We start from the raw sequence: 144,179 nt of genomic DNA, 5'->3' as shown, positions 1-144,179 counted from the left end.
AAAGTGTAACTCAGAGTTAAAGTCGGGTTAAGCCCTTATCAGAAACTTAACCACTGTGATTTTGTTACAAGAGTCTTCCTTATTTGAGAAAGGTAAGTCATTTACTATGTTTTTTTTTTTTTTCCTTCCATAACATCTGAGAGTCTGCTTCTGTAAGCTGAAATTCTAATTTCTGTTTCTTCTCTCAGGGCTATAAGAAAAAAGTGAATAAATCAAAGGAAATTGCATCGAGCACCATTGTTAGGTTGACAGTTTATAAGCTGGTGATTTAGCACGTTTCATATCCAAGTTTTTGTTCTGCAAGACTTAGAAAACAGCAGGCCATGAGGACAGAATAATAACAGGTCAGAGGATGAGATGAAAGTCAGGTAAGGAGCAGAATCAAAACTAGGAGTATCAAGTCTAAACCCAACACATCAAACAAAATCAAAGTCAGAACACAGTTTTAAGTTTATTGCCAACAAATCCGTAGCCTGAAACACTTTAAATTGCAATAGTTAAACTTGGATATGGAATGCACTCAGTTGCCAGCTTGACAAATTCACTCAATGTCACTTCTGGAGTTTGTCACCTAGTGACCGGCAAAAGAGCCCAAACAGAAACTGATGGCACTCATTATGGCATCTCTATAAATTAAAAACAAACATTAATTATTTTTTATGCTGCCAAAATGCAAATTCATGGTAGAAATAATTTAATATGTGAAATCTGCATAATCAAAACTGTGGAAAATAGTTCTGAAAGCTAATGAAAAAAAATACCAGAAACCAAGAAAAATGTATAAAGTCTGGAATTTACAACAGTTATTTTGAGCTCACTTTCATACTTGGCTCAAACTGTATCATAACCCTAAACTATTTTTAAATAAGTTTTATTTCTTCAAAATGATGCAATTTAAACAAAAAAAGAAAGTAAGCGAAATCTACTCCTAAAAGAAAGGCATTCAATGCCAAAGCCCATTATAACTACCTTTACTGATACACTTTGCACCTTCCCAAGAATACAACTGTCCTCCATCCATCCATCCATTATCCAACCTGCTATATCCTAACAACAGGGTCACGGTGATCTGCTGGAGCCAATCCCAGCCAACACATGGAGCAAGGCAGGAAACAAACCCCAGGCAGGGCACCAGCCCACCGCAGTACAACTGTCCTTTTCCTCATGAATTATTTCTCGCATTCAATAATTCTTTTGAACCTACTTCTGATCCTGCAAAGAGCCAGAGACTATTCTAGCACTGTTGTATTTAAGGCCGGTAACCAGCCCTGGACAGGATGCCAGACCATAATAAAGTACATTTATATATTCATTCACAATATGTCCTTTACAGCAGGTGAAATAAAGGAGTTCATTATAGTCTTTAGGACACTTGGGAGGCATCACATGCCTACTGACAATAACAGGGGTTTTTGAGCAAGGAAGTAATAAAAGTTCTTAGGGGTTAACATTTATACTTCATGGTCCCTCAGCACCACCTATCTAATTTGGAAGGCACAACAGTGCTTTGACTTTTTTGAGTGGGCATAGGAAGTCAATCTGTCTCCTTGAATGCTCATTAACCTCTGCAGATAGTTTGTGGAGAGCATGCTGAGCAGCTGCATCAAAGTCCGGTATGGCAACTGTACTGTCGCAGACTCCAAAGTCATCATGGAAATAGGTAAGGGGTCCAGCTCAATACAGTAGCTATACATCCACCCATACAGGACACGTTTTGCTACCGTACCACCCAGTATCTAATACTCTGGCATTTAATACCAAACCAAAGACTCACAATTTTGACCTAGGCAGCTTCAGTATACTCATACTTGATCTAGGACTATGAAAGCAACTGAAATACCATTCCTTGGAGAGTTACAGATCCTTGCGGATCATGCTGCAGTAATGACCCATTGGGCTGGCTAGTTTGAGCAACATGTAAGGTTTCTAAACTCTTTTGGGAATCTCTACAACTAAACGATGCACTCACTGCATCTTTGGAAGACAGTTCTCTGTTGCCGGGGAATCCGCAGGCTCACAGCACTGCTACGGCTCGCCGTAAAAGCAAATCCAAGCTGACAGCGGTTGCGCTATAAGCACCTGTCCTCGATGGGTGATGCAAGGAACATTATAAATGCAGGGAACAGTATTACTTGGCCATGACTCTGACTGATTGCTGTGTCTGTGTAAAGGAGGGTGATAGATCCCGCTACAATAAATAAAAGTGCTGTTACTGTTTCAAGCTGAAAAAAACTGGTTTTGCTAAAGTACTTAGACTCAGCCTTGTATTTTGGGGTGCAAGGCAGGACTCACACGTCACAGCTGTTAAAACTGATCCACCACTTAGGATATTGGACATCTCTGGGTCCATGGTTCCTATGTCTGATCCTCCAATTAGCTGTGAACCACCCAGTCTCATTGAGATTGCACAGGTGGTGAACCAACTGAGGGTAGGAAAGGCTGCAGGGATCTGTGGTATCCAGGGTGAACTTTTCCAGGCTGGTGGTAAGGCTGTCCTCCTGGCATTGCAAGCAGGCTTTGCTTCCTGTTGGGAGACAGGAATGATCCCAACTAACTGGAAAACAGGACTTGTCATACCTATCTCGAAAGGAAATGATGATCACCTGGAATGAGGCAACTACAGGGGGATAGCACTGCTCTTGGAACTGGGTAAGGTTCTTGCTAGGGTCACCGTCAATAGGATCTGTGATCACTTGTTCACCTACCAGCGAATATAGCAGTCTGGTTTTATGCCTAAGAAGTCTGCCATCAACCTCATTCTGGCACTGAGGGTTCTCATGAAGCGCAAACATGAATATCAGCAGAGTTTCTTTGTAGCCTTTGGCAATTTTCATAAAGTGTTCGACTCAGTTGATCGAGCTGCCCTGTAGGACATCCTGAGACTTCATGGAATCTCCCCGAAGTTGAAGGATGCCATAGTTGGCCTGTACGCTGGTACTGTGTGTGCTGCACAGAGTGGAGAGAGAACCTCTGCGCTTTTCCTAGTTGATTCTGGGATACATCATGGGTATATTCTTGCTCTTAGTCTGTTCTATGCTTGCATGGAATGAGTGTTGGGCAGTGTTGTGGGGTCCAGGCTGTAGGGCATCTGCTGGTGAAGAAAGATTCACTGATCTTGACTTTGGCCATTAAGCTATGATCTTCATGTAGTCAATGGAGGCTCTGATCAGGGCTCTTGAGAGAATGAGTGAGGAGTCTGAGCATCTAAACTTGCGAATGTGCTGAATAAAAATTAAGGTCCAGGCTTTTAGTGACCTCCAGGGCATAGCCATCAGCATTGTGTCTGTCTGCCGAGAGAGTGTCGACTGCATTGAGAGTTTTACTTACCTCGGCAACAACATTCATGTCTCTGGTGGCTCTTCTGATGAAGCCAGATTGGGGGAGCATGGTTGGTCATGAGGTCGCTGGAAAGGGATGTATGGCTCCCCCCTTTTCTTAGCAAAAGGATGAAGGTCCAAGTGTTTAGAGTCCTGGTATATCCTGATTTGCTATATGGTTTTGAGACATGGACGCTATCCAGTGACCTGACACGAAGACTGGACTCCTTTGTCTCTCTGAAAAATCCTTAGGTACCGCTGGTTTGACCTTGTGCTGAACAAGCAGAGGGTGATAGAGTCCTGAATGAGACATATTACCTGTAGAGGGAGCGTCAGTTACAGCATTATGGCTATATGGCGTGATTCCCTGAGAGTGATCCAGCTCACAGGATCCTCATTGTTGAGGACCTCAGTGGCTGGACCAAGACAGGGGGATGCCCATGTAACACCTGTCTGTGGCAGATGATGGTAATTTCCAGAGGGTGGGTCTGGACCACGTGTCTGCCTGGTCATTTGCCAATCGGGATTCTGAGCTGTTTCGTCATGTGGTGGGTGTGGCAATGCACTGTACCAGTGCTCACTCCCCATCCTGACCTGACTAAGAAAACTAGACTGCTTTGACAAAATCATGCACTCGTCAAACAGAGACCATACTAGGATTCAAACCCAGCTATATTAGCCATTATACCAGCCATATGTCTTCTGTATTTTAAAATAATATATTTATTCAACTAACAAATCTGGAAGTGATAAACTAATTTAAAAATGAAATAAACATCTGTTTCTAGAAAATACATAATCCAATGTATCTGTTTTTCTTTTTAGATCAATCTAATACATTTCATTTTTTCTGTGGAATATAAAAAGGAATAATTAAGGAAGATATGAAAGACTTGTGCTAGAAACATTTATATTAGTATTTTTTGTTAGGTTTGTTTTTGGGAAATGTACAGTAATTCTAATTCAAGGTGTCATAGTTTTCTTTTTTGTTATGAGTCTATGACTATCCCAAAAATATATTGTGACAAGCCCCAGAATGAAGGAAGCATTATTGCACAGTATCCCTAGGGCACTTTTCTTTTCTTTTCTTCTTCTACTGTGGTCCCTGCACAATTCCTTCCTGCCACTGCTGTTACAGGAGGACAAAAACAAAAGAACTTCATTCCCTGGCAGTCTCTTCAATCTCCTACAATCCTAACTTCTTATTTCACGCTCCATCACTAAGGATTTACTTAATTGACTCTCAGTTTGCTGATACTTTACACCTTACCTTAAGAAGTCTGAATGTCATCTTAAAGTATACATTGCTATGAGAAATGTGTTCTGAGATTTTCCAGATAAGGAAGATAGAAGTTTCGAGTTGAGGTAGTTATACTTGTTAATCAGGGCTCGGGAGAGTGGTGACGTGTTGCATGTTAATTAGCACATATGGGTAAGAATTTCACTTTACACGTGACATCACTTAAACTACGTTTTTTTCTGCTGGTCTTTCCCACACCTCTTTATCCTCCTGCAGTGCTCAAGACCTAAGAGCTGCAGGGCAAGTGGTTATTATGATTTATGCTTGTTTTAAGTGAATTACTCTTCCCTTGGAGTACTGGTTATTATATTATATAGGTATATAAAAGTGTTTGGGTTTGATGAATTCAGTTTTGATAAAAGATGTTGTATTAAACATTGTTTTCTAGTGGTTTTATATATAAATATTTTTTGTGCCATCATTGCTTTCTGGATAGTGCAATCTTGAGCTTTAATTGTTATGACAATGACACTCAGAGGTACACAACATTGACATTAACACAACAATGGATAAAAGGTCAACACTGTGAACTTCATGATCATCCACGTCTCAGTGCATGGTTGATAGTATTCCTTCTTAGTGTTACAAACTCATTTACTGACTTCAACTTTGATTTAGCAGTTTGGTTTAGACAACAGCTTGGACTGATTCTTGGTATCAACTTTTTCTGGTTTTATGACATTTTCACCCCTTGTCATCTCCATTATTTCTAGTTTGCCCTTCTTTCTTTTGTCAAACACAACCCCGAGCAGCTCTAAGGTCATATGTGGGCACTGGCTAGAAGTTCTACCACAACTGCTCTAAACTGTGCTGGCATTTCTTGCTGTTCCCTATCTATCTATCTATCTATCTATCTATCTATCTATCTATCTATCTATCTATCTATCTATCTATCTATCTATCTATCTATCTATCTATTCCAATAAGTCTACATTGTTTAAGTCTACATTGTTTTGGTGTTTTGGAATAAGTAATGGCTATTGGCTAAGGTTTTGCGCATAAGGACTGCTGCCAGTTGCTGTATCTGACTCAATAGGCAGTTCTAAGTAAGTTAACTTGTGTGTACTTCAAATTAAAAAAAAAACACATGTGAAATTAACAAACTATACGTTTGCATTAACTGTATAAAAACCATCCTGGGAGAGTGTTCACTATAGAAAAGTGCTAGATAAAGTCTGATATTTATGTTAAACTGTTCCATGTCTTAACATTTTATTGAAAATTGTTTTTGGTGCATTTCAAAATGGCTTTCTGAGTGTGTGACTCATCACCTTTATCATGCAAAATGTTGCTCATCTTTATAATTAGCAAGCTTCACTCAAATTTCATATCTTTGGAGTAAGCATTTTCACAGGAAGCAATTTTCAAAATCAATATGACCACAGAAGTGTGTGACACTTGACCACAATTCTTGTTTGCATTAAGGTTTTCTTTTAACTTTTTTTTTTACTCTTTTATAAAAAAAGGCCACTGATGAAAGAAAAAAGAATTAAATCCTGTTATCTTGGTTAGGGTTTGAGACTATTTAGGCCATAAAGTGACAAGTAAGAGCCAGTCCACGTCATGACCCACTTATTCAAACCAGCGAAATATAAAGTCACCAAACCCCTTAATAGAACACAACTGAAATCTAAGGAGGAAATCCATCTAAACACATGAAGAAGAACATCCAGAGTGCATACAAGAGTCATTTTACCGAGGAATCAAATTTAAATATATCTGGAGTGAACCCATCCATCCATTTTCTAAGCCACTTATCCAGTTCAAGGTCACAAGGTGGGTACAAAATGAGAACCAACCGTGAATGGGGCACCAGCCCACCACAGGGCACACACTCATACTGGGAAGACGTCCTCCCACCAATAAGCCCAACATGTATATGTCAGGGATGTCAGTGTACAATTCACATTAAGTCAAGGACAACGTGAAGACTACACACAGACAGGCTTCTAGGTTTTGAAACCCAGGGTTTTGATGTTATGATTCATTTTTTGATCATTTCTGTTAATTAATTTGAAGTAGTTATTTATTTGTCAACACCATATTGTTGCTAAGGCTGTTGCCAGTCATGTGACATGACATAATGCAGACTGGGTCAATTTTGTAACTCTGGGGTAATTTTAAACACTTCCTGCCCTTCTAAAGCAACTTTTTACTTATGGACATCTCTTTTTCTTCTTTTCTGACATTTTTGATGACCCCTTTTGGCTTTTTCTTGGCTCTAATACTGGTTTTCTGTCATCCTGGTTATAGATCTCTTCTTGTTATTTGACTACTCTTATGCTGCTCCTTTTTGCTTCTATTCATGTTGTCTCTCTTTCCACCTTGAGGACACCTTTTGTTTTTAGGTTTGTCATTACAGTATTCTCCTCTTTCTCTTAAACATCTTGCTTGCATGTTCAGACCTAACATCTGAAGCTGTGGGACAACTTCAGATGTTTCAAAGTTACAGACTGGTAACACTGGGTACAAGAGAGAAACTAAACTCAGATGAGTCTACCTGTTACAAAGGCAGAATATACCCACACACAACGGATTTAAATGGCCTTAGTTATGCATCTAATAAAGTAGGTGCTATAAAATGTGGCAACTGTGAACAAAATAAGAATTTATCTGTCATTTTAATAGCTGTCACCCAGTTTACTTTAATATCATAACAATGCATTTTGTATGAAGTCTGAACCTAACGCCTAATTTAAGGGGACACCCTACTAGTTTGGGTGTTCATCTCATGATCTGAGTGTGAGCCCCTCTAAGTCATCACTTTACCACCCACTAATGTCACAGAGAAGTTAGTTTTACTGGCATCATGCCCAGCAGCCTCTGTACCCACAAGTTTACGTGTGTGGAAATGACATCTTCCAGTGCAGATAATATGCTCAGAAAGGAAATCATGTGCCTCCTCTTATTGTTTTATGAGTTTCCATTGCAAAATATAACATTTAAGATGTTTAGAAATATGTGAAGAATAACTTACAAATGAACAGTCTCTTTTAAATAATTTATGAATATTGATAGCAGAAGAGCTATATTTGTACATGTTGTTTAAAATAGGTATTTTTCATTAATTTAACTGCTAATCTGCATTGCAAATACTTTATGTAAATTTCTTATACACCTTTAGTTTTTGAATCTGCACAGCATCTGGGGTTTTTATAAACATGAAAAATATATTTTGATATTTTTAACCATTGCATATATTTGAGTCATTATTGTCTCATTTGCATGTGTTAATCAAAACACAGCACATCACCACTTTTTGGAGCCATGATTAGCGAGTAGAACAATCTTACAGTTATAGACGTGGTGTAGTGCCCACATGGTTATCTTGGCACCTTTAAAGGCAGCCCTGTCTTCATCTGGATGGAATTTGCATGTCCTACGTCTGCACGTGCAAGTGCTTATTCAGATACAATGGTTTCCACTTACATCCCATAGATGTTCCAGTTTAGCTGGTAATTCTGAACATATATGTTTATGTAGATGATGCATATGGTCGTAGCCTAGTATGAGTTAAGGTAGGTGTGCCCGAGTGCAGTGATGAACTTAATCCCACTACAAGGCTCACTCCAGTAATGGATTAACCAAGTTAAGAAATCATTACCATTAACTACCTGTTTTGGGGGCTCAAACAGTTTAATTCCACATTTTGATACACTGCATATTTAACGGTAGTCATCTATGATAGTTCTATTCATTTGCACAGAGCAGAGATTATCGTTGTTTGAACCAAGAAAGGCACTATAGTTTGGAGAAATAAAACTAGTAGGAGTCTGCTTTTATTTTTAAATAATAATTGTCATCATGAAAGGCATAATGCAACAACTTGCAAGCCATCTGATTAAGTATTTTTCAGTTTACAATTACATGAGGAATTAATCGCTCTGTTATAAAAAAAAAATCCTGTAAGAGAAAGATAGGAGACGAGACACTTAAAAGACCCGCGAGACAAAAGAAATTGGCCACGGAGCGTCTCGCAGGGACCTTAAACATGAGACTTTGTGCCAAGAGATTGACCCAGGACCGTCTCGCGATGACGTAGAACATGAGATTCTTGCAAGACATGCCATACTTAGAACCAAATAAGAGCACGGGCAGCAACGCACTGTGTAAAGGAAGCTTTGAGCACACACAGATCCAGGGCTCTCAGCACATATAAAGCATATAAGGACAATATGTTATAAATGAAACGTAGATGACAAAGCGAAGAAGAAAGCAGCGTGGAGAAAACAGCCTCAAAAGTGCCGGACAGAAAAAGAATAATCTAGGTGCAAATTCAGAAAATAAGGAAAGTAATTATCAGCCCAGAACAAGTGGAACTGAAAAAAAAACACATCCAATCGGGCTCAAAATTAAAAGACAGAGTGTAAAAGACAAAGTAGAACTTCATAAAGACGTTCACAAGCGTTGGCGCTGTACACATGCAGAGCAGGTTAGAGACTTTGAAAGCAGTGGAATTCGAAAGGCTCAAAAAAAAAAAATCGGTGCGATACACATGTGGAGAAAGTTAAAGAATGTGAAAGTAGGAAAATGAGAAAGTATATAAAAAAGAAATTAAAGATCGCAGTAGTGCAAACAAGCGGAAATTATTACTCGAAAAAGGGAAAATAATCCCCACGGACCAGGTGTCATTGAAAAAAAAAGCAGGACAAAGCGAGGTCAGAAATAAAAGACAGAGTTGAAAACAAAGTAAAACGTCATAAAGAGGTTAAAAAACAAGGGGGCTAAACACATGCAGAGCAGGTTAGAGAAAATGAAAACTTGAATTTAAAAGACTCAAAAAGAAACATGTGGTCCTGGTCAAGACAATCTCCTGAACTCCAAACTGAATGTCAGAATGGGAAAGAAAGGTGATTTAAGCAATTTTAAGCGTGGCATGCTTGTTGATGCCAGACGGGCCAGTCTGAGTATTTCACAATCTGCTCAGTTACTGGGATTTTCATGCACAACCATTTCTAAGGTTTACAAAGAATGGTGTTAAAAGGGAAAAACATCCAGTATGCGGCAGTCCTGTAGGCGAAAATGCCTTGTTGATGCTAGAGGTCAGAGGAGAATGGGCCGACTGATTCAAGCTGATAGAAGAGCAACTTTGACTGAAATAACCACTTGTTACAACCGAGGTATGCAGCAAAGCATTTGTGAAGCCACAACACGCACAACCTTGAGGCGGATGGGCTACAACAGCAGAAGACCCCACCGGGTGCCACTCATTTCCACTACAAATAGGAAAAAAAGGCTACAATTTGCACGAGCTCACCAAAATTGGACAGTTGAAGACTGGAAAAATGTTGCCTGGTCTGATGAGTCTCGATTTCTGTTGAGACATTCAAATGGTAGAGTCAGAATTTGGCGTAAACAGAATGAGAACATGGATCCATCATGCCTTGTTACCACTGGGAAGGCTGGTGGTGGTGGTGGTGTAATGGTGTGGGGGATGTTTTCCTGGCACACTTTAGGCCCCTTAGTGCCAATTGGGAATCATTTAAATGCCACGGGCTACCTGAGCATTGTTTCTGACCATGTCCATCCCTTCATGACCACCATGTACCCATCCTCTGATGGCTACTTCCAGCAGGATAGTGCAACATGTCACAAAGCTCGAATCATTTCAAATTGGTTTCTTGAACATGACAATGAATTCACTGTATTAAAATGGCCCCCACAGTCACCAGATCTCAAACCAATAGAGCATCTTTGGGATGTGGTGGAACGGGAGCTTCGTGCCCTCGATGTGCATCCCACAAATCTCCATCAACTGCAAGATGCCATCTTATCAATATGGGCCAACATTTCTAAAGAATGCTTTCAGCACCTTGTTGAATCAATGCCACGTAGAATTAAGGCAGTTCTGAGGGCGAAAGGGGGTCAAACACCGTATTAGTATGGTGTTCCTAATAATCCTTTAGGTGAGTGTATATAGGTAATAACTGCATTCAATAAAAAGATATTTTCAGACAGGATGATAAATAAATAAATGAATCCCACCCTTACACTCCCTCATAATATTACACAAATAGGCAAAAAAATGAACAACAAAAGATACAAAACAACATTTTAGCAGGCAAAAATTATTCAGACTATTAAGGCTACAAAGTGTATTTTTGCTGCCCATTAACTGCCAACCCCCACATCCCCGCCTAACCCCTACATACACATTTACTCTTAGGCATGACGTGATACTTTTAATTCACATTACGGCCCACTTTAGCATTGACAATCCACATATCCTGCATGTCTTTTGGTAGCAAACTGGAGCACCCAGGAAACCCACACATCCTTTACAGAAACTCTATCTTTAAGTTTTTTATTAATACAATTAAAAATGTTTTTAATGTTACCAATTGTTAACAGCAGCTCTCTGTTATCTAAGTTATCTAAGCCAGAAGTTATTATGAGTGTTTGTTGTCTGTGCCTGTTTTATATATCTATATATGTATTTCTATCTATCCATCTATCTCTCTCTCTCTATAGGCCGGAGTCGTGGGTCTGAGGCTCGGGATTTGCACTGGCAATCGAATCCCGTAAATGCCAAAAGTGACTCTACTTCATCGGGCCCTTGAGCAAGGCCCTTAACCTGCAATTGCTTTTATGCCACTCTTGAAACTCAGTGGAAGTTTAGGAGTGGCATTAAGTATTTTTTTGCATGGCATTATTATCTTTAGTGGCCATTTTTGGTCGAAAACAAGTTTGTTATACTGAAATTTACATTACTTTATAACATGATGTTGTATGACTGTTTGTTTGGGCCAACAAAAAGTATTTGTTATTGTGAAAATTTCAGATTTGACCTGTATTGCCTTATGCTACATTTTAATTTATGAAATCATAACATTAATCATTTTTCTTACTTTTCTGGCTACTGATTACTTAAAAGTGGAATTAACATAACATTCAAAAAACCATTTCCATCCAATTCAGTATCATCAGGGGGCCAAGAGAGGCTGGGCTCATGTGCTGATAGCACATTGCTGCACCCATCACACAACCAAAAGAGCCGAGTGCAGCCATAGACACCTCATCACCACATTGGAACATTGTGAGTTTTTTTTCTTGCCACCAGCCTCCAGGTTTTTCGTCCAAATTGGAGGACTGCTTGCAGGGCTGGATGCTAATTAATGTCATACCCAGGGTGAAGCAATTGCAGATTATGGAGTAGAGTCACTTCTGGCCTTTATGGCTCACACACTTAATACATCATCATTCAGAGTCTAGCAACTCCTTGTTATACATTTATTGGCCATTTGAAGTTATTGGTTACCAACCCTGTGAGAAATGCACAGTGGCCAATGGTGCTTAACATCTGGACCGTACCATTTGGAGAAGCTGCCTGGTGGAATTTGGGGGAGTTGAAAAATGTTCTTTAAAAAATTAACAGCTAGTAAATAAAATGTATATAGTAAAATAATATAAATTGATGGGGGTCATTTAGTTTAATGACAAACATTTTTAAAGAAATCGAATAGTTTAATATTTATACTAATAAAACTCCACCCTTTCAATAACAATTTTGCAACCCCAAAAGGAGTTTAAAACTGCTTAGCTGCCTCGTAGCCTCCCCAGTTGTCACCCGATAGCCAAAGGTAAGTTGCAGCAGGTTTAGTTGCAGCAGGTTTACTTGGCACGTACAGTAACTACTAGAGCCCCCCAGGGGTCACCATTGAGATTCCCAGCTAATTCCTACACCTGGCTGCCTTCTTTGCGTCTCTTAGTGCCAAAGGCTGGGCTCACCATGCTCCATTATGCCTTGCATATTCTTGTTCTGCTTTTCTTCATTTTACTTTTCTTTTGTGGTCTTCTTACTGTCCCTTCACCTGAGAAGAAGGGGAATGCGTCTATGTGGGGCTTGAAAATACAGAAAACAGGTTGGTAAAGTAAAAAAACAAAAAACTTTAAACATAATGTTCAAAGAGTGACATTGGCTTCATTTAAGCATTTGAAGTGCTGATGTATTTATAATACTTAAATGTCATGTGTGCATTCATTTATTATTTGGTGTTTTTCTGATTTGTATTTTATTTTCAAAAATATTTTTTAAATACAGTAATTAATCTTTGTAATCTAGCATCTTTTCCAAGTACAGCAGTATGTGCTGCTGAACTATATCTTGGCAGCAGTGGGTACAAAGCATGAACTGACCTGCAAGTCCTTCCACCCACAAAAGTCTCCAGTCATTTTGAGATGCAAGTCCCTGGCATGTGAGATGAAAACAGCTGAGAGAGGAAAATCACAGAGCAGTGAAGCAGCAATGCTAACCACTGTGTTACTTGTTTATGTAACATTTAATGTACTATGCAATGGACTACTAGACTGATTCTTCCATGGATGCTAAATCACTTCAAAAAATTGACAATTGGGTTTAAAAATAGTCAATTCTAATTCGCTTTGGTTTGCCATTGTGTTTCAAATGTTTTATCAGTGCAGGCTTGGAAGTACAAAAGCCACTGAATGTATTGGCCTAAGTGACACAGCATTTCACTTTCTCCCACAGAGCAAACTGGGGAGGGAAAATGGCTAAGAAATCACCAGTACGTGAGTGTGAGTGGCCGGGGATTGATATCAACATGGGAGCATGCTAGAAGAAGACGCCTCTAAAGATATGTAAAGTCAACAAAGAAGGGACAGCTTTCGCCATGGAAAATGTCCAGTGTGGCCTAGTAGTATAATTCAAAAAGTGTTGCCTTCATTTCCAACCACTGATACAATGTAAGACTGAAATGAAAGTAAGTCACTTGGAGTGGTCTGCAATGGTGTGTCTTTCAGTAGTATTCAGTGGCTTACAAAAGATAGAAATGTTACGTACATAAATGAAAATGTGGGGCATGTACTGTTGGTTCAAAAACAGATGACTGGTTGTACTGCTTATTCAGAGGCCACAAATTTAATACAATCTTTATAAGAAAGAAGCTCTTGTTCTCTGGAGGAAGGATTGTTTTTTTACATTGGACATGGATGTCAAAACCTTGCAACAAAGGGAAAAATTAAGTAGGCACTGGTGTGAATGTCCCAAGCTCTGATGGCGCACAGTCCTGACAGTGCCAGCTGGGCACTGGCTCTTGCTCTGAGAATATGGGCTATAACTGCATTAATAGGCACTGACTACTTTTACTATGTAATGCATTGTGCATTGACAAATGAAAATTCAAAGAAAGTCAATCTTGACTAATCAGGTGTTAATTGGTAATGTATTAAGGACAAACAAGACATCCCATAGGCATACCTAATGCAGTTTACCTTGTGCCTATCATGTCTCTCTCACACATGACCTGCCAAGTAATATGCTTTATATTTTTTTGTGTTCTGTGTTGTCCAGGGGGATCAGAAATTGAATGGCATGCTGCACAACTTATGGACAAATGTACGCCTCCTGTATGGCTGTATATTGAATATTAAGGTATGAACTTCTGATCTGCATTTTTCTGCAAGGTTACATGTAGAAAGTTAAAGTACATTTTAAATCCCATCAGTAAATTTTGGTGTAACCTTTTGTATATTACAATGTTTCAAGCAATAGACTGGCATACCAGTTTAGTGCGATTCTTTTTTCAGAGTATATTTAAAGTGATCAGCTTTGTTCTTAAGGGTTTCAGAAGGGTGTGGGGTGTGGGATGCTGATGTAGGAAATGCAAACTTAAATATTCACCCTTGGATTATAAGGAACAAAAGAAATATAAGGCATATAATAACTGAAACTCTTCTAGAAAAAGTGTGCAGTTTTTGCCTTTTGGACATGTCTTTTTGCACTTTGTGCATTTTTCAGTAAAGAAATTAGGTTTATTTTGCAGTGCTGTATTTGCAGTGCCGCATGCAGCATGGAGGACTCACTCCGACTCAGTCATGGGCATACTGTTTTTTCAACCATAAGTCTGCTTCCAGCTATACTAACATATTCATGCCTAGCATATGAGACTATTTCTAAGGGGATATACAGTATATCTCTATTATAAAAAGAAAATCTTGCGATGATACGTGGTCTTTTGAAGAGAGATCTTTTGAAAAGAGACAGATACTTTCACTTCCCGCGAAACAGACAAGTGATATCATGCTTACAAGTTCCATGATACATATGCAGAGCAGGTTAGAGATAATGGAAGCAGGAAAATTCGCAAGTCTCAAAACATGAGAGTAAAGATCACATTAACGCAAACAAACTGAAAATATTACTCGGTGAAATAATGGAACAATGAAAAGAGATCAAATATTCAGGTGCTGTACAGGCTTTTAAACGTTCAAAGCGCCACACGAAATGCAGATCACGCGGCATGGCGGCAGCAGCAGCAAGCCAGCAACTGATCGAGGAAAGAGGAGGTAAACAAAACAACTGTTACTTGTTTCCCATTGTATCATTGTAAGAGGGGTTTCGGAGGAGCGTTCACATCTCCTTGGGGTGTGTTCAGCCCCCCTCTTCACAGTGGCGCGTAGCACTGGCGGAGGGGCTGGTGAGCGAAGTGAGCAGGGGACAAAGCCCCCTAGTTAATCCTTAAAATGAACACTTCGAGTATATGTATGATTCTTGTTGAAATCATTCCTAGTGATGGATTAAGTCTGAAATTCTATGTAGGATTAATGTTGACTTATGCTTTATTGGCCTCATATTTTAATAAAGAGTGCATGTGTACATTGTACAGGTCCCTCTGCTTTTTACCTTTTTTTCACATATACAGTGATAAACCAAAACATTATGCTCATGAAGTAAATGATGTTGAATATTTCATAACTGTGTTGCATTTCAAGATTAGATTAGCGAATGGAGTTGCAAGTCAAAGCCTGATAAACTCCAGCTGGGTTATCTGGATGAGGGTGTCTGTTGTGATTCCCAAAAACACCCAATGACCCCAGAAAACATCACTAATGATGCATCCCAGGATATCCTTGAGGATGAATCTATTCACGGTAGCAAGACAACGTTGGATAGTTGACATGTTGAGTGCAGAAGATATGGGCAGGTGTAAAGACCTAAGATCCGTTTGAATAATGCTTGTCTCTCAATTATAGTAAAAAATCCTGGAACAAGATGAGACATTTTAGCCTGGGACAAGACATGACTTTTTCAGAGAGATACTTTCATGTCCCACGAGAAAAGACTTTTTGCCAAGAGATTTAACCATGCCCGGGGCCGGAAACGAAAGACAAAAACGTTGGCACAATACACATGCAGATCAGGTTAGAGATAATGTTAGAGTTTGAAAGTCTCAAAAAAAAGATCACATTAGCGCAAACAAATGGAAATTATTACTTGGTGAAATAATGGAACAGCGAAAAGAGATCAGATATATTGTTTGGATTTAAACTTTTAGTTGGAGACTTTTAGATCATCTAATTCATGTTGCCATCAGGGAAAAGTAGTGTTTCTTCCCAATAAAGAGGTGTATCCACGAGAAAAAGATTTGTTGTTGGGTGAAAGTGAAATCCACATATGCGAGCGGCAGAAACGCGAATTGGCTGGTGCGTAGCGCAGGCCGGGGGGGTTAGCAAGCAAAGCATGCATGGGGGTGAAGCCTCCTAATTAATTATATGTCAAATTTTATACAAGTGTTCTGTCCAGTTATGTTAATTTGTGCTTTAGTAGTAATTCAGTAGTATAGTCGTGTGTAGAAAGAAATTCTTATTTGTGTGTACAATCAACATCAGCTCTCCCATGTCATGATAAACAAGAATGCATTAGGATACGTAACTACTACATCTGCAATATATTTACACTGGAAGTCAGACATTTACAACTAGTGAGAAATCTGCCATATTAAGTGGAGACATGATGACACGCTTGATTGTGGCTCAGTGCAGTCGTTTTCTGAAGAGAGGTGACACATATTAGTATTCTATTAAATGATCACTTGATTGGCTTTCATGAAAAATGAAGATAACTAAACATTCTCCTTTAAGACAACTAGATAAATCACTGTGAGGATAACTTAATGCCATCTGGGAGAGAAGGTGAAATGCAAATACCTTGTAGGTTACTCCTGCCAGTAATTTTTACTTTCATTTAAACATATATGTTCCATCACACCTATGTGCTTAGCATTCATTCAACAGTATTTTTATTCTTATCCTTGCCTATAAAGGTACTTTAATAAAATCATAAAAATGTAGAAGTTTGGCTATTTATAGAGCAGTACACTTTGCCCTAAATGGAGAATGGAAGTTCACTAAAGGAGATTGATTGACTGAATGGTTTCATTAGACTCAGGGAGAATGTACAAACCAAATGTAGAGAAATTGAGACTTGAACCCAGGACTTCTTAAGAAGCAGTAGTAGCAACTACAGTACCACCCATAACTCATTTACTTTATTACATTGTAAAACATCCAGTTTTCTAGTATATGTCAAAGACATGCAGATTAGTTAAAGTCATCACCAAGAGCTCCTAAATAAGATCAGATATTCGCATTAGTGCAGAATCTGTCAAATGAGGGTACAAAGCTACACTCTTTTCTCCAGACTCAAAGCCCCAACCATAGCTGCTTGCAGCACTGCTTTAGTTATTTTCATGTCAATGCTTGGTTCAAAAAAGAATATGTAAAATGAAAACCTCTTATGGTTTAAGACAGGGTTTTTTGTTCCAACCTAGTTGCTTAATTAGAAAGCAATCCTTGCCAATAATTAAATTTCATGATTTGTTAGTCTGCTTTTGTCAGGTATTTCTCATTGCATAGATTTTTTTTTTCCTTTCTAAGGATAACATCCAAATGACTTGAAGTATAAAACGGAAAGTAATTCTCATTCCTTCACTTTTTTCACTTAACTTTCCTTCCTTTAATTATTTAATTAAACCAAATAGTGCACGATAAATACACACAGGTGTAAATGGTAACGAGCTAAATGCAGAACTGCTGCTTTCTTTTGTCATTTGCACCTTACTGCTAATAGGGAGCAACTAAAAACCAATAAAACAGCTGTTTAAGACTAAAATAAGCAATAAGGGTTCAAAATCTTAATAAGCAAGACAACTAAAATAAAGCAGAAGCAGTTACTTGAGCAATAATTTCTTTTTAGGCCATTGGGTTCAAGCAAAAACCAGCAACAACAACAACATTTATTTATATAGCACATTTTCATACAAAAAAGGTAGCTCAAAGTGCTTTACATAATGAAGAACAGAAAAATACACAGTAAGAAAATAAAATAAGTCAACATTAATTAGCATAGAATAAGAGTAAGGTCCAATGGCCAGGGAGAACAGAAAAACAAAAACAAAAAACTCCAGACGGCTGGAGAAAAAAATAAAATCTGCAGGGATTCCAGACCATGAGACCACCCAGTCCCCTCTGGGCATTCTACCTAACATAAATGAAACAGTTATCTTTGTATTTAGGGTTCTCACGGAAGGACTTGATGATGATGGTCATGTAGACTTCTAGCTTTTAGTCCATCAATGTTGGAGCATCATGATGCTTTGAGTAGGCGGTGGTGACACCACCACCACAAAGAAATCGGAAAAAGAAACAGAAGAGAGAGTTGGGGTCAGTACGGATTTTAGAGCCACCATGAATAGTTATTATGATGAACTGAACATACAGAGTATCAGGATTAACTTAAAGTGAAGTTATAAAAAGGCCATGTTAAAGTAATGTGTTTTCAGCAGTGTTTTAAAGTGCTCCACTGTATTTGCCTGGCGAATTCCTATTGGCAGGCTATTCCAGATTTTAGGTGCATAGCAGCAGAAGGCCGCCTTACCACTTCTTTTAAGTTTTGCTCTTGGAATTCTAAGCAGACACTCATTTGAGGATCTAAGGTTACGATTTGAAATATAGGGTGTCAGACATTCCGATATATAAGATGGAGCGAGATTATTTAAGGCTTTATAAACCATAAGCAGAATTTTAAAGTAAATTCTGAAAGACACAGGTAACCAGTGTAGTGACATCAAAGAGAAAATGTGATTGGTCCGATCGTCCGATGCAAGAGATGGATGTCTGAAGTGGAGCTCAGCTAGCAGCGGTGTTATTTTTCATATTATTTGCTTATTATCCTGAGATATCTTGTATTTATTCAACCCGAGAGGGACTGCTACAGTATATGTAAGCACATATAAACATGGCCAACAAGAAGGGGGTCCGAAAGAATCGAAAACTAAAGATACACCCAAGCTACGATCAGCAAGCCCAAGTTCAAGATACGGCCTTTCAGAGACAGATCTGGATCAGATGGGTGAAAGTACAGACTCCACGGGACCATGGTCCGCTACATCGTCGGCGGCTGAGAGCGAAAAGGGGAGCGAAGGTGCAATCGTGCGTGCAGATCAGGAGAGCTCGCCAATCGGAGAAGATCAACTGAAAATGTAAAGGGCCTTGAAGTCTGCGGCTTCAGTTACGCAAGCCGGGAGCAGCGGGGACACCGGCTTCAGCAGAGTCTGCTGCTTCATCTACGGTACAAGAAAGCACAATTGAAATGTCTAAACTGGAGGTGATGCTCGCTGAGCTCATGCAAGATATAAAGAAAAGAGAGAAGGCTAATGAGAAAGCAATGGCAAAGGCACATGAGAGACTGAAACAGGAATTGAAACAGTAGATGAAACGGGCCAATGAATGGCTGCGTGAAGAGGTGCAACTTGAACTTCGACAGGTGCTGGGTAAAATTGAAGAGCGCATTCAGGAAAACTCGGTTAAACTGAGCACGCTTACTGATCAATTGGAGGATCTCAAGGAGACATTCACGAATCGGATTGAAATGGCCGAACATTTAGCTGCCAGTGCCGAGGAAAAAGCAGTAAATGTCAGCTCAATGCAAAAACTCGAGAAAACTTGGAGACAGACTGGCTGCTTTGGAAGATGGGAGTAGAAGGTATAATGTCAGAATTGAAGGTCTGCCTGAGAATCGAGAAAGTTCAAACCCTGTGAAATTCGCAGCTGAACTTTTTCTAAAATAATCGGGGGACTTTAAAGCAGAATCTGAGATAGCAGTGGCTTACGCAGACGCGATCAAACACCGTAGACCCGACCAAGATCTTTTATAGTTCGTTTTGAACGATTATCATTTAAGCTAGAGGTGATGGCACTCCTCAGAAACAAGGAAGATATTATATATGAAAATAACCACATTCGTATCTTCCCTGACTTCTCTCCAGCAACAGCTACTAAACGCAGCCTTCTATAACATTAAACAGCGGTTACGGCAAGCCAGCTCAAATACAGCCTCTGTATCCGCAAAACTGAAAGTGGAATGGCAGGGTCAATTCTATGTCTTCGCTAGCAAGGAAGAAGCAGAAAAGAATTAAGAAAGCTGATCCCGGGACTATTCTGATACATAATAGTGAGTCATGGCGGTAAATGATAAAGCTAGGATTAATAATCTACTGTCTGATCTATTGTTTTAAAATACGGGTTTTATCAGCATATATTCTCATATATTCTCATTATTACTTAGTATTACTAGGGCTATCTGTTTATGTTTTATTGTGCTTAATTCTTTTTCTTTTTTTTTTCTTTTTCTTTTCTAATTATTTCATCTCTACCCTAAACGAGACTGTTCAATATCATACCCTTGTTTTATTGTTATTGCTATTACTGCATTAAGACTTGTTATGCTTATTCTGGACACATTTTAACACCATCCCGGGTTTATTATCTGGGTGTATCATCTTAATGCACTAAAATTGCTGAAGACTATATATATATTTTAAGTGCAAAATTCTTTTTTTTTTTTTTTAAAGACTATATTGGTAACAGATATCTCTATCTTTTAACCCTAAAGCGCCGCTGCATGGGGGCTTGTTGTGCTTTGGATGTGCTCTGTCTCTGGGTATGTCAGAGGACTGGGACTGCGTGAAGTGGGTTTTAGCCTCACTTGGGGAGGCAAAAGGGAGGGTGGGGGGTTAAGGGGGAGAAAGAGAGCAGGCTTGATCTATACCTAATCTATCCTCTCAATCTTTATAATTATAACTATCAACGTAATAATAAGCTGCATGGCAACAACTCTGGGGAAATAGGAAATTAAGACCTAAACTGTCTCACTTCCAGTTAAGACTATAAAATGACATCAAAAACTCAGAATCAGTGTCTCCATGATGGGACAGTTAACTTCGTAAGCTGGAATGTTAAAGGCCTGAATCACGAATTAAAGAGAAAGAAAGTACTCTCACCTAACAGGTCTAAATGCTAAAATAGTATTTTTACAGGAAACCCACTTACTAAGCAAGGATCAGTTCCGCTGCAAAAGACTGGACTGGCCAAATGTTCCATTCTAGTTTTACGAAGAAAACTAGAGGTGTGGGAATTCTCATACATAGAACAGTACCATTTGTAGCATCAGATGTAGTATTGGATCCTGAAGGGAGATATGTAATGGTCATGGGAGACTTATCTAACTGTAAAATGATTTTGATAAATGTTTATGCACCTAATGTTGATGATAAGGAATTTATACAAAATTTATTTGCATCCATTCCCAATCTGAACACTCATAAAGTTATAATGGCTGGGGACTTTAATTGTGTTTTAAATCCACTTTTAGATAGGACTTCCTCCACAGGGGAACGCATCTAACACCGCAAAGATAATTACAAAGTTTATAACTGATCACAACTTATCAGATCCCTGGAGGTTTTTAAACCCAAATTCAAGAACATATTCTTTCTACTCACCAGTACATCATTGCTACTCAAGGATTGATTACTTCTTTATAGACAATAACTTCTTGCCTAAGATTAAATCTTGCAAATACGATGCTATTGTTATTTCTGACCATGCACCTATGATCTTGGAGCTGAAATTACTAAGCCCCATACACTCACACCGCAGATGGCCTCAACCCGCTTCTATTAGCTGACGAGAATTGTACTGAATTTATATCCAAACAAATCAAATTCTTTCTAGAGACAAATACATCCCCGAGATCTCTGCAGGAATACTCTGGGAAACTCTTAAGGCCTTCTTAAGAGGACAGATTATCTCATATCTTTCCCACAGAAATAAATCCGAAGCCAAGAAAGTAGCAGAGATAAAAAGCGAAATTACTAAAATAGATGAAGAACATGCCAGACTACCAAGCGAGACTCTACATAGGAGGAGGCAGGCTCTACATTCAGAATTAAACCTCTTGACAACTAAAGAAACTGAACAACTAATTTACAAATCCAGACATCATTACTATGAACATGGAGAGAAAGCTAATAAGCTTTTAGCTCAACAAATTCACAAGCAAGAAGTGCAACGCAATCTCGTAATCACTAACACAACGGAGATAAAATCATCGAACACAAAAATATAATGCACACTTTCAGAGACTACTATAAATCCCTATATACTACTGAGTTTAAAGAAGACAATACACAATCTAATGCATTTCTGGATACATTACAGATACCACAAATAGACGCTTTTAGTGTGGAGGAACTTGATAAACCTCTGGCATTATCAGAATTACTAGATGCTATAAAGTCACTCCAAGGTGGAAAAGCAGCAGGCCCTGATGGCTACCCTGCAGAGTTTTACAAGAAATTCTCCGCTCAGCTAGCTCCCTCCTATTAGCAACATTTACAGAAGCCAGAGATAACCAATCTCTTCCACAAACCTTTGCCAAGCACTAATCACTGTCTTTCCAAAACAAAATAAGGACTTATTACAATGTGCATCATACAGACCAATTTCACTTCTGAATAACGACGTTAAAATACTCTCTAAAATCATAGCTAGAAGGATGGAGAAAGTGCTCCCCTCGTAATATCACAAGACCAAACTGGATTTATTAGGGGCCGACACTTATCTTCAAATCTTCGACGCCTGTTTAATGTAATATACTCACCAACTAAATCAAACACCCCAGAAATATTATTATCATTGGATGCAGAAAAGCATTCGACATGATTGAATGGAAATACTTTTTACTACATTGGAGAAGTTTGGGTTTGGCCCGAACATTTGTGCATGGATTAAATTACTGTATACTAACCCAGAAGCTTCAGTTTGCATCAATAACATTTGCTCAGACTACTTTAAACTAGAGCGTGGCACTAGACAAGGATGCCCTTGTCACCGCTGCTGTTTGCATTGCCATTGAACCACTGGCAATACATTGTCGAAATACTGATCAGATAAAGGGGATTAGCAGAGAAGGACTGGAACAGAAAATCTCATTATATGCAGATGATATGGTACTGTATATATCGGACCCAGAAAATTCTGTGCCTGCAGTCTTAACAGCACTCACAGAATTTCAAAAGATCTCTGGTCTCAGAATTAATCTGAATAAAAGTGTACTCTTTCCAGTGAATTCTCAAGCATATAATATTAGATTAGACACCCTACCTTTTATCATTGCAGAACAGTTTAAATACCTAGGGTAAACATCACAAGTAAACATAAAGCTCTTATCAACAAAATTTCGTCTGCATGGAAAAAATTAAACAAGACTTGCATAGATGGTCAACCCTTCATCTCACACTAGCTGGAAGAATTAACACTGTTAAGATGAATATTCTTCCTAAGCTCCTTTTTTTATTTCAAAACATCCCAATATACATTAATAAATCATTCTTTAAGCAATTAGATTCAACAATAACCTCATTTATTTGGAATTCAAAACATCCACGCATCAAAAGACAAAAGGCAGAAGGTGGCATGGCTCTACCTAACTTCCAGTTTTATTACTGGGCGGCAAATATACAGGCGATAAGAACCTGGACACAAATAGAAGAACATACACAGGCATGGACCGCAATAGAAGTAAAATCCTGCAGTACTTCTTTGTATTCCTTGCTCTGTGCTCCAATAAACACACGTTATCGGCAATACACTAATAACGCAATTGTGCTCCACTCACTTAGAATCTGGAACCAATGTAGAAAGCATTTTAAGACGGAGAAGCTTCTATCTGTGGCACCCTGCAAGAGAACCACCTCTTTCAACCTTCACAAACATATGCAGTTTTAATATCTGGAAAAATTTGGAATTAACTTGCTTAGAGATCTTTATATAGACAACGTCTTTGCATCCTATGAACAATTACATTCCAAATTTAACATTCCAGCTACACATTTCTTTCACTATCTTCAAATCAGGAACTTTGTTAAACAGAACCTTCCAGATTTTCCTCATCTTGCACCCTCATCCATGCTGGAAAAAATATTGCTCAATCTCAAGGACTTGGACTCCATCTCTACAATATATAAAATCATTTTACAATCCCTCCCTTTCAAAGAACCAAGAGGACACTGGGAAAAAGATCTCTCAATTAATATATGAGAAAAGGAGTGGAAAGTAGCAATGCAGAGAATTCACTCGAGCTCCATATGCGCAAAGCATTCAATTATACAACTCAAAATTATATATCGAGCATATCTGTCTCGACTAAAACTCTCAAAATGTTTCCAGGGCATGATCCAACCTGCGACGTTGCAACCAAGCCCCAGCCTCACTGGGTCACATGTTCTGGGCCTGCGCCAAATTAACATTATTCTGGACAAAAATTTTTACTTACCTCTCAGACAGCCTTGGACTCACAATCCCTCCTAACCCATTAACAGCTGTGTTTGGGGTTCTTCCAGAGGGGCTTAAAGTGGAGAAAGACAAACAAACTGTGATTGCATTCACGACACTGTTGGCACGCAGACTTATTCTGATAAACTGGAAGAACCCAAACTCTCCTCTTTTAAGTCAGTGGGAAACCGATGTGTTATATTATTTGAAATTGGAAAAAATCAAATACTCAGTTAGAGGATCTGTACAGACTTTTTTCAAAACATGGCAGGATCTAATCAGTAATATTTTAAAATAAGTTCATAAAGCACAGAGAATTTATTAATTTAGGTATGTTTACAAGCCTTAAAATTTAACGTGGCCTGGCTTGCTCTCTCTCAGGGGTGGGGATTGATCTGTTCTTAACTCAATTAACTCAAAGTAGGTTGCCTTTATGTATTATAAATAAATGCATTCATTAGCTTTTTGAATTTGCCTGATAATGGCATTGCTGAGTTGCAAAGCCTACCCTACCATTCATAATGGGTCAATTTAGAGTTGCCATTACTCAAAAAGGTTTGGAATATAAACAGAATACCGAGTTGGAGAGCCTGCAAAAACTGCCCACAGTGACAGGCTAGAATTTGAACCCATTAGTTACAACTACACTTAGCTCATTACTGTAATTACTTTTCCACATTGTAAAATATCTGTGTTTCTTCCACAAAACCCAAATATTGGCTAGTTATTTTAACTGAAGAATCTGTAACAAGGAGCATAGGTGTATGAGTGAACATGGCCTCTGATGGATCAGAGCCCCATTCAGGCTTGGTTCCTCCCTTGTATCCAGGTTTAAATTTGGCTCCACATAGCTCTAAAACCAGACTGAATTGCCTAAGTGAATGGATGAAAGGATCCCACAAATGAATGAATTTTCATATACTTCACTTCTTATTGTATTTTTAAGCTATTGTAGCGTCTTGCTTCTGTGGTGACACATCTACAATTGTAAGTGACTGAGGCAGCGTTCACTCTGGGCTCTTGGCAGTGTGGAGGTTGGTGGCAAGTGGCCTGCAGCCTAAACAGTGAGTTGAGCGTAGTAAGCTCTGTGCAACCAATGAAGTTCACAAGAGAGAAGGCACCATGTGGCTCTCTATGTAAAGAGAGGAAAGGGTTTTAAAGGGAAGCTGGAAAAGGTAGAGTCGAGGGATCAGAAATGAACAGAATGGAAAAATTATGGTAAGTGGCAGTACACTTTATGGCCAAATGAAACACCAGGGCTGGCAGTCAGGGTGTTCTCCATGACCGCAAGAATAGAAAAGTTGCAGTCAGAAATCTAATATCTCTAATTTCTTTATTTACTGTCATATAGCTCAAAGATACGGTTGCATTTTTATTTTATTTGTAGCCTTTAGGAAGAATAAACATTTCTTTTTTATTTCATCAATCTACAGTGTTCTCCTTTTTTCCTTTACCCATACAGAAGGTCGCCACAATATGTTGATGCTTCAGGTAATCTGAAAAATACCTCCCATCAAAATAGAGTATACTGCCTTTCATAATGATTTTGTTTTAATAAAAACTTATCATCTTAATTTGTAGAAAAAAATTGTAACTATTTTCTTTAATTATTTATTCCCTCTCTTTGTCCAAACAGCGGCAACCCTGTTGAATGAACATTTCAGTAACTAGCAAACAGAGTACATGTAATGAAATAATGTAATGTACAATGCTGACAGACAAAACAAAAAGGCTGCCCTTAAATATCCAAGGCATCTGAATTAACCACAGGACAACTGTATCAGCATTGATGATTTATTGTTACATTTATAAAATTTGGTTATAGATTTGTGGTGGATTTAAAATTTGTAGTTTGGACAGAAAACTGGAAAACACATCTTTATATAAAGTAAAGAACAGGCTTTGCACATTAAACTAAGCCTTGCAGTGGCAGAGACCTGGAAATGAAGCAGGATGCGCATAAAGACAGCACACTGCTAATTCTGTGTGGTCTTGTGCTGAGCAGCATTTGCATTGCAAAGTTGCAGATTTCAGAGAATTATGGTGATGTGGAAATTATTTCCTCCCCCCACTGCCACATAGGCGGATCACTTGATTATTTCATATACCGGTTTCACTAAAAAGCCCCCTTAGAGCATTTGCAACATTGATGGGAGCTTAAAATAAAATACATTCTTTATCATTTTGTACAAGACAGGGACTAATTTAGATCAAAACTGTATATGGTGTACACTTCTCTAAACAAACTTTCAAAAAATAAACTTTTGATCATACCTCTGCAAGGCTCTTCTGGCCATGGCCGCATATTTTTATTTAGCCCTCAATTTATATTGAACTACAGTTTGTAACTACATGTGGAGGAGTATCAGGCTAACCTAAGTCTCACATGATTTAGTTGCCCTTTTTCGAGCATCATTAGGAGCACTAAATGTGCTAACCTTTACTACTCTACTAGCTCACAGGCTCATTGTGTTTAACTAGAAAAATTCTGATAATTTATTACTACAGTGGAAAAATAGACCAGTAGTGCTACTTAAATAAAATAAAAAAGTGTAACCATCAAAGAGTGGCATGATAGCACCTTGGTTTGTGCTGGTGCTTCAGGGATCCAACATCCCAGATTGGATTTCCACATGGTTGTTGTTCATATGAACTTGATGAATTTTCCTCTGTGTAACTTGTAGACTTGTAAGTTAGGCAATCTAACTGAATCCCATGTAGTTGTGTCTTTGGAACCTGCAATAGAGTGGCACCATTTCCACCTGCTGGGAGTTGAATTAAGGAGATTGAGAAAGTAATGATGAATTTCCTTAAGGAGGAGAGGAACATAATTTTTTAATGTAGGACAATTCTCTGTCTGCAAAGTAATAATTGACTTCATTTGTATTGCTTCTCAGCTTTCTAGCCATTTTAATAATATTTAACTGCATACCTTTCATTGTCTTTATTTAGTATACTTTTTTATTTCTTCATTTTTGCTTTCCTCATTTTCACTTTTCACTCTTTTCTCTTGCATCATTTGTGGATCCCAGTGGCAGAAGGATTAGAAGGTCATCCCAGACTTCCCTGTCCTCAGCTACAGATTCCAGCTCTTCCAGGCGAACATTCTTATAACATGCCTAAACCACCTCAACCAGCTCCTTTCAATCTGGAGGTGCAGTGACTCGACTCTAGGCTCTCCCAAATCACTGAGATTTTCTCCCTATGACAGAGTGTCAGTCCTGTCTTCCTGCAAAGAAACGTCATTTTTGCCGCTTGTACTCGTGACCTCATTTGTTTTGGTCATTAACCAAAGCTCATGACCATAGGTGAGAACAGTGATGTAGATCGACTTGTAAAATACTCCTCTGTCATATAGCCATCACAATCCAGGAAAACACCCGCTGAACAGCTGCTGTGCTCCAATCTACTTGCTGAGCTCATGTCTAATTTTTTCCAACACTCGTGAATAAGATCCTTGAACTCCTCAGATAAGTGTAGTTGCCCCCCACCTCCCTTTACCTGGAGAGAGCATTCCTCACTTTCCCAGGGGAAATCCATTAGCACCAAATTCAAGTTGCTGATCCTCATCCCAGCCGCTTCACACTCGGTGTGGCAGCAAATTGCTTGGATGTGTTCCTAACACCACAGTCAAAGCAAAGAGGACAAGGTCGTCTGCATAAATCAGTGATACTACCCTTAGCCTCTCCAACTAGACACCCTCGCATCCACGACTACATCTTGATATTCTCTCTGTAAAACCAGAAACAGGAACAAGATACAGTCTTGACGGAGCCCAATACAAACACAGTGAATGAATATGATTTGACAGCAAGTATTCAGAGACAACTCCCACTGGATTCATAGAGGAGACAAACAGGATGTGAGAGCAGCCAGCCCTATTACTCCATATTCTTGCAGCACCTCCCACAATACATGCCGAGGGACACTGTCATATGCTTTTCCCAAATCTTCAAAATGTGCTCCTGAAATAGCGTGGCATCACTTAAAATGCCAACTCAGGTTAGAGAAAACTATCAAATCATGACCAGACATTAAGGGTGAAACAAATAATCGTTATGAATGAAAATATTTATTTTCCAAAAAAAAGATCTAAAACTAGTCATCTGAAATCGGCAGTACAATAGTAAAGAAGTTCTAAAATACAAATGCAAAAGGAGATCAAATTACATAGCAAGTGGTAAAAATCCAGTAAATCCACAATCAATAATCAAAATCTCACAAACTCCCTAACATTACAAGTGCACTCAGTGAACCACAAGGGACTGTTTGTTTTATAGGGTTAAGGGCAGTCCCTTGACGGAAATGAAGAGGTGACCCTTCCTCTTGGGGAACTACCCACAAGATACATGAAAAGAAAAACAGTAGAAAATACATAAAAGATACATAAAAAGTAAATGATCAACAATACTGACAAATCAATACATACTGTAATTACACAAATAATAAACATGAACAACAATATTAACATTAAAAAAGACTCGGAAACTAATAAAAAAGACACAAAAAAAGAATTTTAAGGAACCCTGACTGAAACAAAACCCAAACCACACGTAAACTATTATTTGAAGAACGCACTTAGATGGATTGCCAGCTTTATGGAAATATAAAGTGAGTCGATAGAAGTAAAGAAAAGTAACAAAGCTGACAACTTGCTTCCTTTTCAGGTCTTGTGTTGAAGTAACCCCCGAGGAAGATAGGTATAGTTCGATCACTCTTTATTCAGTCACAGATGAGAACATGTGTTCATGCTTTACAAAGCAGAAGAGCAATGTTTTCCGGTTTCAACTTTTAATATTCATTTTCCTCCCACCCCCTTACTTATGAAACAGCATCTAAGCATTTTATCAATTTGGCCATCTGTTTCTTTTTTGTGTACGTGTCAAGAGGGGCCCCAAAGAAGGAAAGGTTATCTTTCCTGTGTCTAACAGACACGTTCCTAAAAAAGGAAGTTACCCAAGTTCAGCTTACTTCACCTTATCTTATGAAAGACGTCTGTATGAATAACCTGCCGTTATAATAAAACAGCTTTTGGTCCTTAGTAGCTTGCAAGCAATTAAATTTTCTTTCACATTGGCTACTTATATTTTGCCCTTCCAGTTTCTATGCAGCTGATTTCACTATTTTCCTTCTTTGACTCAAAAATGATTCATTCTTCCAAGGTGCAGCTGTTGATGCTCCATATTTCCATCAATTTGTGAGTTACTGTGGGCACTTAAAGTAATTGCTCACCGGTTTCCTTCAGTTGCAAAGCCACATTCAAATGCATGGGTGACCCTGAGAGATGTCGAAAACATCTTATTGATTTAATCGACTTGTAGGAACTGTGCTGCACAACTCTTCACTTCACAAGAGATGAAAGGAATTGGGTTTGATTTCCTTCTTTTTTTTTTTTACACAGAAATGAACTACTGCACATTGCCTATCACTGATTAATCTTGTTGAACTTTTCTGGCTCCTCTACATCATCACAGGCAGCTGGGAGCATAAAGCTATGCTTGGAGGTTTTAGTATTTAGGTGCTTTGTATAATACATAGAGTAGCACAAAGCAAAAAAAAACTTTCATGTTCTGTTGAAGTGGTAGGCTGTACACATGCAACACTCTTTAGTTTTACGCAATGAATCAAAGTGCAAGGAGATCCTAACTGTCCACTTAATTATAGCCTCATGCAAAGAGTAATAAGTAACCAATGAAGTATTAGTTGTTATCCTTTTTATTTACTTATATCAGCTTCCCACGCTTGTTAGGTGATAAACCTCGGTCAAATGATGGAAGTTTTTTTTTTTTTTTTTAATTATTATTTCTTTTATGTTTCTTACAGGGGCACTATGCTTCAGCACTTTGTTCTATTTTTGCCTTATAGCTCCATAAGCCTGGGTTCAGTTTGATATGCTCCCTTTGTCTTTTAGAATCTGTTCTTCCTGTATCTTTGCAGTTTACTCTCACCTCTCAAAGACTGAAAGGTTAAGTTGCTTAACACTTCTACTAAACTGAGTCAGAGTGAATGATTGTGCTTGATGAGGTGACATCTCAACTAGGGTTTGTCCCTGCCTTGCACACTTTAATGTTGCTGGAGTAATCCCTGCTCTCCAGGATCTTGATATCGGGTTAAGAAAATTAATGGATGGATTGTGGGATACTGAAGAAATGTGGTAGTTGAGGTTGAAAATACTTAACTGCTTTATAAAGAAACTGTGTTGTATTGGGTTTAAAAAGTATAAGTGAATACAATATGCATAGATAGATAGATAGATAGATAGATAGATAGATAGATAGATTGATAGATTGATTGATAGATTGATAGATTGATAGATAGATAGATAGATAGATAGATAGATAGATAGATTGATTGATTGATTGATTGATTGATAGATAGATAGATAGATAGATAGATAGATAGATAGATAGATAGATAGATAGATAGATAGATAGATAGATACTTTATTAATCCCACGGGGAAATTCACAATAGAACGTATGGCTAATGCTACCACCCTACCGTAGGGAGGTGTTACTGGCTAACATCGACCATTTAAATTTCAGGAAAATATCACAGCTCTGCTTTATCTTTCAGAGGTCTCCATTAAATGTAGCATTACCCTGAGTGCTGCTATTTCAGGCCACCATCTCATATTTGCACATTGCTTTCAGAAGCAGTCCGTTCATTTTTCTGTTTTTTTTTTCTCCTATCTATGTACAGCTCATGAATGACACTTTAGATTTCACAAATTTGAATCTCACACATAAATTCAATGACCAGAAATGAATGCTCTGTGCAACAGAGGGAAATTGATGCAATAAACATGTAAATCGTAATAAGCACATACCAGAAACTCCAGTATGCAGATTTTAAGGCTGATGCAGATGTGTGTGTATTTATAACCATATTAATGCATTTATTTTCATACATTTCAGCGTACAAGCACGTATGCCATTTCCTATATCTCTATTGTTGAGCAAACTTGAGATGTTTTTGGTATTTGTTACCACTTTTTACATATGGTCAAGCATATATTACTTGGTCTAGAGTAACCTCGACAGCAAAAGTCAAGGTTCTAGATACAGAGAAGCAAGCAAAATGTATTTTCAATGAAGACAGAGTGTTGACTCTGGTGTTAAGTAAGTATACAAGTATATATACAAGTATCTAAGCATACAAATAAGATGTTTACACAGAAGCATGTTTGAGTACAAATTATTTATCCAGTTTCTCATTCTACTTTTGCACTAAAAACTAAGCTCTATACACCTGTCTGACATTAGAGCCTTCTTAGCGCGAAGAGCAGGACATGCTGTTACAGCTACATTATCATCTATATATACAGTTTATATGTAAAATTCTAAGATTTGTCTGTCTGTCTTGCAAAAACTTAAAAGTTGCAGACCCCTGGCCTTTACATCTTGATCATAATCTCAATTGATAACTTAGGCTGTAATACATGCATGAATAGGACATCCAAGACACGGCAGCCCCAAAATTGGGCTGCATCTCCTACTTATGGTGAGAAAAGACAGCTCAGCCGACAAGCTGATGAGCTGCGCAATTGTGACTCATACATGGTATTAAAAAAGCACAGAGGTGTGGACATGGCAACATTGCTGACAACGGGAAAGGCATGGCAGCATGGCCACGGACGACTCTGTGAAGTACATTGCCGCTTTAGGATCTACTCATGGCACAGCAGGACACTGACGCACATAGAAAAGCAACAGATCAGCCTCAACTTCCACAGGAAGTGCAAAAATAAAATACATATCACCCACCACTCCTTATCTTTTACATCCATGAGAGTCGCTATTCATAATTTTTCAGGACACATTGCCTATGTATTCAGTATTCATAATCAGGTTTATCATTATATCGATGCACTACATCCCTGCAAAGACCAGCCTCAAGCCTATGCCAATCTTTACTTTATCGAATCTGATGAACCGTTTATAGACAAAGATTTTCAAGGTCTGAAAATGCAGACAACTCTCCTCATTTATCTTACAAAACTACATGATTTAATTGACGCTCTCAGTGCTTATGCTCAGACATTTAAAAATGAGTGAAAGAAGAGGAAAAACAAAAACCACGTGGGGGGAGACAGGTTTAACAAATGTACATCCTAACCAATTTTGCACAGGTCCAACAATGCTATAATATTCCTGTACAAGTCAGACAAAGTTATAATATCCCAAAATCAAATGATACTGCATGTGCACTACAAACAACAGGAAACCACCATCCCGTTCTGTTTTATTTGAGGATGGAACGTCCACGTGTTCCACTAATTGAGTAAAGCACACGGGCTTCTAAAGAGTAGCCATTTTGTTTTTCAAATGTGAACACCCGTTAGAGCTTGGAGCCACTCTTTCTTATCTGTAACTGCCTAAAAGGAACACTTCAAGGCTGACTTATACTTTGTGCAGAGGCAATATTTTAAGTGATCTTTACATTACTGTACACCGGTTTTACAATCTGTATTTTAAGTGATCTTTACATTACTGTACACCGGTTTTACAATCTGTTTTGTTGAAATTATCTTTTGCCTCTTGACTGACCAGATAAACAGCTCCAATGTCACTGAATTTTTGCTTTTAAAGATCAATCATCAATCATCAAAATGTAACATACAGTCAGTGCACATCTTGTCTGTCTAGGTATCATTTCAGCATTGGACAGAGTTTCATATCTTGGTGCTAAAATGTCCCTTCCGGTTCTTTTGGTGTTACTGAGCTGCTTTATAAGCAGTACTATTGAAGTTCTGTAGCTGATATGAAACTCGACCACATAGCCCCTTGGCTAATGTTAGTGCATTTGTTTTGAGATCCATCTCAGAATTATTTGCAGTCTCCTGCTATGCATCAGAAAAGCTCAAAAACCACACAAGAACAGTAAAGGTTTTTTTTTTTTTTGCATAGACTTCAACTGTGGTCTCATTTGTAGTTCACTGAAAGATGCTGAATTTTTCAAAGGTTGTTTGGGTTTTTCATCTATCTTCTCTTTTTCTTTACATTCTCATCTTCTGTTTAAACTTTTAGATCTACATTTTACAAGTAACACATAGTTAAAAATACTTAAAGTACTTAAAAGTATGTTGTACATTTATGTTCACAGGTGAATAAAATTGTAAGAAGCTAAATTCTTTGTTCTACTTGTTTTAACATTTGAGTTCCAAGCTTCTGACATTTTGTGGTTAAGAGTCCGAAAATTTACCAAAATGTCATATAAAGATTCTGAGTTAATCTCCTTGTCTGCATTCCACTCTGGGTTTGTAGAGCAGGTTCCACTTTCTGGAATGATATACTGTACAACTGTCATGATTTGAAGTTTTTTATTATTGCTTTAGTTTCATTAAAGTTTTGTGGTGTATGATAAATCCAATTATTTACTATTTTGTGAGTCCAAGATGATTTAAGGGCACAAGAAATATTTAACATCTTACTGTTCCATAATTACTGTGACATAATTGTGTTGATTGGAGTTAGTTTGTGCATTGTTGCTAACTACATTGGTGTATGACTTCACAGTGGAACTGGTATAAAGGTCAATATTGCACACTTTTGGATGTCCAAGATTTTGTGGTATTTGTAGTCTTGTTCACAGTGCTCTAGGCTTCAACATTAACCCTTCTTTTGAATTTTTCTTAAGGATTTCATTTTAGGGGTAGTTCACTAGAAAATCCTGAGTTTTGGTTGTGAATTCTTGACAATAATTCTGCTTAGAGCATCTCCTTTCTTAAAAAAAATTCCATATTTATTTTGCCAAGTTCTATTAGTCAGATAATAATTTTGGACCATAAAATTGTAATAAGTGCTCAGATGAAGCATTTGATTAGAATAACAGAATAAGTAAAAGCTTCGCTTCCTGAGTCCTCCCTGCATGGACTTTGCATGTTCTCCTGATGTCTGTGTGGGTTTCCTCCGGGTGCTCCGGTTTCCTCCCACAGTCCAAAGACATGCAGGTTAGGTGCATTGGTGATTCTAAATTGTCCTTAGTGTGTGCTTGGCGTATGTGTGTGTGTGTGCGTGTGCGTGACCTGCAGTGGGCTGGTGCCCTGCTTGGGGTTTGTTTCCTGCCTTGCGCCCTGTGTTGACTGGGATTGGCTCCAGCAGACCCCCGTGACCCTGTAGTTGGGATATAGCGGGTTGGATAATGGATGGATGGATGGATAAGTAAAAGCTGAGAAAGAGAAGCAAAGTCAACAAAGATTTTTGGTCACCTCAGATGTCTTTTGATTGATGAAAAGATTTCTTTAGCAACAGAGATAAAAAATGCTTTCCTAAAAAATTAATATGCTAAGAGAATCTTCAAACTTACAAGTCCCATTGTAAGCACTTGAACTGGACAAACATTTTTGGGAAGGGTTATTATGCTTTTGTTGTGGTTGTTTGAGCCTTTTGAAAGCTACAGCTGAAAGATGGGGTTTAGATGGGGGTCTAAAAGTTTTGAAAAATAGCTCTTCAATGACACTCATATTCATTTTACCGTGCTGGTATGTTTAGAGTCTACTTGCAACTTTATTTCTTTAGTTCTAAGTTGGTGTCGGATTTTAATTTACCAACTACTCCTATAGAAGTTAACGCAAAATTCTTTCTATTGATCGTAAGTAAGCCTTTAGGATGACTATAGCAGTCATAGTTCATAGGAAAACTTTACATTGATAAACTATTACATTTTTTTAAATTCCAAGTGATAATCTATGCCTGGTTCTTGTATTGTCTTGGTTTAAAAGCACAAAATCTCCCAATAGATTGAAAAACTTGGAAATTACACCATGGAATATTTATTGTCAGCATCATTGCCTTATTCCTATCCTCCCTGGTCATACAATGAAACACAGTAGAAATGTTACCTTCCTAATATGAAAAGCTCAAGTTGTATTTAGCAAACAAAATTCACAGAGCTTCTCCTGCATGAATATTATGATTGTGCCATTGATTTTTTTCCTGGGGGTCCATTGCCTAAAGAAAAATATTTCTTGTTTCTAGACCAGAAAGTCAAGCTATAGATGATTGCATAGTTAAATGTGAAGCCTGGGTTTATTAAACCATCTTCTAGTCCAGTAGGATTCATATTTTTATGCCGAAAAGATAAGATAGTGGGTTACCTCTTGCTATTGATTATGGTGAATTAAACAAAATAACAGTCAAAAATAATTATCCTATCCCATTAATTTCTTTGCTAAATAACATTGTGATTTTTACCCAGCTGTCCATGTTGAATGCTTAAAATTTGTGTACACAAAGCAGATGAGTGTAAAACTGCATTTAATACCATAAGTGTTTTTGTCAAATTAGGATGAAAGGTAATGACACAATATAAGGGGTTGACCACCTCCGGCTTCTGTCATTTTTGATCTCTGGTATCACTGCTCTAAGACCCTTTTTTTAAGTCATCTCACATCCTGATCCACTCAAGTCATTCATTCCCTCTCTGCAACTCCTTGGCAGCTGGATAACCACTAACAATGTGTAAATCTTGCCCGGCTTTTGACTATCCTTTAATTCTATGGGCCCATCAATTCACGGTGCTCTCTGGTTGTTAACTGGTATATTCACAGGGATGATCTTTTAGTAGAATTGGGGTCTGTTCTTTAAAGTATATTCTTGGCCCTCTTCCATATTTGTAGAAACAGTTGATGCATCCCTAGGGAGCTCTTCTTGCAGTTTTAACTCTGGTGGAGATGTATTGATTCCTTCTCTATTGATTCCTTTCAGTCCTCCACAATTTATTTTTAATTATGATGCCCTCAAAGAATTTAGTTCCAGTGCAACCCTAATACAATAAAAAGGCTGCCAAACTCTTGATGCTGAAATCTTCCATCTCTGGTGTTAATGTTCTCGTAGGCCGTTTATGCTGTGCTGGTTATTTACTTTCTCTCCGCAATTCCTTGGTATTTAGATTACTATCAACAAGGTGTATATAAATGATGGAAGTGTTCCTTCTGCTGAAAGTGTATGCAGTTTAATTAATTACAGGAAATGACTTATTTAGTGTGACAGATGCTTAGGAATGCAAACAGTTTAGTATTGTCTGATTATAAAATTAAAAGAAGCTGTGTCAATATTAATACAAATACTACTATTACATACAATTGCATGCATTGTAGCTTCGGTGTATGCAATTATAGGGAAGTATATTTGTAGTGCACTGTTACAGAAATGACATGGGTTCAGATCCCACTAATAAATTAGATAGAGTTTGAATCTCCCTGCACATTCAGTGTTAAGAGTTTCTCTGGATAAATCACTTCTCATAGTGTGTGTGAATAAGTCCAGTGACAGACTAGTGCCCACATCACACTCATTGCTGCTAAGATAGCTTTCATAAAACTAATGGATAGTTGAACATCATAACCATCAACAGTGTATTTTATATTTATTGTACTACATCAGTAGGAAATTGTAGAAAATTGAATCTTGAGTGTTCCAGATGGATACAATTATCATAATCTACAACCATATTAATATTACTGCTACATAAAACTGCATTAAATTGTACTTTGCACTTAATTAATTTGCTTAAAATTATGGCTTTTATACTAACATATTGCATAGAATCAAAAGCAATGTTATTAGAAGTACATACAACAAGAAATTACATCTTATGACAAGGCTGTATCATATAATGCCAGAACATGAGGACAGAGGTTTCAAAATATTATAAATATTCAAAATATTATTTAAAATATTTATAGCTGTAAAATGAAGTGCAGAAAACCAGCAATAGAAGATGGGCTAATTGTATCCATTAATCTGCCAGAAATTGATACATTTAATAATGACCTGTATATATATAATGCTGACCAATGTTTGTCTGTCACACAAAAACTTACAAACCTTTGGCTTTTGGGCCTTGATCTTGGTGACAGCCTATGCCATGATATGTGTCACACGACCTATGAATTGGATGTTTGGACTTCGGCAGCCCTGAGATTGAGCTTCCACTCATTTTCCATGGCAATGGGTGATGCTGCTGCACCTTGCCTAATCAGAAAAACTTGAATATATGTGCTTGGGTTCTCCTCATACCAAGCTGCAATGGCTGAAGCACAGCGGGGGCTTTGGGTCCTTCTCACAGCAGGTAGCAGCACAGCCTGGCATCACATATCAAGCTAAGACTCAGACATGTGCAGTGGCTGAAGAGAACAGTACAGCGACACGCTGCTGACAGGAGCACATGCCTCTATGACAGTGAATATTGCACAGGCTGACTGAAAGTTAGCACAATGACAAAGGAACATCAAGTGCACTGCATGTTTGTCAGGAAAAGATTTACAGTGACACTGATAGCAGTGAAAGATATTGCATCAAAGACCCCGGGTTCTGCATTTCTAGGTCTCAGTGTTGCTAGGGTTACAAAAAAATACAACAGATCTCTCTATTATAAAAAAAAATTGTTGGGGAAGCAGAGTAGGGAGACGAGACGTGATCTTCCCAGAAGACAATTTGAAGTCCCGTGAGAGACACTTTAACTTGCTCCCAGCTCTTAAAACAATGACAAGTGACAAGCAAAACACGCAGCTCGCAGCAGATGATCCGACCACTTCTCCTTGTGTGCGTTCAGCTACCCTAACCCCCTCTTCACAATGCGAGCAGCAGAGACACAAAGTGGCAAAAAGGACAGCGGCTGTACAGACTTTAAAATGATCAACGGGCAGCGCAACAGCAGCTGCCCCCTCTTCACAACATGAGCAGCGTGATACATCCTGCGAGAAAGATATTTAACTACGCCAGGGCCGGAAATAAAGGACAAGTATTGTTTTCACAATGTCACACGCGACAAGGCAGAGAGCCATCATTTAAAACAAGTCCACGGACATCTAACCTAGCAGTTGTTGGATTGCTTTTGGCAGACACGCATCATGTGCTCCCAGCTCTTAAAACAACAACATGCGACAAGGAAAACAGGCAGCTCGCCAGCAGCAGAAAGACAGCAGATGATCCGATGGCACCTCCTTAGCGTGCATTTAGCCACCCCCCCTTCACAGCACAAACAGCGTTATACGTCCAGCGAGAAAGAGATGTAACGACGCGCGGGGCCAGAAATAAAGGACAAGTATTGTTTTTACAAAGGTTTTTAAAGAAAATAATGCATATGTAGCAATTCCCATGAAAATAATCTCTTTAAATTGTATATCCAGTAAACCAAACATGGGGGTGGGCGAGTGAAACGAGAAGGGGTGGAGCCCCCTAGTATTTAAATAATGTCAGGGAATAAGATTATATCTATCTGACTCTTACTGTCTAGTGCTGTTGAGCAGTTAGGTTTTACTGCACTGCCTCCTATAACTTTATTCCTGTGTTCTTACTAAGTCCGCTTTGAGTTTGGAGGAAGATGATAATTCAAGCAGAATGAATTTAGAATTACTTATTTAACAAAGACCTAAAGGTAGCACCTGGAATTGATTCACCTACAGAATTCCTATAGCCTTGAACAGTTTGGGAGATGAGAACAAAGTTTATACATTGTCATGTCAGTTTATGTATTAATCATGTACTGTGTAAATCTACTTATGTTATTATTTTGTCATGTGTATTAGATAACCATGTGTTCCTTCTTCTAAAGTGTTGTAAGGATGTCATATAATGGGCAATGTACCTATGTATATTACTAATTTTATCTATGAATGCATTTGCTTGGCAACGTTTAATTCATCCTTACAACTTTTGCATAAAATTCAGGTGCATTATAGAGCAAGTGTGAACATAGAACCAGGCATGTAGTAAAACACCTCATCACCAATGTCCACCCAGTTCTGCTCAGTCTGACTCATATCAGATTTCACACACAATCCACCTCCATAGGTGTACACACCTTAGACATGACTAACTCTCTAAACAGACGCTATGTGTTTTATGAAGAAGAGCATTGTTTATCTGATGACATGCTTAGTCTGATTCAGTAAGACAAAGCAAGGGAAATTAGGGTAGGGAAAGTATCACGTATCAGGATTACTACGAGAATGCTGACAGCACAGCAACATCTAGCCCATTATAAGCAGATAGGACATGGTAGTCTAATCCTATGGAACGTGTGGCAGAGGGATCAAAGTATTGTTAGTTCTTTTAGAATTGTTCTTGATTTCCTTGACATTAGGTTTGTGATGATGCTTAAATAACAACTTCGGAAGAGGGCATGAAGAGAGATTAATACACAAATATTACTTTAGATGTTTTATGTTTTCTGTGTATTGATTACATTGAACATTACTGATTGTATTATATGTGTTATGTATAAGTTTTGTGTATATTTTCATTTTCATATGTTCCATGTCTTTCAGTGTTTAATCCTATGATTCTATTACTCTCATTTTAATGACTTTTCAGTTTCTTCCAATGATTGTTAGCATTTCATTTTCTTTCTACTCATTTATATGTAAGTATTGCTGCTGCTTTGTACTATACTGGTCACGATTTATTTAATCCTCTGTTATGTTTATTTAAGCATATATTACTGTATCTTTAGTATCTAAATGTTTCACACTTTAGCTTTTCTTCATGACCTCCTCCTAACCATTTGTCATTAGGTTTTTGCAGGTTTCACTATATTTTGATTAGTTTGTAACCGATCATATTTCTGCTAAATTCAGGAACAACTAATTACTAGCAGTGTGCTAATGATTTTATTTTGTAAGAAACGTTTTAAAACACTGTATTCCAGTATTGTCATCTTGTAGCTTTGCATGTGTTTGCCCTTCAAAATGCAGCAGTGACAAATCTCAAGACCATCAAGCTGCTTTTATCTCAGTGGGGAGGGAAGGTTTTGTGGGATATTGCTGGCTGCTCCTAACTGTAATGCATTTTCATCATTTTGTTATGGCCTCCAATTTACACCCTTTAATAATAATAATAATAATTCTTTTAATTTATATAGCGCTTTTCTCACTACTCAAAGCGCTCAAATCACATTATTCTGAACGCATTTTACAGTTTAAACATGAGCAAAAGATGAAAGTGATAAGGTTATCAAAAAGTACCTTGCTTGCCATCCACCCCCACCAACCATAACAGCTAGTTTAACCAGAATTACTTAAAAATTAAGCCAGAACAGTGGATACCACTTTTTTGGGTTATAATAATAAGGAAGTTAACAAAAGTATGAAATCGTTCGATTCACTGATTATTTGCAATTTGAAGGTAAAATTTTCTTGTTCTCGTTCATAATCACCATCAGTGATTGGGAAAAAAGTCAAAGCTCAGGTCTTGGCCATGCCCCAGTTTGTCTGTGGGGGGGCATTCATCTAATGGTCTTCCAAATGAAAAGTGTAATTTCTCCAGGAATGTTTCCCAGATGCTTACCCATCGGTTTCAGCATACATGAACATGACAAGTATGAAAATAGAATTTCCCAATGGTATGAAACACACTAATAGTTGTTAGTGTGCTTAGAGTAAAATAATATTTTCAAAACAGCATTATCCAATTCATGGTCCTGGAAAGCCAGACCCTATCCTGGCAGGACCAGGGCAGATAGCAGGATGCAGTGCACAACAGGGCACCAGTCTACTGCCGTCACACTCTCACAGCATCCAAGTTGAAATCACAACCTGCATGTTTTTTGGGGTGTGGGAGGAAAATTGGAGTATCCAGTGGGAAACCCATGCATACAAAGGGAGATGGAGCAAACTCCATGCACTACAATACTTCCATGATATGGCAGTGCCAGCTACTGCTACTTTGTGATGCCCTTACCTTACCTTTAAATGTGATTATTATTAAAATTCTGACATGTCTTGAAGGTTCAAACTGCCAAAAATCTCTCCTACAGATGCCCTCTCCAAAGGATTTGACAAAAGGCCCTGCAATGTGTCCCATTTCTTCATACACTGATGGATAAAAAAGGAACACAATATTTTCTGGAATCAGAGAACTCCAGTGCTGCCTTGTATGCTTACACAAACAGTTGTCAATCTGACCAGCAATCCAGCATGTGCAGTACACCTCTGTCATTTTTCTATGCATTCTGTAATGCCATTTATTTCACCAGAAGTAATGGAGAACTTTGGCATGATGTAGATAAAACATTTCATGTACTACCAGTGTTTCCAGACGCTAAAAGATCATGCCACCCAATAGTGTCCTGAGGTAAGACAGGTAAGGTTTCAGCAGAATAAGTAGCATAGCTAGCCATCCAAGATTTGGTTGACTTTGAATGACTGCACCAGAGCAGGACCAACACATCAGGCAGGTTTATTTGACAGATTTTTTAGAGACTTAGATTTACCACTTGCCTGTACTGCTGCTGAAGCTAACAGCAGACAAAATGCCCACGTCAATGCCAGGACAGTGTGGAATAGTAGATCTGCAGCTAAACAATAGTGGTCAATTTTTAAATATAGCCAGCTCAATCTCCATGAATATGCGACCATGTGTGGCTGCAGGAGGTTGGTGGGGTGATTGGGACTGAGCACACCTGAACGTGAGGGTGTGGTCTGTCTTGATTATTCAGTTGGCTTTCCATGGTCTGCGAATGAGGCGCTGTGCCACTGAGGCATACAAGGGAGAGCTGGTACAAGAGAGGGACAGATGAAAAGATCGGCAGAAAAAGATAAGAGGTAGAGGTTAAAGAATGAAGAGAAGAAAGACAGGAATGGGAGAAAGCTGGTGAGAGAGAAAGGAGGCAGGCAGTCAAGGGGCGAACCCCTTGGGGGGAGCATGCAGCCAGTACTCAGGAATGAAGGTTACTTCAGCTGAACGGCTCAAGGAGCTGGAGTGATGTGCCACTCGATGAAGCGACTTGCAGTGTAAGTCCGGTTGAAAGCTAGCAAGAGCTGCAGGTGAAGGAAGGTTCAGCCAGGTATCCTGCAGGGAAGCCATGGACTGTAGGAACCTGAGCCTGGCAGTGGGAGTCAGAGACTCAGTGTTGTGCCTTGTCAGGGCCACAGACGTTTGCTGGGACCCGAACCTGGCAGGGAATGATGGCTGTAACTGTCTGTTAGATGTTTCCTCAGTTGCAAGGTCCTGTTTGTAGATAAGCAGAAGAGACGTCCATTTTAAAGGGTCGGTTTTTAATTTAGTTTTTATCAATATTATTTATTACATTTTTAACCACCATGATCTCTTTGACTTTTAAGGATTAATTATTTATTGAAGAATTGTTGCACTGCACTATTTAACAATGTTTTTAGATGGTTTTTAATAAAAGCACTGTCACTTTTGCACCTCTCCCTTGGCTGGATGTTTGTGTCCTTATTTGCTTGGCTCATCTCAGATACAGTATTGATGGTGGTGGGTTCAAGAGGCCCCAAAGGCAAATAGGAGCATGGAGCAAACCAGCATCATCACAGAGAGGTATGATACAAGCTTCATGTTGCTAGCAATAAAAGCAAGATGACCTCAGCTCTAACATCTTAGATGTCCATTCTTTGCTGATCGTAACTCCATAGAGCATATGTGAAATACCTCAAACACAATATCTGGAGATATGAGCTTTTGCCTGCCAGTGGTCTGGAACTTCAGGAATGGAATAACATTTGTGCAGTCAGAGTGCCATTGGTGCCAAGTCTTAGAAATGTCGAGAAGTGGTGGCAGTAAGAGGCGATCATACAAAATAGTGAAGGACTCTAGTTGTTTTACTTATTCATTTTCTTATTTTCCTCATTTGTTACTTCGACAATGAACACTGAAAATTATTAACAGTGAATGCTACGCTTCTTTTTTCAGTCAGTTTATTTAGCACTTTTCCTGCTATATTTGTTTTACAAAAAAAGTCAATATCAATACTGATACAGCTTTGAGAATTAAAAGACAAGCCCCCATCTATTCTCCAAACCAGGGAGAAAGTGATGAGTCCTTTTACTATTAGACGTGGTTGTGTTTCATCCTCTTCACATTGTTTTTAGACATTGTGAGAATATTGTGAAGCAGCGGTGTGTCTTCAGATCTGCTGTTGTCACATATTGGCTTTATTGTTATTAAATTCTGATTCATAGAGCAAAGGCATTTTTCAGTAAATTAAAAAATAAGCACACTTTAGCGACCTAACTACTGACACAGGGACAGAGGGTATTGAGAAACCCATGTAGGACTGTTTATTAAAATCTGGTTTTGTGTAGGCCTATCTGTAGTCATGAAGCTCCTAAAAGCGATAAGATATGTCTGCAAACTGGCACAATGGCATCAGAAGATGCCAATCCTACGTCATAATGTTCCCTAACTACTGTATTACTGCTACAGGAGACACCACCTTACGGCCACAGTACATGCTAATATGGATATCGAAACTCCTCAGCCTTGTGGTGCAGCTATTTGCCAAACAGTTTAATATTCTTGCTAGTATTGGCAGCCAGTCATCCAGGGATCCTAGTCAAACTGCTGCCCTTGTACCTTTTACATCAATCACCCTCCATGGCTGTGTTTCCTTGTCAACTGTTGGTCTAATGTTTCAATATAAATGGAATCTGCTAGTGTTATCTGTTTTCTTTTATATGATAAAAGTTGACATACATTGATGATCAGGAAATTGTGAATGAGCAAATCCCAGTAAATTCCTAGGATGGTTAAGCTGGGGTTTCACCAGCTCTGTGTATGAAAGGTTTTAGTTTTAGTCATTTTTCCACTGATTTGAATTTTTGCAGTTCTTTTAATTGCCTTCTCTTTATACCTAATTTTTAATGATGGTCCTGAGATGCTCTGTATTGAAGATGATTCCTACATTTAATCAGACCACTGGTTTTCTAACCTTGGATTCCTAGTATGCAATTATAGAGAGATGGGGTCTGTGATGGGGGCAGCTTGGTAGGACCAGTTCTCTATCATGAATTTGTGAGACTTAAAATACTTGAATGAATCAATACATTTTAGCCTTTTTGTAAACATTTTGGTCCTGGGTAATCTTTACCAACTTTGTATCTTTGCAATATTAAGATTACTTTGTTAATATTCAAAGAGGCTATTGTAGTACAAAAAAGTTGTTTCTGAGCAAAACAAAAAAGGAACCTTTTATCTAGATTCACTAGTTTAAAAAGCTAATATTTAATGCTGACTCCTTATCACATTTTGTTTCTCCTTTTAGCTAGTGCACCCTACTGTCCAAGGCACTTTGCTATAAAACATATGGATGTCAATTTAAACTCCAAAACTTTGTGACCGTGAGTGACTGATTACATTTACCAGTGCAGTCTGAAAATAAAACAAGCTGTGCCTGTGAACACAAATGGACAGCTACTACAGAAAGTTGTTATATGCAATAATCATTCACAGAGACCACGGGATTAGGCCACTCTTTGTGGATTGGTTCACTAAACTCCTTTGTGTGGTAATGTTCCTTTCTTCATTTTGCACTAAGGATTCAGCAGGCAACTTGGAGAATGTGCCACAGTTTTCTCAGAATAGTGCCTCTTTGAAATTAAATTAAATTAATACTTTTTTTCAAGTTGACCGTTTCATCGTATATAAGCAAACATTTTGAAGTCAGCTCTGTTCAAGTAAAAGGTGAAGCAGTTAGAAAAAAAACAAACCTTGCATGTAAATGGAGTGCGTGAGTCACTGCTTACACTTACATAAACAAGCATATCGACGCTCCCAGTCAGCAAGTCAGTGCATTGCACTACTTTTGTTTCCATGGTTTCCACAGTGATCACAAAACAAAGCTGACAGTGAAGATATTGTCTTTTTGAATGACACAATACTTTAGAGTAGTTTAATTTGAAAGAAATGAATTGCTTATACAGGAGTCATTAGGCTAAGTGAGAGCAATTAAATGTAGCGTAACTCATGTAACAACAACTATCTGAATAAGGGAGGGCTCAGATTACACCCTGCTAGTAATCCATGTGGGAGTGTTTCATGGAAAACCTTGAAAACTTGGAGCTGCAATATTCTATTAGTTGTGTTTCTCATGAGGAAAGCAAGAACGACAAAAGAATAACAAGTACATTGAAAGACATGGAGTTTCAGGTTCTTGGTAACATTGGAGGAAGCCACATCGATCGCCAGAAGGGTTCTGCACAGTGAAAACAAAAACACGTGATTATCATTCTTTGAACTTAACTAAAGTGAAGAGGTGCAGAAAGCAATGGCATATCCAACTAGGTGGGTCACTTTGTCTAATTTATCATAGACCTAAATCTCTGAAAATGAATATGTAAAAGCTGGAGCTTCACCACTGAGCAAGAGGGTACTTCTGCTTGTGGGTATAGTTAGGCAAGGGCCACTAGGAGGCAGCAGACTTGACATCAAGAGGGCTGCCATGGAGGTAAAATGGTTAGTCAACAGAACAGGGAAGAGTTCTTGTTATGCAGAGAGGAATGTGCTCACAGTTGTTAGGAGTGCAGAAATAGTGCTTTGTTTTTATTTTGTAGTGTATAATCTGAACTACACAAGCAAAATTACACTTTTGTGTTTTACATTTTATATTTACTATTGTGCCAGTTACATCATTACATTTTTCGCTATTTTGATGATCTGTAAGATTATTTTTTCATGGAGGCCACCATTTTGTGTGAGTTTCGTCACCATGCTTCCAAGCCTAATTACATCATCACAGAGGACGTTGTTACAAAGGATGGTAGCATGCATTGAATCGCATCTGAACTCTGTTATAAAATAAAAGAAAAACTTGGCAAGAAACTAAGAATCTAGCTTTGTTTATTTCTTTGATTTTAGTGATCTTCATAAACTTTTCGGTTTTTTGGATGTTGGTGTTACTATATCTGACTTGACTTCAGTAGTGACTCTAAACTTGGTTTGAGTGAAGTCTCCAAATATCTGCCATTCGATCCATTAATTTGTTTTTTGGACTTTGACAGTGCAGTTACTCATTATGTACTGCAGGGTGCAGGCTTAATATAGTGTACCTTAACTTATTAAAAATGGTGTATTGTAAGCATAAAGTATCTGACTGTCTGCCTGCCTGTATTTTATATATCTGTCTGCAGAACAAGGCAAAATTACAGTAAGAGTTGTTTTTGTATATATGGCCTGACAATGGGTAACAAGGCTGTGTTGAGCCAATAAAAATGCCGCATTTGCATCTTCTCAGTCTATTTGGAGGTTTGAATTGTGACATTTTACCTTCCCATTTCAGTTTGTTTATACAGTGTTTCCGGTCGTGAAAAAGTGGGGTTGCTGTTGATTTCTTATTTTGTCTGCAAAACAAAAACTAAAAATAATTGAGAATTAATTGTATTTTTCATGTAAATCAAAAACAAAATAAATGTACTACAGGTAAATGTGTATCACTTTTAAAGAAAGCACTTCTAGCTGACCCAACACCAACAACATTTATTTCTATAGTATAAATTGCTCAAAAAATTAAAGGAACACTTTGAAAACACATCAGATCTCAATGGGAAAAAATTCTGCTGGATATCTATACTAATATGGACTGGGTAATGTGTTAGGAACGAAAGGATGCCGCATTGTTTGATGGAAATGGAAATTATCAACCTACAGAGGGCTGAATTCAAAAACACCCCGAAAATCAAAGTTAAAAAATAATACGGCAGGCTAGTCCATTTTGCCAAAATTTCATTGCAGCAGCTCAAAATTGTACTCAGTATGTTTGTATGGCCCCATGTGTTTGTATGCATGCCTGACAATGTCAGGGCAAGCTCCTAATGAGATAACAGATGGTGTCCTGGGGATCTCCTCCCAGATCTGGACCAGGGTATCACTGAGCTCCTGGACAGTCTAAGATGCACCCTGGCGGCTTTGGATGGACCGAAACATAATGTCCCAGAGGCGTTCTATTGGATTGAAGTGAGGTGAACATGGGGGCCAGTCAATGGCATCAATTCCTTCATCCTCCAGGAACTGCCTGCATACTTTTGTCACATGAGGCCAGGCATTGTCGTGCAGCAGGAGGAACCCAGAACCCACTGCACCAGAATAGGGTCTGACAATGGGTCCAAGGATTTCATCCCGATACCTAATGGCAGTCAAAGTGCCGTTGTCTAGCCTTTAGAGGTCTGTGTGTCCCTCCATGGATATGCCTCCCCAGACCATCACTGACCCACCAACAAACCGGTCATGCTGAATGATGTTACAGGCAGCATAATGTTCTCCATGGCTTCTCCAGACTCTTTCATGTCTGTCACATGTGCTCAGGGTGAACCTGCTCTCATCTGTGAAAAGCACAGGGCACCAGTGGTAGACCTACCAATTCTGGTATTCTATGGCAAATGCCAATCGAGTTCCAGTGAGCACAGGGCCCACTAGAGGATGTCAGGCCCACAGGCCACTCTCATGAAGTCTGTCTCTGATTGTTTGGTCAGAGGCATTCACACCAGTGGCCTGCTGGAGGTCATTTTGTAGGGCTCTGGCAGTGCTCATCTTGTTCCTCAATGCCCAAATGAGCAGATACTGGTTCTGCAGATGGGTTAAGGTCCTTCTACAGTCCTTTCCAGCTGTCCTAGAGTCACTGCCTGTCTCCTGGAATCTCCTCCATGCCCTTCAGACTGTGCTGGGAGACACAGCAAACCCTTTGGCAAAGGCACGTATTGATGTGCCATCCTGGAGAATTTGGACTACCTGTGCAACCTCTGTAGGGTCCAGGTATCGCCTCATGCTACCAGTAGTGACACTGACCATAGCCAAATGCAAAACTAGTGAAGAAACAATCAAAAAAGATGAGGAGGAAAAAATGTCAGTGGCCTCCACCTGTTAAACCATTCCTGTTTTGGGGGTCATCTCATTGTTGCCCCTCTAGTGCATCTGTTGTTAATTTCATTAACACCACAGCAGCTGAAACTGATTAACAACCCCCTCTGCTTCTTGTCTGACCAGATCAATAGCTCACAAGTTTCATTGACTTTATGCTATACTCTGATTAAAAAGTGTTCCTTTAATTATTTTTAGCAGTATATTTTCATACATAGGCTGTAGCTCAAAGTGCTTTACAAGAAAGATGCCAAAGAAAATAAAAGAAAAGAAAATCTTATTACATTAGGTAATAATAATAGTGAATACATAATAAAATAAACTAATATGAGCTTACTTAACATAGATATGTAATTATCTGTAGAAAAGTAGAGTCCTTGCATATAAAATCATATTGTACGTATCTAAAAAAGAGTCCAATGACAAAGCCCGATGGCTGGGAGGACAGAAAAAACAAAATATGCAGGAGTTCCAAGGCCAAAGTTCCAGCCAGCTTTCCAGTGGTCAATCTACCTAGCATAAACATTCTTAAAGGATGCCTTAATGTTTCTAGGCTTTGTTCCACAAGATTCAGTGCATTAGATTTTTTGGACAGTAGGGGCACATCCGCCTTCATTTGAGCCTCATTGGTGGCTTTCACAGCACCTTAATCAGGTTGTGGTGGTGCATTAAGTCTCCACAGAAAAAACACAAAACATCATGGCTAAATGTAACAAAAGTCTAGAAAAAAAATAAGTATAATTTCATGGCAGATTATTTAAGAGCTATGCTGTCTATGTATGACACATGGGGGCCATACACACACTTTTGAGTTGCTGTGATGAAATTAATGCAAGTTGGATCAGCCTGTGATTTAAATTTTTGATTCTATTTTTTTCAGTGTGATATTGAATCCAGTCCTCAATGGGTTGGTGATTTTGGTTTCCATTGACCGTTGTTACATAATTTTGTTCTCAACAAATTACACAGTATTAAACAGTAATGAAATTCCGCTTGAATATTTTGTTCATCAAAATCCAATGTGTGATTTAACTGTTCCCTTAATTTTTTGAGCAGTATATAATCAGGCAAAGATATTCACTCTCTCACTTCAGAAATGTCAGGGTTGGAACTCTGTTAGGAAATGCAAATTTTATTAAAATAAGTTTTCACATGCAAACTTTAAAGATCAGAAAAGGGGTCACAAGAATGGTCTCTTTGTGAGGAGTTCAGACAGGAACTTTGCAAAAGAGTGACTGGCAATTGGTCTGATGCATTTTTTCATGTTTTTTTTCGTGTAGAAATAAATATTTATCATTTTTTGGGTGCTCTAAATCAAAACATACTGTATATGCTCCAATAGTGGCTCTTTGGCGTTTATTTGCAAAACTAGCCTCGGCTCCCAGCACTTAATAGAGACCAGCTGCTATTAGAGAACCGTCCATTATTAACAAAAACCTTCACAATGCAATATTTTTTTCGATCATGTTGGTACATGTAGGTACACAAAATTAGTGGCTAATGTTACAAACAGCTACTTTATTTGAATTTCACATGCTGCATAAGACTGTTAATGTCTTTCTGTACCTTTCGCTGCTATTCGTCGTCCGAATCCGCAATGATGTCTTTGTTGTTGTCCAGTTTACTATCGTCTTCCTCTTCCAGGTTTGTCCGTATTTTGGTCAACCCGGCACGAAAATGAAGCAGTTTTAGAAACCGGTATATCCATATTTCTTATATATGCAACGTGCTGAAATGCACATGTATTACACATGCAAAGATACAGATGCTTACAATGTATGCTAGTTGCCAAATATCAAAGACCTGGCTACTGTTAGAGACCAGCTATTATATGGCAGCGTCCCCTCTGAAGCCTGGCGCTTATTAGAGACCAGAGACAATAAGAGACTCTGCGTTTATTGGAGCATATATGGTGTGAAGGTATTAGCAAGATGTCCAGTTAGAAAAGGTGGAGCAGAAATTAGTTAAGATGGATGGATTAGTTAAGATGACAAGTACAATTTAAGAAGCCTAGCTTGGTCTGTGTGATATCTCTCTATTATAAAAAAAATCCTGGAGAGAAACACTAGGGAGACGAGACGTGATCTTGATGTGAAGATCACAGAAGACACTTAAAAGACCCACGAGACGAAAGAGATTGACCCAGGACCATCTCGTGGGGATGTAGAACATGAGATTGTTGCAAGACATGCCCTACTTACAACCAAATCAGAGCACGTGCAGCAAAACACTCAGTCATGTAAAGGCTTTGTACACACACAGATCCAGGGCTCACAGTGCATATAAAGCATATAAGGACAATACATTATAGATGAAACATCGATGACTAAGTGAAGAAAGAGCAGCGTGAAGAAAAGAGACTCAAAAGCATTGGAGAGAAAAAAAATGCAAAAAAGAAAAGAATAATCTAGGTGCAAATTCAGAAAATAAGATAATCAACCCAGAAGAAGTGGAATTGGAAAAAAAAGCACATCCAATCAGGCTCAGAATTAAAAGACAGAGTAAAAGACAAAGTAGAACTTCATAAAGACGTTCAAAAACGTTGCCGCTCTACACATGCAGAGCAGGTAAGAGATTATGAAAGCAGTGGAATTGGAAAGGCTCAAAAAAAGTTGGTGCGATACAAATGCATAGAAAGTTAAAGAATATAAAAGCAGGAAAATTAGAAAGCATCAAAAAAAAGAAATTAAAGATCGCAGTAGCGCAAACAAGCGGAAATTATTACTCAAAAAAGAGAAAATAATCCCCATGGACCAGGTGTCATTGAAAAAAAAGTAGGACAATGCGAGGTCAGAAATAAAAGACAGAGTAGAAAACAAAGTAAAACGTCATAAAGAGGTTAAAAAACAAGGGGGCTAAACACATGAAGAGCAGGTTAGAGAAAAAAACTGGAATTCAAAAGACTCAAAAAAAGCGTAGGCGCAAAACACATGCAGGGCAAGATACATAATATGAAAGCAAAAAAAATTAGACTGTCAAAACAAAGAAAGTAAACATTGCATTAGCGCAAAGAGAGAGAAATTATTACTCTGAGAAATAACGAAAAGGCGAATAGAGATCGAATATATGGACATAGGTGATATGTCAGAAGTATGTAAATATTGTAAGGCTTTGAAGTTTAAGTCAGAGAATTAAGAACAGGATTTACCTCACATGCATTTATTGGTTACTTTGCAAAAACAATCATTAACTGCTGATGATGTCGATCAGTTTGTCTGTGCTGAAATTCCAAACAGAGAAACCTACCCTGAATTATGGTACAAAGTCATTAAACACATGTCTCACGGACCTCATTTAAAGGATTCAGCATATTGGGACTCAAAAGAGTCCAAATATTGTTTTTAAAGAAGTTCTGAAATAAAAGTGAAACTAATGAAATAGCAACAATTCAAAGAAAAAAAATCTTAAAAGTGTGTATCCGGAAAACCAAAAATAGGGGTTGGCAAGCGAAACGAGCATTGAGAGAAGCCCCCTAGTTATTGTAAAAATTAATTATATGTGTAATTGTAGCCATTCTATACTTCATAAAATGAAATGAAGCAGCACAGTGGTGCAGTGGTAAGCTGTGCTGCCTCATGGATCCGGTGTTCAGGGTTCAAATTCCAATCCCAGTCATTGTCTCTGTGGACTTTGCACGTTCTCGTCAAATAATGGATTCAGAAAGTAGTCAGACCAGTTCACTTTTTTGTATTTTGCTATTTTGTAGCCTAATGTTAAGATCATTTAAATTCATGTTTTAGTGCTTTATAAATTTTGGAAATTTATTCAAAAATTTAAAAAAACTGAAATATCACATTGCCTCATATATTCAGACTCTTTATTGAGTACTTAGTTGAAAAACCTTTGGCAGTGATAACAGCCTTGAGTGTTGTTGGGTATTTAACAAAACAAGATTTTCTTCTATTTTTCTCTTTCTTTCATGTTGGGTGGAGGCTGTTGCTGGACAGCTATTTTCAGATCTCTCCAGAGATGTTAGTCATTCACAGATTTGTCCCTAAGCCACGCCTGTGTTGTCTTTGTTTTGAGCTTAGGGTCATTTTCCTGTTGGACAAGGTGAACCGTTGTCCCAGTCTGAGGTGCAGAGCATTCTGGAGAAGGTTTTTATGAAGGTTATATCTGTAATTTGCTTTGTTCAGTTTTCCTTCAACCCTGACTAGTCTCCCAGTCCTTGCCGCTAAAAACAAACCGCATCGCATGATGCTACCACCACATGCTTCATCGTTGAAGTGGTATATTGCACAGGTGATGACTGGTGCCTGGTATCCTCCAGACACGGCACTTAGCATTGAAGCCAAACAGTTCAATCTTGGTTTCATCAGACCAGAGAATTTATGTCTTACCATCTGAGAGTCCTTTTGGTGCCTCTTTTTTGCAAACTCCAAGCAGGCATACATGTGTCTTTTGTGGAGGAGAAGTCTAGTCTGCCATAAAACTCTGATCTGTGGAATGTTGCAGTGCTGGTTTTTTCTGGATCTTTCTCCCAAATCCACACTTTTTTTGGAGCGCAGAGATTGACCATTGGGTTTTTGGTTACCTTTGTTACCAAGACTTTTCTCTCCTGATTGCTTATTTTGTCTAGGCAGTCAGCTCCAGGAGGATTTATTGTTGGTCCAAACCTCTTCCATTTAAGTATTATAAAGGCCACTATACTCCTGAGAACCTTCAATTGCTGCAGACATTTTTTGTAGGCTTTTCCCAGATCTGTGCCTCAACACAGTCCTATCTTTAAGCTCTGCAGGAAATTCATTCAGTCTGTTTTTACTCTGATCCACACTGTCAGCTATGGGGCCTTTTGTAGACGGGTGTGTGCCTTTTCTTATCATCTTTAAACAATTGAATTGACCACAGGCAAACTCCAAAAAAGGTGGAGAAACAGTCCAACAATGATCAATGGAATGTAATGCTCCCAGGCCACATTTCAATTGTCATAGTAAAGGGTCTGAATAACTGGGTCAAGGTGATATTTTAGTTTATTTGTAATACATTAGTATAAAATTTTAAATCCTATGTTCACTTAGTCATTTGCTTTGTTATTTTAAGTGTTGTTTGATGAGGGAAAAAATCGATTTACTGTATACATAGGCTGCAATATAACAAAATATAAAAAAATGAATACTTTTCGAGTGCACTGTATTTGCATGGGTTTTCCTCCTAGCTGGGTGCAAGTGTGTCTTACGAAGCTGTTGGATAGGTTCTTCTTCCTCACAGTCTTGTAATGAATAATTCATTTTCCAAAAAAATAAGACCTCTCCTTCATCCCCCCTTTCTCTAAATTAATTATTCAGGTAAGGTAGGTCTGTGGCAGTGGTCCGAGTATGGAAGTTAACCCTGCATGACTTGCCAGTCCAACATAGGCACACTTTGTTTCAGCAGTTTACATATTAAATAAGCAGAGAGATTTGCATGGAGAAAACAAGCTGTCTGCAGATGAGCTCATTCAATAGTGACACCTGAACCCAGGGAAGTGTGCAGATTACAGTACACGATTCAATCCAGATTTTTCTTTTTTCTGTTTACGTAGTGAAAAAGGACATTTTGACTAAAAGAACAGTTTTGTTAGACAAAGTATATTTGTAGGATTGCTGCTTCAGTGCAAGGTTGGGCCTGTTAGGTTCTTGTTAGTTGGCTAAAAACTTCCATAACTGAATTGTAAAGCACACAACAACAAAGCTGCACCTTTCAGGTGTTCATTCATCGTAAATAAACTGCGGGCGCTTTCCCTAGAGAAGGCTGATCTGTCCTGGCATGCTTATCAGGAAGTTCAAACAGTTCAGTTGTGCTACTTCTGTTTCTGTATAGTCTTGGGAGAGGGCAGGCCCAGCAAACCCCCTGAGGCAAAAAAAGTAGACCTGCACCGCGAGACCTGACACAGGCTTGCGAAAGCAGCCACAGAGTGTTTGTTGCTTGAGCAATCCTCAGCGTGGTTGATTGTGAGAACCTGCCAAGTGACGTTATAAGTGAGCCGTCTTAAACAGGAGCAGACACTTTCACAATGAACAAGACGAGGATTAAACAGCAGTTTGGTGACACAAATATGTCCAGATGTCTGTGTGTCCTGTTTGGTAGTTCTCGCAATGAATAAGTGCTTATAATGCAGTTCTTTTTTCTCCTCTATGTCTGATGTGCACCAGCTCTTCCAGCCCAGCGGAAAACCACGAAAATGACTTCCTCTTGCTGTTCACAGACATCTGATGTCTACCTGCCCGCAGACTCTTGACTGTTAGTACTGAAATGCTGTGATGGCGCTTCATGCAGCTGCCTGGAACAATATGAGGAGCCTTTTAGTCTTTTTAATATCTGCGTTTTTACTTTGGGGTAAGTCTCTTTACTTTTTTATCTTTCCCTAGTGAGTTTTTTATTGTTAAGTCAGTTAATAAGTGTCTATGTAATTGATTTTGTAATATCAACGTACTTTGATTTTAAAGTAAATTAATAAATGAATCCATTCACTTTGAGCCTATTCTATAGTATGTTGTAGAAGGAAGGAAAAAAAATTGGATACTTTATCCTAGAGCACTACTCACTCACATTACCACTAAGCAGTTTAGAACCCTGAGCCTAAACAACAAATCTTTTACATGTGGTGTAAATCTGAATTAGGAAATGAAGCCGGCTGCTTAGAGAGGTGTGAGACACCTAGCTGATGCACCACTGTGCCCTTTCTAATATAATAAAATTAATATAGGTAAGAAAAAAACACTGTGGTCCAGTGCTTTTTATTACCTAAATAGAGGCGGTTTTTGCCATTTAACTCTAAACACTTTGCTTAACTCAACTTCTTTTGAGATTTGTTAGATAATTCTCAAAACGTTACATAAAAGTGCCGTCTTATCATTTGACATTTCATTTAATACTGAGATACTGCAGATGCTGTGCTGAATTTAAAGTGGCGCCAGATAGTTGAGAATAAAAGCACTTTGCTAAATGTTTGCTTCATTTATTAAAAAAAAGAGCTATCATTTTTCAGTTTAAATGTCTGATTTGTTTTCAGATTAAGAAATTAGTTTAAATTAGAAGTTTGCAAGCAAAATTTAAGATAACTGGAAGTATTGGTGAATGTAAATAATATGTAAAATGATTTATTTTAAATAAATTGGAGTGGCTCAGTGGTAGTGCTGCTGCCTCATAGTAAGGAGACTGGGGTTCGTGTACTGGGTCTTCTTCCCTACGTAGAGGTTGCATGTTCTTCCTGTGTAGATGTTGGTTTCCTTCCACAGTCCAGAGACATGCAGGTAGGTGGATAAGTGTGACCGTAATGTGCACATTGGGAGCGTGTATGGGAGTGTTCTTCCTGTGATGAGCTGGTGCCCTTTCCATAAATTGTTAGGACAGGCTCCAGCTGCCTCGTGACCCTTCCCCAAATATAATTAGCAGATTAGGAAAATGGATGGATGGCTTAGACCTAACAATTTTTGGTTCCTATTTTTCCGTTGTTCTCTGTTCATGTATTCCTCATGTGTTTGAAAGCCGTAGGTCATACATTAACTGAGTGTAAATTGGCCTGTTGTGAGTGTGTGTGAGGGTGTGTGTCAGCACATCTGAACCTGAATTAAGTACGTCTAGAAAATGTATCTGAGGATGTTTCCACTGTAAAAACCTTAGGAAGAGATAACACTTTCAAAAATCAGCAGCACGGTGCACTAATAAAGGACATGGATTAATGAAGTGGCAGGGACTTCAGCATTTCTAAATTATAAATTAAATGTTTATTATTAAGGTTGGGTCCTTCTGCATTGACAAGCTCAACTATGTTTTGTATTGTACACCATTAAAGGACATAAAAGTTTATATCTAAGATGTTTGAATCCCAACAGTAAAGACTGATACTATGATTTCATGAGTGCACCATTTTTCTAATCAGCAATGACATTATACTACAAAAATTACTCTTAAAGGAAATGCCATTTGTTTAAATTTGAGCTTTTTAAAGTTAAGCTCAAACTAAAAAGCTCAGTTATAATTAAAAACACTTTTTCTGCAAACAAAACAACTTTAATACAGCATGATGGGTTGCCTGTCATGTTCAATTATTTGCCTATTTCAATTGGATCAACACGTAGGTTAAGTGACTAACTGGAAAGGTCAGTGGTGGGTCTTGAACTGAGGTGATGCAAGCCTACAACAAGCCAAACCACCTTCTTCAAAGAAGACCAGAGCTGGTTAAGACATATTACTTCAACAAATTCACAACACAAAGCAAGTTGATTCTTCTATTAATATCAACATGGCTTCCTTGAGAACTGAAGCAAAATGAAACCTTGCATTGGCTAAATGAACAGATTATAATATCTGTAATCTGATAAAGGGGCCTGAGTTGCCTCGGAAGCTTGCATATTGTAATCAGTTCAGTTAGTCAATAAAAGGTGTCATTTTCCTTTACTTCTCATTTCATCCATAATGACTAACACGGTACATACATCACCCTACTACTACTACAGCATGGTTCCATTAAAACGAAATATGCAGAAAGTTAAAAATAAACCCAATTACTTGTGACTTTAAAGCCATTAGAGAAAAAAAATGCCTTCTGACAATGAATAATTAAAAATCATTAAAAGTCTAATTGTTATAGCAGAATGAAAACTACAAAAAACAAAGTGTAGGGTCAGAGGACAAGGTAAACCTGCGCCTTCTTAGTTATTAACATGGGTTACATTCTGGGGAAGAAAATGAGAATTTTCATCTCAACATGCATTAGATTTAGTACTTCTCACCTTTCAAACCTTTTTTAATGAAAGCATCACACGGGTGCCATCTCACTGTTCTAAAAACTGTGTGGCCCATATCTTAGAAACCACAGTTAGTCAATTAGTATTTTAGCTCTAAAAATCTGGCATTTTAAGCAATTAGTATTTAAACAGAGCAGCATGGTGGTAAGAACAACCATCTATGTAGAAGACCAAACTCATGGTAGTTGTCAATTTAATTGGTGACTCTTGTCATGACACTGTTACAAATACACATTATGTTTGTATATTTATTACATTCTGTCTTATTTATTTGTGCTCAGCAAGTGACAAGTCATCCACCCATCTTCTTTTGTTTATCCGAGATCGGGTCACGGGGGCAGCAGCTTGAGCAGAGATGTCCAGACTTCCCTCTCCTCGACCACCTCTACTAGCTCTTCCAGGGGAATCCCGAGGCATTCCCAGGCCAGCCGGGAGACATAGTCCCTCCAGCGTGTCCTGGGTCTTCCCCGGTGCGTCCTCCTGGTTAGACGTGCCCGGAACACCTCACCAGGGAGACATCCAGGAGGCATCCTGACCAGATGCCCGAGCCACCTCATCTGACTTCTCTCGATGCGGAGGAGCAGCGGCTCTACTCTGAGCCCCTCCGGGATGACTGAGCTTCTCACCCTATCTTTAAGGGAAAGCCCAGACACCCTGCGGAGGTAACTCATTTCAGCCACTTGTATTCGCGATCTCGTTCTTTCGGTCACTACCCATAGCTCATGACCATAGGTGAGGGTAGGAACGTAGATCGGCTGGTAAATTGAGAGCTTTTCCTTACGGCTCAGCTCTTTTTTCACCACGAAAAACCGATGCAGAGCCCGCATCACTGTGGACACCGCACCGATCAGCCTGTTGATCTTATGCTCCATTCTTCCCTCACTTATGAACAAGACCCTGAGATACTTGAACTCCTCCACTTGGGGCAGGATCTCACCACCAACCCTGAGAGTCACGTGAATGCGATTTGTCACATCAATGACGTCTGGTATAAATATGACCACAGCACAAAGAGGAAATATCCTACAGCTGGATACAACTCAGATCTTTAGCATTAGTTTTTTTCTCTTTTCAGGTAGGCCTAGAACCTTGATTTAGGTTAATTTTGGTTTTGTGATTTATTTTTGGCTGATTTTCAATTTCCCAAGTACCTCGTTTGTCTGATATATTTTTGATCTCCCGGTTTTGATCTTTCGCCTAGCACTGACTCCACTTGTGGTTCACATTATTTATCTTCTCTTCTTTCACTCACAATCTTCCTAGAGACCTTGTCTGATATCAGACACAACTTCAGTAACTGCCATTGCTACAATGCATTGGCCACACCCCTTACATGGTAACCACATTTCCCATTTTTACCAGTTTCCTTACAACAATTAACTAGTAATTACGTAAGGTGTTTCTTAAGTTCCCCATTATTTTGCCATCACTTAGTCCTTGATATTTACTTTTCAATAAGAACACATGGTCACAGATAAGTTGGTTTAAGTTAAATTTTACATTTGAGATTGAAACATACTATACATGGATAAAGGTGGCCGATATTAGTACATTTGTCTTTTTCAAGTATCAACAGTTTTTAGAAATGTCAGTGAATAAGGATTCAGTGATATAAAATATACGCTAAGACAGATAATCTTTGCAAACTAAAACAAAGTTCACTGGCCTATAGAGCTGTATTTGATCTGTGATCATGTCAACTAATCTCTTTTGAAAACATCTTTAGTACAATATCATGTAATGTGATGGCTCTGCAATGCATATGAAAATGGGAGTTTGTTTGGACCTTTTTGTCTACTGTATGTTCAAGGCAAAATTATTATTTTCATTGTGAAAAGACTTTCATGTTATTCATGCAAGGATCATAAACACATCAAATAAGTTATCAAGTAGCTCCATTTTTTACCATGGGAAGTTCCATATTATGAATGGTTTTTGTGGGTACTCATATTTTGTTTATAGCAACAGTGCCTGTTTATGGTCATGTGGTACGGATAGATCATATGCATATGGTGACATCACACTGCTGGTTATCACATGTAAGAAGGCAGCATGCTTAACAGAATGTCATAATTTCATCTAATAAAGAAAATGCTTTCATCAAAAGACACTCTACAGTTTTAAAGGGATTTAAAATTTGATACTTCACTGTTTTTGCTTTGGCATTTGGTTTTACGACCTTACCAACCCTTGCTTGCTTGCTTGACAATTCCTTTAAGAATATCCCTTTATACTGGTTTTACTTCCATTCCAATCTGAATGTAAACCTTTAAAGCATGGAGCCTTAAAGTATGAAGATTTAAAGTATGAACAGCCATCTAATAATTATTGTATCTCCAAAGGATGTCGATGTTTTGTATTTATCTCATTTGGGTTTTTGGCCTGGATTGTAATCCTCACTGTTTACTTACTTTGCTTGCTACATCACAGAATACAGAACACCAGTTAATCCATCAGGCTCATTTGTTTGCTGAATGGCTGCTATGTTTTCTTTTTTCTGTTAGTCCTTTCTTTTTCATGCTGTAGTTGCTAGATTTGTACTATAGAATCCACAAGTTGCTTTAGAACTTGAACAACTTTTTTTTCCAAATAACAAGTTGTAAGCCTCAAAGAGAAGGTGAAATTTGAACCTAATTCATGTTGGAGTAGAGCAGCATGAAAACTCTGTTGGTTTAGTGTGAGAGGACATCTTTCTGCATGAGGGTTTTATGTGATACTCAATTCAGCACTGGCTCATGTCTTGCATTTTGTTTCAGCTTCTACAGCCTTAGCCAATTACAAATAAATAAAATGACATAGGTCATTTGGAATTTCTTTTTGGAACAGAACAGTTTATTAAAGTAAATGTGGATATATTGTTAAATGTTGCAAGTGATCATTTTGCTTTATGGCAGGTACAGACACTTGCTCCTATGAAATATGTTGGCTAACTGACTGTAAAAGTAAGTATTTAAAGTCAGCTTGTATTTTTATTAATTTTTTTTTCTTTTTTACAGATTTTTCAGATGCTCAAAGAAAAGTGGAAATTCAGAAGGGACTGCTTTATAGAGTGGCAGGCTACCCAGTGGACATCATGTGCAATGTTAGCGGATATAAAGGAGGAACTCAAGACTTTGAGTTCTCCATTTACAAGCCCAGTCGTCCAAACACTGAAATAAAAATTATCAGCACAAGAGACCCACATATTCATTATGCTATTTATCAGAAAAGAGTAACAAATGGAGAAATCTCCATTCACAGACTTGCTGGTGATTCAGTTCAGCTTCATATTAACAAACTGCAGTCTGATGATGCAGGAGAGTATGAGTGCTACACACCAAGCACAGATGGAGTACACTTTGGGACGTATAGTGATAAAATGAACCTTGCAGGTAAGTGCACCATTCTGCTTCCATGTTGAACAAATGAATGAATATACAAAAAAGAGAATGTGGTACGATGACGGGAATAATTCAGTTTTATTGGTTCTCAAAGTTTATTAAACCCCGAGAGGCAGATCTTTTCTGGTGTTATAAGTAATCATGTTGTTTGACACAATAAGCAAATTCTTTACAATTTCTATCACATATTGATAGAATTCTTTGTAGAACAGAATAATACAGAATACATCACCTCACTGGACCTGAATCTTTCAAATGGAACTTGTTCCCTCATTAGCCCTCCAAAGTACACTTTTCACTTTAACAAATGAACTTCTCTTACCATAAACAGTGTTGTGCAAGTTCACACTGCACAATAACTTCAGTTCACAAAGATTAAAATTAATAAATTCACGTTCATAGTTCTCCTTTTCAATTTTGCACCTATTCATGTTCAGATCATTTTGTATTTTTAAAGGAGTGAGAATAAATGACCCATTTATTTCAATTTTGCATGCCTTATATTAGGCTATTACAGTGTTCTTGAATAAAATACAATAATTATGAAGACTTTTTTATTTAAATACACTTTATTGAGTTATACCCAGCAACAAACACGTATAACCATATATGCCAATATCCTCCCTGTCAAAAAAGAAATGAAATAGATGCAAGTACACATACAGTATAAATTACCACTCCATTTCCAACCGCGTGACACAAATGGTGTCTGTAGAATCAGCATGTAGGTGAACTAACCTATTACGATGTCAGCCAAAATTCGCGTCACATATTGCATGTCAAACGGGGAAAAATATAAAGTGGCCTCATGAAGTACAACATTTTCCGAAAAGCAAAAGCAGAGCTTCACCACATGCTCGTGTCAGCAGGGGTGCAGCTTAAGCACAAGCAGGCAGACACAGACAGTGATATCTGATTTTATGTTATTTTTTCTGAATACAAACAAATGGCAAAAAATTCGTACAAAGTAAATATTCGTAAAAATCCACTATTTGTGCTTATCCAAAAATATTGGTTTCGGCTCCACCCCTACATTACAGGGTAAGGCAAAACGTTACCAGATCCAGAATGTCTCATAAAACTGATCAAGCTCACGTTCAAGTTCTTCACTTGTTAATACATTACGTTAAGTGCACTATTCTTAGAAAAATTAGCTTTTTTGAACTAGTTCATGCACAACATTGACCGTACATGCACCTCATGTGACGGAAAGAAACTGAGAGGTGATAGATCTGACACTGAATGTAATTCTAACTTAGTACTGGAATTAAGGATGGGGAGAAATGACTGAAAATGTGAGGCATGCATAAGCTTGTAGGTAGAGGAAGACAGCTTAAAGTAAACTGGGGTGGGGTGATGGATGAGGAGGAAGTTGGAACAAAGTACCAATAAGATGAGTGAAAGGACAAGGGAAAACAAGGGAACCATCTAAATATAAGAGAGTGTGAACGGCAAAGTTAAGGTTGTCAATACTGGACACTGTTTTTGTGTCTTCTCTCATTAACTTCATTGTTAATTATGTAATGGGAGAGTTTGACAATTTACAAAAAATAGCAGGAAGGAGTGAGGCTATGCCAAGCTATGTACAGTATATATATATATATATATATATATATATATATATATATATATATATATATATATATATATATATATATATATCCATCCATCCATCCATCCATTCATTTTCCAACCCGCTGAATCCGAACACAGGGTCACGGGGTCACAATCCCAGCTAACACAGGGCTCAAGGCAGGAACCAATCCTGGGCAGGGTGCCAACCCACCGTAGTATATATATATATATATATATATATATATATATATATATATATATATATGCTGTATATATATATATATATATATATATGCTGTATATATATAATTCTTATTTATTTATCATTTGATTAACCTGACAATGGTACAGTTCTGCTGCCTCAATGCTCCTGGATGCTAGGTTGGAATCCCAACCAGAAATTTCATGATTTTCTCCCAGTAGCCTAGTTTTCCTCCCATGTTCTAAAGACACACTTGTTAGGTTAATGGACGACTCTTAGGTTCTCCCTGGTGTGAGTGGGTGCCATCCATAATATTAGTGGCCTGACAAAGGCTAGTTCCTACCTTGGAACTTAGTTGTTTCTGTGAAATGATCCGAGTGTTAGTGACTGTAAAGGTGAACAAAATATGTTCATAAAATGAATAGTGCAAAATATTTTTGAATTTGTATTTTTTTGCTTTTTCAAACATTCACATTTTTTTTTTTCATTTGTATTCTTTACAAATTGATGGCTTGTATTAAATAAAATATATAAAACTGAAGTATACATTCTTGAGCAAAACCAGACTAGATCAAATTACATTAAAGGGATTTATTTTACATAAAGTGAAGCTCTAAAAAGAGACAAAATAGAAAGAGGAAACAATAAACCAATGTGCCTCCCCAGGTCTAATGAAACAATAGGTTACCCTATCCCCGAGGTAGCATGGCTGACTCACCTACCAACTTGTTTTTTTCAGCTAGCCACTTCTTGACTTTTTCCTTTTTCTGGCCTGTTTTGCTCCTGCCAGATGAGTTCTGACTTACCATTTCACCTCTCTTGTGGTTGGAAGGGGTTGTTAAGGCCACCCCCTGACTGCCAACCAACAGGACAGGTTTGTGAATTACCCTCATGGTCTGGAATACATCAGAAACCTGGGACCATTCTAATAAAGCTACCCCTAGCTGTGCCAAATGTCCCAGCACTTCTGACACCCAACTCACTCTTATAGGGTCAGTCTAAATCCTGGTCATCTGTCCATCACACAAAGTTGGAAGAAACCATGCACTATATAAGCTAATGGACATCCTGTTGTAACATTTTGCTTAGAGAGCTCATAAAATAATCCCACTCCACTGTTCCCACATTTATTTGTGCCCAAGAAGTAATTATCTCCTGGGCTCCAGGTATTACATTGGGGCATAGCAGCCCCCATTGGACATAATCCCACCAGAGTTTATCTCCTCTATGGCACTACTTAATCTGTGCTGTACTTGTTGTTCCTAACAGTACTTTAATTGTTATATCCTGACAGACAGAGAGACTTAAGAGTGATGGAATTCATTAGCTTATCTGAACCTTTAACCTTGTATGCCCTAGTAAACTTCTTAATTTAGTATACAATGCTGCCTTCATTTTTTAATGTATGATTTATCTGTTTGACTTGATAACATGAGTGATTTTTGCTCTTGATTAAATTTTTGACAGTGATAGAAGATACACTTTCTGCCAAAATGGAAGAGAAAATACTGAACAAAGTTGAAGGAGACCGCCTGGTTCTGGATTGTGAGGTGTCTAAGGAAACCTTCCAACACACACATGTGGAAATTACGTGGTATCTTAAGAAAGGTGATACAAAAATAGAAATAATCTCGCTACAGAAAGAATTTACCTTGCAGCCTGGAACTGAATACAAAGAAAGATACGAAGCTGGACAAGTAAGACTGGATAAGACAGGGAGCACAATCTACACACTGATTATCAGTCAGCTGAAGGTTTCTGATACAGGCGATATATACTGTGCAGCTGGAGAGTGGATTCAGGATCCAGACAGGTCCTGGTACCAGATCAGTTCAAAGGAGACCAAACCTGTGAAGGTTTCAGTCAATAGTCTAGGTAAGTTTTGAGACAAATTGTAGTTTTCTGATGTGACTCGATTTTGTTAGAGACTGTATTTATGTTGGAATTTTGCTTATATACTTGTTATTTTCAGACTTAATAATTTTTAATAATATTTAATGACAGTTCCAGGCACTACCATTTTATGCCAATTTTTCTTGGTTGTGATAATGTTATTTATTTTTTGTGTGCTTGTTGCTAGTCATTAGACATGTGTGTCATATAACATAGAATGGCTCAACTATGAAAGATGGAGTTTTGCATGTCTTTGTATCTTTGCTTTGGACCTCAATTCCAAATGCAGACTTTGCAATAAACGTACACAAGAATAGGAAACCAAGGATAGCATTAAGAATTCCATTTTTCAATTAGATTTTGTTTCACGCTTATTGCTCCTGTTACTATAATCTGTCTTATTTTTAACTCCTTTGTTTTTTGACCTTTACCTGTCCACTCGTTACGATTCCGCCTTGGTCTGCTAGTCTCAATTAGAAGGCAGTTGCTAATGTAAATGAACAGTGCCAACTGCTGGAGATTTTCTGTGTCTGAAATTACATAATTTTCCAAGAAAACATTTTCTGACATACTACTCTTCTTTCTTCTTCTTTTTTATTGCATTTTAATTACACTACAGTAAGGAAATACATTTGTTCTGCCCAAAGTTTGACAATAAGTTAGTGTTAATAAACCATGAACTGGATTTTAATAAAATAAGTATTCTCTCTCTCTCTCTATATATATATATACAGTATATATATATACATATATATATATATACATATATACATACATACAAGTAGGGGGCATTGCAGCACCCCAAACTTCAGAGGCAACCACACAGACACAGATCTCAGGTGCAAATGTCCAAATGCAAGGTTTATTACAATTGTAATACCTTACAAAGGTTTCCATTTAATGATGGCACAAGTATAACACCTTTCTTTCTTTCTTTCTTTCTTTCTTTCTTTCTTTCTTTCTTTCTTCTCCACTCCTCCCAGGCAAGCTTTGCCCGTCCTCCACACCCAACCCTAACTCACCTGGATGAGGCTGAGTGGCTTCTTTTATCTATGACCTGGGAGCACTTCTGCTATTAAGGCATAGTCCACCGAAAGCATTTTTGGGTCAAACAAAAGTCTCTGAAAGTAGGGATTGCAAATTCTGGCAAACCCAACAGGGCTTCCCCATGGGACTACAAATTCCAGCAAGCCCTGCGAGTGTCCATATGGGAATCATAACCCAGGGATGCTGCCACCTAGTGTATCTAGTGTATCTGTTCTGGAGAACATCCTTTCTTTCTTCCTGCTTTTTTCTTCTCCTGGCCTCCCGACCAGGCAATGAAATGGAAACTATGCCTGCTGTCTATTACTAACATACATACACATGACTTATACCAGACACACACACACACATACACACGCACATAATTACTTATACTGTAAGTGTCATGAATGACTTTTTTGAATGTTGTTTCCGGAGTCTTGTCTGGGTTTGAGCAATGTCTATGGAGTCACATGTATATGATTTTTCTCCAGGTATTCTCATTTTCCTCCCATGTCCCAAAAACATGCTGGGAAAGGTGTTTAGTGATTCCAGATTGGGACTGGAATTAGTGAGGGTGGGTGTGAGCACCTGTGTACCCTACACAGAATGCCTTGGCACTGGCACCCTGCGTTTCTTGAACTGGATTACAATATTAATTGATGGATATTTACATCCACACTAGCTCTTCTGTTCTGTCTGTGACAAGAGTAACTGAAAACATTTTTGTTTGTTGCATTTGATATATCATTTTTGCTAAAATTGACCTCCAGAAGTAATGGTGTCTCACACCAGAGGTTGTATTTATGTTTCTGGTGTAAATGAGCAAATTGAATAAAATTTGCACTAAAGATATATAATATTTTTTGCTTTACATCAACCATAAGCCAAGCATATTTAAGGTCTTGTAAGAACACTGAGGAGTAGTGACGTCACACCTGAACTGCCACCTGACACTCATCGTCATCTAAAGCATCATTATGTTTGCTAGCTGGTTTTAATGTACCTAATGTACCTAACTGGGATGAGCTGCCCAGGTGATAAAGGTTTACCATGGAGGACAGGGTGGCACAACATAAAGATAGGACACAGTGAGGCTCAAGGAGTCTCCCAAGGTTGATGGTGTGTCATCCAAATAAACGTTTTTCATGCTTATGCAAGCAATTGTAAGTGTAGAACTACCATAGAATTACCCAATTACTTAAAAACTATTGAAGCTTTCCAGGCAAATCTAAAAGAGTAGTGAGACAGAGTCAGTGAGAAAACAACCAAGGCATAAGGGCAAAGCAGGAAATCTTAATATTATATGCAGACAGACATTCAAACAACCAAATAAAAACCTGATAATTTAGCAACTCTTCATGTGGAAATGACTGCAAATGCTTCAACAATCTGCATCTGTATGACATGACACCTGTGGACATACTTACCACACTGTACCTCATCAACACACAAAGTGGCACCAGTGTTAGTCATTAAAGGAATCCCTAAAATGATCAAAAATGCACAAAAAGAAAGTAGCAAAATTACTTAATTATTGATATAGTCAGAGAGAGAGAGTGGAGCTTCAAGTGGAAGCTGGAGAATTTTCTTCAGTAAGCTGAAAGGGCACAAGAGCATGTGCATTGAAGCATAACTTCATCTGCTCTTGGAAGTTCAAAGCAGGGTAACTGCCTTTAGCATTTGAATTGTGTAAGCAGAGATTACTGCTAGTTAATGGCAGCAGTGTGATGTGTCAATATTTGCTCAGATTTCAGATGTGGAAATGTGCTATTGTATGGGACTTTACATTATGCATATCTGGAGCCCTAAGGTAATGCTGATTTCAGAGCACTGCTGTTTTTTCTGTCCTCCAGTGTCAAGCAGTGCAAGTCAGTCTTTTTAAGTTGTACAGTTAAAGAGCCCAGTTTCATTCTAGACAACACCAGCAAAATAATCAGTTTACTGTTTCAGTTTAGTTCTCTGGTGTTACTTAAAAACCTTTTCTTTAACTGTTTTGGAAAGTAGATACACTACATCGTTCACAAGTACAGAGAAATCACCTTTTCAAGTAGACTTTACTGAGTTATCTGTCTTGCTCATAAGCCCACTACTTTTGATTTTGTGATTTAAACTACCAATAACCAAAAAAAATTAGTTGCTGTGAAAGCCAATCGGATACAATCTGCCATCAGGATTAAATGTTCCATGATGTCAATTTACTTCTAGTTACCACTGCAACTTCATAGGCAGATGTTGCACTCAAATTTGCAATTAAAACATTAGAACAATTTGAGATGAGAAAAGGCCATTCAGCCCAACAAAGCTTGCCAGTCCTATCCACTTCATTCTTCCAAAATAGCATCAAGTCAGGTTTTGAAGGTCTCTAAAGTTCTAATGTCTACCCCATTACTTGGTAACTTAATTCCCTGTGTAAAGAGAAACTTCCTAATATTTGTGTGAAATTTACTTTTGACAAGTTTCCAACTGTGTCACCATGTTTTTGATGAAGGCTCAGCTCTATTGTCTTTCCCTTAAAGACACCACCGAGTTCTGGCCTTCCAGCCAATTATTCTTTTTATTGCTTCAGTGTATGGGGTTTTCTGGATGTTTTAGGGATCTCTCAGTACAAAGTCAAGATGGCACACTAGCTTTCCAAGAAAAGATTGAGGTAATAAAGTTAATGCACTGGTAAAAAGCCATGTGAATGGGAAGACATAATACTATGGCATGACAAAAGCATACAGTGCATTTGAAATTATTCACTATTTTTCATACGTTGCAGGCTCATGTTGAAAATAATTTTTTCCCCTCATCAAGAAAATCTCAATACCCCAAAACACCAAAATGAAAATAGTATTATAAAACATTTTGCAAATTTATTAAAAACAAAAAAAAAACTTAAATCTCACATTGACATAAATATTCAGACTTTTCACTATGCCACTTTAAATCTGGCTCACATACACCCCATTCTGTTGATCATTGTTGAGATGTTTATACATCTTTTTTTCCATTCGTCTGTGGTCAATTAAATTGATTGGATATGATTAGGAAAGGCACACACCTGTCTATTGAAGGTTCACAACTGACATTGTGTATCTGAGCAAAAATCAAACCATGATGTCAAAGGAAGTGCCTACAGAGCTTTGGGACCGGATTGTGGTGAGTCACAGATCTGGAGAAGTAAATCAAATACATTTCTGCAGCATTGATGATTCCCAAGAGTATAATGGCCTCCCTAGAGCTGTCTGGCCAAACTGAGCAATCGGTGGAGAAGGGCTGTGATAGGAGAACTATTCAAAAACCTGATTGTCACTCTAGCTAAGACCTAGAGAACCTGCGTGGAGATGTGAGAAACTTGCAGCAGAACAACTATCATTGCAACACTTTGTAGGTCTGGGCTTTATGGCAGGGTGGCCAGATAGAAATCTCTCCTTGGTAAAAGCTAACCTGAAATCTGCATGGAAACTGCAAAAAGGCACATAAAGGACTCTCAGACTGTGAGAAACAAGATTCTCTGGTCTGATGAAACCAAGATTGAACCAAGACTCTAAGCAGCATATCTGAAAGAAACCATGCAGCACACATCACAAGAGCAATACCTTTCTAACAGTGAAGTGTTTGTGGCATTTGTTTTTCAGCAGCAGATACTGGGTGACTAGACAGACTTGAGAAAAAGATAAACAGAGCAATGTATGTGCTCTGGACCTCAGACTGGGTCAAAGGTTCACCTTCCAATGGGGCAATGACCCTAATTCACAGGAGTGGCTGAGGTACAAGTCTGTGAATCTCCTTGGGTTGCCCAGCCAAAGCCCATACTTGAACCTAATTGAACAACTCTGGAGTGAAGGTTTCCATCCAACCTGACAGAGCTTGAGGAACTCTGCAGAGATGAATCATACAAAAGAAGACTAATTATTGCCAAAGGAGCTTCAACTAAGTATTGAGTAAAGTCTGAATATTTGTGTCACTGGGAAATTTCAGTTTTTTATTTTTAGTACATTTGTAAAAATTTCTAAAATAAATTTTCTCTTTGTCATTCTGAGATACAGAGTGTTAACTGAAGAAAGGGAAAAATTAATTCAAATGATTTTAGCCTAAGGCTGCAACGTAACAAAATGTGGAAAATGTAGGAGTTCAAGTACTTTCTGAAGCACTGTATATTGCTTACTGGAAATGAAACCCTATAACTCACAGTTTGTAGAGTTATATATACATATACAATACATTTATAATGCTCTATATATCTGCACTTTTTCAGTTTTGCAACATATACACCAGAAGGTGTCTAGGTAATATCTATACAATTATATGCTATTTGTCTCTGAAGCAAATTACTTTATACCATATATTAACAGAAAGGCCAAACAAGAGGGGTAAATCCAGTTTAGCTGTTAATCCATATACCGAATATTTGTAGCTCATGTTAAAATAAATAAATAAATATCATTTATGTACTGTAAAAGTGATTAACATTCCTGGTTATACTGTACTTCAACTATGTAACAAGCAAAACTAATTTAATTTGTAAATGTTGGATGGTGCAATGGAAATTTCAGTGACTGTTCCTTAAAGGAATTAAGTGAATTGAATCAGAGTGGGTGGCAAATCACTGGGAAACCTTATGGAAGCCAGTAACAAAATAAATTGATATCCTCTGAATGCTGTAAAAGAAACATCTCATTGGTACAAGTACATTCATTATCCAGGAAGCCAATAACTTCATATTTTTTGAGCATTTTACAAAGTGTCAGCATCACACTATAGAATTTCACTGTAGTTGTAGACATGTCTAACCACTCGAAATTACAGGAAATGAAAATAGCTTTAATTTGTGGCTTAGATGTGTAGACAATGACATTTTAGGGTCTGGTTTTGCCCACTAATGTCATCTTTTTTCTTTGAAATACATTTTCAACGTTTAAGCTAATAATATCTGGAATAAAATATGAATATTGATAGTTTTGTTGTATCATTTGGACTTATGTTAAAATCAATATATATCTGTCCCATAAATATGATTCAAAAAATGAATGTTTTATAGCCAGACCTGATCAAATGTATTTAATGTTGTGTGGTTCGTATTGTATAAATTAACTTTTGAACTACAGCCTTGATTTTTAGCAAGACTTCTTATGAGATATTTTGCCTTTTGCTATAGTTTAAAAAATAGGCAAAGCATTTTTTTATTATTGTCATCAAATTTTTTATTGATTAAATGCTGAAGATATTAAACCCATGGAAAGTTTTAGAAATACAAATAACAAAAAATAAAGGAGTTATTATTTTGCATTATGTAAATCTCAGTAAATTCAACAGTAGATCAGGTGTATCGAAATGAGATCCTGGAAAGCTGCAATGTCTGCTGGTTTTCATACCATTTACTGCTCTTAATGAAACAAACTGCCTTTGCCTTAACTGTAATTGACATGCTTTTAAAGATTCAAGATCCTTAACTGTTTCTTTTCATTAATCAGCATCCATAAAGTAATGAGATGCAACTGAGCCTATAAATGACCAGATTTTCCCAATTTGCACCTTTGCGTCAGTCCTAAAATATCTTTTACAATAAAATACTGAAAAAGAGAAAAGGTCAGAAAGATATTAATCTGGTCTGTTCTCCAAAATATTTTGATATTACATTTAGAAAAAAAAAAAAATGTTTTACAAAATTCTGGTGTGGTAGAATCGGAGCACTAAGAATTAAAGAGTGCCTTTCACTAGTAGATTCTGCAGTGGTAATGCTGCTGCCTCGCAACAAGAAGACCAGTGTTTATGCCCCAGGAGTTTCTTGTGTGGAATTTGTATGTTCTCCTCATATCTGCATGTGGTCCAAAGTCATGCTGGTTTGGTGAATCAGCTTTGCTAAGTTACCTTTAGTGAGTGTGTGTTTATTTTCCCAGTGATAATCTGGTGTCCTGTCCAGGTTGCGCTATTGCCTTGCAACAAATAAATACCCTGTGCCCTGCTCTGGATAAGCAGGTTAGGAAAATGGATGGATGTTTTACTGGCTTCTAATTAAGAAATTAGTTGAAGAAAAAATAGAATTTGACACTATTGAGTTAGCTGATCGTCTGTTGACATGGTTTGCTTTTCAGTATTGTTTGATGGTTGATTAAGGAGAAATGAAGCAGTTAAGGATCCTGAAACTTTCAAAAGCTAATCAGTTAAATCGAGGCAATAGAGTTGTGCACCGTTTGCATCAGTCACTGGTTAGCAATTAAGAAAGTGGCTGAAATGAAAACCTGCAACAAGTACAGGCCTCCAGGATCTGAGTTTGACATCCTTGTTTTAGACGGTCTAAAACTGACCACCTCCAGATTGAGTATACCATGTTCAAATGTTTAGAGGACTTCAAACTCCATTATAGGAAATTTCCTAGGAATCCCACTAGTGATGGCATTCATTAAGGAAATTAATTTTCAGTTTTCAGACATTCTGATCTCTTCTTTTTAACATCAATGTGGATGCAACCGATGTATAGTAGTAGTCTTGCTTTGGAAATTTCCCATGCAGGCATTCTATGTTCTAAAAATCTGTCCCCATTATAAGAATCGAGACATTAGTTCTGTAAGAGTTTATAAGAATATGAGTTGAGCTTTGAGTGTCTTTATGGTGATACAGGGCCATCACCCCATTCCTCGTTCAGTGAGTGATATAAAGATGATTTGGGCTGGAATACATAAAAGTTAGTATAAAAGGCCAAGAACAACTCTGAAAAGTTTGCAGATTGCAAACAGTTTACGTGAAAGTCAGAAGGTGAGACTGCTAATGAATATGTTTGGGTTTAAATTGCTATTGCAGAGGCTAGTGAGTCATTTATTTGGTTGTATAGTGTAATCTCCCAGGTGAGCTCAGTCCCAGTAGATTTTGCTGTGGCCATCACTTCTTTAATGTATTACTGTTGCCATCTTGAGCCTTGTAATTTGGCACAGCCTCCCAGGGTTGTTGACAGGTTTACTAATTATGAACTGTACATGATTTTCAAAATTTTGAAATTGGAGTCACAGGGTATTGGAGGGAAACTGTTAGTGTTTCCAGGACAACTTGATTGTTTAAGTAATGTATATAGTGAAGATCATCTGTTCATATGACACTTATTTTGGTTCAATCATGGATAAGCATTACTTCCCATATGAGATATTTCAATGCTTTCCTTGTGTACCTGTCACCAAAACCAATGACAGTTTTAAGCAACAGCCACCATTTTGTGCCGTTATAGGTATTTACTCTTTTGTTAAGAGTTTATCCACAAAGACTAAGCAAAAACTATTAAGAAAATATATTTTTTAGTCTAAGGAGCTTTGATTAACATCCTGATCTTTCATATGTTTTCTTCTTGGCATATCATCCTGCATGTAAGCTAGGACTGTCTGATTTTGAGCTTGAAAACAGCATAACCATCAAATATATCATCACCACCACCTAACAATTATATTTAGATTTTCTAAAAGACTTAACTGTAGTCAAAAAGAAAATTCTAAAGCCTTCACCCTTTGAGTTGCCCTGTACAAAAAAATATAGCCAAAACATTACAACAGAATTAGTCTGATAAAACACACACACAGTCGATCTGAGTGTCTCGACCTTACAACTGGGAAAATGACAAATGTGTGGGGTTAAAGTGGCAGATTTATTTACATGTATTGGACAGATTGGTTATTATTCTAAGAGGACAGTCTCCGTGTAAATAACTTTCTCTCTTAGAGGAGAGGAGAGGTGCTCACATTTGTCTTGAAAATGTGTTGTAAAGTCAGTTCTTTAATGGTCAGCTGACTGGGGAGCTGGGAAACACCAACAGGGAATCAGATAATATGGATGTGGATTAAGTTCTACAATAAATTTCACAAAATGACCAATGAAGCAAATGTCAGAAACTAATGGAGTATATTTCTATAAACTCTGGGTCTGTGATCACAGGTTTCATGTCAAACTTAAGAAAATAAGCCCCTTCTCAGTCACTCTTGACGGCAATCTCATCAGACCTTCTTCTGATGCAAGGATTCTTTGTGTCATTTTTGATTCCTCCCTTTCTTACTCCACCCACATAAACCACATTAAGAATCTTTCTTACTTTCACCTCCATACCATATCCTGTGTTTGCTCATTTCTCTCCTTTTCTAATGCTGAGAAACTTGTCCATGCTTTTGTCACATATTACATCGATTGCAATTCCCTACTGGCAGGTGCCCTTTCAAATCTTATACCACAGCTCCAGTTGATTCAAAACTCTGCTGCAAGAGTCCTTGCATGGACCACCAACAGCGAGCACATAACACCCATCCTGCTTTGCCTCCTGCTTTGCCTCCACTGGCTCCCTGTGTCTTACAGGATTGAATATACAATTCTATTAATAACCTACCAAGTTTTTAATGGCCTCACAACGAACTAGATCAATGAACTTCTCCATCACTATGCTCTTTTGCCCACTAAGGTCCTCTGATAATTCTAATCTTGTTGTGCCCCACACTAACCTGCACTCTATAGGCGATCTTGGAATCACCTCCCGATATTAATTAGATCGGCTGACTGATTTTCATTCTTTTAAAAAACTAGGGGGCTTTGCCCCCTACTCGATTCACTTGCCCATACCCCCCTCTGTGGTGCCCCTCACGCTCACCACTTTACATCTCTGCCGCTCATGTTGTGAAGGGGGTGAACTGAACACACGCTAAGGAGATGCGGACGGATCAGCTGCTGGCTTGCAACTGCTGCTACCGAGCTGCGTGTTCTGCATGTCGCGCTGCACGTCGATCATTTAAAAGCCTGTACAGAAGCTGTTCTTTTGTCTCACTTCCTTGTCTCGCGGGACGATAAAGTGTCTCTGAGAAATTGTTTGTAATTAGGGCGTGATGTGCAAGTAGTCTCGTGGGACTTCAAAGTGTCTCTCCGAAATTATCATGTGTCGACACAAGATTTTATTTTATAACAGATAGACAACTTAAAACTCATCTGTTCAGGATGGCATTTAACTTAACCTGACATTCTGCCTCCTCTTTCAGTCTTTCTCTCTGTCCAGATGCTCCGTATACTTGTCTGTGTGTTATATCTATCTATCTATATCACAAATGATGGCATTTGTTAGTCTTTTCTTTTAGTATTGAATTTGGTATTTTACTCTGGTTTATTGCCTTTTATTCTATTTAATAATAATAATAAAAATACATTTTATTTATTTGTAGGCACCTTTCTAAACACTCAAGGACACCAAAGTATAGATAAAACACAGATTATAAACAAAAGTAAAATACAAAAGTTAAAATCAGACAGACCAATTGTAATCAAAGAGAAAAAGCAGTCTTAAACAAATGAGTTTTAAGTTTAGATTTGAAAAGTGAAAATGATTCAATATTTCTAAGCTCAGGTGGTAGTGAGTAAGACAGATGAAGGGGACAGTCAAGTGGATGGAGGAAGAGGATCTGAAGATGTGGGAGGGAATGACAACATGGAGGAAGTTGGACAGATATGGAGGGGCAAGGTTGTGGAGAGCCTTTAATGTTTTGTATATCATGTACTTTTTCAGTTTTTAGTGTTCTAAGCAGTTATTATTTGTTTCCAATGTTACATATATACTGCTGTTTCTTTGCACCTTGAACTTGGGAAAGGTGCTATATACATAAAATGCATTATTATTAGTAGTAGTAGTATTATTATTAAGCTGTACTTCATACAAACTGAACAAGGGCAGCTGTGGACAACACATAATTTTGAAAGCTATGAATTGTATCTGTGCGAGTAGTATAATGTCAGGCGGCTTCTGTCAAAATTTAATCCAAATTTGATTGATGAGATTAAACCACGCCCTTTTTAATCAAGACCGGAAGTCCCGCCCCCACCCACCATCTGTTGTTTGTTGACCTTTGTTGACCTTTCAGGAAGTCCCCTCCCCACACCCCCGGATGTTTTGTTGACCTTGGATGACCTTGATCAGGGTCCCTGTTGATTGATGACAGGAAGTCCCCTCCCCCAACCACCTGTTGTTTGTTGACCTTTAGCCCAGCCATCTGTTTTCCCCAGGAAGCTCCCCCCGATCTCCTGGGAAGTTCCTCCCCAAATCCTAGTTGGAACCCCCCCCCTTTAAAAATTCACATTTAATCGGCATACAATTAGGCATTTTATCTACCCGACTAATGCCTAACCCAAAAAGGGTAATATGTTATTCCCCCATTTTCGGGGCCCCAGGCAAAACACCCCCCAAGCGGCCAAAGCCGGGTGAATTGGGCTTTTAAAAAAAAAATTTCTTTTTTGGCCCGAAATTTTTTTTCGCCCATTCAATAGTTTTTTAAACCCAAAAAAAGCGGGCTTCCCATTTCGTGCCACACGCCCCGGCGTAAAAAAATTAAAAAAAGATTCTAAAATGTTAGAAAAAAAGGGTTAAAAACTTTATAACTAAAAAAATGGTTTTAAAAAGGTTTTTCGGTTTTTTTCTTCTCAAATTTTTTGCGTCCAACATTCCGGAAAACCCCAATTCTTAATTTATAAACCCAAAAAAAATCCAGACTTTTTCCCAAAAGTTTCTTTGACGGCTCTCTCTGTCTACACAGAGCGGACATCCCCTGCGCGCGACCGTGAGTTGCCCAGGGCCAAAGCTCTACGCGGCTCGAACAGACACGTAGATGTAAACTGCAGCCTGTAGGTCCCTGCAGCGCTGACGAGGATTGATTCAGACCCTACTGAAGCGTGCGATTGTCTTAACACAGCTGCCAAAACCCCACCTCCCCCGCCCGCTCAGCGCTGATTCAGTCCAGGAGCGTACAGGTTTGTCATCAGCTGAACGTAAGCCCCCCATCCCCATGCGCTTAGCACGCAGATACACCCCGACGCATGTTTCTTAAAAGTTAAAGGCTTTCATGATAACGTGTAAAACACGTGATAACTAGTTCGCTATAAGCCTTTAAAATCACACAGTTAAATAAGATGCAGCAGTTCCCTTTTAAAGCACATTGGAGACGTCTAAATGCTAAATGAATTAATATATTTATAATTTGTATTAAAATCGATCTAAAACCAACCCTTTTTCTACCCCTGTTAATCCTCCCTCATGAAGAAAGGCGTTTAGTTTTTCTAAAAGTTTGAATGCCTTAATCAGAGCGGATATCTCGGGCTGTGGTCTTTGGGGAATCGGTGGCACTTCCGCATCATAAACGGCCTGAGCCGCTGATGACCTTTAACCTCGAGCAAAACAGAATGCGTCTGTTTAATCAAATCTACCAGTTACAACGGAATCTATTAATCAAATTCGGATAACCCTTAACTTTGTGACCGGATCAAAATTTTTGCAAAGGTGAAAAGGTCTTGCGGAGATACGTACAGATGTTTAAACAAATCTATTAACCAAATTCCTGACTTTTTTAGCGTCCGCCGAAAGTGGTGCCTAGACACCGGACAAAGGCCATTATACGGATGTCCGATTAAAATGATTGGGGCACATTCCAAAACACCCAGCTTTTTGGGTCTATAAAAGTGTTCAGACTGGTCCATTACTCAGCAGGCCGTTAATACTGAAAGAGGACACGAATCTCGTCGGAAACATCAAGGATCACGGTATGGCATATTTTTGATTATTATATGCGCCAAACAAGTATGTTTTTAGAAAACGGATGGATGAACCCTTATATTTTATTCTTACTATGAATAATTTCCAAGTTTATTCTCAAGTGCGTGCGTGCGCGCGCTCGTGTGTAGGCATGAGCCGTATAATATAAGATGTAGCATTTATATCCATCTATCTGCGTGTACGACGATTAATGTACAAATTCATAGGACTGAAGCAAACAATATTAGCTTTTTCATCCGAAAAGGGCTTTACAATCAAGTAGTTTTTGTCTCGGCGTCTGAAAATTCAAACAGAGCCTCTTCTCTGAGAATACTCAGGCATGGTTTAAAAGCGCAGGCCGGTTGTGTATCAGCGCTGGCGTAGTAAGAGGTCAGTATTCTGAACTACGTACAGAAGGGTCCCGTTTGTGAAATGCGTACTCTTTCGAATCGGGCTTACTGTAGCAGGGGAATGTCTGCACCAGGGTCCGCATGTTTTTAAAAGTCTGGGATATCGAAACATTTTAACTTTATAAACTCTCATTTGTTACAACCGGTTGGAGACAGCCTCCAATGATGAACGGGATCCAGGAGCATATATCGAAGCGAATGCTTAATAGACATAAGGCAACTGTGTTTTCATTCATTTCGCTAAATGAAAAGTAATTATTTTAATACGGAATAGTAGCCCCACAAAGGCCGGGTGATTTTAGACGTGCGAGTAATATAATTAAGTTATTTTTAAAAGTAATCCCACACTGCACAAGAGACAGATTCCACGTGTGTTTTAGGATTTGCTGCGGTCAGTGATGATTTTAATTTTTCCTTAGCTCATTTCTATAACATAGGAGCCTTTTGACAAAGGAAAACTCTGTAAATACACTTGTGCATTAAAACGGAGATTTAAGAAAGCAGGTTTCTACCTTAAGACAGATTACTCACCTTAACCCAGTTTTGTACGTGCATGTAAAAGCACTCACTGTTGTTACACTAGCACAAAATTGATATTTTCTGTCTACTCAAAAACTAAAATTATTTCTATTAACACAGGTGATAACTGGAAAGCATTTTCACTATTTTTAATTAAAAAGTTAAACAGAAAAGCTCAATTATGATTTTTGTTTTGTCATGCTAGGGTCCTAGGGTGACACTTGTGCCCTTTATACTCTCTTATGTAGACCTTAACACATATTCTTACCAAAATAGTTCATCACTTCCCAATTCCTGTAACTTCAGGTAATTAGACAGAGTGAGCTCCATAACAGGCAAGAGAAAAGTATTATAGGTCAGATACACAGAGCCATAAAACAAAAGCACTGAACGCCACACAACCTGGTATTGCTAGATGTATTTTGTTACCTGGAGAAAGAAGAAAAAAAAAGAAAAAAAACATTTTTAGTAGTCACGTAAAATGACCAGTTGCTTTAACATGAAAATAAAACATCTTTAGAAAATAAAGCATCTAAAAGCATCTTTGTAAAGGACCGATTTTAAAACATAAGAAAAATCCTTGTTTCCAAAAGAGTTCTGCCCATTTTTCCAGCAGTTTTCTTGACTGATCTCATTTTAAATGATAATAGCCAGTATAAAGTCCGTAAAGGAACTGGGTAGGAACTGGAGACATCTGATATCTTCTAGCATATCTTTTTTGCGAACAGAGTTTTCATAACAGTTTTAATCGAGCCCCTTAACGTTTTTTTTGAAAGTAGACCACTATTACCAATATGTCCTTTTTTAAAATTAATGATATACCATAGATGCATATTTTATTATAATTACTTAACTTTTATCAACTTTTATCTAACTCAATATTTATTTTTCTAGTATCAGAATGTAGTTCAAGTTATTTTGTTTTCGGTTCAATAGATGTATTTTTCATATTTGATTCTTTGTTTTTCACATCTTTGCCCCTTTTTGTTACTTGCCCCTAGGGGCCATCCCACAGTTTGAGAACTACGGTTGTAGGGGATTATTTGTAAAACGCTCTGTGGCACTTCAAGCTAAATTAGATTTCCTTGGTTATTCAGCCGTTCATCGGTGTTCCATTTTTGTTATAAATTGTATTTAGTCTCTCTTTATTTACTAAACATTTTATATTTTGAATAGAAAACAGTTATTTTGTTCAGGCTTTAATTTAAAACCGCATTTTCATCAACAGGCTATAATCACTTTGGTACTTAGGATGCTTTGTATAATACAAAGTTTTAGAAATTCTGTTAATGCTTGGTAATAGCCTTCCATTTTACATCAGTTATGAACCCCTGAAAATAAGAATGGTTATAGTAGGTTATAGGAGCCTGTACACTACAGGGCCGATGATTAGGCTTATACTGGACACGTTAGGCAAATCAGGATGGACATTTTTTAGTAAATAGTTACATAATATTATATGTGTTTTACAAGGATTAAAATTTTACTAAAACTTTGTGGTTTATTCTTTCTTTTAGTTAGTCCGGTTACATAGGACAGCTATCATTGAAAACTGCTTTTCCCTCTGTTTGTGAAAAGCACCCTTGGTTTTGGTAGCATTCAGGGTGAAGGGAATGTAAGTTTAAACTGTGATTCCAAGAGTCAACAAGTGTCTGCAAACGTCTTGAATACGAGTCAAAGGACCAGGGTTTGTGCAGGGATCATAGTCAGGGGCAGAGTTACGCTAGACATTATTATTCCAAAATGTAACATTGACTCGCCCATATCACAAATATAAGATAGTAAAAACTAAAATTTACAAATACTAAGTCACAGAGGAGATTAAAAACATAATTAAGACCGGATCAACAAGGGATCACCCCAAAATCACAGCACACTACAACAGAACCTACGTTTTCTGAGGTATATTATCAGCTAAACTGTCATCTGTTTACCAGTTCCACGGGTTGCAAAGAGTTAGGGAAAAACGTTATTTAACATCTGCTAGTATGAGGCTGATTAACATGAGCGGTTATTGTTAGAATCTTATCTGGAACTAAAAGTCAGGTTTGTGTTCCTCCTGATTCAGGAAGAATATTAAATATTGGAGTTTAGAATATGAACTAGACTGGTAAGGACATTTATGCCTAAATAAATAAATAAAGTTAATTATGAAATAAATAATTACATGAAAAAGTGGATTTATAAAGGAGTTATTACAATTTGAAAAACTGCTGTGATGTATAAAAAACATTGATAGGTGACAAAACCAGCACGAAAAGAAACCTTTTGAAATAAATAAGCTTTTTTGACATGCGTAGTCTGGAATAGTCTGAATATGTCTTAAAGAGTTCATTTTTTAATAAAACAAAAAGGCAAATTAAAAATAATAAATAGTAAACCCGAATAAAACACAGAAGTATCATTTAATGATATCAATTAGTGTTAAGTATTATCAAGCACCGGGATCTATTTATAAGGATTATTTAATTTAGTTATAAACAAAATGATTGGTTGCATTTTGCTTTGAAATTAACAATAGTTTGATACCGCTTTAAGAATTAGAATGCAAGACAAACCTATACACTTAATAACAAATATTGCGGATGCAATAGGAGTATCTCGGATCTCTGTTTTATTTTAACCTTTTGACAGGGAAGTATACCACCTATATTGAAAATGAACAGCGCCGACATGCTAACTAAATAGATATAATCGAAGATGTTTTAGAATATGGACCTGGGCACTAACCCATGATTCTGACCAACTAAAGGGTCTTTACTTAATTGTCGAACTTCCTGTGGGTGCTATGGATCTCGTAATGGAGAGTGCAAAAGATTCTAGAATCTTTACTCTGTAATGGTCCATATGACGGAGATCTAGCGCCTGTGTCCACAGTGTTAACCAGTCATAGGACATGATGTTCAAAATTCACCTAGGGTTTTTCAGAAGAGATAGGACAAGTGCGGTGTGTGTTCTGTATTCTCTTTTCTGTATTAACTATTCACAATGACCATACTCCCGAGACCTTAGGTTTTTATGCAGAAGTACATTTCACAGACCCGAATAAGAGACATCCATCAAAATGTTCTTGACACAAAGGAGGCCCAATCAGGCCGGTGGGGTGGGAGTCTCTTTTCAAAGAGTCTTTGCCCCCAAGCGGCCTGGATTTGTTGGGCTATAAAAAAATTTTTCAACGACCCTCCATCCTTGACGAAAGAAATTAGGGTTAGAATTTAAAAATCAAATGGTACTTTATTGGTCATTTTCAAAAACAATATTAAAATTGAAAGAGGTTTTACCAACCACTTCAAAACATATTACAACTTAACAGCGTGATTAAAAGCAGACAAAAAAATTGGTGATCTCACCGGTACATTCAGTTCAGACACTTCATCTGATTTTCCAGGCTGTATACCCATAAAACCTTAAAGGTCCATCAGACCTATTAGGTCCATAAAATGGCGTTTAGAGAAAGTCTCAGCTATTTCAGGTATTTTTGAGTAAGAGTCAGCATCCATGTTATGAAAGGCTTGTACAATCAACTCCTGAATAGAATGTTCATTTTTCCAATCATCGACAGCACTTTGTACAAAGGCGTGAATCTGGTGAAAAAGTAGAAAGATGTTGAAGCAGCACAGAGTCTTTATGACTAGACTCCTGAGCCACGGTTTGTGGAAAACAGACAGCCGCTGTTGCTGAGCCGGTCAGTGTCAAACAGACACGTAGGCCTGTCTGGCTGGGTTGGTCTATTAAACATCCCTGCCCGGTACTTTTAGGTGCCTCGTTATTATATCCGGCAGAACTGTAATCAAACTCTTGAACAGCTATTGAGCCTTTCGAAATGTCTCAATCAGGGTCCGTCAGTTTGTTCAGGGGCCAGGTCTGCATAATCCCATCCTTGGGTGATATGTTCCAAACGGCTGGTGCCTGTACCAGGTCATCCACGGCCTGAATGGCTATCTCCTCACTCCCTGCTAGGAGCCCTGGAACATCATTAGCAGATACAAAAATGTCAGGTACTGCGCGTTCTCCAGGAAACGATCCGACCAATACATATCACCATGGGTAGGTACCTGAGGCTCAGGATCCTAGATCTGGTCAGTTCAAGGCATAAGAAGGTCTGGCCAAGAAGATTGGTCTGGAGGTTAGCTGTTAGTCGTAGAGTACTCGGAGTCGGGCACGATAGCCTCAGGTCAAAACAGGCCATCGTAGGTGGCCGTCTGGTCCTTAGACCATCATGCCTGATCAGGAGCATAGCCGGAGAGATGTTGATTGTTAACCGCTCAAAACACGTTGTTGAAAAATTTTTATAGCCCAACAAATCCAGGCCGCTTGGGGGCAAAGACTCTTTGAAAAGAGACTCCCACCCCACCGGCCTGATTGGGCCTCCTTTGTGTCAAGAACATTTTGATGGATGTCTCTTATTCGGGTCTGTGAAATGTACTTCTGCATAAAAAAACCTAAGGTCTCGGGAGTATGGTCATTGTGAATAGTTAATACAGAAAAGAGAATACAGAACACACCGCACTTGTCCTATCTCTTCTGAAAAACCCTAGGTGAATTTTGAACATCATGTCCTATGACTGGTTAACACTGTGGACACAGGCGCTAGATCTCCGTCATATGGACCATTACAGAGTAAAGATTCTAGAATCTTTTGCACTCTCCATTACGAGATCCATAGCACCCACAGGAAGTTCGACAATTAAGTAAAGACCCTTTAGTTGGTCAGAATCATGGGTTAGTGCCCAGGTCCATATTCTAAAACATCTTCGATTATATCTATTTCGTTAGCATGTCGGCGCTGTTCATTTTCAATATAGGTGGTATACTTCCCTGTCAAAAGGTTAAAATAAAACAGAGATCCGAGATACTCCTATTGCATCCGCATATTTGTTATTAAGTGTATAGGTTTGTCTTGCATTCTAATTCTTAAAGCGGTATCAAACTATTGTTAATTTCAAAGCAAAATGCAACCAATCATTTTGTTTATAACTAAATTAAATAATCCTTATAAATAGATCCCGTGCTTGATAATACTTAACACTAATTGATATCATTAAATGATACTTCTGTGTTTTATTCGGTTTACTATTTATTATTTTTAATTTGCCTTTTTGTTTTATTAAAAAATGAACTCTTTAAGACATATTCAGACTATTCCAGACTACGCATGTCAAAAAAGCTTATTTATTTCAAAAGGTTTCTTTTCGTGCTGGTTTTGTCACCTATCAATGTTTTTTATACATCACAGCAGTTTTTCAAATTGTAATAACTCCTTTATAAATCCACTTTTTCATGTAATTATTTATTTCATAATTAACTTTATTTATTTATTTAGGCATAAATGTCCTTACCAGTCTAGTTCATATTCTAAACTCCAATATTTAATATTCTTCCTGAATCAGGAGGAACACAAACCTGACTTTTAGTTCCAGATAAGATTCTAACAATAACCGCTCATGTTAATCAGCCTCATACTAGCAGATGTTAAATAACGTTTTTCCCTAACTCTTTGCAACCCGTGGAACTGGTAAACAGATGACAGTTTAGCTGATAATATACCTCAGAAAACGTAGGTTCTGTTGTAGTGTGCTGTGATTTTGGGGTGATCCCTTGTTGATCCGGTCTTAATTATGTTTTTAATCTCCTCTGTGACTTAGTATTTGTAAATTTTAGTTTTACTATCTTATATTTGTGATATGGGCGAGTCAATGTTACATTTTGGAATAATAATGTCTAGCGTAACTCTGCCCCTGACTATGATCCCTGCACAAACCCTGGTCCTTTGACTCGTATTCAAGACGTTTGCAGACACTTGTTGACTCTTGGAATCACAGTTTAAACTTACATTCCCTTCACCCTGAATGCTACCAAAACCAAGGGTGCTTTTTCACAAACAGAGGGAAAAGCAGTTTTCAATGATAGCTGTCCTATGTAACCTGGACTAACTAAAAGAAAGAATAAACCACAAAGTTTTAGTAAAATTTTAATCCTTGTAAAACACATATAATATTATGTAACTATTTACTAAAAAATGTCCATCCTGATTTGCCTAACGTGTCCAGTATAAGCCTAATCATCGGCCCTGTAGTGTACAGGCTCCTATAACCTACTATAACCATTCTTATTTTCAGGGTTCATAACTGATGTAAAATGGAAGGCTATTACCAAGCATTAACAGAATTTCTAAAACTTTGTATTATACAAAGCATCCTAAGTACCAAAGTGATTATAGCCTGTTGATGAAAATGCGGTTTTAAATTAAAGCCTGAACAAAATAACTGTTTTCTATTCAAAATATAAAATGTTTAGTAAATAAAGAGAGACTAAATACAATTTATAACAAAATGGAACACCGATGAACGGCTGAATAACCAAGGAAATCTAATTTAGCTTGAAGTGCCACAGAGCGTTTTACAAATAATCCCCTACAACCGTAGTTCTCAAACTGTGGGATGGCCCCTAGGGGCTAAGTAACAAAAAGGGGCAAAGATGTGAAAAACAAAGAATCAAATATGAAAAATACATCTATTGAACCGAAAACAAAATAACTTGAACTACATTCTGATACTAGAAAAATAAATATTGAGTTAGATAAAAGTTGATAAAAGTTAAGTAATTATAATAAAATATGCATCTATGGTATATCATTAATTTTAAAAAAGGACATATTGGTAATAGTGGTCTACTTTCAAAAAAACGTTAAGGGCTCGATTAAAACTGTTATGAAAACTCTGTTCGCAAAAAAGATATGCTAGAAGATATCAGATGTCTCCAGTTCCTACCCAGTTCCTTTACGGACTTTATACTGGCTATTATCATTTAAAATGAGATCAGTCAAGAAAACTGCTGGAAAAATGGGCAGAACTCTTTTGGAAACAAGGATTTTTCTTATGTTTTAAAATCGGTCCTTTACAAAGATGCTTTTAGATGCTTTATTTTCTAAAGATGTTTTATTTTCATGTTAAAGCAACTGGTCATTTTACGTGACTACTAAAAATGTTTTTTTTTTTTTTTTTTTTCTCTTTCTCCAGGTAACAAAATACATCTAGCAATACCAGGTTGTGTGGCGTTCAGTGCTTTTGTTTTATGGCTCTGTGTATCTGACCTATAATACTTTTCTCTTGCCTGTTATGGAGCTCACTCTGTCTAATTACCTGAAGTTACAGGAATTGGGAAGTGATGAACTATTTTGGTAAGAATATGTGTTAAGGTCTACATAAGAGAGTATAAAGGGCACAAGTGTCACCCTAGGACCCTAGCATGACAAAACAAAAATCATAATTGAGCTTTTCTGTTTAACTTTTAATTAAAAATAGTGAAAATGCTTTCCAGTTATCACCTGTGTTAATAGAAATAATTTTAGTTTTTTGAGTAGACAGAAAATATCAATTTTGTGCTAGTGTAACAACAGTGAGTGCTTTTACATGCACGTACAAAACTGGGTTAAGGTGAGTAATCTGTCTTAAGGTAGAAACCTGCTTTCTTAAATCTCCGTTTTAATGCACAAGTGTATTTACAGAGTTTTCCTTTGTCAAAAGGCTCCTATGTTATAGAAATGAGCTAAGGAAAAATTAAAATCATCACTGACCGCAGCAAATCCTAAAACACACGTGGAATCTGTCTCTTGTGCAGTGTGGGATTACTTTTAAAAATAACTTAATTATATTACTCGCACGTCTAAAATCACCCGGCCTTTGTGGGGCTACTATTCCGTATTAAAATAATTACTTTTCATTTAGCGAAATGAATGAAAACACAGTTGCCTTATGTCTATTAAGCATTCGCTTCGATATATGCTCCTGGATCCCGTTCATCATTGGAGGCTGTCTCCAACCGGTTGTAACAAATGAGAGTTTATAAAGTTAAAATGTTTCGATATCCCAGACTTTTAAAAACATGCGGACCCTGGTGCAGACATTCCCCTGCTACAGTAAGCCCGATTCGAAAGAGTACGCATTTCACAAACGGGACCCTTCTGTACGTAGTTCAGAATACTGACCTCTTACTACGCCAGCGCTGATACACAACCGGCCTGCGCTTTTAAACCATGCCTGAGTATTCTCAGAGAAGAGGCTCTGTTTGAATTTTCAGACGCCGAGACAAAAACTACTTGATTGTAAAGCCCTTTTCGGTATGAAAAGCTAATATTGTTTGCTTCAGTCCTATGAATTTGTACATTAATCGTCGTACACGCAGATAGATGGATATAAATGCTACATCTTATATTATACGCTCATGCGCTACACAGTGCGCGACGCACGCACTTGAGAATAAACTTGGAAATTATTCATAGTAAGAATAAAATATAAGGGTTCATCCATCCGTTTTCTAAAACATACTTGTTTGGCGCATATAATAATCAAAAATATGCCATACCGTGATCCTTGATGTTTCCGACGAGATTCGTGTCCTCTTTCAGTATTAACGGCCTGCTGAGTAATGGACCAGTCTGAACACTTTTATAGACCCAAAAAGCTGGGTGTTTTGGAATGTGCCCCAATCATTTTAATCGGACATCCGTATAATGGCCTTTGTCCGGTGTCTAGGCACCACTTTCGGCGGACGCTAAAAAAGTCAGGAATTTGGTTAATAGATTTGTTTAAACATCTGTACGTATCTCCGCAAGACCTTTTCACCTTTGCAAAAATTTTGATCCGGTCACAAAGTTAAGGGTTATCCGGAATTTGATTAATAGATTCCGTTGTAACTGGTAGATTTGATTAAACAGACGCATTCTGTTTTGCTCCGAGGTTAAAGGTCATCAGCGGCTCAGGCCGTTTATGATGCGGAAGTGCCACCGATTCCCCAAAGACCACAGCCCGAGATATCCGCTCTGATTAAGGCATTCAAACTTTTAGAAAAAACTAAACGCCTTTCTTCATGAGGGGAGGATTAACAGGGGTAGAAAAAGGGTTGGTTTTAGATCGATTTTAATACAAATTATAAATATATTAATTCATTTAGCATTTAGACGTCTCCAATGTGCTTTAAAAGGGAACTGCTGCATCTTATTTAACTGTGTGATTTTAAAGGCTTATAGCGAACTAGTTATCACGTGTTTTACACGTTATCATGAAAGCCTTTAACTTTTTAAGAAACATGCGTCGGGGTGTATCTGCGTGCTAAGCGCATGGGGATGGGGGGCTTACGTTCAGCTGATGACAAACCTGTACGCTCCTGGACTGAATCAGCGCTGAGCGGGCGGGGGAGGTGGGGTTTTGGCAGCTGTGTTAAGACAATCGCGCACGCTTCAGTAGGGTCTCAATCAATCCTCGTCAGCGCTGCAGGGACCTACAGGCTGCAGTTTACATCTACGTGTCTGTTCGGAGCCGCGTAGAGCTTTGGCCCTGGGCAACTCACGGTCGCGCGCAGGGGGATGTCCGCTCTGTGTAGACAGAGAGAGCCGGGCAGCTTGTATTTCAGTGTGCTTTGAACTACACACACAAGCCTGCTAAAAGCTGCCTGCTTGTCTTTCTGTGAGATTGAAAAGGCTGGATCTGTAAGTGGGCTTAGGTAAAAATAAAAAGTGGCATACAAATGATATAGCATCGATTAAATAGATAGATATTTTAAAAATAATTGTTACATAGATACCAGGATTCTTACCCAAAGCAATATTGGCAGGAACGGTGACAAGTTAGACCGGCCCGACCGGAGCATGTGTGTGTGTATGTCCTCGGAAAAATGGCCCAGGAAGTGGAGGGATCAGACATCATGTGCAGCCTATCGGTGAGGCTTAGGCAGGCCATTCAGTCTGGGTATGGATAGGAACATGCCTGAACTTGTCCAGGGTCCGCTGCAGCATGCCTGAACATGCCTGAACTTGTCTTTGGAAGAGGGGTGGGGATGGGAAGTGGTGGGGGTGGTGATGGGTTCAAGGGGGGCCTAGGCAGCCCTTGGGCATGTCTGAACTTGCCCTAGTGAGATGGGGCTAGGCGGTGGCCAAGCAGGGGCGGGTGGTGGGGGTTCAAGGGGTGGGGGCATCCATCAAATTGCCCTTGACAGCTTCCTGGGGAAAACAGATGGCTGGGCTAAAGGTCAACAAACAACAGGTGGTTGGGGGAGGGGACTTCCTGTCATCAATCAACAGGGACCCTGATCAAGGTCATCCAAGGTCAACAAAACATCCGGGGGTGTGGGGAGGGGACTTCCTGAAAGGTCAACAAAGGTCAACAAACAACAGATGGTGGGTGGGGGCGGGACTTCCGGTCTTCGATTAAAAAGGGGCGTGGTTTAATCTCATCAATCAAATTTGGATTAAATTTTGACAGAAGCCGCCTGACATTATACTACTTGTGCGTTATGATTTAAATTCAAAAACTGCACCCCTTCCAGTTTTAAATCTTTGCATTCAAATGCTTGTTTAAACCTTATCTCAATGGTGGATTATTCACTGATAGTAGTCTACTGAAAGTCACATTACATGTGCTTTTAGGAACATGTTATTCACACCTTGCATGCACCGTGCCTTTTGATATATTAAGAATAATAATCATGCCAGAAATTGCTTCCAGTGTTGAAATATGATAGCTGACATTTAAACAAGTTGGTTGGGGTGCTGAAATTCAAAACTTTTAAAGAGAGAAATATTATGGACTGGAAGTTTTCAAATTAATATATTTAGACTTGGAGATCTGATGCAGAAAGTTGTGTTTTTTTTATCACAATGAGCAGGGCAAGGAGTTGTGAAAACAAAGTGGAGATCAAGGCTTTTCTAAATAAAGCTGCTTTTACAAACTGTAGGTCAGGCATTAACAATGAAAAGGGAGGGTGCAGCAACATTCTAAGACAATGAAAGAATTTTGTAAATTTTTATTCTTTGAACACAAGAATATAAATTGAAGGTTTTTTTTTATTCGTTCATTGTGATACATCACCGTATATCCTCCATTTGTAATTCATCTAATAACTAACCACACTTCAAAGAAGTAAGACCTTTCTGTGACATCCTCTCGTTTGCAAAGAGAAACGGGCTTAACTGTTTTTAGAGTAAGTGAGATATAAAAGCTGTCAACTGTCAACATTTTTTTTATAAAATAATGGGGACTATTTATATCTGCACATGTGAGAATTGTTTAGCATATAGTTGGTGTGTGTTCAAGGAAATTCTTGTTAATTTATATTTCACATCTTAGTCAAAGTACTGTATTCACCAGTTTGTATGTTGTTAAATAACTAAATGTTAAGGCAGAAATGTGAGCTGTTTAAATTAGGCTTATCCTTTCAGCATTTTTTTTTTCACCCAGTGAAATCTGCTTATTTCTGAATCAATTGACATGAACTGAAGTCATAAAAATTAATATAGTATATCTGACAGCTGTTATATTTTGAACATTATTGCTAATTACATTATAAGCATTTTGGGTTTGAGGTGACTTATTTGCCAACTTAAGTAGATTTTGTGTAACTCAGTCCCACTAAATCCTTTCTTGGTTTGCCCTCTTCTAACATATGTGTGTGCCCCTCATTTAATCCTCAACTTGCTTTAGTAATCTGTGACCCTATACATTGCTCATCCTGAAATAAGAATACTTAGATTGTGTCCTTCTAGTGTTAAGCTGTTATGGAAGAACAAAAAGCAACCAAGAAGAAGTGATTGCTGGATTAAATTAATTTAAAAAAGGACTCTACAAAATGAACACTAAATGGACACATGCACATTTTTAACATCGCTTGTTAACTGTCAGAAAGCCAGGAACAGCAAATGATGTGAGGTTTATTTAAGTTCACAGAAAGTTCCTTACATATTTGTAAACCTGCAAATTATTCCTGTTTGAACATTTATCTTAGAGTTAAGTTCGTACATGCTAGTTTAGGAGTGTACTGGGGATAGTTCAAAATTAGGAGAATTGCCCAAAGTTCAAATTGTGTATGTTCATTCTCAAAAAATATTTGTGTATTTCCATTCACAAAATGTATGTCCATTCTCCCCACATCTGTAGATAATCTGCTTTCCTCCTTCATCCCAAGATTTGCAAGTTATGCTTACTAATGAGTGTACTTTGAAATAGATGGATTCCGTTCATTCCTGTTTCAGTGTTCTAATAAATTATCAGGCTTGGAAAATTCACGTGTAATCAGTAAATATAATCTTATCACTCAAATATTAAAGTTTTAGATTCCAGTTTTAATTATTAAAATTGTTTACTTTGTTAACAATGGCGACAATGAAAATACTGGTCAGGTGGCCGCTACAGTGGTGGTGCCATATAAGCTGAACACTTAACCCCAAAACAAAAAGATCAACAGCCTCAGCTCAGCTGGTAGTTGACATAGATATAAAACAACCATGTTCTTCAGCCTAACATGTTAATTTAGATGTGCCAAAATAAATCCCACCTTCTATACTGACTCTTCCGGAAAAGTTAGAATATAGGATAGCCCCTTGCCTGGGCATAAAAAATTTCTAATGATTCAAATGATCAATTTATTAAAGACAGGCAAAAGTTGCATAAAGGAAATGTGATAGGACAATCTATCTTGTAGGACATCTCTTATATTTGTTATAGTCAAGCTGAAAAGGTCTTATGTTTAATTACTGAATTCCTGTATAGAGTAATCAGTAATACATAACAGATTGTATGAAGAATGAATAATGGGATGGATTCCAGTTCTATTGTTACCGATTTAGTGATGACTGCTGGGGCATTAAGAGGATCACTGCAACTTTTCCAACCTGGGTTCACTTCCCGGGTCCTCCCTGCGTGGAGTTGGTATTCTCTCCCTGTGTCTGCGTGGGTTTCCTCCGGGCGCTCCGGTTTCCTCCCACAGTCCAAAGACATGCAGGTTAGGTGGATTGGTGATTCTAAATTGGCCCTAGTGTGTGCTTGGTGTGTGGGTGTGTTTGTGTGTGTCCTGCGGTGGGTTGGCACCCTGCCCAGGATTGGTTCCTGCCTTGTGCCCTGTGTTGGCTGGGATTGGCTCCAGCAGACCCCCGTGACCCTGTGTTCGGATTCTGCGGGTTGGACAATGGATGGATGGATGCAACTTCTCCATAGGTCTTCTGTGAAATTGATGGGGTGTTGGTTTGTGGAGTGGACATTGGGAGCAGCAGAGGGTCAGACATTTTATCTGCAGACAAATCCCTGATATTTCCAAAAACGCTTCCATGAACTGATATCTGCCATGAACATCCTTGAGAAGATCTAATAACAATGTTCAGATCAAAATTTTGCTGAAATCTGATTTGAAAGCTGATTACTTTGTTTGCAAAATGTATGCTATCTCGCTGTAATGGGTGAGAACAAGTGAACATTGCCCCTTTGTATAATTCATTGCAGCTAATAGTTAGGAACCTATACACAATATGAAAAATGAAAAACAGCACAAACCTGATTTACTAGTTCCTTTGATACACTCCAATGCTACCAGGGGAATACACAAAACAAGAATGAACATGAAGAGTTTTATGGGAGTGTACATGTTAGAGGAGGGAAAACATTTCTCGGGGGAATTGAATCAAGCACTTTAGCCCATTGATGTGTGAAATGCGAAGCATGCTAAGTACAGAAGGAAAGCGCCATTTCTGGAGATATGGAGGGCTGATACTGTGATTATGTGCAGTACTTTTGCTAGAACTACATGTAAATGATAATGAAATGTAAAGTCCCTCAAGAGTTATTGCTGGGGCTGTGGCTCTTTTTAATTTAGATTAATGATCTTGATAAGATTGTATCTAACAAGTTGGACACTAAACTAGCTGGGATGCAGAGGCCCTGCTGGAAGTGAAATTATTATAGATGAACCTGGACAGAATTCAGACATGGACAGATATGTGGAGGAAGAAAGATATTAGATATCATTGCACACTTGGGACGGGAGTCTAAAAAAAGTACATCTTATGACATGGACTTAGAATTCACAGTAGACTCATCATGCCCTATCCAAACAGTCTACAAAAGGCAGTAGGATGTTTGGTTACATAGAACGTTAGGTCATGTACAATCCTAGGAAGGTTATTTTTAAAGTACACAGCACACTGGTGAGGCCACATCTGGGATATTATATGTAGTTTAGGTCTTTGTACTATCAAACAAGTACAAATCTGTGATATGGAAAGTCCAAAGAAGAGCAACTAGACTGATTCCAGAAATGTGGGACATGAGCTGTAAGAAAGAATTGGAATTGATTCTTTCCAGTTTATGAGAGTGAAGTTTAAAACCAACATATCAGAAGTGTTTTAATTTATGCAGAGAATCAGTACAGTGATTGCTAGCCTTTGCTTACTAAAATGAGTTCTACAACTAGAACAAGGAGTACAGATGGAAGGTGGAAAATGGTTATTTTCACAAAATGTTAGAAAAATTTTCTTCACACAGAGAAACAAATAATAAATATATAAACATAGTAAGAAATTTTGACCTACTAATATTTTGCACAAGTTGGATTTTGGACCGAATAGAATGCTCTTGTCAAATCTGTTATGTTTTTATAGATTTAGTAGTGAGTTGTGAGAGACCAAAACTCTGGTCTTGTGTGGCCTTGTGCTTTTCTCCTGAATTTGTGTTGAATGTTTTGCATCAAAATGCACAGTTGACAGTTATTTATGCATCTATGGAAGTTGCCAGTCTTACACAGTTTTCCCTTCTAGGACTCTGCATTTTCCCATTTTCTGAAGTTCTTCATTCTGTGACATTGTTTTGGGGAGTCAAAGCCTATCCAAGCAGCACTAAACCAACGCTAGTCGAGATGCCAATCATTCATACCACCTTACATTCACACTGACACATACAAAGAGTTAGCAATTTATGTAAAATGTAAACCTGTCAATGTACGCTCATATAATCAGGGAGATTGTGACTATACTGAATCAAAAAATTTGAGAAGCGTTATTTTTGTGAGCAGGACCAGAAAATGAGATGCAGTCAAAAACATAACTAGTTTGCAGCCCAAAAAAACCATTGACCATAATAACAAGTCCCAAACCACAAAAATCGTTGCCAAAAATCTGTTTGTCTGAGAAGAAAGTATATCAAAATTGAGATTTATTCACAAACTTTAATAATAACAGTAATAAAAGGAATGACCTTTATACAGTCACATTTCTGATGTCACAAATTGTGCATTTCAGTTGGGTGTGCTAGTTATGGTAAGGTTTCCAGGACAAATGATGATGCCTACAAAAACCAGCACAACATGGTGAAAAGATGCAAAAATAATTTTACATTACTAAATCAATTGTATTTGCAAAACTTAACCTAAAATTTGAAATCCTCCTTCCAAATCCACAAATGGGAGCGCCAATGATGGCAAAAGATGTGAATGGAGGTTGGGAAAAATTAAATTAAATTACAAAACAAATTAAAATAAGAGACCAGTGAATCCTTGTCCATCAATCCAAGCAACACTGAGGGCTGGGACTACAGATTGATGGATTCTCAGGACGTCACGGGACACACTTACACTGAAACTCAGTCACATACAGGCAGGGCCAGTTTACAGTCAACAATTTAACATTCAACAGTAACAACAATTAACAGTATTTTGTAAGGAATCCACAGAAATAGGGAGATGAAGACTTAAGCAGAAAGAAACTCCTGGTTACCGTAGCCATGTGGCTGTTCATTGACCATTCTGTCACCTCTCTTTAGAATTAAAGTAAACATATTTTATTTTACTCTAGATAAAACATCAATTTTTGAGAAAAAAGCTTGTATTTGTAACTTAATTAGAATCTAGAAACTTTAAAGAAATCCAGATAAAATTTGATAAACTACTTATATTTTAAATATAACATTAATGATGCAGAAACAACATATAGGTACACACTTCTTTCAGATTACTTTTTTTTCAACACATACATTCTCACCAACCTCTAAATCTAAGTGGGGAATGGTGAAGACTGGAGACTATTCTAGCAACAGCAAGAGCATAGTAGGACATTACCACAAGTAAGACTTCAGTCCATCACTGGGCACACTGCATCCACATCAGTCACACTAGGGCCAGTTTAGAATCACAAGTTGAAAGTCACACAGATGGAGGGAGAGCATGCAGACAACAACCTTGAATAAGATTAGGGTGCTGCCTCTAGGCAGGAGAAGCACTAACCACAACATTTGCAGCGCCACCCCACCTCTGAGCCTTCATATTTACATTTAACTGCTTTGCTTAGACAGATCTAGCTGTTGTCCTTTCTGCATTGTCCCTTTTACTCCCAGAATAGGCTCTGGTTCCCCCACAGCTTCTGAAAATAGATGTATAGCTTATTGAAAGTGCAGCTGAATGGCTTGTTCTACAGATAGCTGCATGACTGGTTTGTTGCATGCATGGTTGCAAATATCAGCTAATGCATATTCATTTATTTGCATGAACGGTAAATGGATATGTGAAAGCATGAGACTTCAGACATGGGAAAGGTTTGGGGCAGCCACTCGTATAATCTGTTTGTGGGTGCAAAGTTAAAGAAATGTAAGCAAAAGTAACTTACATTTGGGGCAGCCACCCATATAACCTGTTTCTGGCTGCAAAGTTAGACAAATCTAAGCAAAAGTAGCTTTCAAGACTGAGTCCAAAACAGAACTGAATTCCAGAGGAAGGGAGTGAGGCTTTACAAGAAATCCAGAGGAAGTGATGTCATCCAATTGGCCGGGACCAGAAGTGATGTCATCCTTGGGGCCTGAAGTGATGTTGTCTTCGGGCCAGGACCGGAAGTAAAGCAGCGGTTCCTGGTGGGATTTCCTGGGAAAGGTCTGCAGGTGACTTAGAAAGAAAGTTAGTGCACCCCACCACCCCCTGGGCAGATGTGTTACCATTTGTCTTGAAGCCCTTCAGCTGCCTCCTATTTGCACGTGTGTGACAGATATATAGATTGTCACATTGTTGGTGTGATAGACTGGATGAATGGATTGTTTTGTAGATGGATGGATGCAGACAGATAAGCTCAGGGGAAAGTGTTCTACCCCACAGCATAGCTTTACAATGGACTCTTGCTCAAGAGTGGGTGTAGGTCACAGACACAACAGTAGCTCTGTTTTCTTTTTCACTTTGCAGTCATATGTTGACCTCCCTGCTGGTTATCAAACACCATTAGCCAGAAGGCATAGGCATAGGTCAGAACCTGCCCGGCAATCTAATCTCTTGCTTGTTTTAGAGTTATATGCATAAATCTGTCAAAGTGTCTAAGCTGAACGATTTGAGTAATAAAGTTACTTAATAGTTTGTTTTTGATAAAGTACCCTGGGCTATTGCTTGAGGCCCTTATTCTCTTCATTGTAAACCTCCATGTGTAAAAGTTGATTCTTTATCTGGAGCCTTAGTCAGGCAACCTAAAAAGCCAAGGTTATATCTTTCAAAAATTCAAATCCCATCTCAATTCTTTATTGTATCTATTTTCTTTTGTAACTCATTCATTAGTAAATGGAGCGAAGTGGGTTCTCTGAAGTTTTATTTGTGACTGTTGTCTTGGCAGTGCTCAAATAAAGATGGCCTCTGAAATGTCCTACAGTAAAGTATAACTTGATGTCTAATTTCTTTCAGGTAGTACTTTCAACACGAAGATTTCATCAACAAAGACAAATCTTATTGAAAGAGAAAGCCTAGAGTTGTCCTGCACTATAGAAGCTCAAGCAGTTGCACATCGCTATTTCTTGGTATCGTTGTTAAAAGACACGAGTAAGGTGGCTGGTTTTGGTCCAACAGGCGTCCCAGAGATAAGTGATCTTTATATACCCAGGGAGAAGAATGGAGAGATAAAAGTTTTCAAGAAAAGCACCAATGAATATTGGTTTAAAGTGCTCCATGTTGGAAAAGAGGATGAAGGAAAATACTTGTGTGAAGTCACAGAAATGAAACCAGGCCCAGACACAGAATTTAAAGAGGGTGAAAAGAAATCTTCAAATGAGGAGTCCATTGTCATCACTCCTTTACGTAAGTGTGCCTTTATGTTTCATTTATTTATAAAATAAGATGCCACAAATGCTGATATTTTTACTAGCTGTCACTTCACTCCACTGATCTGTTTCTGCCATTATGACTGACCTAAAGTAAAGCTTTGACATGTTTTTAGGTGGAGCAGCACTGCTCCGATGACCCGAGTTTTATTCACAATTGGGTCATCACCTGTGTGTATTTTCCCATGTTTATGTTGGATTTTCTCCAGATGTTCCAGTTTTCACTTTTATGTCAGACACATGTGCATTAGTGAACTGATGACCCCAAACTGTTCATGCATGACTGAGTGTAGGTGTGAACATGGATTTTTCTGGAAAGAACTGGCATTCCTTTTAGGATGTGTGCCTGCCTTGTTCCTCATGACTCTGTAATTGATTAACTAGAAAGGAATGAATGGTTAGCATCCACTTGTTCGACTCAAACCAGCAATACCCAAGAATTCTCCAAAGAGACACAATACTAAAGGAGTCCAGTTTTCGTCTCACCTTACCTGGCACTGAGAGCAATGTTATTGCCTTGTAGTTGCCACAGTCCAGGCAATCAACCTTCCCTTTCCAGATAGGGATGACAAGTTTCCGTTTCCAGTCAGTTGGAATGACACCAGTCTCCCAAGTGGAAGCAAAGATTGCTTGTAATGCCAGGAGGACAGCCTTACCACCAGCCTGGAGAAGATCACCCCAGATACCACAGATCGCTGAAGACTTCCCTACCTTCAGTTGGTTCACTACCTGTGCAATCTCAGTGAGATTGTGTGGTTCAGTGCTAATTGGAGTATCAGCTTCAAGAACCATGGGTTCTCAGTACCATAGTAAATTAGCAAGCAACTTTAGCCATCTCAAAACTTCTCATATCTCAAGTGGACTCTTAGCTGGTGTTACTCCTGTGTGGAATTTACTGTATGTGTGTCTACTCTGGGAATACTAGTTTTAACCCTACCTTTCACTGATTGTTGATTTCTGGCATTGATTTTATGTGGATAGAAATGAATGTTCTCTGTCAAGGACTAGATCATTGATCAATGATGTCTGAGTAGGCTGCCACTTTTATAATCGTATACAGAAACAGTGAGTTCAAGAAAGGGATTAATAGTGGCCATGTTTCTGACGATTTATATTAGCGTCAGATGCAACACAGGAGCCAATTGAGGACAGGGTTGTATTTCATTACAAGATCCACTTATGCACTCAGTCATGTTGACACTCACACAGGGACAGCTTAGAATCACCAGCTAATCAACAAGTATATATTTGGGATAGACTGAAGCAAACAAAGCAAAATTCACATAAATGTCTCTGAGATAGTGCACATTAACTACTGCAACATAATGCTAATACTGATATGAGAAAGAGTAAACCTGTTAAGGGTCTTTTATGGCACTGACAAGGATGTCTCATAGGAGAGAGATATATCAGTCCTCATCATTTAACTCTATCTAAATTTGATTAAACTCTGTGGAAGTAATTTCTCAGAAATGCAAACTCTTGCTTTGGCATATCCAGTGAAGAGGAAATTGCTTCCAAGAATCCCATTGTCAATTGAGTAGTCCACAGTTGTTTCGGGATATTTCCTTCATTCTGTCCCAGGATCCCACAACATTATTCTAATATGTTGTACACTAGAGCAGAGTTTCCAAACTTTTTTGAAGTCAAGGCACCCAAAATGATTTACCACCTAGTCAAAGACCCCACAATTAATATGAACCCAATGTTGCAAAGCAGGGCATGACCCTGGATTATAGTTTCTGCTAACAGCAGCTCCATATATTGTCTATATTGTTATAGACAATAGAAGACTGATTATTCAAAGTACTGTAAATGATTAAGTAAAGCAGATTATTAATCAATATGTCATCAAATTCCACACAATATCAACCTTTTTTCTTGACATACCACATCCAGAAATTGAAATGTGTTGAAAGACCACCGTTTCTTTATCTTAAATTTAGTACTTAACACCAACTATTATTTAATATTGCATTTGAGAATTTTAATAAGAGATTATTGATAGTTTTTTGTGTGGATCAGTATTTTAAAATTTTCTATATATACGAAATGCTTTTTATTTAATTATTTAAATTTAAAGACTGTGTTGTGTTTTGATATGGAATAATAAAGGTCTTTCAATAATTTATATTTCCAAAAAGTATACAGTTACTGTGAATCCAGATAAAGCAAGAGAAAAAACTTTAAAAAAAAATAATAATAATAACTTGTAGATGGCTCTAAGTCAATATAAAGTGTGAGCTACTTACTGGCTGCCCAGTTCTGCTTCTACCTTCAGCCTGTTCCTGTACAAAGGTTACTGAACATGGTGTTGATAAATACTGTTTTATCAACACAAAAATGAAATGATAGATGTGTTGTATTAGAATTAATAAATTCTTCCTCATTATGTATTCTTCTGCACTAGTCTGAGAATATCTAAAAATAATTCTGACTTTTCAGTCTTTCGGATATTGGTGCTTTTCATTGTATTCTAGGTTTAGTTTGAAGTATTAAACCCCAACGACTCTGGAAAAACAAGTTACTGTGTATCTACTCTAGCCATCATTTCAATAACGAGAGTTAACATATTTCTTATCAGCTTGGGCTAAACATTGCAACAGTTCCACTTCCTCACTCTTTAGAGAGTTGAAAGATTTTCTCATGTGATGTAGTCCTGCTTCCTCCTTCCATATTCTAGTTCCTTAACTAACTGGGTAGTGTTCTGCATATAGTTTCAAATATAAAACATTAATTTATGTATCCAGTCCAATTCAGAGCTAAGACTACTGCAGTGGTATTTGGTGCAAGACAAAAATCGTCCCTGGGGCAGTCCTCAAGTCCATTACAGGGCCCACCCATGGAAACACCTTCCAGGGGCCTATTTAAAGTTAACAAATTAGTTTAAATGAGCCCATTTTCAGTGATTTACTGCAGGTGTAGCACCAGTGGATCATTTGAATAAGGCCATCTTGATGATGGTCTAGACAGAAAACAAGTCATTAATACATCATTAAGAGTACACTATCAGCTCAAACAAGAATCTGCTATGCTAGTGGAGCATCACTTACAGTGGTATGTAGAGCACTTGAAATATTGGGTGCCATGTGCTTAAAGCTTCTGCCCTTACAGTTCTTTAAATTATCCCAGGAGAGCTTAAAGCAAGCCTTTGACTTGTGATCCTGATACATGCTGTGAAGTACTTACTTTAATGAGATTTGTAAAATATAAGGGGTAAAGCTAAGGTGTGAATTACGGGGCACTGAGGCACCCTAATTTACCCTTTGGACTTCCTGAAAGACTGAAAATAAAAACTGACTAGGGTCCTCTGGAAAAGATTTTTTAAAATGTATTAAAATATGTTGTCAAAAAAGCCACGATGAGACAAAGCAAGGTTTGGGGCAGCCACCCGTATAATTTGTTTTCCTGGCTGCAAAGTGTTCTTTTCAAATGATAGCACTGCTGTGCACAAAACTGAGTCCAATACAGAACTGAGGGCATAGGGAAAAGGAGGAGGTTTTTAAAGGGGAAGACAGGAAGTGAGATCATAGGGGTCGGGCTCACTGAGGTCTTCAGCCATTGGTTCGAGCCCAGACGTGACATCACAGGGGCCCGGAAGTGACGTCAGCAGAGCCAGGCGGAATCTCCCGGGAATGGCCTGCAGGCAAGGAAGAAAAAGAGTAGTGCACTCTGCCACATCCTGGTATGTCTCAGAACTGTCCTTACTCGAGGCCTTTAGCTGCCTCCCATGCGCACGTGTGTGACAATGTATAACATCAGTCGACCTGATAAATTGTTCAATGGCTGTTAGTAGGTTTGCAAGAAGGCATTGCTACAGGCAACTGACAGTCCTTTACAGGTAGGGTGGGAAGGCAGCTCTTTGAGGATATTTCATAATCTGGCCAGGGTTAGATGCTTGCAGCAGCCAGTCAGGCAAGGAAACGAAGTGCGTTCTCTGACAAGCCTCGAGAAGATTTGATAAAGAGGGAAGAAAACCTTCAAAGGAAAAACAAAAAATTGGAGTCCCCATAACTGGTAGTGCTTTCTTATGTCTTGGAAGAGTGTGACAGAAAGTGACAGAGATTGTTGGTACTGTGATACCGACAGAATTCATGTTGCAGGGGAACAGTACTTTACATTTGAAATGACCTGCTCTGGAGATGAAGAATAGGTTGGGGTAGGGTAGAAAATTGGGTTACAGCACACTATTACGGCTTACAGCATGCAATTACTTTTTCACACATAACATCTAAGTGCACATGTGTTATGAAAAGTGTCTTTTCTGCGTGATGCTGGCTAGTCATTAAGGTGTTGTAGCTTTTGTTTGAAGATTGTGTATTCAGACATTAATTGATATGTCATCTAATGACAGACATATTTGTAACTGATCGCATTCTCCATGGCTGGACCTTAACAGTATTCACTGTTGTTACTAATATTTTATTGTTTGGCCCACACCGGAATACTAATGGGAGTTCCTACCCATAAGGTATTTCTTACACTGTGCAAATCCTTTCTATAAGAAACCTAGAAACTATCTCTAAACCTAAATATAAGCCAATACAGCGATTTTAAAAAAGAGGCTAAATGTTTTTAATTCAAAATTTGAATTATAATAGTCCCAAAAGTGTTTAGAATTACTGTAATTGCAGGATGTGGACAGAAACATTTGGAAAGCCAGCGAGTAAAACATTGCAGCAATCAAACTTGCTAGAGATTATGAAAAACTAATTTTTGGTAGCTTCAGTGAGATATCATTTTTATTTTCCAAATTTACTAAAGCAGAAAAAGCATGCCTTAATAAAAGCATGTGAGGACTAATTAATAGACCAATCTAAACAATAAAGCTCAAGATATAAATGTCCGTGAGTAAATTAAAAAATAATTTATTTTTTACTTGCCTATTTAGTACAATGTCATGAGTATTCTATCACAGAATCGCAGGTAGATTCCAACCTTGGGTGGGTGGCCTGCCCATCACTGAGCACACTCACTCAAACTGGGCCAGCTAATTCACACCTGGGAGAAAACAAACAAAGAGAAAAAAAATGCATAAACTAAAATTGAAGTCCTTCAAGCTTGCAGTTAACAAGATTACGTTGAAGTTTGTTGAATTTCCCCAATTATCATGTCTAACTGTGACTTTTTAAGTTAAAAGTAGTAGTCTTTCATCCACTGTTTAGCTGAAGGAATTACTTATTTGAATGATGGGAGTATTTGTCATGTGATCAGTACTCATTCCTTGAAATATGTGCTACTCATTTATTTGCTTGTTCAGCCACCAGCTCACCTGTTTCTGAAGAGGTGAGCATTTCCCAGACAAGGGCCAATGTAGGATAGATCATACTACTTTAATAAGGTCTCTTTAATTGAACTCTGAATTGAATTGAACTTATACTGCTTGAGCTGTAAGCTTGACTTTCTATGCTGTCCATCCATAAGCCCAAATGGTTAGTTGGAGCCTAGTTCAGTGAAAATTACTATATGACAGTGAACAGTCCACTAAATACACTCAAACTGGAACAGTTAATAAATTTCAGTCTACCTTAACAGCAAGACTTTAGGCTGATATTTGGAAGAAACTCAGGTAAATGTAACTGTCATCCCAGCATAAAATATTTTAAGCCATAGAATTGTATTCTGGTGTTAAACTCTAATTGTTGACTTAATCCACTGTGCCAGCGTTTCTCAACCTTTAAGTATTTGCGACCCGAGTTTTCATAACAGTTTTAATCGCACCCCCCCGTAACATTTTTTTGAAATGTAGATGCATATTTTATTATACCTACTTAACATTTATCTAACTCTATATTTATTGTTCTAACATCAGAATGTAGTTTAAGTTAATTTGTTTTGGTTTCAACAGATGTTTTTTTCTTTTTTTTGATTCTTGTTTTCTTTTTTTCACATCTTCGCGGACCCCTTTTTGTTACTTTGTGCCCCCCTAGGGGGGCCTTCCCCACAGGTTGAGAACCACTGCCCTGTGCAGTTCTTTTCTGCTTCCTTTGCTTCATCCCTTTTCATAACCCATTGCAGAGTTACAGAAACCAGCAGAGTATCCAACAAGCAGTGTAGGTGCATGTCAGAAATCAAACCTGGATATGAAAAAACCCATACAGTGGAACCTTGGGTAACAAACATCTCAGAACACGTACAAATCAGGTTACGACCAAAAGGTTTGCCAAACTTTTGCATCTGTTCATGACCACACAGTTGGGTGACGAACAAGCCAGTTTCCCTTCCGGTTCGTACGCGCCGATGATTTCCGCACGTGTTCAGTCTCTCCCTGTGCATTCGCTGTGAACTCTTTGTGCTCTATTTCGTTTTCCCTTCTGGTCTGTACGCGCCAGTGATTTATGCACAGTTATAGTCTCTCCCTGTACAGTATGTGGTTCTCGGTCAGATGTGCTTAGCGCAGAGGGACTTTACCTCAAAACTGTAATCTCCTCTCCACCCATTTCCTCCTCACTTCCTTCATGCCAGAACTCGACTCATGCAAGGTTAGTTTTCTTGGTTGTTTATGGTTAGTTTGTGTATAAATTACGGATTTTTCAAATGTTCATTTTTTTTTCCCTGTGCTTCAAACTCATTAAAAAAAAGTGTTTACAGCGAGCAGTTCGTAAGGCTATAGAGTGAACTCTTGCAATGTTAGTTCTCGCTGTTCAAGGTTTTCTCAGTGTTATTCAATGTTTTTACACTTAGTTTACTATGACGCTGTGCATTCTATGGTATAATTAACTATTTTTGTGCTTAAAAATCTTTAAAAATATATATTTACATACAGCTAGTACGGTCCGGAATGGATTAATTTTATTTACATACAATCCTATAGGGGAAATTACTTCGGGTCATGACCAAATCAGGTTGCAACCAGAGTTTTGGAACGAATTGCGGTCGTGACCTGAGGTTCCACTGTACTGAGACACACTCATACCCACTCAATTTAGATTCCAGCGTATTCCCATTTACTGTAACAAAGGTGCTTTATAGGCACCGACCCGACACAGACTGACACCGGAGGCACGAATAAAACTAAAGAAACTTTTATTTTTCTTCACCTGTGGGGCACGTCTTCCCCGTGACCCATAAGCACAACACAGTCCCAAGCACACCAAACAAAACCCACACAGTACGTCTTTGCACCACCACTCCTCCTGTCAAGCGTAGTCCTCCTCCTCCCAACTCAGGCTCCTCGAGTGGTGGCTGCTGGTCCCTTTAATAGTCCACCCGTATATGCTCCAGGTGCTTGATTGCCGAGTTCTGGCTGTGTGTGGCGAATACGCTGCCCTTATGGGCTCAGGAGTCCCAGCTGCAGCACCCCCTGGCGACATCTGCGGGACCCAACAGGGCTGCACCACACCCCAATTCCCATAGAGTCCTGCGGGAAACCAAGGCACTGCTCAAACCGGGGGGGTTGCCATCCTGTGTCCAGGGGAGGTATTGCAAAGTCCATGGCTGCTCCCCCGAACCTATACCGAAAGGGCGTCCCGGCTGGGCATGGAACCCGGCAGTCCGCCACACTACTTATGTTTCATCTGTTTCCAAACCCACTTAATCCAGATTTTTTGGGGCCAGGCAAGAAACAACCCTGGACAAGGGACTAATCACTTACAGGACACATTTACAGTTAATAGCCTTACGGAGGACTATTTAAAGTCACCAATTTAAAATTAATTAACCTAAAATGCAGTCCATATGATTTGAAAGGAAAGCCACAGTATGTGAGGAAAACTATACACAGACACAAAGATCTACACTGACAGGACTTGGAACCCTGCTCTCTTAATCTATGAGGCAGCAGAATTAAGCATGGTGTGGCTGAAATGTCTAATTACTTTTAAAATAATGTGGTAGATCTACTGTAAGTTGAAAATGTGCAAATGAGAACCTTGAGAACAGTGTTCATTTCTAAACGTAGTCAACTTGTCATTCATTTCCATATTTATTTCTCCACAGAGAGTCAGCTCGATATTGCTATTTCATCTGATTTAACTATCATGGAAGGAGACACAGTTTATATTTCTTGCAATGTCACTGGTACTGATGAGCAACTCTCAGTGAGCTGGATCTTGAAAACAAACACCAATGAAGTGAGAGACATCCTCAGCATTTCTCAGAGTGGCATGGTGGAACTAGGTGAAAAATACAAGAAACGCTTTCAGAGTGGTGACATAAAAGCTTACAGAGCAAGCCAGGAATCCTTCATGCTTCAAGTTTCTAACTCACTGCCTTCAGACGAGGGAAAGTACATGTGCACTTTAACCCAGTGGGTCCCTGATGCTGCTGAGAAATGGAAGCAAGGAGAGCGGAAATCCAAAGAAGTTAAGGTTGCAATAACATCACTGGGTAAGTCGATTGTAAATGATATCAGGGATGATGATTATTATTCCTTCAAGTCCAGGGTATTTGTCTGCTTTTGCTGTTTGTCTAACCGTGTGCCTTTTACAAAGATGGGACTACAGTGCCAATATTACAAAAGATGCACTTTGTAATAATTTTTGTGCCTCCTGATCATGTACCCGAGTAGAACATTCTGGCATTTGACATATCTTGCACCATACCGTGGCGTAGACAATTAAATATTAATATGTTAGTTACTCTCTAGACTTCAGGTCGTGTGGAAATTTTGGCCCTTAACATGAATGTTAAAACTGTGAGCTAAAGGTGTCTATATACAGAGAGAAAATTGGTGTTAATCTTTTAAAAGGATATAGATTTATTAATGCTGGGTGTTAAGCATTTCATCAGAAAACATTGATGTTAATCACTCTTTGAAATTTTAAATGAACCATTACCCAGTACACATTCTGAATATCGTGTAATATGCCAAAATGAATACTTTTCTCATTTGACCGTCAGCATTTATAGTAATTATATCTGCTTGATACAATATATCCATAATTTCTTTCTTGCATCAATTTTTTTTTAATTTGAGTATTTTTTTCTTCTAAATGTGTTTTCCTAAATCAAAAGTATTACTGACACATTTCCAGTATTCAGTGCTAAAATGGGCAATACTACTCTGTGAAACACGCTCACTAATAGCAATCAATACACAAATACACAAGGAGGGAACATGTAAACGCCATATAGCTGACACTGTAAGGAAGGAATGCTACTTTGCCTATAAAAAAACATCTCCAGTGACCTTTAATATTTATAACTTTTATTAAATTCTTGTCTTTGGTTCCAAGGTCATGCATACTTGATCTCTCCATCAATAACTATCACTAGATGACCGGAGAACACACATGCACGACGACAGCATTGTTTATTTTTCTTTTTTCTTTTCTTTCTTTTAGTTTCAATAAGCTGTTCCTGCTAAAAAAAACCTAGGTGTGAAAAGTATCATTGAAAGTAATGGGAAGTAACTTTTTAGGTGGTTTTTGGAGTGTTCTGGTCTAGTGCTAAAATACTAGAAAAATGCTGAGGTGTGAATGGGTCCCTATGGTTTATAATTTCAGTGTCACGTTACCTGCCTGAAGAATATATCACAACCACCCCTGCCTCCAGCAGACTTTTATATTGGACCATTTACTCAAATCTCAACCAGAGTTATTCTTTAAATCATTACTTGCACATTGAAATCATTGACTAAAAATTGTGCTTTTATTAATTGGCACTATTTACTAACAGTTTCCATATTTATCTTTGCTTTTTAGCAACAAGTCTAAGTCTGTCTTTGAAAAGTCGCATAGTGTCAGTCCAGGAGAATGGAAACATCAGTTTTATTTGCATAACAAAAGGCCCGAGAGTTCCATTGTCAGTTACATGGACGTTCCAACCCAACGAATTAACAGAAGAGACTATAGTGAGCATAAGCTATAATGGAAATGTTAAATGGAGTGAAATCGGAAAACACTTTCAAACCCGGACCAAAGTAGAGAACGCCGAGGGGATTTCTAAACTAAGCATTGCAATGGTAAGCGCAAGTGAAAATGGAAAATATCAGTGTCATATAGAAGCTTGGATAGCAGGAATCAAGAGGACCCAAAAAAGCTCCAACCAGATGAAGGTAGATGTAAATAAGCCAGGTATGTTAAGTTTTTTTTTTTCTTATTCATTTTCTGTTTGAATGGACAGGTTCATCTTTCTTAAACAGCTTCTCATACTTGAAATTTAAAAGTAAAGCATTGTGCAAATGTTATTTCTTTCTTGTTGTTTTCCCATATTTATTTATAAGATTATTTCAGCTTTTCCAGCTAAATCATGAAAGGGTTAAATTGTTTCTGAACTTAAGCATATAGAATGCATGTAGTTTTTTAAACAAAAAAATTACTTCTTACGTAAGGCATCTGCAGAGACTATAACTTCAAAAATGTGGTCAACTTGCTAATTGTTTGCATGTATATTTTTAAAGCAGTAGCCTCACTTTTATATGTTTCAGCCAGCAAGCTCTCTGTCATCAGTATGCCTCCTTCACTTAAAGCTGCACCAGGGGCTGATATTGAGATCAAATGTAAGATCGACGCTCGTACTTTTGACAGCTCACAATTTGCAGTATCCTGGTATTTCAGTCAGGTGACAAATGGATTAATGAATGCAAGCATTTTAAAGACAGACCGGGAGAACATGTTACATGCGGTAGAGCTATCTTCACCGCCATTCAAGTACCAAATCAAAAGAGCTTCCAAAGATTTATACATTCTGAGTATAATGCAGGCAGATGTCAATGATACTGGAATGCACTACTGTGTAGTTGAAGAGTGGTTACAAGATGGCAATCGTGAATGGTATTTATTGGACCAAAAATCAACAAAAACAGATGTTACAGTTTCTTCTGCTGGTAAGAATCTTAGTTTTCTCTCTGTTTTACCATACTTGACTATGAATAAAAATCCACATTAACATTTGAGCTAATAGTGCTGAGCAAGTGAATTAGAATTAACTCTAAATAGAGTGTGGTGGGAAAGGTTTTTATACATTTTTAATTTCTAGGATTTGAATGTGGTCCTGTAAGGCTAAACTGTAGACAGCTTTTGAAAAACAGCAAAAATTATACTTTGTCTTTATGTATTTTACAAAAAAAGGAAAACAGCATTTTGTTATGCTTTTATGCTATACATCCTTTCAGTTTCCTAACCCACATACTCCAATACAGAATCACAGAATTCCTGAACCTCTCCCAGTATAACACTTGGTTCAGTCCATCACAGGATATGCTCCAGTAACAGAGACCCTCAGCCACTAAACCATACCAGCTGAGTAACGCTAACAGAGCCAACCTGTATGTCTTTGGAATGTAGGAGGAAACTGGAGTACCAGGGGGGATACGACAATAACACTCGGCCGATATGCAAACATCACTCATACAGTATCTCAAATGAGATTTAAACCCTGAATGCTAGAGTTAATAAAGTAGTAGTTGACGTCTGTGCCACTATGCTGCTCTCTTACCGTTAGTTCCACCATCTGATTTACAAAGGTGGTTAAATGCTGTGCAAGAAAACGTGCACATGATTAGAGAAGTGATCCTTGCGTAAAATCAGATGTTGTCAGCTGGGTCCTCACTTAAGTAAGTGGCTTTGTGGTAACAACACTTAATGCCCACTTCAAAAGATCTCTCTATTACTCATCAGTAAGGAAAACAACCATTCAACAGTAGTAAGGGCAATATTGTATTGTATTAATTCAGAAGATTCAAGCTGGATTCCAATCCAAAACCTGGATGTGAGAAACTCCTGGATATTTTGAAAGTGCCCAAAGTAACATGCTGGGATCTTCCAGCTGGCAACATGTTGGAGTTGCATGTTAAAAAAACAATTTCCATTTGCCTGAATTACATACCAAAGTAAAAATTCAGGCTTGAATCCAAAAGTTTTATATTGTTCAGGCCGAAAACATACATTTGACAAATCCAGAATTTGAATTTGTTTTTTTTTCCTTGGGACAATTGACAAAACTTAAACATTTACTTTAGAATATTTTGCATGTTACTTAAATCAAAGTGTGCTAAAGACACTTTTTCACAGAGTGGTGCTGATTATTAGATAAACTTGTATAATAAGGTGTACAGTGATTAGCACTGCTGTCTCACAACTAGATTCAATTTCCAGCCAGAGAAATTTGCTTTTTCTTGTAATGTTCATGTGGATTTCTCCAAGATATCTCCATTTTCATCTTACCTCCCAAAGATGTTTGTGTTTGCTTATTTATCTGTCATTTCTAACTTGGCCAGGTATGTGTCATGCGTGTCCTGTCATGGAAGAAACACTGACATCCCATTCCGGACTGACCCTGCCTTGTATCTGTGGCCATTCTGCTCAGCTTTGGCTTCTGTGACCCTTTCTTGGAAAAATGTCTTTCAGAAAGTCAATAGTTAGCTTTAGTCATTGGGTGTGCTTTTTTCACATTAATGGCAAAGATGAATTTTGTTTGTTTTGAAAAGAAAATACTTTTTTCCATGATTTCATGAAGGCTAGATTAAAGTTCAAGCATTTACAAATATTAAAAACTGCATTCTCACTACACCATAGACCAGTTGAATGCTACTATATATTTTGGTCTAGCTTTCTTAAATTAAAAATACATTACTTGTTAAATGCATCATAAACTGGAAGAATATTCCATTTGCATTTTAAGTAAACAGAATACTAAAGATTCATTACTAATCCATTTTTTTTAAATATTTACTGTTTGTTAGAATGAAATACATTTGAGCAGTAGAACCAGATTTTTTTTACATTTCTTGTAGGTAAATATTTTAGTTCATAGGAGACTTAATAATAAGTTCAGAAAACAGGTTCACTTTCATTCCATCTGCAACAGAATGCACTTTTTATAACAAAACTCTGAGTTTCAAGGGCACATACAAATGTCTGCAAAAAGGAACCAAGGGTAGAAACACAAAAGGCAATCAGTTCAGTAGCCTTTGGATGTAACTAACACGCACACACTGTATTTTGAGAAATAGACTATAATCTTGAAACTCATGTGAATCAGGATAAGGAATATTTGTGTGAAACACAAGTTCATCGTTTTACCAGTGGTTATGGCATGTAGTTACTTCATAGGCAGTATAATGAGTGGAGTGACCTGATTAACCTAATATGGTACTTAATATTTCTATTAGCTATGTCAACAAAGAAGACATAAGTAAGATATGTTGTTCATCATAGTAAGTATGTATCTGCATTACAGATGACAGGAACAGATGTTATAATTTCTTTCTGCCCATTTCTTTGGCCAGCACTGCGTCAATCAGTTGTTAACTTCTGAGCCTCAAGAGTCAGATTTCCATAAAAAGTATCATAAAGTTAGCTGGGCTAAGTTCAGTTAGTATCAAACCAGAAAGAACATCCAAGCTTCAAGTTCAAAATGCCTTATGAGTAATTAAGGACTATGCAATATTGACACCAGACAAATAATGGCTTCCTTTAAAGTCTGATCTCCAGTTTAAACTATAGTACAGTACATCATTGAAAGGCAAATATCTTTTATTATAAGCTGAAAATAAAGTAAAAAAACTTTTTTTAAATGAAACATTCATATCAGGCCATTTATCAATTGACTTAGCAGAAAGATTAACACATTGTTATTAAGGAGACATAGTGATTTAGGATTGCTAGATATTCAGTGGTTCACCGTATAGTTCAAATACAGTAATAGATGTAATAATTTATTAAGATCTTCTCTTTTCCATATATACCCCTCTCATTCTGTCAACACGTGTTGCAAATTATTAGTTAAGTCTGGGGGAGATGCATTAGATCAAGATATACAGTAAGTGTTAAAGAAACTCTTTTACGGGAATTTAAACCTGCCTTTCAAAATTGCTTTGTGAGCACCACATTCTGCCTTTGTCTGTACCTAAAAATCTCCTACAACTCACAGAAGACAATAAGAAGTAAAAACAGTGGAGCTGTGAAACCATATGTATCAGACATCATATTCTGTGCAAACTCCAAAATGGTCTCCTACAGTGAAAAAGTGTCCTTTGTCTCCAGAAAGACCACATTCAAGGATGATCAGTATAAGTATTTTTATAGACCTAAGAGACAGATACATCCAAATGTATAATAATAACAATAATAATAAATAATAATGTACATTTTATATACTGCTCTCCTCCCTACCCAATGCACTATACATAGAGAGTGTGGAGTCACTTCATCCTTGCACTGACAATGTATAGCACCCACCTGGATAATGTGATGGCAGCCATTTTGCTTCATTTGGGTGGTGAAAGGGTGAGAGAGATGAATAGCCAGTTAGAGACAGGAGATGAATAGGAGGGGTACATGCTACTCTTTTTGAAAGATTCTCTGAGTTCTTTTATGACCTCAGAGACTCAGGACTTCAGTTTCACATCCCATTCGAAGGACACTACAGCACAATTTCCTGATCACTATACTTGTTGCTTTGGGATCCACACACAGACCACCAGATAAGAGCCCAGATGGCCTCACTAACACCTTTTCCAGTATCAGCTCAAGCTTTTTCCTAGATGGTCTCCTTTCCCAGTGCTGGCTGGGCATAAACTTGCTTAGCTTCAGGTGGATTACTTATTCTGAAGTGGAAAAGCAATCAGAACACATAGTTCCAATTCAGAGTGTTTCATTTGGTTTAACAATTTACCTCCGTACTTGTATATAAAAGTTACATTAGATGCCACCAAGCTCATAGAAACAAACAATTTTCAGACTAAGCAGCTGTTTATTAGGTGCACCAATCTAGTACTAGGTATGACCACACTTGGCTTCTGGTACAGCCTGAGTTCCTTAAAGAAAATGTTAAATAAGCACCTATAAATATTCGTTTGTGATTTTAGACCATTCCCACTTGATAGTTTTTTTGAGTTCCTGGCAAGTTTTTGAGCTACATACAGTATGAGGGAGTGGCTAAAAACGTATTTAGCCTGGCCAATTTAAAGAAACAACAATCCATGTCACTTAAATAAAACATTTTTTATTTCTGGTTTATACTAATCCTCCTCTTTGGCTGACTTGATATTTTCATTATTGGCATAACACATCCCATGGAGATGGATCTTCATAATTTGGATCAAGTGTGTGTGTATCAAGGGGCCAGACATACCTTTGAATCCACGGTTTAGCAGAAATGAAACAGGAGGAGGAAAGCTGACAGCATTCCTTGTGCATTTCTACTTGCTTGACTACTCCACATGTTGAAGTAAATCAGTATAATATTGACTAGTTATGTGACCTTTTTGAGTAATGTAATCAATATGGATTATACTCACAAAATCATAAAATATTGTGCATATGTTTTTGCATGCGTATGGACATCTTGAAAACCACAATTAGGAGTGGTGACAAGACATGGCCAAAACAAGAGTTTGCCACCCATAGTGACACCCCATATTACTAAAGCACCTCCCCACAACATATGTCAATGGACATGGTCATATACTTTTATACATGTACAGTAGACTGAATTATAACATTCCGATGCATCCTCCAAACCAAGCCAGAGTGAAGAGCTGGTCTGCTTTTCCACGGCCAGGCGGAAATCCACGTTTGCCTCCTGTATCTTTGGCTCAACCATTCTCAGCGGATTCTTCCTTCCAGCACTCTTGTACCTTATCTGGGAGGCTAAGGAGTGTGATCCATCTGTAGTTGGAACATAACCGCTGATACCCTTTGTTAAATATGAGTACTACCATACCAGTCTGCCATTCCAAGGGTGGTTTACCCTTCTTCCATGCTATTTCAGCATGTCCATTGCTTTCGACATCTCCAGTAAGATTACATCCACCCAATAGCCTCATAACTACAGAGTTCTCTTCTGACTCCTACATGTGATAGTCTTTCTCCATAGCCTCTTCAGACTCCTCCCATGCTTGAGCTTTTGCATCTACAACCACTTCTGCAACAGTACTCTTACTCTGTCAGTACCTCAGGAGATCCCACTAAGAGCACTTCTGTAAAGGCTACCTTCTTCGGTCTGACAGCTTCCATCACCACTGGTGTCCATCATCGGGTCCTAGGGCTGCTGCTATGAGATGCCCTGACCTCATTAAGAGCATACCTTTTAGCAGTTGATTCTACAACTGGGGTTTTAAACGGGGTTCATTTGGACTCAACATCCCTGACCTCACTTTGCACATGGGAGAAGTTCTTTCCAAGGAAAAAGTTAAATTTTTTTCATGAAAGGAAGCCTCAGCCAGTCAGTCCCAGGATACCCTAACTGCTTTTCTAGGCTTCACGTTTCTATCTGGCCTATACCCGTTCCTTCGAATCCAGCACACTGTCAGGTGGTGATCAGTTGATAGCTCTGCCCCTCCTCTCTTCAACCAAGTGTCCAAAACATATGATCTTGCGCCAGATGACACATTGTATCGTCATCGTAGGTGCTCTAGTATCACATACACTTATAAGCAATCTTGTGTTCGATTATGGTGTTTCTGATGACTAGCACAAAAATTCCCTGACTTTTTTAAGGAATTCTTTTTCTCATTTTTTTGCTTCAAAAGTAAACCTAAGTGTATGTCGCTCCTCCTTGCTTTACTTTCTTTTGTTCTCCTTCTCTCTTTGAAAGCTGTATACTTTTGTCCTGTAGAGAAGGCATAGAGCATCCAAGGAGACATTCGGTGTGTTTGCATGCATATGAATAACCCAGTTATAAAAGGAACCTGGTTTCTAAAATGCCATGTAAATACTTATTCTGGTTAGAGAATTTGTGTTATTTGCCTCTGAGAAACCTGGTTAACAGGAGTAGATTTCTTTATGAATAACCTGATTATGTGATCACGTAAACAATATTTTGTAGTCTGAGCATGTCCATTAGCACAATGCTAAACCTGGCAACACAGTCTCAAATATGGATCTTTACGAAACCAGGTTTCTGCCTTGACTGGGTTATTCACCTTAACCCGGTTATGTGTTTAAACACACTGATTGACCACTCTGTTATGCCAAGAAGAAACAAATCTGATCCTGATCTAATAACTGGGTTCTTTTACATTTTTTACTCATGGTTGTTAAAGGAAATTCTAGGTTGCAGTTGTAATCAGATTTAACAACAGGTCTCGCGTATTTAAATGTAATGGAACACAAGATAGAACCTACTCTGTGCACTTTGAGGTAACTATTTTTAAATGTTGCTTTTTTCTTCAAGAAATGCTTTCAGTTTTAATCATGTCAATGAATGGTGAAATTTTATTGCATTTTGCTTTATGTTTTAAATATAATTCTTTGAAAAAAATAAACTGTGCAAACCGCACCCTGGTTACTTGTAATCCAGATGGCTGTCAGCACAATCCCCCCAATGGACTAAGTGTGTGAATGTGAGAAATATGGTTAGTGGGTCACTGCTCCACTTTTAATGGAATTGTTTTGTGTTCTGTAGCTTGATTTGGAAAGAAAAGTAACTGTAAATGACTGTATTATTCATTAGAATTTTACTCTATGTGTACTGTACTATTTATCTGCGGTGGGCGGGCACCCTGCCTAGGGTTTGTTTCCTGCCTTGTGCCCTGTGTTGGCTGGGATTGGCTCCTGCAGACCCCCGTGACCCTGTAGTTAGGATATACTGTAGTAGGTTGGATAATGGATGGATGTACAATTTATTATAACACTCTTACTATGATCTGTAAATTAAAAGTAATTATTAAAACATTTGCATAGCAGTGTGTTTATCATTAAATTAATATTGTTTGCAGAGCCACATTAAATAAATACAAATTTGAACAGTTTTATTTAATTTAAATGGACAGTCAACTAAAACAAGTTGCGTTTTTTTTTTTTTTTGTTCATGTACAGGAAATAAAGTGCATGTTACAATGACTCATGAGAACATCTCCACAGAAGCCATGAAGAGCTTTCAGCTGAGCTGCCACATTACTTCACATTCCAGCAGTGAATCCCGGTTTGATGTCATATGGTCAAAAATGAATGAAGCAGGAGAGGAGCAAGATATCTTCAAAGCTCAACGTTTTTCAACCTCTCTCTCCACGGTTGTTAAAGACAGGATATTGGTCTTTGACAATCCAGAACAGGGGCTATATAGCCTAACAATGCAAAATGCTGAGGTGCAGGACAGCGGGAGATATTTTTGCCATGTGGAAGAGTGGCTACTGACACACAGAACTGCATGGTACAAAATTGCAGAGGGAAGATCTGGAATATCAGCAGTTCATGTTACAGAGCAAGGTATAGATATTATATTTCTTTGTTATTCATGCTGTTTAGTATAGGTGGAAACATAATGTGTTTCTGGTCATAGTACAAAGTTTTGATCATGATCAGTCAATTTCTTTTGTCATTTTCTATGAGTAAACATGTCTGCTAAACTCTCAGTTTGCTAAAGAAGAAGAGTACAAAGCAGTGATCTGCTTTTTATGGGCTGTAGGCGTACCAGGGGCCGAAATCCATATAAGGCTTAATGCACAACATGGAGACAGTTTTATTATGGACTTGTGTTTACAAATTAATTAATAAGCTCAAAAAGTGTTAATCATGAAGAAGGAGCTAGAAGACCATCCACATCCACTAACGATTCTGATGAATTTTGTTCCCTGGTATATCTTCAGCTCATAAAATGAAGACCACAGCTCACTATTCTTCTTTGGTGTTCTGCTCTTTGCTGCTTTACTTTGGTAAACCGCATATATGTACAGCGCATAAATTCTCAAACCCACTTATTCATTTTATATATATATATATAGAAGTAGTGCGTTAAAGAAGTAATGAAAAAGAAAAGGAAACATTTTAAAAATAACGTAACATGATTGTCAATGTAATTGTTTTGTCACTGTTGAGTGTTGCCGTCATATATATATATATATATATATATATATATATATATACATATACACGCACACACACATATAAATATATATATACATATACATACATATATACACACATACATATACATACATATATATACACACATTACATATATAAACATATATACATATACACATATACATATATAAAAAAACATACATATCTACATACAGTATATACATATATATATATACACATACATCCACATATATACATATATATATATCTACATATATACACACAAACATACATATTTACATACACATCTATATATATATATATATATATAAACGGAGTCAGTACAAGACTGAGGAAACAAAGGAAAAGGGGCAGGTTTTAAAGGGGGAGACAGGAAGTGAGGTCATATGGATCTGGCACGTGGTCTTCCACCATTGGTTCAGAGCGGAGGTGACATCAGAGGACTGGAGCTGGTGTAACCGACTTCCATTGGCTCAGTCCCGAAGTGATGTCAGGAGATCCAGGTGAAATCCCCTGGGATGGTCTACAGGCAAGGGAGAAAAAGAGTCAGTGCACTCTGCCACACCCCGCATGCCTCGAACTGCCTTCACTCAAGCCCTTTATCTGCCTCCCATGCGCGCGTGTGTGACAATATATATATATATATATATATATATATATATATATATATATATATATATATATATAGTGTTGTTGTCATGTCTATCTATCTATCTGTATATATATATATAGCAAAATACCCGCGCAGCGGAGAAGTAAAAAGAAAAGGAAACATTTTAATAATAACGTAACATGATTGACAATGTAATTGTTTTGTCATTGTCATGAGTGTTGCTGGCATATATATATATATATATATATATATATATATATATATATACATATACATACATATATACATATACACATATACAAATATAGACATATATATATATACACAGTTATATATATATATATACATATATATACACATACATATATATACATATACATATATACACATATACATATCTACATATATACTGTATATACACATATACACTGTATATACAAATCTACATATATATGTACAGGGGTGGGACTCGATTAAAAAAATTAATCCAATTAATTAGAGGCTGTGTAATAATTAATCTTGATTAATCGTATGTAATCACACATGAAAATTTGCCCAAAATTGCAAATGTTTTTTTTTAATTTAAAATGGTTTTAGTGGGCGACAGAATCAAATAATAGACATGGACATGAATATTGTAAACTCAAACTCTTTTAATTTCTGAAAAAAAAATGCTTTTAAACTGCATTTGAATTCAAAACAGAAACAAAAATATCATCCCTGGTTAAAATTGGGCAGACTTAAAAATAAAGTGGTAGTTTAAGTACTTTAAGTACATTTTCAGAGTGGTATTGTCTTTAAATAATAATAACAAACATTTCAACATAAAGTGCAGTTTTTCTTCTTAAAAAAATAAGGCAGAAACATAAAAGGTAATTTGACCAGCTTCACCTTTAAACTCTGAGTAACCTTAGCCAAAATTATTTTGTACATTAGGCTAAAACAGTGTGATCATTGAACATTTTGTAATTAGATGTAATTAGAATTACTAACGGTCACGGAAGTCCAATGATCCCCAGTAAGAGCCACAAAGTCCGCTTTCTGTAATGCATCTAATTTTGCTTGCTTTTCAGTGTGCACAAAACCATGTCTTTTGAAATGAAATTCTCCTCCGATCAGTCGTAGGAACAACGCTTTATTCCGACTCTAATATTTTTGTAGCTGTGATGTGTGCATCAGTGTAATCGATGTACCAGGAAATCATGCATTGACAAAAGTTCCCTTTGCTTGGAATTGAAAGTGTGATTAAATGCGTTATTTTTTAGCGCGTATGGAGTACATGCATCGAAGCTTCTCAGCTGTGCTTGTGCTAAGAAAAGGAAACATTTTAAAAATAACGTAACATGATTTTGCGTTAACCGCGTATTTTTTCATACGTCCAAACCAAGGAGATGCGAGGGTAAAATGAATCGGGAAGCACGCGTACATACTCAGTGCATCCATTCTCAGGAATCGAACCTCGGATGTCGGCACTAGAGGCGAAGCCTCTACAATTGCGCCACGGCGTGTGGCTTGTCTATCTGAGAGTATGTAGATCGGGTATATATATATATATATATATATATATATATATATATATATATATATATATATATATATATATTGCGAGAGAAGTAGTGTGTTAAAGAAGTTATGAAAAAGAAAAGGGAACATTTTAAAAATAACGTAACATGATTGTCAATATACAGTAATTGTTTTGTGAGTGTTATTGAGTGTTGCTGTCATCAAGGATTTGATTATCATTATTTATTTCAATCAGGGTCGTATTTGTACGATGTGTTGTGTTCAAGTTACATTCTGTGTTTGTCAATCGTTGTAAAGATAAGAGGTTTCATTCATCGATTTGTTTCTTACTGCATCAATAAACAGCTCGTCTTCCTCTTTATCTGAGATGTGACACACTGCATGCACGGGTTTTTTACACTTTCTTCCTTTAGCGGGACATTGACTTTATCTACCGTGTGTTTCCGTAGTAGCTGCACTTATGAATATGCTTGTATGTATCAGACGCTTCATATTTTTTTGCTGCCTTCTCAATTGTGTAATTCGGTTTTTGTTCAGCACTCTTTGGAACTGTTGCTTTTTGTCTGTGCACTGCGTCAGTTCACGTGAGCCGCTTGGTGTTCATGCATCGAAGGTTCCCAGCTGTGCTGGTCCCATCTCGTGTGATGTCCACGGCTGTATGTAATGTTAGCTAAGACCCGGCACTTAAAAGTTTCTCTCGCAGTTTCGCTGAGTTTGTGCCAAACACCACCCTGACCATCTCATCTTCCTCTGCATAAGCACAGTCCTTCACCCGTGAATATTTAGCGGCAGTGTTTCTATTGGATTGCAGCTGACGGACAGCCTTATATGGGCAGGCACTAAATTACAAACGCCAGCGGCAGCCTGTCTATGAACTTAATTTAAACTTTAGGTTTACACCGTGCTTTGTTTCCGAAGTAGCAGCACTCATGAATATGGTTGTATATGTCAGTCGCTCGCTTCTTATTGTTTTGCGGCCTTCTCAATTATATAATGCATGTTTTGTTCAGCGTTTTTTTGAGCTCTTCCTGGTTTTCTACGTATCATGCGTTGATAGTCAGTTCACGTGAATACGTGGGAGGCGTGATGATGTCACAAGAAACTCTGCCCCCCACGGCCATCCAGCTCAACTCCATTACAGTATATGGAGAAAATAGCTTCCAGTTATGACCATCACGCGTGAATTTCGTAGAATTTTGAAATGAAACCTGCCCAACTTTTGTAAGTAAGCTCACCTAAAGGATTATTAGGAACACCTGTTCAATTTCTAATCTAATCAACCAATCACATGGCAGTTGCTTCAATGCATTTAGGGGTGTGGTCCTGGTCAAGACAATCTCCTGAACTCCAAACTGAATGTCAGAATGGGAAAGAAAGCTGATTTAAGCAATTTTGAGCGTGGCATGGTTGTTGGTGCCAGACGGGCCGGTCTGAGTATTTCACAATCTGCTCAGTTACTGGGATTTTCACGCACAACCATTTCTAGGGTTTACAATGAATGGTGTGAAAAGGGAAAAAGATCCAGTATGCGGCAGTCCTGTGGGCGAAAAATGCCTTGTTGATGCTAGAGGTCAGAGGAGAATGGGTCGACTGATTCAAGCTGATAGAAGAGCAACTTTGACTGAAATAACCACTCGTTACAACCGAGGTATGCAGCAAAGCATTTGTGAAGCCACAACACGCACAACCTTGAGGCGGATGGGCTACAACAGCAGAAGAACCCACCGGGTGCCACTCATCTCCACTACAAATAGGAAAAAAAGGCTACAATTTGCACAAGCTCACCACTGATGAGTCTCGATTTCTGTTGAGACATTCAAATGGTAGAGTCAGAATTTGGCATAAACAGAATGAGAACTTGGATCCATCATGCCTTGTTACCACTGTGCAGGCTGGTGGTGGTGGTGTAATGGTGGGGATGTTTTCTTGGCACACTTTAGGCTCCTTAGTGCCAATTGGGCATCGCTTTAAATGCCATGGGCTACCTGAGCATTGTTTCTGACCATGTCCATCCCTTCATGACCACCATGTACCCATCCTCTGATGGCTACTTCCAGCAAGATAATGCACCATGTCACAAAGCTCGAATCATTTCAAATTGGTTTCTTGAATATGACAATGAGTTCACTGTGCTAAAATGGCCCCCACAGTCACCAGATCTCAACCCAATAGAGCATCTTTGGGATGTGGTGGAACGGGAGCTTCATGCCCTGGATGTGCATCCCACAAATCTCCATCAACTGCAAGATGCTATCCTATCAATATGGGCCAAGATTTCTAAAGAATGCTTTCAGCACCTTGTTGAATCAATGCCACGTAGAATTAAAGCAGTTCTGAAGGCGAAAGGGGGTCAAACACCGTATTAATATGGTGTTCCTAATAATCCTTTAGGTGAGTGTATGTATACCCTTTGGGGTTGCTGGGGTGCCAGTCAATCGAGGAAGAAGTTTGAAAACATTATTTGTTCAAAATCTTAATTTATCTATCCATTCCTAAATAATTAAATGGGCAGGGTATTTCATATCAGTGCAATACGCTGCTTGTTAAAACGGATGACTTCCACTCTTGAGTACTTTGTGCTGTGGGTATTATGAACTATCGTTATCTGTTCAAGTTCTATTTAAATTTTAAATACAGTAATCCTCCTCGATCGCGGGGTTGCGTTCCAGAACCCCTGCAATAGGTGAAAATCCACAGTAGAAACCATATGTTTGTATGGTTATTTTATATATTTTAAGTTGTTATAAACTCTCCCACACTGTTTATAAATATTCACCATACAGTTATACAGCATAAACCCTTTGTATTCTCTTAGATAGTAGGTAAGATTCATTTAAATTATGTATGTAAGCACACTGTTTATATACAGTAAAACCTAAATATTATTTTAAAGATATCAAGCGTCTTCAATATCACCTATGTTACAGCCATTACGATAGACCGCCACCAGCAATAAATATGTACAATGCAAGAAATCTCAAAAGGGGGAAAAAAATTTTTTACTAAATGTGAAAAAGGAACCCAAAAGACTAGTTAAAAATGGTTTTTTTTGAAAAAAAATTTTTTTGGGGTTTTAAATTTGTCATTGTAAGTTATATATATATATATATATGTATATATATTTATATATAGACACACACACACACACATATAAACATATATATACACATCATATATATACATTGTCACAAAACGAGACAAAGACAGAAAAAGGTTTGGGGCAGCCACCCATATGATTAGGTATCCTGGCTGCAAAAGTCGTTTTATTTTTCCAAATATATACATACATATATACATATACACATATACAAATATAGACATATATATATATACACAGTTATATATATATATATACATATATATACACATACATATATATACATATACATATATACACATATACATATCTACATATATACTGTATATACACATATACACTGTATATACAAATCTACATATATATGTACAGGGGTGGGACTCGATTAAAAAAATTAATCCAATTAATTAGAGGCTGTGTAATAATTAATCTTGATTAATCGTATGTAATCACACATGAAAATTTGCCCAAAATTGCAAATGTTTTTTTTAATTTAAAATGGTTTTAGTGGGCGACAGAATCAAATAATAGACATGGACATGAATATTGTAAACTCAAACTCTTTTAATTTCTGAAAAAAAAATGCTTTTAAACTGCATTTGAATTCAAAACAGAAACAAAAATATCATCCCTGGTTAAAATTGGGCAGACTTAAAAATAAAGTGGTAGTTTAAGTACTTTAAGTACATTTTCAGAGTGGTATTGTCTTTAAATAATAATAACAAACATTTCAACATAAAGTGCAGTTTTTCTTCTTAAAAAAATAAGGCAGAAACATAAAAGGTAATTTGACCAGCTTCACCTTTAAACTCTGAGTAACCTTAGCCAAAATTATTTTGTACATTAGGCTAAAACAGTGTGATCATTGAACATTTTGTAATTAGATGTAATTAGAATTACTAACGGTCACGGAAGTCCAATGATCCCCAGTAAGAGCCACAAAGTCCGCTTTCTGTAATGCATCTAATTTTGCTTGCTTTTCAGTGTGCACAAAACCATGTCTTTTGAAATGAAATTCTCCTCCGATCAGTCGTAGGAACGCGCTTTATTCCGACTCTAATATTTTTGTAGCTGTGATGTGTGCATCAGTGTAATCGATGTACCAGGAAATCATGCATTGACAAAAGTTCCCCTTTGCTTGGAATTGAAAGTGTGATTAAATGCGTTATTTTTAACGTATGGAGTACATGCATCGAAGCTTCTCAGCTGTGCTTGTGCTAAGAAAAGGAAACATTTTAAAAATAACGTAACATGATTTTGCGTTAACCGCGTATTTTTTCATACGTCCAAACCAAGGAGATGCGAGAGTAAAATGAATCGGGAATCACGCGTGCATACTCAGTGCATCCATTCTCAGGAATCGAACCTCGGATGTCGGCACTAGAGGCTTAAGCCTCTACAATTCTTGCTTGGCGTGTGGCTTGTCTATCTGAGAGTATGTAGATCGGGTATATATATATATATATATATATATATATATATATATATATATATATATATATATATATATATATTGCGAGAGAAGTAGTGTGTTAAAGAAGTTATGAAAAGAAAAGGGAACATTTTAAAAATAACGTAACATGATTGTCAATATACAGTAATTGTTCTGTGAGTGTTATTGAGTGTTGCTGTCATCAAGGATTTGATTATCATTATTTATTTCAATCAGGGTCGATTTTTATGCGATGTGTTGTGTTCAAGTTACATTCTGTGTTTGTCAATCGTTGTAAAGATAAGAGGTTTCATTCATCGATTTGTTTCTTACTGCATCAATAAACAGCTCGTCTTCCTCTTTATCTGAGATGTGACACACTGCATGCACGGTTTTTTTACACTTTCTTCCTTTAGCGGACATTGACTTTATCTACCGTGTGTTTCCGTAGTAGCTGCACTTATGAATATGCTTGTATGTATCAGACGCTTCATATTTTTTTGCTGCCTTCTCAATTGTGTAATTCGGTTTTTGTTCAGCACTCTTTGGAACTGTTGCTTTTTGTCTGTGCACTGCGTCAGTTCACGTGAGCCGCTTGGTGTTCATGCATCGAAGGTTCCCAGCTGTGCTGGTGCCATCTCGTGTGATGTCCACGGCTGTATGTAATGTTAGCTAAGACCCGGCACTTAAAAGTTTCTCTCGCAGTTTCGTTGAGTTTGTGCCAAACACCACCCTGACCATCTCATCTTCCTCTGCATAAGCACAGTCCTTCACCCGTGAATATTTAGCGGCAGTGTTTCTATTGGATTGCCGCTGACGGACAGCCTTATATGGGCAGGCACTAAATTACAAACGCCAGCGGCAGCCTGTCTATGAACTTAATTTAAACTTTAGGTTTACACCGTGCTTTGTTTCCGAAGTAGCAACACTCATGAATATGGTTGTATATGTCAGTCGCTCGCTTCTTATTGTTTTGCGGCCTTCTCAATTATATAATGCATGTTTTGTTCAGCGTTTTTTTGAGCTCTTCCTGGTTTTCTACGTACTGCGTTGATAGTCAGTTCACGTGAATACGTGGGAGGCGTGATGATGTCACAAGAAACTCTGCCCCCCACGGCCATCCAGCTCAACTCCATTACAGTATATGGAGAAAAATAGCTTCCAGTTATGACCATCACGCGTAGAATTTTGAAATGAAACCTGCCCAACTTTTGTAAGTAAGCTCACCTAAAGGATTATTAGGAACACCTGTTCAATTTCTAATCTAATCAACCAATCACATGGCAGTTGCTTCAATGCATTTAGGGGTGTGGTCCTGGTCAAGACAATCTCCTGAACTCCAAACTGAATGTCAGAATGGGAAAGAAAGCTGATTTAAGCAATTTTGAGCGTGGCATGGTTGTTGGTGCCAGACGGGCCGGTCTGAGTATTTCACAATCTGCTCAGTTACTGGGATTTTCACGCACAACCATTTCTAGGGTTTACAATGAATGGTGTGAAAAGGGAAAAAGATCCAGTATGCGGCAGTCCTGTGGGCTTAAAAATGCCTTGTTGATGCTAGAGGTCAGAGGAGAATGGGTCGACTGATTCAAGCTGATAGAAGAGCAACTTTGACTGAAATAACCACTCGTTACAACCGAGGTATGCAGCAAAGCATTTGTGAAGCCACAACACGCACAACCTTGAGGCGGATGGGCTACAACAGCAGAAGAACCCACCGGGTGCCACTCATCTCCACTACAAATAGGAAAAAAAGGCTACAATTTGCACAAGCTCACCACTGATGAGTCTCGATTTCTGTTGAGACATTCAAATGGTAGAGTCAGAATTTGGCATAAACAGAATGAGAACTTGGATCCATCATGCCTTGTTACCACTGTGCAGGCTGGTGGTGGTGGTGTAATGGTGGGGGGATGTTTTCTTGGCACACTTTAGGCTCCTTAGTGCCAATTGGGCATCGTTTAAATGCCATGGGCTACCTGAGCATTGTTTCTGACCATGTCCATCCCTTCATGACCACCATGTACCCATCCTCTGATGGCTACTTCCAGCAAGATAATGCACCATGTCACAAAGCTCGAATCATTTCAAATTGGTTTCTTGAATATGACAATGAGTTCACTGTGCTAAAATGGCCCCCACAGTCACCAGATCTCAACCCAATAGAGCATCTTTGGGATGTGGTGGAACGGGAGCTTCATGCCCTGGATGTGCATCCCACAAATCTCCATCAACTGCAAGATGCTATCCTATCAATATGGGCCAAGATTTCTAAAGAATGCTTTCAGCACCTTGTTGAATCAATGCCACGTAGAATTAAAGCAGTTCTGAAGGCGAAAGGGGGTCAAACACCGTATTAATATGGTGTTCCTAATAATCCTTTAGGTGAGTGTATGTATACCCTTTGGGGGTTGCTGGGGGTGCCAGTCAATCGAGGAAGAAGTTTGAAAAACATTATTTGTTCAAAATCTTAATTTATCTATCCATTCCTAAATAATTAAATGGGCAGGGTATTTCATATCAGTGCAATACGCTGCTTGTTAAAACGGATGACTTCCACTCTTACGAGTACTTTGTGCTGCGTGGGTATTATGAACTATCGTATCTGTTCAAGTTCTATTTAAATTTTAAATACAGTAATCCCTCCTCGATCGCGGGGGTTGCGTTCCAGAACCCCCTGCAATAGGTGAAAATCCACGAAGTAGAAACCATATGTTTGTATGGTTATTTTTATATATTTTAAGTTGTTATAAACTCTCCCACACTGTTTATAAATATTCACCATACAGTTATACAGCATAAACCCTTTGTATTCTCTTAGATAGTAGGTAAGATTCATTTAAATTATGTATGTAAGCACACTGTTTATATACAGTAAAACCTAAATATTATTTTAAAGATATCAAGCGTCTTCAATATCACCTATGTTACAGCCATTACGATAGACCGGCCACCAGCAATAAATATGTACAATGCAAGAAAAAGTCTATACAGTAAATGTGTGTACAGTGACACTAAATGTACGTACATGTACTAAGTACTGTAAGTTGAAAATTAATTATGGTTACTCACCAACAATGACACGATGACTTGTCCGATAACGATGAGTTTAGTTTTACTGCACAACAAAGGAGAGTGTTAAAGCTCTTCTAAAGGAGCCTCTTCAGGCGACTGTGTAGCACCGCCGTTGTTCTTCTTCTGGCAGTCTTCAATCCAAATCCCTAAAGCAGATTCCATCCAGACTACTGCCTTATTACATCCACTTACAACTCGTTTTGCACCCTTGTTAAAAGGACACTGCGGCCTTCCGTTGACTCTTGGGCACGGCTCCTGAAGCAGTAGCAGAAAGAGATCATTTTGAAGCCATAATGAAGGGCTTGACTATGAACAAAGATAAACACAAAAGAGCACAAAAGTTAACTCTTTACACAGCGAAACACATTGATGCTGAATGAGCGAGACAAGACTTCCTGGTTAACGCCACGGAATCAAATTTGGTCCTCCGTCACTGAGCTAATCAGCACACAGGAACTTAACTGCGTGCTCTGATTGGTTAGCTTCTCAGCCATCCGCCAATAGCTTCCCTTGTATGAAATCAACTGGGCAAACCAACTGAGGAAGCATGTACAGGAAGTAAAAAGACCCATTGTTCTCAGAACCAGCGAAGCAGTGAAAAATCCGCGTTATATATTTAGATATGCTTACATATAAAATCCGCGATAGAGTGAAGCAGCGACAGTCGAAGCGCGATATAGCAAGGTATTACTGTATAAGTAATTTTTATTTGGTCGACAGAAATATGTTTGGTAGGAATGTAAGTTAAATTTAGTCATCATTGCATAAATTTTTCTTCACCATAGAAATGTAAAGACTAAATTCAACTTACATTCATACCAAAGATATTTCTGTCGACTAAATAGAACCTACTTATATCCAAATAGAACTTGAAAAGATATATTTTTTTGAATCTGATCGTGCATTTTAGATCAACTTGACTACATCGAGTCCACGTGCTATTGTGCTCTCGCCTGCCTGCCTCAATAAGTCACTGTCGCTTCTTTCTTACTTTTTTACTGTTCATTTAATCATGGCTAGTCGTGAAAAAATTAGGAAATGGAAGGAGGATTACACTGAGTATGGCTTTACCAAAACAATTATTGATGGCGAATAAAGTATCCATTATTCATAAAGCTTCAATTGGTGATCTGTTTTTCTGCGTTAATCTCATATTTTTTCATACTTCTCAAACCAAGGGGGTGCGAAATCGGCCTCGTCCGTCACAGGGAGTGCGAGGGTAAAATTAATCGGGAAGCGCTGATATACATGTATGTGTGTGTATATATATATATATATATACTGTATATATATATATATATATATACTGTATATATTGTGAACGGCACCGGGCACAGATAAGCGGACATGTTGTTTTCAACCACCACACGTTTATTACAGAGACTATTTACAATACTTATGGTCACAAAGACCCCCAAATAATGGTCACAAAGACCCAGTTCCGTGCACAAACCCCAAATCACCCAAAGTCCTGGCCACAATGCCTTGTCTTGGACGCCTCCACTCTCCTCCTGAGCTTCGTCCTGCTTCCACCCGACTCCAGCCCTGAATGAAGGGAGGCGGCCCCTTTTATAGCTGACCCGGATGAGCACCTGGTGTTCCCGGCATACCTGTTGGCCCAGCGCCAGGCGGAAGTGCCGGCTGTCCTCCCGGCTGCTCTCCGGGCGCCGTCATAAATCTTCCCCCCAGCACTTCCTGGTGTGGCAGGAGTGCTGGGGAAACTAAATCCCAAGGCATTGGGCCTCCTGGCGGTGACCACGGGCTCCTACAGGGAAGGGCTTCCATGCCCTTGACCCGTGGCCCCAAAGCAACCCGGAAGGCAAACCCCGTGGTCCAGGCAGGGCTCTGACCCTCTTCCGGTCCCTCCTGGCGTCGGCGGGTCATGGCCCCTGGCATCCCTGACAGTGCCCACAGCCAGCGAAGACCACTGCGTGGGAAAGCGACCCGTCCCGCGAGGCAGCAGAGCCCAAAGCGGGTCCCACTCGAGGATAGCGGGGTCCAGCCCGCACTCCTAGCAGGGACAGGCGGAGACCCAATCTGAGCACCAACCCATGGTGCATCCCTGCGCCTCGCACAGGTTGTGCTCCCCCCTTTTACCGGCACCCCGGGGCCTCCTCGGTAGGCACCCCTCCGGAGACCTCCACGCCCCTTTGTTCCGAGCCACTCGTTCCCCGTGGCTCCTCCAGCTGTGGCGCAGCTGCTTGCGGCAGGATTATTCCGCAGGCGGCCCGACATCAGAGGGCTGCTCCGCCTGAAGGGCTCCTTCAGCTCGCCGGGGTCCGTCCCTACAAAGAGAACACAGGGGCAGAACCGCTGCCAAAGCACCCAGCTTCGTGCCACGCACGGGCAGCGTTCCCCCAACGGCACCCGGCACTTGCCTGATCGGCACCCTCTCCGCGGCTTCCGTGTCCCTCTCGATAGTGGAACTGTCGGCACCGCCTGCTCTCTCACGCCCGGCCTCAGGGATTCCCTCTGCTCCCTCAGAGGCGGCCAGCCGTCTGCGTGCACCCAGCAGCGCTCTCACTGTATTGGAGGCGGCACCCAGCCGCTTAATCCTCCCTTCACTTTGGGACGCCTTGGCGATATGCGACTCGTATTAACCAACACGAGCCCCTTTCCGTCTGCGTCCGCAACATATCGGAGGAATCGGCACCCAGCCCTTTATTCCTCCGTTCACTCTGGGGCGCCATGGCGGTTTGAGACTCCTTATGGAATAAAAGCGCCTCTGTCCGTCTGCGTCCCTATAGTGCGGCGCAAGACCGCCGACTTCGGGCGGAGGGCGCTAGGACCCGGGGCACTTAGCAGCCCGTGTCCATTCAGCGTCCTCTCGGACTCCCCTCGCCACGCATACAGCCAGCGGCGCCGCGACTCTCCTGTCGGAGGGCTGCTTACTCGGAACTGATCGTTATCATCACAGCCTTTTTCAACAGACCCTCCCGCATGCTGTACGGAGTCGGCTGTACTCACCGTCTCCGCCCGTACCTCTCCGGCTGGAGATTCCAGCGTCGCGCCCGTCCGTTGTCGATCGAAGCGTTTGCAGCGCCGCGGCGCCTTCCTCTCCAGTTCCAGCACCTCAGCCGGAGGGCACGTAGCATCTGTAAAACGCTGCTCCACGGGCTGAAGGGCGCCTCCAGCTCCGCCAGAGCAGCCGGCAAAGACAGGAAGTTAACCGGCGCGAGCCTACCTGTCTGTCAGCCTCCAACGCCGGCCACTTCCTGTGGGCCTTCTCCTCCGGCCCAATCGGGTCTCCCCCCTGCCCGTGATGGACATTCCTTGGTCCCGCCTCTCTGCAGTCATCGGCGGGCACACAAGACACACCGTCCAATCGCGTGCCTGTCAGGGGGAGGGACTTCTGGTCCGCGGCCATCTTGGCTCTCCTTCTGCGGCGGCGGCGTGCTTGCCGGCAGCCTTGTTGTTGCCGGCACCTTTTGAGCTGCAGCGTCTCCTCCTCCGCAGCCCTCGCGGCTGCGCTGTGCTGCCGGGCCCGCGACCGGCATCGCCTGCCACTGGCGTGGATCCGGGAAGCCCTGTCTGCAACAAAGAAAACCGCCCGGCCCCATGGGCGGCTGCCGTAGGCAGGGAACTCACCTCCCCGGACTCGTCAAACCGAGGACACCTCCTCGGCGTGGCCTTTCTTGACGCCATGCCGTCCCGGGCGCCTCCAGCAGCGGCGCTTCGTTGGAGACCGCTGCACTCATTGTAGGCCGCGCCGCCTCCCGCATCAGGGAATACGCGGCCCTCCTGCGGACCCCTGGCGGTCCGTGGGGTTCCTTTACCCAGCGGTGCTGTGTTGCGCAGCCCCGCGATGCGTGGGTGGGGTCCCCTGCTGCGCCGGGCCGTCCACAACAAATTTGTGATATACAGGTCTCCGCTTGAAACAGGCGGAGCATCCTGCCGACTTCGCCAGATGTGAGCGGCACCGGGCACAGATAGGCGGACATGTTGTTTTTCAACCACCACACGTTTATTACAGAGACTATTTACAATACTTATGGTCACAAAGACCCCCAAATAATGGTCACAAAGACCCAGTTCCGTGCACAAACCCCAAATCACCCAAAGTCCTGGCCACAATGCCTTGTCTTCGGGCCGCCTCCACTCTCCTCCTGAGCTTCGTCCTGCTTCCACCCGACTCCAGCCCTGAATGAAGGGAGGCGGCCCCTTTTATAGCTGACCCGGATGAGCACCTGGTGTTCCCGGCATACCTTCGTTGGCCGCCAGCGCCAGCGTGGCGGAAGTGCCGGCTGTCCTCCCGGCTGCTCTCCGGGCGCCGTCATAAATCTTCCCCCCAGCACTTCCTGGTGTGGCGGGAGTGCTGGGGAAACAAGTCCCAAGGCATTGGGGCCTCCTGGCGGTGACCACGGGCTCCTACAGGGAAGGGCTTCCATGCCCTTGACCCGTGGCCCCAAAGCAACCGGAAGGCAAACCCCGTGGTCCAGGCAGGGCTCTGACCCTCTTCCGGTCCCTCCTGGCGTCCGGCGGGTCATGGCCCCTGGCATCCCCTGACAATATATATATATATATGTGTTTTGTATATATATATATATATATATATATATATATAAATTGTTTTACTGTCAAATAATGCAAAGAGTATGCGACACGTGTTTCGCCCTAATTCTGGGCTCATCAGGCGTACACACTCACTGCACCCCCTCTTGGGAATTGAACCTCGAACGTCAGTGCCTCTTGCGTTGTGCCATGGCGTGTAGTTCGTTTATTTGACAGTATGTAGATCGGGGTATATACTGTATATATATCAAAATACCCGCGCTTCAGTAGTAGTGTGAAGTAGTGTGTTAAAGAAGTTATGAAAAAGAAAAGGGAACATTTTAAAAATAAAGTAACATGATTGTCATCAAGGATTTGATTATCATTATTTCTTTCAATCAGGTTCATATTTGGAGGATGTGTTGTGTTCAAGTTACATTCTGTGTTTGTCAACCGTTGTAAAGATAACAGGTTTTATTCATCGATTCCTTTCTTACTGCATCAGTAAACAGCTTATCTTCCTCTTTATCTGAGACTTCACACACTGCATGCACGGGTTTTTTTTACACTGTCTTCCTTTAGCTGGACATTGACTTCTTCCACTGTGTGCTTTGTTTCCGCAGTAGCTGCACTTATGAATATGCTTATATGCGTCACTTGCTTCATATTCTTTTGCTGCCTTCTGAATTGTGTAATGCGGTTTTTGTTCAGCGCTCTTTGGAGCTGTTGCTTTTTGTCTGCGTACTGCATTCACAGTCAGTTTACGTGAGCCGCTTGGTGTACATGCATCGAAGGTTCTCAGCTGTGCTTGTGCTATCTCGTGCGATGTCCATGGCTTTATTTAATGTTAGCTATGACTCGGCACTTAAAAGTTTCTCTCGCAGTTTCGCAGAGTTTGTGCCAAACACCACCCTGACCATCTCATCTTCGTCTGCATAAGCACAGCACTTCACCCGCGAATATTTAGCGGCAGAGTGTTTCTATTGGATTGCCGCTGATGGACAGCCTTATATGGGCATTCACTCTATATATATTATATATATATATATATATATATATATACACACTATACAGTATATATACAGAGTGTATATATATATAATATATATACTGTATATATATTGTGGAAATAAACACAAGATAACACTGTGAACCCCGTGACCCTGTAGTTAGGATATAGCAGGTTGGATAATGGATGGATGGATGGATAACACTGTGAAGGTTGTGGTACCGCTGTATAAAATAAAGTAAATACAATGTCTTTTCAGACAGAACCCATAGAAAAGTCAAGCAAAATGACACATTTTATTGACTAACTAAAAAGATTACAATACGTAAGCTTTCGAGGCAACTCAGGCCCCTTCTTCAGGCAAGATGTAATCAGACAGAGCCCAGGAAATAAACTGCAAATAATAAACAAAATGGTGGTTATATGGTAACGAGGCAGGACAGGGTGTGTCCTGGAGGTCATCAGGCAGAATTTGTTTCTGTAGGTCTGCAGGGGAAAAAAAAGAGGAAGTGTTAGCTGATGAGGCGGCACGGTGGTGCAGTGGTAGTGCTGCTGCCTTGCAGTTAGGAGAACCGGGTTCGCTTCCTGGGTCCTCCCTGCATGGAGTTTGCATGTTCTCCCCATGTCTGTGTGGGTTTCCTCTGGGGGCTCCAGTTTCCTCCCATAGTCCAAAGACATGCAGGTTAGATGGATTGACGATTCTTAATTGGCCTTGGTGTGTGTGTATGTGTCCTGCGGTGGGTTGGCGCCCTGTCCAGGATTGCTTCCTGCCTTGTGCCCTGTGTTTGCTGGGACTGGCTCCAGCTGACTCCTGTGTTCGGATTTAGCGGGTTGGAAAATGGATGGATGGATGGGTGTTAGCTGATAGCGCCAAACCCTGGTCTGGTGGATAATTACAACATACAATTATTTAAGCCCATAAGCTTAACTTATTTATGTATAAATGGAGCCCTGCGGGAATCCGAGGCACCGCTGCAACCCAGTGGGGCTGCCATCTAGCGTTCCGAGGGAGGCACTGCACTGGATACATTCCCTCCTCCGGTCCTTCCAGCGTGGAATTGTCGCAGCTGGGCAAGGGCTCCAGCCATCCGCAACACTCTAATATTCAACTTTTAGCATGATTATGTTTTGGCTAGAATCATCATATACAGAAATGTCTGCAATTTAGTGTCATTCTCTGGGCTAACTAATTAAAGTTGAACACATTAAACTTTTTGTTTACAAGTGAGCCGATAGCAGTCCTTAAGAGAGAAATATGAAGTACATTTGTACTGTACTGACAAGTTTTAGGAACTATCTTCAGAGATGCCAAAGTGGTTGGTGAATAATTGTAAGGAAATGCAGCCATCTCAGTTTTTCAAATCCTGTCATTTTCGCCTCTCCTATTAATAGGAAGCTAGAGTCTATCTGGCATTTTGAAGTGTAAGGCAGAAAATAACCCAGGACAAGCCACCACTTTATCTCAGAACACACTTGAACACATAACCTCAACAAAACAATTTAATGGGTTATACTAACTTTCACATTTTGGTCCGAGAAAACAGGCATACCTAGGAATTGATTTTGGGAGGGATGAAAAAGTACAGGAATCATAATTCCATCTACAATCATCAGTTGGAACTGTCATAACATATATTTCAAACCAGAGTACATGTAGTAAAGCTGTATACAGAAAGAGTGAACTCTGCAGGACCAATGACTAGGACTGAGATTTGAGCCATTTGTGCTGATACATCCCATTCTTGGGACCATATAATTCACATAAACTTAAACAGGGAATTAGACTGAAGAAAACAGTAATATATTTGTTTACTGTCATTTTTGGTAATGAAGGAAAGTTTAAGAAGAGGTTTGTAATTGTTTATTGCCAATTAGCTTTGAATAGTAATTTCATTGAGAGGTGTGAAGGCCAACCTATTGGCAAAAAGCAAAGAGGCTTACTTTATGCATAATATTTTAATGATGACTGCTGTGGATTGCAATAGTTTCCCCTTTGGTAATGACATTTGCTTGATTTGAATAAAGCCAGAGAGAAAGGCTAATATAAATAGTCATGAATATTTGCTGCTTTAAATAAATGTCTGTCATTTGCTCCTGTAAAATTAAGATTAAGCTTGCATGTATATCTTGTGTTTAAAATTTGGCAGCTCAAAAAACAGACCTCCCTACAGTCTTTATATTAGCTTGTGTTTCTTTACTTCATACATTGCTTTTTCTCATTAACTTTTCTGCTGCTTCAGTTCAACTTTTTTGGTTTTTAAATCTTTGGTATTTTTTTCAAGAGCATTATTTCATAGTTGTTTTCAGTATTATGCAAGGAACAGTATATTACATTTAGCTTTCACTAGCCCAATTTGAAAACTGTTTTGTTATACTAGTAAAATAAGGTTTTGGAAAAATACACAAGCCATTTAATGTTGTGGTCACCACTGAAAATTGGTTGGTAGCTGTGCTTATTTTTGGCTTTCACTCTGTTCAAGTAAATGTGCAAGCAAAATTTCATTATATTAATCTGAGATCAACAGATGGATCGGGGAGGCGAGTGCATTTATGCAGTATCTGTACCAATCTGTAGTGGTGAAGAAAGAGTTGAGCCAGATGGTAAATGATTTACCAGTTAATCTGCATCTCTGCCGTCACATATGGTCATGAGCTTTGGGTAATTACCAATAAATGAGATCACGGGCACAAGTGGCTGAAACGAGCTTTCTCTGCATAATGAACGGATGCTCCCTTAGAGACAGGGTGAGAAGCACAGATCTCGCGAAGATGCTAGCAGTAAAGCTGCTGACCCTCTGCATCAAAAGGACCCAGTTGAGGTGGTTCAGAATACAAATGCCTAATGGATAACTCCCTGATGAGGTTTTAGAGGCACTACCAGCTAGGAGGATACTCCAGACAAAACCCACGGCACACTGGGAGGATTATAGCTTCTGGATGGCCTAGGAACACCTTGGAGTCCCACAGAATGAGTTGGCAAGTATGGCTGGGGAAAGGGACATATGGGCCTCACTGCTAAGATGGTTGACCCATGTGACATGGTCTCCAATAAGCAGAGGATAATGAATGAATGAATAAAAAATTTCTGTCCAAATATTTGTAATAAGCATGATGGTGTAGGGATCTGAATAACAGAAGGAGAACTTGTAATATAAATAATGTCAGAACAGTTCAGGGTGGCCAGGATCTGAGTCTGTACCAGCAGAATTAGGGATAAGACTGAAACTAACACTGGACACACAACTGGTCTACCACAGATCACACTCACTCATGCCAAAGTAGTTCAAAGATGCCAGTTAACTTAATGTGTAAGGAGGGAGGTTGTTGCTATATTCTTAATGAGGGAAAAAAACATTTTTTTAAAGGTCTACCTTTTTAATAAACAAAGTGGCAAGTGCCAAAACTTCTCAATCTTTTGGTTGTCATTGTGGGCTAGTTTCATGGATGTTCAAGTATTTTATTTATAATGTCTATTGTTCAAATTTAATTTTGCTTGCATTCTTTTGAGTTATTCATCATGTCGCATCACGCTTTACACCTCCCAATTGCTACAGCACCATTCCACATGCATAAATTAATGACGAATCTTGAGATAAAATCTAAAAATAAAATAGTAAAAAGAAACAGATAATTACAAGGTCACAAGGCAGCTCTCCTGATTATAATTTCGGTCTTTGCCCAAATGTAAAAGTTGGGCTGATTGATTGACTCCTGCTTATCCTGTGGTTACCGTTCTCTTTTTTTGTTAAATGCTGCCACTCGAGTAAATAAGTGGTTAATGTTCACCCATAGAGAATCTTCATTTTGATTAGACTCCAGATGTTAGAAATGAAAAAAGGAAGCACCAGGCTGTATAGAGAAGCAGGTGTAGTCCTGCTTAATAGTACATCAGACAAAAGCATTTAGATCATGATTATCTTTGTATTGTCACAAACCTAACAAAAGAGGAAGGATGTTTCATTTCTGTGGTATTTAATTTCTATTGAATGTTTCTTTTCTTTATAAAGAGCTTTGTCATGGTTTTCATGTACTGTATGTGGTGCCACATAAAATAGATTGCTTTTTAGCCATCATTGACATTGACAAGATACTGATATCCAACAAACCAGTATTTGCTTTTTTTTCCTGAACCAGCATTTGTATATTTGTAGTATTAATATATTTATGCCTTTTTTATTGATAGAAATGAACCTAACTGAGTACATTTAGAAAATGAATTGCCTGACTAATGTAAGTTACTTTCTTTTCCTTTTCAGAACAAACTACCTTTTCCGTAGTCTGCTCATCCAAGTATCTCTTCACATTTGTGTTCATCTATCCATTTATTGTCATTACATTGCTACTTATTTTGGTAACCTATCTGCTTTTTAAATTACGCACAAAGAAAACTACTGAATCCTCCAAAAAGAGTAATGGGACACCCCTGTGGAAGGAGATGGATCCTGTCAAGTTCTTTTCTGTCAATGGTGAGGAAAATGACTGATGAATAGAGAATAAAAATCTGAACACTTACCTCAGCAGCAAGGAGAATGAATATATCTTCCTTGAGCATATTTGGTTTTGTGCATGATTGCAAATTGGTGTGTCCAGTGCTGCTTTTTTAAGCAAAAATCCTTTGGTAATGATTGTCCATAAACAGCCCAATCTACACAAAGCTCACTAGCCTGTTGGCATCGATGTACTGTATGCCTAATAGAGTTGGTTCTAATTGATCATGCTGATATAAAGGAATTGACTTCAGGTTTGCCTTCTGCATACTATACATATTATACATTATATATATATATATATATATATATATATATATATATATATATATATATATATATATATATATATATATATATTAGTTTCTCTTTCTAATGAAGCCCTGTGACTGGATAGTCTGTGCAATAGTAAGCAAAAGATACAATAGAAGAACTTGTTTGCCCAAAAGAAGTTTTCTGTAAGCACTGAATAAGAATGAACTTCTAGCTGGATGGACGATTTATAGCTCTCCAGATCCTCCGGCTGATTTGGTATCACTTTAAACTGCAAAAGGCAAAACCAATGTGACAAATGCAAAAGGGATCCTCAGTGACTTTTTGTTCCAAGCATGGTACCTTCAGTCTCTTATATTATTAAATGATACAGCTACTGTACATTTCGGTTAACCCCAGTTTTGAATGGAAATGTTCTCATTGAAACAGAGGGTTTGTGATAGCATGAAAGCTTACTGCACCTGTTTAAACCTTAGACAATGCATGCTAGTTTTCAGCTTGTTGTAATGTAACATTGAAAATCTCTTTAACTGCATTGTTCATCCACTTAATTAACACCTCTTCATAATTTAGGGCTTAATTCCTAAATCACATGGCTGAGATTAGCCCTGCTGTTGACAGTAATAAGTAATGTTTGGCCACTTCCTTCTGCTAGCACTTGACAGGCTGGCTTTTATGATAACTGGATTATGTAAACATGATTTACTAAAAACTATTTCAAGGATTCTGAAACAATACAAAACACCTGCAACAATAGCATTTGACTTTGACCTTCAACAGTCGTATTCTGTTGCTGTCAGTAACCATTATTGATTCCTCATCTAGGAATTTCAAAGTCCATTCAGGCATTACACACTCCATACAGTTAGGATCATGACTAGACTGTCAGCATGATGTGGCTGCTTACAGCTTTGTAAAGCATTTTAATGTTCAGTGCTCTGCATTTGAATTTTAGCTGATTATTTTTATAAAATAACAGAATCGGACAAATATAAAAAAGGTCTAATAAAAAAGAAATTCTTATTTTTGGTCGGTTTTACCTACTGTAAGCAAGATATGTCATTTATTATGAATGCAATACTTGATGTTGTATGTGCACACCACATTGTGGACATGTTATGGTTTGATATCATAACATAACCATGTTTATCGGATTGATACACTGCTTAATAAGGCATAGCGTACTTGAACCCCCTGCAGTGCACTTTAAACCGTACAAGGGGGGTTTACAAAGGACCAATTCATCCCTGCTATCTTAATAAAATAAAACTTTCACCATAGTCCAAGTGGCTTTGCTATGATTTTGTAAAGAGAGAGAGACAAGAGTTTCAAATTATATCTCAGACTGTAAATACTGAAGAACAGAAGAAGTAAATAATTATTTTTATTAAGTTTAAAATTATTTCACATGTAATATATACACTGTCTTCACTGGATTGCAAGCACAACCTTGAGAATATTTTTGTTTCATACAGAAGACAGTGGAGGGCAATGGCCATTTATCACTTGTAGCATTCACTGCCAATTTATTTATTTTTTTGGACAGAATACAATCAAAGTATTAGCTTTTTTTGACTTATTCAGAATAAAATATCAGTTTTGCTGCCCTTCCATTGTTAACAGTTGTAATTGAATGATATTGAAGTTTAAGTATTTGGAGTTGTGTATGGCATTTTTAATATTGTCTGTAAATTTAAGATGTTTTTGGTTCAACTGTTACAAATTCAATATGTAAATTATAAATTCTTTAATAAAGAGTTGTTCTTTTAAATTATACAACATGCCCTGTCTCTCACATCAAACATTTCTTATATCCAATGTGGGTAGCTGCAACCTTCTGTCTGTGCCTTTAAACAGCTTGGACAATTCCAGAAAATGATGTCAAGCCTTTGGATAATTACGACAATTAGCTTCTGATAGCCAGTTAGCCCTGTTGCAGTCAACATGTGGATGTTAGCTAAGGCCTACCATCAACACCCCTGACTCGTTTGATTTTCACATAATGTGAAAATCAAAACAAAATCAGCCAAGACCTCAGAAAGAAAATTGTGAACCTCTACAAATGTGGTTCATCCTTGGGAACAACACCTAAAGGTTTCATGTTCATCTGTACAAACAGTAATGCACAAGTATAAACACTATGGGACCGTACTGCTAAGGAAGGAGGTGCATTCTGTCTCCAAGAGAAGAATGTACTTTGGCACGAAAAGTGCAAATCAATCCCAGAATAACAGCAAAATTAACATGTGACGATGCTGGAGGAAACAGGTAGACAAATATCTATATCCACAATAAAACAAGTTCTTTATTGGCATAGCCTGAAAGGCTGCTCAGCAAGGAAGAAGCCGCTGCTCCACAGCCCCATAAAAAAATCAGACAGCAGTTTGCAAAGGCAAATGAAGACAAAGATCTTACTTTCTGGAGAAATGTCCTCAGGTCTGATGAATCCAAGATTGAACTGTTTGGCCATAATGACTATCGTTTTGTTTGAAGGGTAAAGGGTTAGGCTTTCAAGCCAAAGAACACCATCCCAACCATCAAGCATATTGTGGAGGTGCTTTAATGCAGGAGGGATTGGTGCACTTCCTAAAATAGATGGCATCATGAGGAAGGACAATGATATGTACTGTAGGTATACTGCACAAACATCTCAAGAGCTTAGCAAGGAAGATGAAGCTCAGTCACAAATGAATCATCCAAATGCACAATGACCTCAATCATACCGCCAAAGTTGTGGCAAAATTGCTTAAGGGCAACAAGGTCATGGCATTGGAGTGGCCATCACAAACTCATGACCTCAATCCGATTGAACATTTGTGGGCAGAACTAAAAAAAGCGTGTGCGAGCAAGGAGGCCTAGTAAATTGTTCCAGTTCTGTCGAGAAATGGGACAAACCTCCTGCAGTTAATAGTAAGAAGCTTGTGGAAGACTACCCAAAACATTTGGCTCAAGTTAAAACAATTTAAAGGCAATGCTACCAAATATTAACAGTATTTGTAAACTTGTGACCCACTGGAATTGTGATATAGTCAACAAAATGTTTAATAATCTTGACTGTGAATATTGTTGGAAAAATTGCTTTTGCCCTGCACAAAGTTGATATCTTCAATGATGTGTCACATGCAGTTGTTGTTGCTTTGTGCAAGGAGAATGATGTCATCCGCTATTCTGAAGCTGATTAGAGAAGCTCCATACAAGTACCCCATGCCAGTTTTCATCCAGAATCATTAGCATCACCATTTCAAGGAGTATAATGAAGAGTAATGGTGACAAAACACCTCCCTGTAAATCTCCCACTAGTGTGCTGAACCATTCAGGCAATTCACTGTTGAACCTAATGTTGCTAACAGTGTCACTATATAGTTCTTCTAATAGCCTTACAATTTTATCCTCAAATCCAAAGTGTCTTGTAACATGCCGCAGTCCTTTCATCCACATACTGTCAAAGGCCTTCTTGAAGTCCACTTAACAAACAGATTTGTGTCATGTTCCAGGTACACCTTCCCAAGTCTTCTAATACTATAAATGTGATCAGTTGTTATTCTGCCGGCTTAAAAACCAGCTCATCAGTTCATGTGTGAATCTTTCTCAGAGACTCAAAGATCTTTTCACAGTGTGAAAACAAGCTTATGCCTCTGTAGTTGTTACAATCTAGCTTTTCTATTTTCTTGAAAACTGGAACAATGACTACTTTCTTTCAGCTGCTGGGAATCTTTTCTGTCGTCCAGATTTTATTTAACAATGTTGTCATAACATCCTAGCCAGAGTCTCCAGCGGCCAGTAATTCCTCCATTGTTAAATTATCATAGCCTGGTGCCTTGTTTCTTTTGACTTTGTTGATTGCATGTTCAATCACAGATCTTAAGATTCCAGGCATATCTGGATTAGTGGTAGATGGAGATGACTCCTGCAGTATGGAATTGTTGGCATGTATGGCTGGATGGTACAGTTCCTGAAATTATTCTTTCCATCTCTTTAGCACCTTGTCTTGTTCTGTGAGAATCTTGCCTTCTTTGTCCTTTATCTTCCTGAATGTACTGGATCTTACTCCTGCCAGCTGTCAAATGGCTTTGTAGACTTCTTTGGTTTTACTTTGCTTGTGTGACCTTCCAACTCTTTTGCAAACCTCCAGTATTCATCTTTCTTTCTCAAATTCATGCTGCCTCTTTATCTCTTGGCACAAGTAGATGTAATGTTCCCTGTTCCCTTGGGCCTTCTTGTGAGGCTTTAATTGCTTTCATTCATCTGCCAGTTTGGTTAATATTGATGAGTGCCACTTCTTTGCTGGCACTGCTTAGTTTCCTCCTAGGATTTCTTCTTTGGTCACAGCAACTGCTTGCCTGACACTATTCCACATGTCCTCGGCATCTGAAGAACTGCTGTTAGCAATGCCAAGCAGAAGTGGTGCAAAACGGCCTCCAATTGTTAATTGATGGGCAGTCGCTGTTTGTGAGTGCTGAAGATTATTATTATCCCATTTTCTGGCAGACTTCTCTCTTCCTTGAGCCTTGAGTTTAAACTGTAAATTCATCAACATTAACTGGTGATCAAATCTGATATCAGCACTGGGAAGGACTCCCTCCTTAATTCCAGGGAAGGGAATTTTTAATGTTGAAGCATACAATTATATTCTAGAGGATTGTTTCCTTCCTTCAAGGCCTTTTCCTGTTTCAGCACGACAGTGTACAGTAAGTCCGTACAGAAATGGTTTGCATGTGATGGTGGGGATGAACTTGACTAACATACACAAAGCTCTGAACTCATGATTATGGGCTGATTGGAAGCCATGCCTAATTGCCCCACATCTGTACTCAACCTCGCCAATGCTTTTTTTTTCCTGAATAAATGCAAATCACTGTAGCCATCTTCTATAGTCAAAAACCTTCCCAGAAGAGTGGATGCTTTTATAGTTGCAAAGGTAGGGTCCGACTCCATTTTACTGCACACAGTTTTTGAATTAGATGTTGAACAAGCACCTTGGTCAACGTTGTTGAGAGAGGGAGCTTCAGAGGCTTACGCCCCTAATTTCTGGTCCCCAGCCCCTGATCTTCCAGTCTCAGATAAACACGATCATTGGCAGCAAAACCCTGATCTTCTTGCCCATTGTATACAAAATAGCCCTTGATCAATGGTAAACAATTTCATATTTAATATATACACGCGACTCGCTTAAAAACCTCAAAGAGGGCCCCCCAACTCTTTGATTTCACATATACGTATGACCTGTGTGACATGTAAAGAGGAAACTCCACCTCCTTCAGTTTTACATACATGTACGAGCCGTGAGTAACTGTGCGTGACAATCACAAAGGGAGCTAACAACCTGATCCTTACAAGTCCTTCAAATGCTTCTGGTTTTGAGTGTACTTTCTTTGCTCTTTGCACAATTTCTTGTCCTGCTTTTTTATTTTGGTATTAGGTTGACTAAAACTGTTCAGAGCAGGTCCAGATGCCTTCTCACTAGTTCATTACACAGTTTGAGCGTAATGTCTCTTGATTTATATTTAACTGTTTATACTGTAACGACAGAATGATATAATTTCTTTTTAATTGTCTCTGTGCATCGCCTGGAGAATAATAGGTTTGGATTTCAGCTAGGATGCTAAAATAACTAAAATCTTGGCTTTTGATAGAAATAAGTTAAAAGGTTCCTGTGTTCAGCTGTTGATTCAGTCTATTTATCTGATTACACTTGCAGCAGGGTCTTGTCCCATATGGTTTTGGTGATCTGTGCCTCCTGCGACAGGCACAACTTTTCTCAGCATTTTGTCTGCAGTCTTTAATTGGGAATACTTTCTGTAGTACCACTTACATTTGAATTCAATCTTGTATGTTTTTCTCTCCGTTAAACACAATCAAGTGTTGTCTCTGTGCTGAAGCAGTAGATGAATGCCAGTATGCAGGACTGAAAACAGAAGCTGGCAGTTAATAATTGGTGACAACGATGAAGTTGAATGAAAGATAATGATTTATTAAAGTAATAGGTTCAAATCGTTAAAACGTATTTAAAAACAATAAGACAGTAAGAATGTTTTTCTTTTATCTCTTCAATAGCAGCCTGTTCAAACCAATGACGTGAGGTGAGGTTCATGTCTGATGAAGCACTGACTTCTTCAGAGTCAGATTTACAAATATATGAACCCAAAAGAGTAGCTTATTCACTATTCACCTGGCAGCATGCACATTGACTACTGGTTATGTTTCATATCTCATCAGCATACTTTACACACACATAGGTAAGGTACATATTTTGCATTGTTTTTTTCTTAGCCTGATCCCATTTTTTTTATAAAATTGAAAATCGTTTATGGTCTTACCTTTATTTGTAAATGAAGCCCAAGCGCCTATCCTTCTCCACGAAAATTTCTGTCACTTTCTGTAAAAGTTCTCCTTATTTTTCTTAGTTTTACAAGTCTTAATCTACCGTTTTGGCAGTCAATCGGAACAAAAAATAAAAATAAACGGACTTCTGCAGTGCACTTCACTTCTGATATCGCAAACCTATTGGTGCCCTGAGCCTCTGCAGCAGAAGAACAACAGCAGCAGCAACAAGCACCTGTTGGTGCCTCACCTTGTGCCTTTTCACTGCGAATTTATGTCTTCACTAAAGATATTTGCCACACTGTGGAAAATCAGGATGTATAATAAATGTGTTTGCAAACATTATATTGGTAAAATGCAGTGAGACAGCAACAGGCATGCGCCAATTTCATGCATCAACCCAGTGTGTGAGAGATTAGCGCAGTCTGAGGTGAGGTGAGGCTCGTCTCTGCCCCACCTCGTGTTTCTCCCCTGTATTTGAACAGGAAATGTACCAATTCAGCAATTTTGACTATAAAAATTATCAAAATTATTGGAATCATACAGAAAACAAATGTATAGCACAGACCAGTGGACAATTTTATTTTATATCATTTTTTTTTACTTTTCATTATGACTCACCTGTCTCCCCTGACCGCATGTCCCTGGTTCACACCTCACAAAACAGGAATATTGGTAGATAGGGAAAATTCCACAGAAGACCTGCTTGCAAAGAAAAAACGTCTGCTACAAAAGGGCAGTCTAGCATGATAATATTTTAAGAACAGTCAAAACTTTAAAAAACTACAGTAAAGTGGTCATTTCCTTTACATTCCACATGCATTAATGGCAATGTCCTTGAAATATTGGATACCTTTAATTAAAAAATATAATAATATGACACTCAATGTCACTTTACAAAGAATTAGACAACAAAAATACAGTATATATAAAAATAAAAACAAAGGATAAAATCAAATAACAAAGGCAAAAACTAGTAGCAAACATAAAAAGAAAATAACTGGGTTTAACAATAATAAGATCATAGTTGATATGCCAGTTTGAAAACATAAGTTTTGAGAGTAGTTTTGAATTGTATTATTGAGTCCAGTTGACGAATGTAGGAGGGAATAGAATTCCAGAGCTGAGGAGCAATATGAGAGAATCCTTGAGTTCCCATAGAAGAGAGTTTAATGTGTGATAAAGAAAGTAGAGCTGCAGATGAGGGTCTGAGGGAGTGGCAGGGAATGTAAATCTGTAGGAGATCTGTGAGGTAAGGAGGAGCAAGATTGTGGAGAGCTTTAAGAGCAGTATTTGTATTGTATTCAGTAGTAGACAGGGAGCCAGTGGAGTTTAGAGAGAATAGGTGTGACGTTCAGTAGGCTTAGAACAGGTAATTAACCTAGCAGTGGAGTTTTTGTATAAATTGTAGATGATGGATATGTTTTTTGGGGATGCCAGATGGAATGGTATCACAATAATCTATATGTGAGCTAACTAAGGCATTGACAAATGCTTCAGTACTATGTTTTGTAACAGCAGGACAGAGTCTAGAAATGTTTTGGAGATGAAAAAAGGTGGCCTGAGAAACATTGTTTATATGGGTTGAAAAAGAGAGGGTACTGTCTAGAATGATACCCAGACTCATAACCTGGGAAGAGGTGTTTGTAATAGTATTTTTAATTGAACTGTTAGCCTTAGCAAGTGTAGATTTAGAACCAATGAGGAGCACCTCGGTTTTATTGCCATTTAGTTGGAGAAAATTATGAGTCATCCATGATTTTATGTTTTGGAGACATGAAGTGAGAATATCTGGGGGAAACCCAGAGGAAGATTTAGTGCATAGATGAAGCTTTGTGTCATCAGCATAACAGTGAAATTAGATGCCATGGTGCTGAAAGATATCGCCCATTAGAAAGATGTAGATGAGAAAAAGAAGTGGCCCCAACACAGAGCCCAGAGGAACTCCCTGTGTAACTACTGTATTATCTGACTTAAAACCCTTCACTTGAACAAACTGCCTCCTGTAAGTGAGGAAGTAAGAAAACCAATGGTGCACAAGGCCACAGACTCTACAATAAAGAGTAATAAGGGTCAAAACAGCCAGTCACGTATTTTGTATTCTTTTCCGGGTTAATGGAATCACCATACATAGCAGCCTCTTTAAGGATGACCAGTCTATGGATGCAAAACAGTCTTTGAGAGCTGAAGTAGCACCGTCCATTCACACATTGGCATTTAGAAGCAGTATCCAGACACACTGTAATTTCTCTCATTTCAGTTTATTTCTCAGGTATTTGCATTTTCTTGACAACAAATTACTTTTTACTTGGTAGAATAGTATGAAATTCTTGAAAATAAAATGTTTTTTAAAGATTTGATGGACAGGGAACTGGAATAATCATACCTGAAGAGAATGTTGCTGTTGAGAAATCACTGTTGGTTTGGAAAGGTCTCTTGGCAAGTTAACGATACAAATTTCTTACAGTTACTGAGTTGGCAGTCTCTGTACTGAACGACAGATAAAGTTTATTGACACCTTGAAAAAACTTCCCGGAGTCTGAAATTTGAAGATAAAGCTAAACTGGCTGATGTATGTTTCCTTTTTTTAATGTAGTTGAATTTTTAATTTTTTAAAATAATTTTAGCATAACATGTTAAAATTGTGAAAATAAATCGGTTCCAGAATAATGTTGTTTAAATATCTTTACCTCTTCCTCTCCTTCCCTTTCTTTCTCTCTCTCTCATTCTCAAAATCGATAATCAAAGGGTCTGACTCATAACCTCAGATGCTGCTTCTACAGTGTTTGTAGTTATCTACACACCTTTTACATACTCACATACTACTTGCTATTCTTCTTTAGTGCTTATTCCAGTCTAGGTGAGTCCTAAGCTTTGTAATTGCTAGTTGTTCGGCCACTCCTGTAGAATGGCTAGGTGGGGCCCAAACAATGGTCCAAGCCACAGGGGGCCCACCCTTCTAAGTTCCCTCCCTGCAGATCATAAGTCAAAACAAAAAGATCTTCCTAAATTGATTTTTATTGTGTGTTTAAGTCTTCTGAACGTTTTATCACTTGCTTGAAAGTAGTGGCCATTTTACTAATCATTGTTTCATACTGTAAATGGCAGCGAGCTGGATAAGTGGGTTTGGAAGACGAATGAATGGATGGATGGATGGATGGATGGATGAACATAAGAACACAAGAAATTTGACAAACGAGAGGAGACCTTTCAGTCCATCAAACCTGTTTTTTTAGCTAATAGCTAAGCTGTCTCAATATCTCATTCAGATTCTTCTTAAAGTTTGTCAAGGTTTCTCCATCAACTACATGTCTCAGTACTTTCATCCACTTCCCCACAAACTCTTTGTATAAAGAAGTGCTTCCTGGCTCCAGTTTTAAATGCGCTTCTCATTAATTTCCACTGATGTACTGATTTAAGTGATTCACCCTTAAGCCGGAAGAAAGTTGCTAGATCTATTTTATTAATGCCTTTGAGGATTTTAAATACCTGGATTAGTTCCCCACCCAGTCTCATCTGTTCGAGACTAAACAGGTTTAATTCTTGGAGTCTATCAGAGTAGGATAAGTCCTTAAGTCTTGGGATATACTGGGTGGCTTTCTCTCTGTGACTGCAATGATGTCTCAGTACGCATTGCACATTAAACCCAACAAAACAAAAATTTTTTAATGAATTCCTAAAAATTTAGGGTAAATTAGACTCCAGCAGGATGGCCCATATCAGGCTTGGTCTGGTGTGAAATGCTCAGCGTTATTACTGCAAACCTCAACACAAGTGGTAAGTGAGGCGAGTGAGTGTGAAATAACTAAAAAAATCACTTCACAAAAAATGCACACTATTGTATACTTTTGCAGTCCAGTGGATTGATTAATGCAGTAAAAATAAATGAAAAACTGACTGAAGAAGACTCTCAGCAGTGCTCAGTCTCACACAGCAGACTGTTTACATGTAATGCATAACTGGCAAGCGTCCTGAATTCCCCAATCAGACTGTGGCTCCATGGGATATGAATATGGATCAATAGGCTTCATTTACTGTAGATCGTCTCATTTCTGCTGTCAACCTTTTGGTAATATAGATATTTTCTTGTTAGCATTTTTACTAGTCTCCCTTTAAACACTATTCAAAATCCTTTCCTTGGTTATAATGAACAATGCTTGGGTTGTATGATCTCAAACCAAACTGGTAACTTTCTGTACCTTTTTATTGTTAAGGTAAGAGGCTGTTGACTGACAGAGTTTTTGATACTATTCTGGAGCTTGCAATATGCTATGTGCCTCATGTTATATACTTAAAGGTTTGTTTCACCAGATTTCCACATCAGTTCTAGCACAATTCTGCAGTCTCTCATAACCATTGTGCATGTTTAGAAATATTTGCATCACTTTGATCA

The 144,179-nt window shown here is 38.6% G+C and overlaps 1 protein-coding gene across 2 annotated transcripts; it reads left to right on the top strand.

Annotated features, from left to right (window-relative positions):
• Nucleotides 1-44,727: 44,727 nt before the first annotated feature.
• Nucleotides 44,728-133,344, top strand: LOC120522945 (immunoglobulin superfamily member 3-like). 2 transcript variants are annotated; one of them, XM_039743748.1, is made up of 10 exons: nucleotides 44,728-45,055; nucleotides 53,755-53,938; nucleotides 59,349-59,723; nucleotides 62,977-63,384; nucleotides 94,339-94,728; nucleotides 102,690-103,079; nucleotides 104,396-104,767; nucleotides 105,121-105,519; nucleotides 112,457-112,846; nucleotides 132,962-133,344. In XM_039743748.1, exons 2-10 carry the CDS (start codon nucleotides 53,863-53,865, stop codon nucleotides 133,186-133,188), a joined length of 3,027 nt encoding a protein of 1,008 aa, XP_039599682.1. In that variant the 5' UTR covers nucleotides 44,728-45,055; nucleotides 53,755-53,862; the 3' UTR covers nucleotides 133,189-133,344. The 2 variants fall into 2 exon arrangements, with proteins under 2 accessions (XP_039599682.1, XP_039599681.1); XM_039743747.1 differs by lacking the exon at nucleotides 44,728-45,055 and having other exon boundaries at nucleotides 53,505-53,938.
• The last annotated feature ends 10,835 nt before the right edge of the window (nucleotides 133,345-144,179 follow it).

The sequence above is a fragment of the Polypterus senegalus genome, chromosome 2, assembly GCF_016835505.1.
Source record: "Polypterus senegalus isolate Bchr_013 chromosome 2, ASM1683550v1, whole genome shotgun sequence".
In the NCBI taxonomy this organism is placed as follows: domain Eukaryota; kingdom Metazoa; phylum Chordata; class Cladistia; order Polypteriformes; family Polypteridae; genus Polypterus; species Polypterus senegalus.
Note: the sequence above shows the minus strand (reverse complement) of the source record. Positions and strands in the feature narration are given on the sequence as shown.

Excerpts from the sequence above, each read along its gene's own strand:
- LOC120522945 (XM_039743748.1), top strand. The coding sequence starts at position 53,863 with ATGGCGCTTCATGCAGCTGCCTGGAACAATATGAGGAGCCTTTTAGTC. Across the intron at positions 63,385-94,338 it reads GGTTTCAGTCAATAGTCTAG|GTAGTACTTTCAACACGAAG; the intron begins GTAAGTTTTGAG and ends AATTTCTTTCAG. Across the intron at positions 94,729-102,689 it reads CATTGTCATCACTCCTTTAC|AGAGTCAGCTCGATATTGCT; the intron begins GTAAGTGTGCCT and ends ATTTCTCCACAG.